The sequence below is a fragment of the Humulus lupulus genome, chromosome 1 (genome assembly GCF_963169125.1).
Source record: "Humulus lupulus chromosome 1, drHumLupu1.1, whole genome shotgun sequence".
In the NCBI taxonomy this organism is placed as follows: Eukaryota; Viridiplantae; Streptophyta; class Magnoliopsida; order Rosales; family Cannabaceae; genus Humulus; species Humulus lupulus.
Genome location: NC_084793.1, coordinates 234,252,955 through 234,397,133, shown reverse-complemented (window position 1 = coordinate 234,397,133; position 144,179 = coordinate 234,252,955).

Here is a 144,179-nt window from a genome sequence, read left to right as displayed (position 1 = left end):
CCTTTACCCTTGACAGTGTAGTGCAGAGGCGACTCGAGGACCATGTACATATAATACTAACTTCAATAAGCCATATTATTAATTAAATTATTCAATTAAATGATTTTACTTATTAATTCCATTATTACTCCACTATAAATATGGAACTGCACTCTTAGTAATTATAGAATTACACTTACAGAGTTATTACATGCAATCCACTAATATAATCAATACATGTAGTTCTATCCTCCAATTAATTGTTTGTTAATTAGAGCTGGTCAAAGTTTCTCGTTTTACCCTTCTAATTACCTCTTGATCCTTAAGTACCATTAATTCACTAGTAAATGATTAATCTATAATCATATTATAGATTTGAACTCAATAACTATTCAGTTCTAGAATTAACCCTTAAGAAGACAAATATTCGACCCATTAGGAAAGCTTGTATTCCATTATTGTAAAATCATGTTCCCAACCATTCAAGTTATTGAATCTCAAAAACAAAAGTCACTAACCTCATTATATTAAGAGACCTTAACGAATGAATCAAAATATCTCATAGATATGGACAAGAGTTCATGACTATTGACGATTTAGACTGATCTACAAATGATCATCATTTTAGATATGAATTAAATCTTTAAGGAAAACAGTAAGTTTATACAAAGAAATTAATTCACATCGGTCATATCATATATAATCTTAATTATATAAAGTACATTAACTAAGATGTCTATTCACACCAGTAATCCAAATCTAGATTACTTACATCTATCTATATGCTTATTAGTAAACCGTACTAGCAGCCATTGATTAAAGATTCTATACCTTAATATGTTGCTGACTATTTTATTCATCATATAGATATAATCTTAATTCTCTTGTACGCATACAAGATTATATTATCATAAATGAATATGGAATTTTCTTATACTTATGTATAAATTATTTAAACAATAATTACGATAATCAAATATAATAAAATTATACTTTCATATAATTCAATGAAATTGTCATTACACATGCTTTTAGTGCACTAACCCTAACAATCCCCCATTTTCCCTTAAAGAAAGTGATACATCTCTCTCAATCCGATATTTTTTACATGACCCATAAAAGACTTTGCAGGAAGTGTCTAGGTAAATGGGTCTACAAGATTTTGTTTCGACGTTATTTTCATAACTGTCGCATATTCTAACATGTAAATGCATTAAAAACAATAACTTAAAAACTACACAAATCGTATAGGTATTCAAATCTAATATGTTTGTATGATTCTTTCATTATAGCATACTAACTTTCATTTCTCATATTTTGAATTAAAATCAAGAATCATGTAAGAAATCACTACTACAAAAAAGGTTTTTCTCTGCGGTTTTCGAGAGTATTGAAAAGCGCAGTGTATTCGACCGCAGAGAAAAGTGGTATGCCAACCGCGGAGAAAAGTGTCACTTTTCTCTGCGGTTGTAGTAAGCCAACCGCAGAGAAAGATGTACTTTTCTCCGCGGTTTTTTTAAAACAACCGCTGAGAAAGAAAGACTTTTCTCCGCGGTTTTATTGAAAAAACCGCAGAGAAAAGTAGTGTAATTTTTCAAAGTTTTGACGAAGCATAACTTTGTGCTCAGTTCTCCGTTTTTGGTGTTTTTTTTTTAACTTGGGTATTTTTTCGAGATCTATCTAGCTGCATACAAAAGAAACCTAAAAACATGAAAAAAACAAACAAAATTTTCAGGTTTTGTCACCGAAAAATCTAAAGAAAAAAATTCAGCAACCAAATTAATGATTTATGAAAAACCTCTCAAAATTTTGATTTCTATTTGTCTATTTCACACAAAATAAACTCTAAAAATAATGATGAAAAAAAAAACTATACAAACAAAGATATATAGATCATTACCTATTTTGAAGCTCAAGAACACAATGCATGCCCAAAAATACAGTGAAAATTGACAATTTTTCAACCAATTCCTAACCATTTTTACTACCAAAAACCTGAAAATAGACAAATATTAAGCATCAACTTCAGTTTTTTACTAAGATTTAGCTAAAAAAGATGAAAAAAAAAATATTAAGATGAAGGTTGGAAGACATACCGCCGCTGTTGAAGAAGTTTTTCGCAAAATGAAGTAGGTTTACAAACCTTGTGGGGAAGAATGAGTTTATATATAGGTCTGGAACCTTTTCTCCGTGGTTTTCTTAAGAAAACCGCAGAGAAATAAAGACTTTTCTCCGCGGTTTTATTGAAAAAACCGCAGAGAAAAGTAGTGTAATTTTTCAAAACTTTTACCAAGCATAACTTTTTGCTCGGTTGTCCGTTTTGATTGCTATTTTTTTTTAACTTTGATATTTTTTCGAGATCTATCCAAATAAAATAAAATAGTCTTTTCTTTGGATAGATCTCGAAAAAATATCAAAGTTAAAAAAAAAAAAACAATCAAAACGGACAACCGAGCACAAAGTTATGCTTGGTAAAAGTTTTGAAAAATTACACTACTTTTCTCTGCGGTTTTTTCAATAAAACCGCGGAGAAAAGTCTTTATTTCTCTGCGGTTTTCTTAAGAAAACCGCGGAAAAAAGTAGTGCAACTTTTCTCTGCGGTTTTCTCCCACTTTTCCTACTTTACATTGCGTTTTTTAAAAAAACCGCAGTAACAAAGTTTCTAAGTGTCCTTCATTCCTTTTCTCTGCACTTTTTATTTTAGATTGAAAAAAAAGCGCAGAGAAACCCTATATTTGTAGTAGTGAATGGACAATTGTATACAAGCATTAAACATAAATGAAAGATTCAATATAGAATTGAAGAAGACTAAACAAAATTACAACATGAAAAAAAAAATTGTGGTTTTAAACCTTTTATTTTTTATTTATAAGATTGAATTATAGCAAATAACTCACCACTAATATAAAAAAAAGAGGAGACAGAATATTAAACAATTTAGAATTTATTATTTAGCAACTGTAATGCCCCAAATTTCCTAATAAGGTCTAGGACCTTGATTAGGAGGCCGGGAGGACCATAATTGCTTTATTATGCTATTTAATGATAATATGCATGTTTAGGTGTATTAAATATGCATGTGAACCCATTTGTGATTAATTGGGTGATTTTCATATTTTGGCCATTTCGGGCATTTTTGGCATATATGTGAAATGGGCGTGGTGCTTTGTTATTATCTGGTTATGCCAGGGTTACCCAGCACAAGACGATCCTAGGAGGTAAGCTAGTGGGAAAGTCACAACGGGATTTAAGCTTGACTTGGAGTAAGTCAAGGGGTATTTATAGCATTACCGGGTTATTGGGTAATGGGAATTAACATTTGGTGATAAATTGGGAGTTAGTAAGACCAGGGGGAAATTCTGGAAGTTTTGACTATAAAGTCCCCGGGGGTGTTTTCGGGACCCCGAGCATTAGGTTTTATTGGAAGCCACTTAAGCTTGAAGTAACCTTTTAAGAAAATAAAAAGAACGTTTTGTACGTTCTCTCTCCCTAAAGTTCCCTTTTCGTTCCCGATCGCATTTTCGAAGGTAACTTGAGTTCTAGGACTCGGAATCAAGCAAGGATCGAGCCATAGCAATCCTAAGGAGAATTAGAAGCTTATTAGCTGGAGGATTTAGTTGAAAACAACTCAATCGGAGGTAATTCAAGTTTAAGTTTTAAGTTTTTAAAAGTCTTTAAGCATGAATCGGACTTTGTGAATCGTTGGGTTTCTAGTTTGTTTGAACCTCGGGTTTTGGTGCTTTTGGACCATTGGGGAGTTTGGGAACTTTGATTTAATGATTTGGTAATGTTTAGACATGTTTTTGGGAGGTTTTAAAAGGTTAAAACGAAGGGAAAATGGCTGCCCCGATGTTGGGCCGCGGCCCTGTTCTTGGGCGCCGCGGCCCTTGCTCGATGAAGCAGGTGCCTTCTCTGTCCTGCTGAGCGCCGCGGCCCTTGGGTTGGGCGCCGCGGCGCTTGCTTCTGGTAGTGCTGGGGGCCGCGACTCAGGGTGCCAGGGCCGCGGCTCAGGCAGGCTTTTGAGCACGTTTGGGTGTTTTGACCCCGGAAACATGGTTTTAGGCCTCGGGATCATTCCTACTACCCGGATTAGTGAGGATTGATGCCTTGGAGGCTAAGTTTTAGTTCAAGGGTTGGTTTTAGAACTTGAACTCATTGGATCATCATTTGTGGTTGTGACTAGGTTAACACTAGAGGCTTGGATCAGGATCGTGCTTGTGGCTCATTTGTTGGTAACCTGTGCTTGGACCTAAGGTAAGAAAACTGCACCCCATACGTGACATGCATGGTTATGATTGATGCATGTTGAATGTTTAAATGTAAACATTGATGGCATAATGAATGCTTGGCAATCTTGCCCATTTGCATATGGTTATTGTTGAGGCATGCAGGATGATTAAATGTAATGCATGTGATGCACGAGAAACATGTGATTAGGGCATGCCATGAATGATGAATATGAGATTGGTCAGAGCTTGAGTCTCTGAGTTTGTGCATGATCATAATTATGCTAGCAACTGTTTAGTAAGCATGCTGAATGCCCGGTCCTTGGATAATTGGCAAATGTTACACATTGATAGCATTGCTTACTTGTGCATGGTACTGACTAATTAGTCAGAATTGGCAAAGGTGTTAGTATCAACTGTGAAGCTGTGACTCATTAGTCAGGTTCGGCAGTGGTACTGGTCACTAGTCACGTTGTACTGACTCATTAGTCAGAATGGCCTTAGCGTGTATCACGCAAGCCATCAAAGATGAGGTCTATTTGACTATCAGCATTGAATGACTCAAAGAGCATTAATGCCAGACCGGCCCCGAGGGTCGATGAATGAAATAAGCGCTTGGAGGCTAGTGGCTTACTCAGCAGCCACTCTCCCATTTGAATTAGTGACTTGCATGGCAGTCACTCAGTATGGTTACCAGAACTTATTGAAGGTTAGAGGCTTACCCAACAGCCACCCTTCCATTTGAATTAGTGACTTGCATGGCAGTCACTCAGTATGGTTACCAGAACCTATTGAAGGCTAGAGGCTTACCCAACAGCCACCCTTCCATTTGAATTAGTGACTCGCTTATCGGTCACTCAGCGTGGTTTATCAGAACCTCAAGTGTTGCGACACTCATTTGATGAATATCATAAGCGCTTGAAGGCTAGTGGCTTACCTAGCAGCCACTCTTCCATTTGGTTAGTGACTTGTTTGGCAGTCACTCATCTGATTAGGATTGACTTGATAGTCCTCCAATCAGAAGGCCAGGATTTCTTATCCTGGATACCTCAGCATCTGTTTGAACTCATTTTCATGCTGAATAGAGCTATGATAGCTAGGCATGCCAGATATGATTCGATATCATGATATGACTGTTTATGAGCATATGAGTTTTCTTGTTGGGCTTCGGCTCACGGGTGCTATGTGGTGCAGGTAAAGGCAAAAGGAAGCTGGACCATCCTTGAGTTGGAGAGCTTAGGTGATGACGTGTACATATGCAGCTGCTCGACCAATACTTGGGCGAGGTTTGAAAGTGGAACTAGGGCTGAACCCTGTTTTGCCGCCTAGATCGGCTTGATTTAAATAACCTTTTGTAATAAACTCTGAAATTATATTTTTGGGATCCCAATGTATACAGTAAATGTTCTAGTGAAACGTTATACCTTAACCAAAGTTTTTAACCCCTAAACCGCTAATCATACTTAGTTACACATTTATGGCCAAATGACTCGGTTAGCGAGTTTAGCACTGTTTGCAGTGTGCACTGTAGCGGTCCCTAGAGTTGGGGCGTTACAATTTTGGTATCAGAGCAATGCCATGGTTTATGTGTTCCTGAAGACAAGCTGGGCATGTACACTCATCACTGAAGATAGCTTCACTCAAGGAATGGTAACTATTTTTGTAGTTATTTGCTTAGCTGCTTAAATAGATTGTGAATGCTTTACCTGCACATTGCATTAGGGAGCATGAGATTCGGATAGAGCTTGGCTCTTGAGTATTTGATTATATGCTCCGTGGATATATTTATGAATATGATCATTTGATTACCTGCTCTATGATTACATAATTGTGATGTTTGCATGCTTGATTTGAGGCATGGTGTGAATGTTGGAAGAGCAGGGATTTGATTGTTGTATGAATGACATGGGAATGCTTATAGCACCGCAGTGATTTGTGAATATGGTGTGGTAAGATTGATTCCGTGGGGGAAAAACTCATGATATGCTCATTGTGGCTAATGGGTCAAGTTATTGACTACAGAACAGGTTTATAGCCAAGGCGAATATGAGGCCTGGTGGTGGTTATTCAGAGGCTGGGAGTTTTAGCCAGGGGTTGAGTTCTTCATCTGCCCCTCAGAGTTTTCAACAGATAGTCACAGGTTTGCAATCAAGATTGCAGAGGCATGAGGAAGAGATTAGGTGTCTGAGGCAACAGCAGAATCTGTTGGGAAGCACCTCTTCCTATGTTGTGTCAGGAATGGCACCAGGTTTGGCTCAGCCTAGGGTTGAGAGCAGATGGGAATTTCTTTGTGGAAGATTCCAGGAATATTACCCTCCAGTCTTTGAGGGAGGCCTAGATCCACTCAGAGCTGAGCAATGGATGGGCATGGTCAGTTCCATTCTTGATAGTATGGGGCTGGTAGGTCATGATAGGGTGATCTGTGCGACATATGTATTGCGAGATGATGCTCAGACATGGTGGGAAGTGATATCCCAGACACGAGATACGGCTGTGATGGATTGGAAAGAATTTAGGCAGCTGTTTAATGAAAAGTATTATTGTGATGTGGCTAAGACTGCCAAGATGAATGAGTTTCTGAATCTCGTTCAGGGAAAGGCATCAGTATCCGAGTATGTTGATAAATTTAATGGGTTGGCCAAGTTTGCTTTAGACATGGTACCCACAGATGTGGCTCGGAAGGAAAGGTTTGTTCAAGGATTGAATCCTGGAATAGCTCAGGGCATCAGAGTTGCCCCAGTGCATGAAGTCTCTACCTATGCTCAGGTGGTAGAGAAGGCTCTTGATGTTGAGAGCATCAGAGATGAGGAAAGGAGTGCCACGAGGCATGGAGCTCAGATAGTGGTTTCTCCATCTATTGGAGCAAGCAACAAGAAAAGTTGGAAACCTTACCCAGAGTGCGCTCGGTGCAAGAGGCATCATCTGGGGAAATGCCGAGCAAGGTCATGTGTTGCTTGTGGCATGGTTGGGCATCTTAAGAAGGATTGCCCAAGGTTAAGGGAATGTGAGTAAAAGAGGTTAGACAGCTCGACTCCAGCTCGAGTGTTTATTCCAGAGCAGTCAGAGTCTGGGATTGGGACTAGTTCCTCAGGAGTGGTAGGTCAGTTTTCTTGTTTTGATTTCTGAGTTGTGTTGATTGGCCTTGGTGCCATGCTGTGCCTTTGTTTGTCGCTTATAGAGAGGTATAAAATTGATATGATGATTACATGGTTGTGTCGTGATGGGAATATAGTATGGAATTGACAACTTAAAAGGTAAGTTGGGTTATGGAAGGACCCCTTAGTGGTTGAGTAAAGCTAGTTATGACTGGTTTGAGTGTGATTTGTGAATAGAAAGCCTTGAGGCAGTTGGTGCCATGCATAGCTTTGGTATGCTGATGATATCTGTGTAAAGCTAGAGTTTTATGGCAGAGTGATGCATAGAACTCTTACCTAGTGTGGTGGATACCACTTAGACTGTGTCAGTGGGATTAGGACAGGCTGGACGAGTCTGTGAGTTCCTGAATGTGTTTTCAGGGGATTTGTCAGGGTTTCTGTTATATGAAGAGATAAAATGGTGGTTTGATTAGTACCAGGGATGGAGTTGAATTGAGAGCATTGTATCGAATGGCTTAGTAGAGTTGTAAGAACTTGAGGCTTAGATACTGAGTGAGAAGGAATTCTCAAGAGTTGATCTTTGATCCGGTTAGTACCAGTTAAGGATCAAGGGAAAAGAATATGCAAAAGTCTGTGTTTATAATAGATAAAGAGCACTAGGAGGTGCTGGATTGTATTTTGAGAATTTGGTTAACGCTAAGTGTTTATGAATCAGATGAACAGAGCGTTCAAGGGATTATTTGAATGGGAATTTGTGATCGTCTGGGACGATGATTTTGTGGTGTGTTCTCTGTGGAAATTTGCTAAGGTCGAGGGATACCTTAGAAGGCGGGAGTGTCCTTGGATGGGCATGGCATTATATGTGATTTGTGGAAAGAGTTCTAAGTTTCTTTATACAGATCAGAATCAATTGATAGGTTGTTATGACACCTCAGTGATACAGAGAAAAGATTGCTTATGTAACACGTTGGTAAAAGAATTTGATTAGAACTAGAGTGGTGTTTCTGGTGGGACAATGGCCAGTTCTGTGCTTGAGATTATTATCTCAGAGGAGCTAAAAGGAATAAATGACTAAGTGAATCTCAGATAAGAAAGTTGAATGAAAGTCTTAGCTGGGTTAGCTAAGAGTGTTACAGTGTCTTGTAATATAAGGATCAGACTTGGGGTGTGATGGACGCTGGGATTTTAATGGGAGATTATGGATGAATCTCATGTTATTTTCTGTTTCTCTTCGTTCAGGCATCATGTCAGTGTACCAGAGTATGGAAGTTTTACGATGAAGGCCTAAGATGAAGAGGGGCATAATGGAATGTGTGGTTGAGTTCTTAACCTGCTAACAGGTTCAGACAGGGTATCAGGGATCAGCAAGGTTATTGTGGCCTTTGAGTATTGTATAATAGAAATAAGAAAGCATCGCGATGGGGCTACCCAGGAAGGTGGGTCAGCATGATTGACTTGGGTCATTTTGGACCAGTGTTGTGAGTAAGATTCTTTTTGGTTATAAGAATAAGTAACACAGTGGGTTAGTGTTCAGATCTCTTTGTGAGAGAGATAGTGTGCCTTCTCGAGAATTAAAGGTTTATCTTATTAGATGAGAACTGCATTGTCACTTCCAGGTTATGGAAGAGTGAGGGAAGGTGATGAATATATAGATGGAACTCAGTACGGTTCATTGTTCTCAAACTGATGATAATCAGAGGGAGAATTGTCCGGAGTTGAAAAGTACCTTATGAGATAAGGTATGGTGGAATATGTTCGTCACCCTTTCATTGGAATGAGATGGGTGAGATGTAATATCTGGATCATGTGATGGTTCAGGGGACCATAAAGGTTATTAGAGGTTGGAGCATGGATGCTCACTTCTCAGACTGAATGGAAAAGTGTTACTGAATTGAAAGCAGGAACATGGAATTTCAAATAGGGAGTTGTGTCTTCCTAAAGAATCACCATGGCAAGGGGTGATGAGTAAAGGCAAGTTGAGCCTAGATTAGTATGACAGTTTGAGTCCTGGATGGGACTGGTCAGATTATCTTTTGCTGGACCATAGTTTTGGTTCTGATAGTTGTACATTGTGTTATGTATTTTCATGCAGTGGACATGGGTTGAAAGAACTCATGAGTTGAGTTATGGGATTTTGAGGAACAAAGTATACCTTGATTTAAGGTATGTTGCAGAAACAGTGAGGTCAAGAGAATGACCTGGGAAACTGGAATCAGTTATGTGGAATTCATAGTCCGGGCTATTCAGATAAATTTCAAGGACGAAATTTCTGTAAGGAGGGGATAGTTGTAATGCCCCAAATTTCCTAATAAGGTCTAGGACCTTGATTAGGAGGCCGGGAGGACCATAATTGCTTTATTATGCTATTTAATGATAATATGCATGTTTAGGTGTATTAAATATGCATGTGAACCCATTTGTGATTAATTGGGTGATTTTCATATTTTGGCCATTTCGGGCATTTTTGGCATATATGTGAAATGGGCGTGGTGCTTTGTTATTATCTGGTTATGCCAGGGTTACCCAGCACAAGACGATCCTAGGAGGTAAGCTAGTGGGAAAGTCACAACGGGATTTAAGCTTGACTTGGAGTAACTCAAGGGGTATTTATAGCATTACCTGGTTATTGGGTAATGGGAATTAACATTTGGTGATAAATTGGGAGTTAGTAAGACCAAGGGGAAATTCTGGAAGTTTTGACTATAAAGTCCCCGGGGGTGTTTTCGGGACCCCGAGCATTAGGTTTTATTTGAAGCTACTTAAGCTTGAAGTAACCTTTTAAGAAAATAAAAAGAACGTTTTGTACGTTCTCTCTCCCTAAAGTTCCCATTTCGTTCCCGATCGCATTTTCGAAGGTAACTTGAGTTCTAGGACTCGGAATCAAGCAAGGATCGAGGCATAGCAATCCTAAGGAGAATTAGAAGCTTATTAGCCGGAGGATTTAGTTGAAAACAACTCAATCGGAGGTAATTCAAGTTTAAGTTTTAAGTTTTTAAAAGTCTTTAAGCTTGAATCGGACTTTGTGAATCGTTGGGTTTCTAGTTTGTTTGAACCTCGGTTTTTGGTGCTTTTGGACCATTGGGGAGTTTGGGAACTTTGATTTAATGATTTGGGAATGTTTAGACATGTTTTTGGGAGGTTTTAAAAGGTTAAAACGAAGGGAAAATGGCTGCCCCGAAGTTGGGCCGCGGCCCTGTTCTTGGGCGCCGCGGCCCTTGCTCGATGAAGCAGGTGCCTTCTCTGTCCTGCTGAGCGTCGCGGCCCTTGGGTTGGGCGCCGTGGCGCTTGCTTCTGGTAGTGCTGGGGGCCGCGGCTCAGGGTCCCAGGGCCGCGGCTCAGGCAGGCTTTTGAGCACGTTTGGGTGTTTTGACCCCGGAAACATGGTTTTAGGCCTCGGGATCATTCCTACTACCCGGATTAGTGAGGATTGATGCCTTGGAGGCTAAGTTTTAGTTCAAGGGTTGGTTTTAGAACTTGAACTCATTGGATCATCATTTGTGGTTGTGACTAGGTTAACACTAGAAGCTTGGATCAGGATCGTGCTTGTGGCTCATTTGTTGGTTACCTGTGCTTGGACCTAAGGTAAGAAAACTGCACCCCATACGTGACATGCATGGTTATGATTGATGCATGTTGAATGTTTAAATGTAAACATTGATGGCATAATGAATGCTTGGCAATCTTGCCCATTTGCATATGGTTATTGTTGAGGCATGCAGGATGATTAAATGTGATGCATGTGATGCACGAGAAACATGTGATTAGGGCATGCCATGAATGATGAATATGAGATTGGTCAGAGCTTGAGTCTCTGAGTTTGTGCATGATCATAATTATGCTAGCAACTGTTTAGTAAGCATGCTGAATGCCCGGTCCTTGGATAATTGGCAAATGTTACACATTGATAGCATTGCTTACTTGTGCATGGTACTGACTAATTAGTCAGAATTGGCAAAGGTGTTAGTATCAACTGTGAAGCTGTGACTCATTAGTCAGGTTCGGCAGTGGTACTGGGCACTAGTCACGTTGTACTGACTCATTAGTCAGAATGGTCTTAGCGTGTATCACGCAAGCCATCAAAGATGAGGTCTATTTGACTATCAGCATTGAATGACTCAAAGAGCATTAATGCCAGACCGGCCCCGAGGGTCGATGAATGAAATAAGCGCTTGGAGGCTAGTGGCTTACTCAGCAGCCACTCTCCCATTTGAATTAGTGACTTGCATGGCAGTCACTCAGTATGGTTACCAGAACCTATTGAAGGTTAGAGGCTTACCCAACAGCCACCCTTCCATTTGAATTAGTGACTTGCATAGCAGTCACTCAGTATGGTTACCAGAACCTATTGAAGGCTAGAGGCTTACCCAACAGCCACCCTTCCATTTGAATTTGTGACTCGCTTATCGGTCACTCAGCGTGGTTTATCAGAACCTCAAGTGTTGCGACACTCATTTGATGAATATCATAAGCGCTTGAAGGCTAGTGGCTTACCTAGCAGCCACTCTTCCATTTGGTTAGTGACTTGTTTGGCAGTCACTCATCTGATTAGGATTGACTTGATAGTCCTCCAATCAGAAGGCCAGGATTTCTTATCCTGGATACCTCAGCATCTGTTTGAACTCATTTGCATGCTGAATAGAGCTATGATAGCTAGGCATGCCAGATATGATTCGATATCATGATATGACTGTTTATGAGCATATGAGTTTTCTTGTTGGGCTTCGGCTCACGGGTGCTATGTGGTGCAGGTAAAGGCAAAAGGAAGCTGGACCATCCTTGAGTTGGAGAGCTTAGGTGATGACGTGTACATATGCAGCTGCTCGACCAATACTTGGGCGAGGTTTGAAAGTGGAACTAGGGCTGAACCCTGTTTTGCCGCCTAGATCGGCTTGATGTAAATAACATTTTGTAATAAACTCTGAAATTATATTTTTGGGATCCCAATGTATACAGTAAACGTTCTAGTGAAACGTTATACCTTAACCAAAGTTTTTAACCCCTAAACCGCTAATCATACTTAGTTACACATTTATGGCCAAATGACTCGGTTAGCGAGTTTAGCACTGTTTGCAGTGTGCACTGTAGCGGTCCCTGGAGTTGGGGCGTTACAGCAACCATACACACACATTACTCATTTTCGATACATTACATTTCTGCCAAAGCTCTCATCATATAGAACTTTCATGCAAACTATGAAAACTATGCATGTGTTAAAAACACATAAAAACCCATAGACAAACTAACACACAAAACCATTAACATAATCCAAACCTACTCCAAGCCACCAGGCTTACATAATTGCATAAAAACAGAAATATTATATATACACACATACATATATATATAAACATACACAAATATATAAATATATATATATATCTATACATATAGCCACACACATATATATGTAAATTCATATATATATTTATATACACATATACACATAAATATATACACATATATTTAGAGTCGTCCCTGTATGCAGTTGAAATCCATGAAAAAATCATTTTTTAATTTATTAAAATAAATACTCTATAGCGATGGCATATGGTCGCTGTAGGGTTGTCAACAACATACGATCAGGTCCTCCAAATTGTGGGTACCCTACAGCGACGACATGTCATCGTTGTAGAGTACCAGGAATATGAAGGGAACAAGAGGCGGGAACTGACTCTACGACGATGACTAGCTGTCGCATTAGAGTCCTCGTTGAAAAAAAAGAGGGAAATAACTTTCTCTATAGCGACGACTAGGGTACCGATAGAACTTGACCGACAAAAGTTTGTTGTCAATTGTCGTCGCTATAGAGACCCATTTATTCTAGTGAGCAACTAAAATTCAATGTAGCGATGACATGTCGTCACAATAATATTATTGTGGACAAAAGGGAGGAAAGCCACTCCAAAAAAATTTAGTCTATAGTGACAGGGTCCCCAAAAAATCAGAGGGAAATTTGATCGCCAAAATTTGGATGTCAAATTTCGGATCTTATAACGACGACATGTCGTCGCTATAGGGTCCCAACAATGCTGAGTGAAACGGTGTGTTTGATATTAGCGACGACATCCTTATCGTCGCTATAGAGTGTCGATATAACCCCCAACCCGAGCCTTCTTCTTCATTTTCTACAAAAACCAGCGTCGCTAGCAACGGAACACCGTCCCCCACCGTCGATCCAAGGTGTTTGAGTTCAATTTGTTGCCATTTCTTATTTGTTTTGGTAATCTAAACTCATTTTCTTTGGATTTTATGGTTTAAAATTTATTTGTTTTGTTAATATATGTGTGTATTTTGTGTTTGGTATAAATGAGTTTTTGAAATTTTGTGGGGGCTTTTTTTTTTGTTTTGCAAATTACTTGTGCCTAGCCCGTGATGTCGTGTCCATCCCTAATTCTCATGTTTTTATCAATGTGACATACAAATGATTAGATCTCACATAGTTGCATATTTAATATGTGAAGACCAACCAAAAATGTTCAAAACAATTAGGATTATATAAAATCGATTGAAATATATTACGAACTTATTTAGCATTACCTGATATTGAGTACTTTCAACTTTTTAGTGAGTTTAATAAATGTTTTTCTCATCCAATATTAATTCATGTCGATCGTGAAATAAATTATACTCGGGATGCGTAGTAGCAATGTTCTATAAAATCTAACTGCTAATTAAAATCAGAATGCTATTATATATTTATATAATATATATAACTCATAGACAGATATAAACCACAAAAAACTGAGTAGACCAGTAAATTTAGTAGAAGAATTTTCAAAAACAAAAAATATCAGATAGAGAACTGGTAGAGTTACTTGCAGTGTCTGTATCTTTGTCCGTAGGAGAGGAAAATCAACTTTCTTTGGAACTAAACTAGATTTCAAGCTTTCAAGAGTTCAAGGGGATGAATAGGTATACGAATTCTGGCATTGTTTTATATATCTACACTTGTCTTTAAGTTAACAGCAGGAAAAAAAAAAGTAACATAAAGATTCCCCTGAAAAATAGTAACATAAAGAAGAACAGTCAGGATTGAATCAAGAGCTTTTAATAATAGAAAGATAAAAAGTGAAAAGAGAAATACAACCAAGATATAATCAAATATAAAGTGATATAAATGATTGTATCCTATGGTAATTTGATTACTAAACATGTAAGTAAGGCGACATTATTAGTGGGTCACTAAAGAATATCAATATATGCTTTACTTTTCTTTACTTTTTTTTTTTCAAAGGGTACTTTACTTTTGACAATTTTTTACTTGTGCCTTTTGAATTTCTTGTGCACATCCAATTTTAAAAGAGTAATATTAGATGTACACTTGAATTGTACATAATTTTTACCCATAATGATGTGTATTTGATTTTAACCATAAATATTTTAAGTGTTAATTATATCAATTTTAATTGTATAGTTAAAATTAATTACACATTATTACATATAAATAATATATGCAGTTCAAATCATTACTCATTTTAAAATAAATTAATTATATGGAGAGTTCTTAGGAGCACGGGTATTGCTATTTGACCACTTAAGGTGTCCAACACCTCATGAGATAACATTCTATGGTTGGTTAACGATATCTCATAATATTTATTAAATTCAAATGTATGAGACCTAATATTTGATTGCACCAATATCAGTACGCCACCTCTTTATGGTGTTGGGCACCAGTAGTGCCGATTAACAATTCTCGGCTAAAAATGCCAGCAACTAGAGGCGTTTTAAATGACACATGTCCGTAAGTGAAGTGTGAATATATATATATATATAGGAAAACACCAAGGAGATGATGTGGCACTCTAAAAACCCTTCAAACCACTCTATTTATTTTCTCCTTTAATCTATTTTTTTATTCATTTTATATATTATAATAATAATAAATGTAATTTTTTAAAATTTAAATGAGATTTTAAAATATCTCTCTCTCTCTCTTCTATATAATAAGTGTGTATATAACGAAAATTCTTGATTTTAACGATTTTTTATTTTTTTAATGTTAACTTTAACAAAATATTCTTATATTTAACATGATATTCTTATATTTAACGGTAGTTTACAAACACTTAAACTTAAATAAATTAAAATATTTTTGAGATATTTTACAATGATAATCATTTAAAAATAATAAATAATTAAAAAAAAAAGATATTTTTCAGATATTTTACAATGATAATTATTTTAAAATAATAAAAAATTAAACAAATTAAAATATGATATTTTTGAGATATTTTACAATAATAATTATTTAAAAATAATAAAATCATATGTTTTATAACTTAAATAAAGTTTAATTAAATTTAAACTCACTTATTACAATAATATCATATTAAACATATAATATAATCTACTGTAAATTAGCAACAAATTACTTTTTTTTTTTTAAAAACTAGCAAGAAACTTAAATTTAAAATCCACTTATAATATTTAATATTACATTAAATATATGATATATAATCCCTTATTGTTACTTCAAAATTCAAAATCTAGAACAAATATAAACTTAAACAATAATAAATAAATTATTTAATTAATATAAGATATTTATTTGAAATTTATATGACATTAATATAAATTTAATAAAAATAATTAATAAATTCTATAAATAAAACTAAGCAAACGTGCATATTGCACGCTGTTTGTATCTAGTATATATATAAATAAAAGCACAAATGAGATGATGTGGAACTCTAAAAACTCTTCAAACCACTCTATCTATTTTCTCATTTAATCTTATTTTTTTATTCATTTTATATATTATAATAATAATAAATTAAATTTTTTAAATTTAAATGAGATATTTATAAGATATTATTATTTAAAAATAGATATATATCTCTTTGTAAATCTATATATATATTTATATTCTAAACATTATCTATTAATCTCATATTTTCCTCTACTCTACTTTTTTTTCTCTTATTCTCTCTAAATTCATTCAATTTCAATTTTCAATGAATTCTAATTCATATCTCCAAATTTTTTTAATTTACGTGTTAATGATAACACAATCATCTCGGGTATTTATTCAATTATTAATGTTTGTTATTCTTTATGTTTTTATTTTAAAGAATTGATCTTGATATTATAACATATTCATCTTATTTTTCTATCATGTTTTAGATGTTATCGGATGTTTATGTTGTGTGGGTGATATTGAGATTGTTGGAAGTGGTTAGAAAAAAAAAGAGACATCAAAGTTTTAACAAATTAGTAAGTATAAGTTAATCGATAAATCTTCAAATAGATTCTGTAGCATCATTAATCGAAAGATTTTCCAACATCTCCAATGGAGTGGAAGCTATTGCGAGTTCAAATATATTTATATTTTATTTAATTACTATTATTATTTAAAATGAATAAAAAATATTAAAATTGATATAACCATCTTATTTTGTATCTGCTTATTTGTGGTTAATTAATTTAGTATTATTATTTTAAATTTAAATAAGATATTAATATTTTTTATTTATAATAATATGTTCATATTTATTTTTGTAGATATTTATTTTTAAATTAAAGATATTTTATAATTTTTTTGTATATGAATATAAATTGAAATTTAAATAATCATTTTTTAAATTAATTATATATTATTCTCAATGGATATTATTAAATATATTATTATTATTATTATATGTGAAGTTTTGGTAATTGAATCTTATAAATATGATACAAAAACATGTAATCTCTCTCAATAATTCTTCCATTGTTCCGAAGAGATACGAGCAAATAGAATGGACAAAATCTAAATTTACCATCCCATCAAAACATGCTGCTATATAGAAAATTTAATATATGTATAGGTATTGTAATATCTTTTAGTAGCAATAGTATATAATAACTTATCGCACCTGCCGACTTATAAAACTAACAAGTATGAATAATCTCACTGATCAATAACATATTTACACATTTAGGAAGTTACCTGTTGACGCAGTTTTTCGTCAACTTAAACAGTAGAGCAATTAAGCAAATGGAAAATGGAGCGAATGAATTTAAAGAAGAGAACAAGAAGGTTTTTACGTGGTTCAGCAGTTCATTCTGCCTAGTCCACGAGTCTATATTATTAAGATTTGGAGTTTTCTGGAAATTCTTCAGAGATGAACAACCCAGAGCTTTCTCTCAAGAAGTGAGAAATCAGAGAATCGGTCCCCCACAAGTGGTGATTCCTTCTCTATTTATAGGGAAGGTTACAGAGTTCATTCCCACATGTTTCAGGAAGATATTCTGTATATAAATTGAAATAATGATTTTAAATTCAATATCTCCTATATACATGGAAACGTCCCATGGAAATTGGGAACGGATAACAAATTAAATGATATCCCTTAAATATTGGGTTTACACAACAATAAATATGTTCACACGTAATGGGTTATCCCAGATGACTCATCAGGTCTTCGAGATCAGCAATTGGCATTGTGACTGTCAAGACTTACGGGACTGTTACGAACTTGTCACCCAACTTCAGGCCATGCTTGGGATAGGTAGGTACCGTCGAGGCTGTCACACCCGAGCTTGCACTTCCCAAGCTAGGATTGTCTTATCTGAAGACAATCGGTAACAGATACATCCCAGTGTTGTACCATTTCAAACTCAAAAAATATCCTAAGGTTACACATCTTCAAGGTCGTTGCTTTACTTAAGAGATTTTACGGCTGGACCATATGATATTTTCATACATTTTGAGCTCACACTTGACGAGCCTAGTCTTCGGGGTCATAACCTCTTGTCTCGAAATCTAGGTGTAACATTTTTCCCCTTCAAAAGTATCAGTTCGAATCCTATGAGAAGGGAACTTTTGAATTATTCTTCTTGGGAATTGTACCATCAAATACACTCGAGTGTGGACATACGTCAGCCGGGCATTGACCAATCATAGTACTTGAGTGCCTTGGAACCCTCCCCACGTTCGTTCGCCTGCCAACTTTATGGTACTATCATCTCATCGGTCCACGACCATCGGATCGGATACGAAATCTGGCCAATGGCCTAGATTAGTTCAACTTTTGACATTCCCAGTGGTCTTATAAATACATTTCCATCATCTTCCCCATTTTATTTTTGTCTTCAAGTTTTCGGAGAGAGAAGGAGAAAAACCAGAAGTTTCTTTGCCCAGCTCTTGCATGTTCTCTAAGCTGAGAAGTCAAAGCAACGTTAGCCTCTTCGACTCTGTGAGATCGTCTTTGCAGCCGCTTATTTGGTCATCAATCTCTCTATTTTCACCGACTACATTGTGTAAGTTTAAGCTCTTAGTTTCATATGCCCGTGTTCATGCATTGTTTTTATGCACGTTTATATTGTTGCACCATTTGTTAACTTACTAGTTTTGCACACTAAAGTGTTTAGCCGATAAATATTATTCTTAAGTTATAATATTATGGGTTCCAAACCCAAATTATGTGTAATAAATCCCAATACGGTTCTTTTACTGAGTTTTTGAATTTCGGATGACATATCGTGTACACCAAGATACTGGGCACAAGATTAGGGTTTTCAAATTGCACATTTCCGAAAAATCTCACTTTTTGAGTAACCACCAACTTTTTGCCCTGAAATATCGGGATCTTCAAAAAATAAATCCACCTTCCTTCCTTTATGTGAAATACACGCTCCGAGACTGGCCTCGTCCTTTGGATCAAGTTTGCCCCGTAGCCTCGATTATTCGAGCTTAGGTCATCTTGATTTTCATTCTTGATTTCTTGTTCGCCTGACCTTCACCCTTTTACTCTTTTGGTAGATGCCACAGAACTTGGAGAAGCGGTGGGGGTCAGAGCTCGCAATTCCTTACTCACCGAAAACTCCGAGTTTGGAGTCATCCTTCACCCGGAATCAGTGCTTGATTCGGGAGCACCAACTAAACAGTGAGCAAGAAGATACCCGAGATCACTTTCGACGTCAAATCGACGAGGTCGAGGAAAGGAAAAGGAAGAGACTTAGGGTCGCCATCTGCCTAGATCCAGACCCCGAGCCAAAAAAAATCCCCATCGATCCCACTCTTAGAGTAACAATTGCCTTCAAGCTTGGGGACCTTCAATTTTCACTGATGGGAGAACCATCAAACCCCCCTTCTACCTCGCAGTCAACCTCATTCCCACCTCGAAGAGAGAATTCTTCGAGGTCGAGCATTACTGGAGCTCAGTTTCTTCACTAGGGCAGATCTCTGAGATTTTTTCTCTCCATGGGATCGGACTGTCAGGCTCGCTGAAGTGTCGAGCCCCGACTTTGTACGAGCGAAGCTGTCGTGCTCCGGGAGATGGGAACCCTGACAACAAGTTGAAGTACTCTGCTTGGAGCCAAGAGCACATGAAGGCAGGGGCTTTACTGCCCTTAAAGTCCTTTTTCAAGGACTTTTTAGACTTTTTCGGGCTCGCCTCTTTCCAGCTCAACACCAATTCATACAGGGTTTTTTCGGCCCTGAGGTCGCTCTTCCACAAGCTAAAGTGGGAAGGACCTTCACCAAAGGAGATTCTGTATCTCTTTTGCTTGAAAAGCAATTCCTCCCGAGCTTGGGGAGGAGATGGCTTCTACTACCTTTCGAGCTATCCCAAGGAGAAGAAAATCTTTGAGGATTTACCCAACCATCCCCCCGATTTCAAGAAGGCTTTCTTTTGGACAGATGGCTTGGCTCCTTCCAGATACTATTCGTTCAGACGATTCGTAAGTATAAAAAATCTCTTCGTTTTGTGCTCAAATATTTTTTTTAGGCTCGAATTACTCATGACATGTTTGTTTCTTCAGCCAATTATCATCGGCCTTCTCCCTCTGATAAGATGAAAGAGCACAAGGAGACCTTTCTCCAATTACCTTATGGTAGGCGCTCCCTTTCCTATCTTCTTCATGAAGATATGCTTCGAGCTTGCGACCTTCTGGAAAAGGATCAGTCTACAAATGACTGGTCCAACAAGAAATATACTAGGTGGGATTTTGTGCCTCTCCCAACTGGCAGCCTCCCTCTGAGGCGCAGTTCTAAGCCACAACCCCCAACTCGACATCCCAGGAGTCCTCAATCAGGGAATAAGGCCAATGACGAGGCCTCGAGCTCGAGCGACAGAGGTACAGAGGTACAGTCATCCTTAGCTCAGAATTATGGTCGCCCTCACTGCTTAAGCATAAGCCAGACAGATTAGTCTTGTGTGAAGATGGTAGGGACCATTTTATGTATGGTCCTTGGTAGATGAGAGAGTACATAGGTTCAATAGTTGGCTAGGGAAATATGACACTATGTATAGTCTGAACGAGGTATGGAACGGAATAGTCGTTCAATATGGGACAAATGATTATAGAGACCTTTCGAGGTTGACTTCCACGTATAGGGAAGGTACTCCCCCCACCTCCTCAAAAGATGGGGGAATTACGTGGTCGCCGAGCTCGTGCTCGAGGGAGAGTTCCAGTTAGGTTTCTCTTTACTTTTCCTTTTATTCCTTGCCTGTCTACATCATGCTAACTTTTTGTCTTGGAATTTCTTATAATGTGGTGTAATTGTGCAGGTGCCATGGACTCTGGTCTTGACACCGTGCTTGCCAGTGGCGAGGGGGCTCAAAGGAGCAAGCGCCCGAGGGGCTCGCGAAAGTCAGACCGACCCGCCAAGGTCCTTAAGAGGACTGAGAAGACTCCTCCTCCACTAGCTCCCACTGTTACGAGCCCAGCTGTGGATCTGACTCCTCAAGCCGAAGCATCCACTACTATCGTTCCTCCCTTGCCTCCTCTGATCATGGTTCACTCAACGCTCGGCCCACCCTCGAAGAAGCCCTTGTCCTCCAAAAAGCGCATGCTGTCGATTTCTACTCACATCGATGAGTATGTAGTCGACAATGCTGCCGGGCCCCATGGGGCTACACTTGGTTCGGACATTCTGTCCCGGGTGGGCCAGAGCTTTGGCGGCTTTGACGCTCCTCAGTGGCAGTTTTTGAACAATGCTCGGGATTGCAACACACTTTATGACAAGAGTATCGAGCTCACTGCTACGGTAACTTCTCTCATCTTACTTTTAGTTATACTTGTGCTTAGTGTATGTTTTAACTCAATTTCTTTGTGTGTCAGGCTCTTGCTGTCTCTGCTCAGCTTAATTATAAGTTGAACAATGAGGTCCATTTGAGCATGTCCTATGCCCAGGAGTCGAAGCATCTCCAACTTAAGCTTATTGACGAGCTCAAGGCCACAAAGGCAAAGATGGAGGCTGAAGCTGAACAGATGAAGGCCAAGACAACCGAGCTCGAGAAGGTGAATGCCCGGCTCGTGGAGCTTGAGAGGATCAATGCCAAGCTTGAGGAGGAGAAAGTGGCCACTTTCGAAATAATGGAGGGTTAAAAGGCCCGTCTTCTTACAGAGTTCAAGGAGAAGAAGGATCGGTCAGTCGATCTGGCCATGTATAGGATCTGGGCCAGTAATGCCGATCTCGATACTAGCTTCCTATGCTCTTTCGAGGCAGGCTCGGCTCGACGCTGAGGACGTTGCTCGGGATGAGGTAGAGAGAGCCAAGGAGGATGCTGAGAAGGCTAAGGAGAATGCTCCTCCCTCCTAAATCTCGACCCGGGGCTGCGTCCCTTTGAACCTTTTGTAATCGCTTTATCTTCTGTTTTTATGCCCCTACGGCAAGGACAATTTATAGCTTGTGTAAGAGCTATTCTTTCTTTTATTTATGATATTCATATTTGACTTTACTTTAATATTTTTTCTTTGCATTTCTTAAGTCGAAATGTTTCAAGCAACATATATTAAGTGTCCTTATGTTTGTTTATTCATACAAACACATGGTGGATTTAAGCTCAAGCTTCAATGCATTCATGCACAGTTTCCTCGATATATCCGTATCCGATCTCGTTATTTGTCAAGGTCGAAACTTACTTTTACCATGCACCCGAAAGTACTTATATGGCGTGAAACGTAGGTGGTTTAGTTATATCTTTCTTTTTTAGTTACTTTTCCTTGTCCTCGGGTAGCTCCCCAAGGTTATGAGGTCGAAACTATCTTTTTGCAAGATATTCTAGCCTCGATCTCGACTTAACTTGAAGTAGGTTTATTATGTTCCAACTTACTGTCGATTAGTTTTAGCTGGTTTGTTCCAAACCTATTCAGGTCATGTTTTTGGTTTGTAGTCCATACACTTTTATTTTTGATCTAGTTATGTCTTAGATCGCGCATTTGGTTTTATCCAAATTACTTTGGCTCGCGCATTTGGTTATATCCAAATACTTTTAATAATTTGGTTATGTCCAGACTATCTTAGCTCGCGCATCTCGTTATATCCAAACACTTTTATTTTTAATAATTTGGTTATGTCCAAACTATCTTAGCTCGCGTATTTGGTTATATCCAAACACTTTTATTTTTCATAATTTGGTTATGTCCAAACTATCTCAGCTAGCGTATTTGGTTGTATCCAAACACTTTTATTTTTAATAATTTGGTTATCTCCAAACTATCTTAGCTTGCATATTTGGTTATATCCAAACACTTTTATTTTTAATAATTTGGTTATGTCCAAACTATCTTAGCTCACGTATTTGGTTGTATCCAAACAATTTTATTTTTAATAATTTGGTTATGTCCAAACTATCTTAGCTCGCGTATTTGGTTATATCCAAACACTTTTATTTTTAATAATTTGGTTATGTCCAAACTATCTTAGCTCACGTATTTGGTTGTATCCAAACACTTTTATGCTTTTCGTTTATGCTATTTTATTTTTTCAAGCTGACAGTATATATGCCACTAATGCCCCATTAATATCCTATGAGTGTGACCATAGGTTATTAAATTAAGAGAGTTTGCAAAAAATACAGCATATTGAAACGAAAACAAAGTTTATTTGGAATTGAACAATTTATTAACAGAAACATAGCAAAGATAAACAAGCATGGTTACAGATGTCATTGTTCCTACACTATTGATAGTAAGGTCGCAGATGTTCGCCATTCCATGCTCGTGGTACCAAATCCCCATTCAATCTTGCCAATTTGTAGACGCCAGGTCAGATAACTGATTCGATCTAATAAGGTCCTTTCCAACTAGGCCTGAGCATGACAGCAGCTGGGTCCCGTCTAGCCAAGAACACACGCCTCAGCACCAAATCTGCAACACCAAATTTTCTATGTCGAACCCTCTTATTGAAATACCGGGTAGTTCGCTGCTGGTACGCAGCATTTTTTAGCTGAGCCTCGTCCCTTCTTTCTTCAATCAGGTCCAGACTTACTTCGAGTTGGTATTGGTTCGAGGCTTGGTCATAAGCATGGGTTTGGATGTTGGGTATTTCGACCACAATTGGCAGCATAGCCTCGTATCCATATGCCAGAGAAAAAAGGGTATGTCCCGTTGAAGTACGGGTTATGGTTCGATATGCCCACAAAACATGGGGCAACTCTTCGGGCCATTTCCCTTTAGCTTCTTCCAACTTTTTCTTCATAGATCTCTTCAGGGTTTTATTTACAGCCTCCACTTGGCCATTCTCTTGGGGATGAGCCACGGAGGAGAAGCTTTTTATTATCCCATTTTTCTCGCAAAAGCTGGTAAACAGGTTGCTATCGAATTAGGTACCGTTGTCAGACACTATCTTCCTTGGCATCCCATATCGGCAGATGATGTTCTTTACCACGAAATCCAAGACTTTCTTCGAGGTAATTGTCGCCAGAGGTTCGGCCTCTGTCCACTTCGTAAAGTAATTTATTGCGTACTTGACTCCGCCTTTGCCAGTTGGCAACGAGCCTATGAGGTCGATTCCCCAGACAACAAATGGCCATGGGGAGGTCATCATAGTTAGCTCGAAAGGTGGAGCTCGAGGGATTGTGGCGAACCGTCGACACTTATCGCATTTCTTGACGTAATCAAACGAATCTGCTTTGATGGTAGGCCAGAAGTACCCTTGGCGTAAAGACTGTAAAGACTTACGGGACTGTTACAAACTTGTCACCCAACTTCAGTCTATGCTCGGGATAGGTAGGTACCATCGAGGCTGTCACACTCGAGCTTGCACTTCCCAAGATCGGACTGTCTTATCTGAAGACAATCGGTAACAAATATATCCCAGTGTTGTGCCATTTCAAACTTAGAAAATATCACGAGGTTACACATCTTTGAGTTTGTTGCTTTACTTCAAAGATTGTGCGGCTGGACCATACGATGTTTTCATACATTTTGAGCTCACACTTGATGAGCCCAGTTTTCATGGTCATAACCTCTTGTCTCGAAATCTGGGTGTAACATTACCATACAAGGTAAACAATAATCATGTCCAAAAATTTAATTCATCAAATCTAAATGGAGTAAACGTCCTCTATGCATAAAGGAACTTAATAATGGAAGCAAAATACTCTTAAAACTTGGCTTTATAGAATTAAGCTACTCAAGTTCCATTTGTTCCTATGCTCAAATATTCAACAAATCAAAATCTAGGATAGAGTCATTGCCTTGACAATAATGTGATAAGCCAATTGAAACAACTTTATTTGGCAAAAACATAAATAATACATATAAAGTTCATCGTGAGATATATTTTAAATGATGACAATGTCAAAATTGGAAAATATCACACATTTTTTAAAAATAAAATAAAAGGAGAATTCAAGTCAAAATCTCTAATCTATTTCTAATTTTTCTACATTTTTTATTCTATTTTATTTGATTTATGATTATGAAATAATTTTTAAAAAAAAAATCTAAAATCATCAATAACGGCAATATGTCTTCCGTAACTTTTTTTTAATATTTATTAATAACTAATTTTCTAATAATTATTATAATAAATCAACCATATATAAATTCACATTTATCTTTGTTGACGCTGTTTTTCGTCAACTTAAAATGTAGAGCACGTAAACAGCAAAAACTATGGCAAGAATAACACAAGAAAACAGTGAGAGTTTTTTACGTGGTTCAGCAGTTAACTCTGCCTAGTCCACGAGTCTTTGTTATTAGAACTTAGGAAATTTCTGGAAATTCTTCAGGGATGAATTCTCTCAAGATCACAAAATTTCGGTCCTTTACAATGGTACATGACTTCTCTATTTATAGAGGAGATCTCAGAATACTATCCCACACGTTTCGGGAAGTTATTATGTATATTAATAAATTTAATGGCTTTAAAGCCTGTAACTCCTATATACAAGGAAACGTCCTCTGAAGACCAGGGGGCGTATAACCGACTAGTTAATATCCCTTTATTGTAGGGAAGTTATAACAATAAATATCTCTTGAATGCATGGACTGCATCTCCTCAAGTGACCTATTAAGCCGTTCGAGATCAGCAATCAACATCATGCCAGTCTAAGTCTCTGAGTAAATTGCGAGTTGCATTATTTTCCCAAGACCAGCTCGGAGTGGGTAAATACCACCAAGGCCACCTTACTCCGAGCTCACACTCATGCCAAGCTCGGTCCACTTGATCCGAGGCTGAACGACGATGGATATACTCCGATTATTCTATTTTTCGAGCTTATAAGGACTTCGAGGCTACCCATCTTCGAGGTTGCCACCTGCTTTGAAGATTCGGCGTCTAGATTACGAACATATATTTTAGCTATCGCGAACTCATACCTGACGGATCCAGCTTTAAAGGTCACAACCTCAAGTCTCGAAATCTGGGTGTAACATTTTGCCCCCTCAAAAGTATTAGTTCGAATCCTATGAGAAGGAAACTTTTGAACTACTTTCTTCGGGAATCTCACCGTCACACATACTCGAGTATGGACACACGTCAGTTGAGTATTTCTTATTCAAGGTACTCAAGTACCTTGGAAACTTTCCCACGATTGTTCGCCTGCCACCTTTACGGCACCATCATGTCACTTATCCCTGGCCGTCGGATTTGATACGGAATTTGGCCAATGGCTCAGTTTAATCCCCCTTTTACAATTTCTGATAGTCTATCTATAAGACTCCAATCGTCTTCCTCCTTTCATTTTTACGTTTATCAGAGGAAAAAAGGAGTGAAAACCAGAGGCAAGCCCAGAAAGTATTTGCTTTTACATGTTCTCTCAACCAAAGAAACAAAGAACCATCAGCTTGTTCGAGACCGTGAGACTATACCTGCAGCCTCTTCTTCAATCATCTATTTCTCTGCAACCACCATCTTCAGTGTGTAAGTATCTGATCTTGGCTTTATATATATTTTCTTTTTTCTTTACGTCAGTTTCTGCCTCTGTTGCTTTTTAGTTTCTGGGAATGTGCTGGTTCATTCTTTAGTTTGATGTACTAGGATGCTTTGATCGATAGATATTAGGTTTAGGTTCCCACATTACTAGTTCTAAATCCAGTTCATATGTAGGAAGACCCAAATATGGTATTTTTTCTGGGTTTTCAAATTTTGGAAAACGTATCTTGCACACCAAGATATCGGGTACAAAATCTTTGTTTTAAAGAATGTACGATTCTCAAAAATACCACTTTTGAATAACCGCCACCTTTTTTCCCTGATATTTCGGGATTTTCAAAAATTAAATCCACTTTCCTCCCTTTTTCGTGAAATACATGTCGTGACTCTAATCGGGTCCCCAGGATCGAACTTATCTCGTACCCAAGCCTTTTCGATCTTGAACCACCGATATCACCATTCTTGATTCCTTGCATGCATGGCCCTCACCATATTTCTTTCTTGCTAGATGTCACAGAATCTGGGAAGACGGTGGGGGTCGTTGCTTGCCATCCCGCACTCGCCAAAAACTCCGAGCCCGAAGTCGTTGTTTGCCCGAAACCAGCGTTTGATTCACGAACACGAGCTGAGGCGTGAGCAAGAGGACACTTGAGATCACTTCTGACGTCAGATAGATGAGGTCGAGGAAGGGAAAAGGAAGAGACTAAGGATTGCCCTTCATCCAGACCCTGACACCGAGCCTAGACCGATTCCTCTCGACCCTAAGCTTAAAGTGACAGTTGCCTTCAAACCAGGTGATCTGCAGTTTTCACTGATGGGGGAGCCCTCTACCTCACAGCCGAGGAGGGAGTTTTTTAAGGCCGAGAATTATTGGAGCTCGGTTACGTCACTAGGCCAGATAACCGATATCCTGGCCTTTCATGGTATAGGACTATCAGGCTCACTAAGGTGTCGAGCCCCGACCTCCCACGAGCGAAGCTGCTGCGCTCCAGGAGATGGAAATCCTGACAACAAGCTGGGATACACGGCTTGGAGCCAGGAGCACATGAAGGCAGGAGCGGTACTGCCTTTGAAGTCTTTCTTCAAAGACTTCACAGACTTTGTTGGGTTGGCCCCCTTCCAGTTCAACACCAATTCTTACAGGGTTTTGTCTGCCCTGAGGTCACTATACCACGAACTGAAGTGGGAAGGACCATCGCCAAAGGAGATCCTGTATCTCTTTTGTTTGAAAAGAAATCCCTCCTGAGCTTGGGGAGGAGATGGCTTCTATTATCTCTCGAGCTACCCCAAGGAGAAGAAGATGTTCGAGGATCTTCCCAATCATCCTCCTGACTTCAAGAAGGCCTTCTTCTAGACAGATGGCCTAGTTCCGTCTCGATACTACTCGTTCAGACAGATTCGTAAGTACCTCAACCTCCTTCTTTTCTGTGCTCGAACCCTGTTTTTAGGTCCGTACTTAGTTGAAATGCGTTTGATTTTCCAACCAACTATCATCGCCCTACTCCCACTGATGAGATGAAGAAGCATAGAGAGACTCAGCTCCAACTCCCTTACGGCAGGAGATCCCTCTCATATCTTTTGCATGAAGACAAGCTCCGAGCTTGTGGGCTTTTGGGAAAGGATCAGTCCACCTCGGATTGGTCTAATAAAAAATACGACCACTGGGATTTCGTGCCTCTGCCGACGGGCAACCTCCCCCCAAGGAGAGAGGTGAGGCCTCTGCCTCCAGTTCGTCAAAGGAGTCTGCAATCAGGGAACGAGGCCTCAAGCTCGGGCTCAGATGAGCAAGGTACAATCATCCTAAGCTTGAATATGTGGTCCCCCTCCCTACTAAAGCATAAACCCGATAGGTTAGTATTGTGTGAGGACGATAGAAACCATTTTTATGTATGGTCCTGGGTAGATGAACGGGTTCATAGGTTCGATAGCTGGCTCGGGAAATACGACACCATTTATAGCTTGAATGAGGTGTGGGATGGAGTAACCGTTCAGTATGGAACTAATGAATATAGGGACCTTTCAAGGTTGACGTCCACCTATAGGGAAGGTACTCCCCCCGCCTCTTCTGAAAATGGGGGAATTTCGTGGTCGCCGAGCTCAAGCTCGGGGGAGAGTTCTAGTTAGGTTTTTCTCCACTTGTTTTTTTATTCTTTGTCTATTAGCGTCATGCTAAATCTTAATTACTATTGTGCAGGTGCCATGGATTCCGACCTTGATGCCGTGCTCACTAGTGGCGAGGGGGCTCAAAAGAGTAAGCGCCCTAGATGCTCGCGGAGGTCGAACTGACCCTCCCAGGTCCTCAAGCGCACTGAGAAGACTCCACCAGCTCTGACTACTGCGAGCAAAGCAGTGGACTTGACTGCCCAAGTTGACGCATCCATCTCGGCCACATTTGCCGCGCTTCCTCCGACAACAATTCATCCAGTACTCCGCCCACCCTCGAAAAAACCCTCAACCTCCAAGTCACATATGCTGTCGATCTGACCTCATGTCGATGAGTTTGCGATTTACAATGTTGCTGGGGCCCACAGAGCTGTAATTGGTTCGGACATCCTGTCTCGGGTTGGTCAGAGCTTTGGTGGTTTCGACGCTGAGCACTGGGAGTTCTTGAATAAAGCTCGGGACTGCAATACTCTTTATGATAAGAGTATTGAACTTACTGCCGCAGTAAATTTTCACAACTTACTTTTAATTGTTTATGTGCCTTGGCATATGTTCTAATTCAATCTTCTTTGTGTGCCAGGCTCTTGTTGTCTTAGGTTAGCTTAATTATAAGCTGACCAACGAGGTGCACTCGAGCATGTCTTTAGCCCAAGAGTCGAAGGATCTTCAACTTAAGATGGCTGATGAGCTCAAGGCTGCAAAGACAGAGGACGAGGCTAAGACAGCCGAGCTTGAAAAGGCGAATGCTCGGTTTGCGGAGCTGGAGAAGGCTAATGCCAAGCTTCAGGAAGAGAAGGCCACTACTTTTGAGATAATAGAGAATGAAAAATCTCGTCTCCTCGCCGAGTTTAAAGAGAAGAAGGACAAGGCGGTTGATCTCGCCATGTATAGGATCTGGACCAGCAACGCCGACCTCGACAGCAGCTTCCTGGGCTTTTTCGAGGCAAGATTTGTGGCCAAATGGCAAGCTCGGCTTGAAGCGGAGGAGGCTGCTCGGGAGGCTCAGAAGGATAGTCATGCTATTCATCCTGGAGAGTCTAGTGCTGCTGGTGCTGAGAAGGCTAAGGAGACTGCTCCTTCATAAATCTTACCTCGGGGCTGTGTCCCTTTATTTTTGTAATTGTTTTAATTTATGCCCGTATGGCTGATACACTTTCTCTTTCTTTTTGACTTTCTTTTAATATATATGCTTTACATTTCTCGGTTTGAAATATTTTGCACATTTTATATTAAAGAGTCATATATGCTTATTTAATCGCACAAACATAGTTTGAATTTAGGCTCGAGGTTCAATGCATTCATGCACAATTTGCTCAAATTATCCGCTTTCAATCGATGTCGGACCGATCCTCCAAGGTCCAAGCACCCGAGAGGCTCGCGGAGGTCGGACCGACCCTCCAAGGTCCTCAAGTGCACTGAGAAGACTCCACCAGGTCCGACTACTGCGAGCACAGCCGAGGACCCGACTGTCCAGGTCGACGCATCCATCTCGGTCACATCTGCCACGCTTCCTCTGGCCACAATTCATCCAGTACTCGGCCCACCCCCGAAAAAACCCTCAACCTCCAAGTCACATATGTTGTTGATCTGACCTCATGTCGATGAGTTAGCGATTGACAATGCTGCTGGGGCCCACGGAGCTGTAATTGGTTTGGACATCTTGTCTCGGGTGGTCCAGAGCATTGGTAGTTTCGACGCTGAGCACTGGGAGTTCGTGAATAGAGCTCGGGACTGCAATACTCTTTATGATAAGAGTATTGAACTTACTGTCGCGGTAAATTTTCACAACTTACTTTTAATTATTTATGTGCCTTGGCATATGTTCTAATTCAGTCTTCTTTGTGTGTCGGGCTCTTGTTGTCTCAGCTCAGCTTAATTATAAGCTGACCAACGAGGTGCACTCAAGCATTTCTTTAGCCCAAGAGTCGAAGGATCTTCAACTTAAGATGGCTGATGAGCTCAAGGCTGCAAAGACAGAGGACGAGGCTAAGACAGCCGAGCTTGAAAAGGCGAATGCTCGGTTTGCGGAGCTGGAGAAGGCTAATGCCAAGCTTCAGGAAGAGAAGGCCACTACTTTTGAGATAATAGAGAATGAAAAATCTCGTCTCCTCGCCGAGTTTAAAGAGAAGAAGGACAAGGCGGTTGATCTCGCCATGTATAGGATCTGGGCTAGCAACGCCGACCTCGACAGCAGCTTCCTGGGCTCTTTCGAGGCAGGATTTGTGGCCAAATGGCAGGCTTGGCTTGAAGCGGAGGAGGCTGCTCGGGAGGCTCAGAAGGATAGTCATGCTATTCATCTTGGAGAGTCTAGTGCTACTGGTCCTGAGAAGGCTAAGGAGACTGCTCCTTCATAAATCTTTCCTCGAGGCTGCGTCCCTTTATTTTTGTAATTGTTTTAATTTATGCCCGTAGGGCTGATACAATTTCTCTTTCTTTTTTACTTTCTTTTAATATATATGCTTTACATTTCTCGGTTTGAAATATTTTTCACATTTTATATTAAAGAGTCATATATGCTTATTTAATCGCACAAACATAGTTTGAATTTAGGCTCGAGGTTCAATGCATTCATGCACAGTTTGCTCGAATTATCCGCTTCCGATCTCGTTATTTGTCAAGTTTGGATATTACTTTAACCATGCACCTGAAAGTACTAGTATGGTGTGTAATGCAAACGGTTTAGTTATAACTTACTTTTTAGTTACTTTTTCTCGTCCTCGGTTATCTCTCCGAGGTTATGAGTTCGAAACTATTGTTTTGTAAGATTCTCCAGCCTCGATCTCGACTTAACTCGAAGTGGGTTTATGTTCCAACTTACTGTCGATTAGTTTTAGCTTGTTTGCTCCAAACCTATTAAGTTCGTGTTTGGTTTGTGATCCATACACTTATATTTTTAATCTAGTTCGCATATTTGGTTACATCCAAACATTTTTATCTTTTGATAATTTGGTTATGTCCAAACTTTCTTGGCTCGCGCATTTGGTTACGTCCAAACACTTATATGTTTTTGATAGTTTGGTTATATCCAAACTATCTTAGCTCGCGCATTTGGTTATCTCCAAACACTTGCATGTATTTCGTATATGTTATTTTATTTTTCAAGCTGATGGTATATATACCAATGATGCCCCCTTAATATCCTATGAATGTGACCATAGGTTATTAGATTAAGAGAGATTGCAAAAATAAATCATATTAGACAAAATAAATCTTTATTTGACAAAATCCAAAAGTAGACAAAACAGTACAAATAAACAAGCATGGTTACAGGCAACATCCTTCCTACACTATTGATAGTAAGGTCATAGGTGTTCGCCATTCCATCCTCGCGGTACTAGACTTGCATCCAATCTCGCCAACTTGTAAACACCGGGTCGAATGACTGACTCTATCTGGTAAGGCCCTTCCCAATTTGGCCCGAGCACGCTAGCTACTGGATCTCGCGTTGCCAAGAATACACGCCTTAGCACTAAATCTCCCACACCGAATTTTCGATCCCGAACCCTCTTGTTGAAGTACCTGGTAGCTCGCTGTTGGTATGCAACATTTTTTAGCTGAGCTTCGTTCCTTCTTTCTTCGATCAGGTCAAGGGTTTCTTCGAGCTGAGTGTGGTTCGAGGCTTGATCGTAAGCGAGGGCTCGAATTATGGGAATTTCGACCTCAACTGGCAACATAGCCTCGCAACCATACGCCAGAGAGAACGGGGTATGTCTCGTCGAAGTCCGGGTCGTAGTCCTATATCCCCATAGGACTTGGGGCAATTCTTCGGGCCATCTTCCTTTTGCTTCTTCCAACTTTTTCTTCAGCGAACTCTTTAGAGTTTTGTTTACAGCTTCGACCTGGCCATTCGCCTGGGGATGGGCTACTGACAAAAAAATCTTCATTATTCCATTTTTTCGCAAAAGTTGGTAAACAGATCACTGTCGAACTGGGTTCCGTTGTCGGATACAATTTTCCTCGGCATCCCATATCGACATATGATGTTTTTTACTACAAAGTCAAGGAATTTTTTGGAGGTTATGGTTGCTAACGGTTCAGCATCTGTCCACTTCGTGAAGTAATCTACGGTGACTACCGCGTACTTCACTCCGCCCTTGCTAGTTGGGAGAGAGCCTATGAGGTCGATTCCCGATACCGCAAATGGCCATGGGGAGGTCATCATAGTCAGTTCGGACGGTGGAGCTCAAGGAATCGTGGTGAATCGCTGACACTTATCACACCTCTTTACGTACTCAAAAGAATCTGACTTGATGGTAGGCCAGAAATAACCTTAGTGTATGATTTTCTTGGATAGGCTATGCCCCCCAGTATGGTCTCCACAGAACCCTTTGTGAATTTCTTCAATGATTTTCTTGGCTTCGGGTGGAGTCACACACCAAAGTAAGGGCATGGAATATCCTCTTCTATACAGCCTTCCATCCATAATGGTGTAACGGGGAATGTGATACATCAATTTTCGAGTCTGGTTCCGATCTTTTGGAAGGACGCCGATCTCGAGATATTCGACTATTGGAGTCATCCAGGTAGGCTCGAAATCAATCATACACACGTCTTCCTGCTCGGGCTCGTTAATACTAGGTGCCGAGAGATGTTCAATTGGTACGACGTTCAGCTCGTCACTCTTGGTAGAGGTTGCGAGCCTGGCCAGGGCATCCGCATTCGAGTTCTGCTCTCGTGGGACCTGTTCTATCGCGTAAAACTCGAAATGTTCTAGTACTGACCTTGCTTTTTCTAGGTAAGCTGCCATTTTCATGCCACGAGCCTGGTACTCTCCCAAAATTTGGTTAACCACTAGCTGGGAGTCGTTGTAGCAACGTATTGCTTTAGCATTGAGCTCCTTGGCTATACAAAGTCCCGCCAATAAAGCCTCGTATTCGGCCTCGTTATTTGATGCGTTGAAGTCAAATCTCAAGGCAGAATGAAATCTGCTTCCTGCAGGAGTGATCAAAATTACTCCTGCCCCCGATCCATTTTCATTAGATGACCCATCAACGTAAAGTTTCCATAGCTCGTGGGCTGGGGTTATAACTTCATAGTTGGTCATGCCAGTACATTCCACTATAAATTCTGCCAAGACTTGTGCCCTAATGGTCATCCTTGGATGATAGGTGATCTCGAATTGCCCGAGATCAACTGTCCATTTAAGAAGTTGACTTGAAGCTTCTGGCTTAGACAAGACTTGTCTTAGTGGTTGATCAGTTAGCACATGGATGGGGTGTGCTTGAATGTAGGGTCGAAGTTTTCGAGATGAATGAATCAGGTTGAGAGCTAGCTTCTCCATCAAGGGATATCTCGACTCTGCCCCCAGTAACCTTTTACTGATGTAATATACGGGCCTTTGTACCTTTTCTTCCTCTCGTACGAGCGCTGCACTTATGGCGTGCTCGGTAGTGGCTAGATATAAGTATAGCACTTCTCCCATAATAAGTTTTGATAAGATAGGGGGTTCTGCGAGGTGTTTCTTAAGCTCCTGGAAGGCCAACTCACATTCTTCCGTCCATTCAAATTTCTTGCCTCCCCTCAACAGGTTGAAAAACGGAAGACAATGGTCTATAGATTTCGAGATAAAACTACTTAGTGCCGCCATTCTGTCAGTTAAACTCTGGACATCTTTGTGTTTTCAAGGTGAGGGCATGGCGATCAAGGCTTGGATCTTGTCTGGGTTAGCTTCTATTCCTCGAGCGTTTATAATGAAACCCAGGAATTTTCCTGAAGATACCCCAAAGGAGCATTTATGAGGGTTAAGCTTCATGTTATATTTCCGGAGCACGGCAAAGCATTCTTCGAGATCATCAACATGGTTATCATTAAGTTGAGACTTGACTAACATGTCGTCAACATAAACTTCCATGTTGTTCCCTATTTTCTCCGAGAACATCATGTTTATGAGCCGCTGGTATGTGGCTCCAGCATTTTTGAGCCCGAATGGCATGACGTTGTAACAGTATAACCCTTTATCTGTTATGAAGCTCGTATGTTCTTGGTCAGGGGCATGCATGGAAATCTGGTTATATCCAGAATAGGCATCCATGAATGACATTAGTCCATGCCCTACCGTGGCATCCATGAGCTGGTCAATCCGTGGTAAAGGAAAGCAGTCCTTTGGACAGGCCTTGTTGAGGTCTGAATAGTCAATGCAGGTTCGCCATGTCCCATTGGGCTTCAGGACCAGTATCGGATTGGCGACCCAATCGGGGTAAAAAGCATGGTTTTCATTAGCCAGGTATATGTTCTCCCGAGACTCGTTGAGCTCGGTGTACACTTTGTACATGGAGAAATAACTTTCCCCCTTCTGCCTCGAGGTTACTCCCTTCGTTCTTCTTTCTTTTGGAAGGGTTTTCTACAGTAGGATTTGAAACTGGTGGGTCCGCCAAGATTGAGGCAGAGTTTACGTTTATCGTTGTAGTTATGGGCTGAGAAGTCATATTCAGTGTTGACCTCACCTCCTCTACATGGACAAACCTCTGAGCTCGCTTATTAAACTCGGTTAAGGACCTCACCGACTTTCTCTGCATATCATCCCAGAGAGGACATCCCGGCATTACTCCAGCTTGGATAGCCATTAGATGACCACTGTCATCCACATTTCGAGCTCGGGCAACTTCCAAATTAAAGCTCATAAGGTAGCTTTTCAATGTCTCGCCTGGCTGTTGCCGAACTTTGGTCAGGATTGATGCCTCGCGTCTTACCCCGATCATGGCTCTGAACTGTTTCTTCAAATCCTTTGATAGCTGATCGCAAGAAGTGATCAAATGTCTTTTAGATTTTTCGAACCAGCTTTTTGTTGGTCCCGTAAGCGATGCTGGAAATAACATGCATCTGACCTCGTAACCCACATTACTTGCTCTCATTATGGTATTGAATGTACTCAGATGGCTGTACGGGTCGGACTTCCCGTCAAAAGGTGGGACATGAGGGATCCGAAACCCTTGAGGAAATGGAGTGTTGGAAATATGGGGAGCGAGCGGTTTGAGTTCCTTGTCAGAATCCTCATCCCGACTTCGACCTCGCTCATTTTGCAAAAGCCTAAAGGCCTTTTCCAACTGATCAATTCTTTCTTGAACTGGGTCCGCAGGGGGTATTGCCTGAAATTGGCTATCATTGATCACAATTCCAGGTTCGGGCCTTCACAGGGGATCTTTGCGCCCATTTAGGCGATCTCTTAGGTCCAGGTTCAATGGGTTACCATTATCCCGATTCTGATTCAAGTGTTCCCGCAGGTCGGAGCGGTTCCTGTGGTTCCCAGTATTTTTTCGACCTCGATCATACATACTGACTGATCTAGTATCTCATGAGTCGTCACTGGCAAGGCTCATTGCATGATTATTTCGAGACAGATCTCTTTCGTGCTGCCTCATCTCCGTAGTGCGAGACCAAGAAATTTGACTTCTTGTAGGCTAGGCGCCTCTCCGTTCCCTAAAGGCTTCTCTATTTCCTTGTTTCCTCCCTGCACGCCTTTCCTCATCACCTCGAACTAGCTGAGCGTTCCTGCGAGGCGGTGAAGGGTATCTAATAGGCGATGGAGGGAATCATATGGGTGACAGTGGCTACCACCCATTTCGAGGCCTAGACGGTCCTGAGTTCGCCCGTGTTGGGTCGGTAACATTCTGCGTGTTACCAGGGATTTGAGTCCGACCCTCTACTGGGGCTCGGTAATTCCCAGTTCCCACTGGTACCTCCGCAGTTGAATTAACAAGAGCCCTAGCTCGAGTACTTCTTCGGGGTCTCGAGGGAGTGGATTGCTCTGCCGGTGCCAGAGGTTGCTCTGGTCTCCTCGTGGCAGCATTTTTTCGAGGTCGTCCACAAGGCCTGCGGGGAGGAACATGCACGTCCCTCGGAGGAGGGGCTTGGTTCTCCCGTGGAGGTATGGGCTGAGCCGCCTGGGCCTCTGCAGCTAACCTAGCCAATTCCTCGTTCCGCTTATTGGCCTCGGCCAACTGTTTTTTCAGACGTCGGTTTTCAAGTTCCAGAATGGAGACATACCGTTTAGGATTATAGTACATATCCTCATCGTCCCTGGGGGCCGGAGGTGCTGGAGGTCCTCGAGAATTGGAGGACTCACTTCTTTCCTCAAGTTCTGGATTTACCATTGGTTGCTTCCCAGGGCGTCTTAGATAGTTTTCTTCAGGAATGTTTTGATCATTTGCGCCCATAACTGTTCAGGGATCGTACTGCTTAAGGCTCTCAAAGAAAGCACCAAACTGTTGACGCCGTTTTTTGTCAACTTAAAATGTAGAGCACGTAAACAGCAAAAACTATGGCAAGAATAACACAATAAAACAGTGAGAGTTTTTTACATGGTTCAGTAGTTAAATCTGCCAAGTCCACGAGTCTTTGTTATTAGAACTTAGGAAATTTCTGGAAATTCTTTAGGGATGAATTCTCCAGAGATTCTCTCAAGATCACAAAATTTCAGTCCTTTACAATGGTACATGACTTCTCTATTTATAGAGGAGATTTCAGAATACTATCCCACACGTTTCGGGAAGTTATTCTGTATATTAATAAATTTAATGGCTTTAAAGCCAATAACTCCTATATACAAGGAAACGTCCCCTGAAGACCAGGGGGCGTATAACCGACTAGTTAATATCCCTTTATTGTAGGGAAGTTACAACAATAAATATCTCTTGAATGCATGGACTGCGTCTCCTCAAGTGACCTATTAAGCCGTTCGAGATCAGCAATTAGCATCATGCCAGTCTAAGTCTCTGAGTAAATTGCGAGTTGCATTATTTTCACACTCATGCCAAGATTGGTCCACTTGATCCAAGGCTGCCCGACAATAGATATACTACGATTGTTCTGTTTTTCGAGCTTATAAGGACTTCGAGGCTACCCATCTTCGAGGTTGCCACCTGCTTTGAAGATTTGGCGTCTAGATTACGAACATATATTTTAGCTATCGCGAACTCACACCTGACAAATCCAACTTTCGAGGTCACAACCTCAAGTCTCGAAATCTAGGTGTAACAATCTTGAAGATTTTCCAATTCATGATAATTTTTTTATTGTTTCATATTTTAAATTCAAAATTTAAAATATCTTAAATTATTTATATATAACTAATTTTTTAATAATTATAATCATATATAATTGACATTTATTTCAAAAAATTTCGTATTTATCTTTTTATTTTTTTGACATTTCAAATTTAAAATAAAAGTATTTTTTATTTATATTTAAATCAAATATTTAGGAATAACTAATTTTTTAATAATTATAATAATAAATGAATCATATATAAATTAACATTTACCTTCAAGATTTATTGTTTTGATATTTCAAATTTAAAACCAAAATATCTTAACAATTAAAAATATCAACATGTATACACGTGATATTAATTTGATTAAGAACATTATTAATAAAATTAATAAAAATATTTATTTAAAAAAATGTCATGATTTATAAATTTTCTACCCTGAAAATATAAAAATCTTAAAAAAATTATATAATAATAAAAAAAAAACAATGCAAAGCGTATAAAATAATACTACTATTAAATAAAAGCACACATATAACAAGTAGTTTGAATTTTATTTTTGACACTTTAGTTATTCTGAATTTCTCGAAAATTTGGAGGAGACTCGCTATATAATGAATATTATAATGAAAAAAATTACGGTCAAGATGACTTTATGTATCCATATAAGGAGCATATTGTACGGTTAGGGTAGAAATGAATCACTTACACACAATCTCCAAAAAAAATATTTTAAAATATTTTTTTTTAATATATCTTCTATTTAATAAGTGTGTAGATAACGAAAATTCATGGTTTTAACGGTTTTTTATTTTTTTAATGTTAATTTTAACGAAATATTCTTATATTCAACATAATATTCTTATATTCAATGGTAGTTTGTAAACACTTAATCTTAAATAATATAAAATAAATACTTAAAAAAAATTAAAATATGATATTTTTGAGATATTTTACAATAATAATTATTTAAAAATAATAAATAATTAAACAAATTAAAATATAATATTTTGGAGATATTTTACAATGATAATTATTTAAATATAATAAAATCATACGTTTTATAATTTAAATAAAATTTAATTAAACTTAAACTCACTCATTAGAATAATATCATATTAAACATATAATATAATCTATTGTGAATTAGCAACAAATTGCATTTAAAAAAAACTAGCAAGAAACTTAAATTTAAAATCAACGTATAATATTTAATATTACATTAAACATATAATATATAATTTTTTGTTGTTACATCCAAATTAAAAAATTAGAATAAATATAAACTTAAATAAAAATAAATAAATTATTTAATTAAAATAAGATATTTATTTAAAATTTATATAACATTAATATAAATTTAATAAAAATAATTAATAAATTCTATAAATAAAATTAAATAAATATACACGTTGCACGTATTTGTATCTAGTTTGAAAAAAAATAGACCAAGCGCAAGATTGTTTTCTAGTTTAGTCGATAACACTCGTAAAAAGAAAAACTGGGACCGAGATCTCCCACGGCTACTGAACCAAACCGGAACAAAGAATCACACGTGTTGGCCATTTTCCCCTACAAAGAATGTGTTTTGTGCATGTATACACAGATATATTGATTGCTTTACAGTTTATTAATAATTAAAATTAAATATACGTGATTAATTCTTATATGTGAGCATATGTTATATTGGTGATACAATGTTTAAATATAACATATTTAAAAATAAAATTTTCTAATAATGTATCAAAAGTTATGCTAAATTTGACATATGCTAAAAATTATGTCAAATTTGGAACAATATAATATGATGCATACTTGTATCAACATTAAATAATTATTCTTTTATTTACTTTAATGACATTTTTATTATTTTTAGTGTCAACATTAAACATAAATGTAGACTTTTTACTTTTTTTTAATTACTTTAGTGAGATAATAATAAAATAAGAAATAAAATTATTTTCGTATTCATATTTTTAATAAATATTAAATAAGCATTTAATAGATTATTCAATTTTGCATTAACTTTTATAATTGTACATGGAGTACAATTACAAAAATTATACAAAATATATCACTTATTGATTTTTATGCCAAATATAGCACAATATTTATATCTTCTATTGTCTTATTTGCTCAAATTTGAATAACTATTATGGAACATAATTATCGTGTATTTGGATATAACATACACTATACATTATGAGTAATGATATGTACACCCAAAATATACAGCCAAATATTATACATAGTGATGTGACAGTTTGGCCTAGCCAATCATATTTATTAAAACTGAAACCCACTATTTTAAAATGCAGTGACACGACACTGTGTGTAATGTTTGAGGGCACATATCATTACTCATACATTATATGTATCATAAATGTATTACAACAAATAAAAAATATTAGGTGTGTACATATTTTATTCAGGAATAAAAACTGCATAATTTATTTTCTAATAATTATATATAAAGCGCAAATAGTTATATGATTAGAGAGGCAGAGACATGTACACATACAGAAAAGAATATCTTAAATATTTACCTTAATTATTTTCTTTGTTTGTTGTTCAAAATTTTAATAATTTTAGTTAGACTGAATTGCTCATTTAATCTATTTTTATTTTCTTTCTTTTAAATTTATTCAATGCCACTGTTGAATTATTATACACTTTACATATAATTTTAAAATTAAAATATTGTATCTAAATTAAAAAATTATCTAATAAAAAATAAACTGAACTTTGTACAAATTATATAAATATTATATACAATTTAATTTTAAATAAAAAATGATAAAATAGTATTTTATAGAAGATGTAAATTCCATTTTTGACAAATTACATTTGACAAAATATTTTTTGATTAATTTATTGTAATCTCGGCATTCAATAGAATATTATTTCATTTTTATTATGTTCACATTTATGTTCTGATTATATAAAGAGCTGATTATATCAATCTATTCTATTTATAGAATGTTTGACAATATACTTAGATTTTAACATATGAATCAAATAATAAATGTTGATTTATTTTATATCTGGCTGATTTCATTTGACAATCTGGTTCTTATGACTAGATTTTAACAATAGGATCGGATTAATCCTCATTAAAACTGAAGATATGATCTTGCAATGACACCTCAAATACGGCTTGATTTGTAGCTACAGACAGTCTGTCTGTTTCCTCAGATCTCAGATGATTCAATGTAATTGATTGATTATATAAGGAAACATTTCCTAGTGAGCTGTGTGCGTTCAGACCTAGTAAAGGCTGTCTTATGTGAGTATATTTGTGTATATATTCTTACCATAGTAGCCTTGTATAGGTGAACTCTTTTGCCTATTCAAAAACTTATTTTACATCTTTAGAAAAAGAGTGTTTATTTTGTAGATGTTAGTGGTTCGACTATACCTTTGTTATTTTGTGTCTTTGTATGTGTTCTGTGTATTGAAACAATTCAACAAAGAGAAGAACAAAGAGCAAACATTCAGAAGAAAGTTCATCCTAGTCTTGCCTCAAGAGGAAGTAATCACTCTTCAAGCAAATCGAAGGGAGTTCGAGTTCTTGAAGTTTTAGCAAGGTTCATTCATCAAGTGGAAAATACATCTAGCTTGCAGCATAAAATTAGAGGGAGACTAATATTTGCTTAAATCAAATACTTTGTATTTTTGAGAAAATTTATTAATGAATCTTATCTCTGGGCGTGGCCCCGTGGACTAGCAATATCCGAAAGGATATTGAAACCACGTAAAATACTCTGTGCTTTTTATTTTTCTGTTTTATCTTTTTGTTGTGTATTTCTGTAGTTACAAAATCTTTGTTTGTAGCTACAGAATATCTGTTCCAGTGCCAACCTTTTATTCCATATTTAATTAATTAATTTAATTAAATATAAAGTTGGTAACATTTAAATAGAGAATTTTATTTGGTATCAGAGCAGTTCACTAAACTCTTAGTGAGATCTTGTGGTTGTTTTTCCGTTTAATTTGTTTTGTGTAAGATGTCTTTCTTTGCAGAAGGAAGTTCTATAACTAAACCTTCTCTACTGAATGATACTAACCATCCTTATTGGAAAGTCAGAATGAGGGCGTTTATCAAGTCACAAGATGAAAGGGCTTAGAGATCTATACTATCTGGATGGACTCCACCAACTGATAAAGACAAAGAAGGTAATACTAAGGTAAAGTCTGAACTTGAGTGGTCTACTGAAGATGAAAAATTATGTGATTAGAATAATAAGGCTTCGCATGCGATCTTTAATGGAGTTGGTGAAGGATTTATAAAATTGATTTGTTCTTGTAAGTCTGCAAAAGAGGCATGGAAAATCCTTCAAACTTAATTTGAAGGGAATGCTGATGTTAAAAGATCACATTTTACCACGTTACAAACTAAATTTGATGAATTGAGAATGTTAGAATCTAAAACTTTATTTGAGTTTTATGAAAAATTGTCTGACATTGCTAACGAGTTTTTTACTTTGGGTGAGAAACTTGATGAATCTGTTTTAGTTCGAAAAATAGTTTGTGTGCTTCCAGATAGATTTGACACAAAGCTTCTGGCAATGGAAGAATCAAAGGATTTTGGTAAAATGAAGGTTGAAGAGCTAATGGGCTCTTTGAGAACATTTGAACTAAACCAACAGATCAAGCAAAAAGATAAGCCGAAATCCTCATGTGAGAAAAATAAAGGTATTGCTTTTAAAGCTTCAGAAAATTTTTCTGATAATGAAGAGGATGAAGAAATGGCCTTGTTGACAAGGAATTTCCAAAAATTCATGAAAAAGGTTAGCAACAAAAAGAATCTGTCAAAATTCCCTAAAGGTAACATTGCATAGGTCAAATATGCAAAGGTAACACTTTCAAAATAGCTTGTGTTCTAGACACATGACATTTGGAAATGGATTAGCTGGAAATGTTATTGGGATGAGAATCTTGAATTTTGAAAGCTTACCAAAGCTTAAAAATGTGATGTTAGTTGAAGGACTAAAAGCTAATTTACTTAGCGTTAGTCAAATCTGTGATCAAGGGTATACTATCAATTTTGATAGTGATCATTGTTATGTTCTCAACAGTGATAAAAAATGTATTTTACAAGGTTTTAGATCTATTGATAATTGTTACACTCTCACTCCTGTTCTTATGTGTCACTCAGCCATAGATAACACCACTGATCTATGGCATGAAAAACTTGGGCACGTAAACTACAAAAATTTGAAAAGGTTGTCAAATGCCGGGATTGTTCGAGGGTTGCCTAAATTAGGTAAAGAATCTGTGAGTAAATGTGAACCTTGCCAGCTTGGTAAGTAATTGAAAGTTACCCACAAATACATTTATGATGTTAATACCACCAAGGTTCTTGAATTACTCCACATGGATCTGATGGGTCCCATTTAGGTTGAAAGTTTGAATGGTAAGAGATATATTTTTGTCTGTGTTGATGGTTTCTCTTGTTTCACATGGGTTGATCTTTTAAGAGAAAAATCTGACACTTTTGATGCTTTTAAATATCTTTGTTTGAAACTAAAAGTTTAAAAAGACTGCAATATTGGCAAAATAGTTCAAATTAGGAGTGATCATGGGAAAGAATTTAAAAGGATGTTTATGATGAGTTTTGTAAGTCTACATGTATTTCTCATGAATTTTCTGCTCCTAAAACTCCTCAGCAAAATGGAGTTGTGGAAAGAAAGAACCGCACCTTGCAGGAGATGGCCAGGGTGATGTTAAATAGCAAAAAACTTTCCAAGTGATTATGGGCTGAAGCAATCAACATAGCTTGTTATATCATAAACAGAGTGTTTCTTCGTCCAGGTACTCTTAAGACACCTTATGAAAGCTGGAAAGGTAAGAAACCCAATGTAAGTTATTTTCACGTGTTTGGTTGTGCTTGTTATATTCTAAGAGATCATGAAAACACTGGAAAGTTTGATGCTAAGAGTGACGTTGGTGTTTTTATTGGATATTCTGTTAACAGCAGGGCATATCGTGTGTATAACATGAGAACCCAAACTATAATGGAGTCTGCTAATGTTGTTGCTGATGATTTCAAGGATTTTTCTGACTTTTCAACAGAAGTCAACATAGAAGACTTGCTGGAAAAATCTCCTGCACTGACAGAAGATTTGATTGAGCTATCAGAATCTGCATCTGATGCAACAACTTCGGATTCTGTAGCTACAATTGATGATTTTCCATATTCTACTTCAGGGAATGAAACAAATCAAACACCAAACATCATCATAGATCTAGTTCAGAAAGAACCATCCTCCAGAGTAAAAAAGAATTACCCTACTGACCTCATTCTTTGAAATATGGAAGAAAGTATGGTTACTTGAAGAAGGTATGCAAATTTTGTTCAATTTTCATGTTTTTCTTCATATTTTGAGCCTAAAAATGTGAAGGAAGCTTTGACGGATGAATCAGGGATTCATGCAATGCAAGAGGAGTTGGATCAGTTTTCTCGCAATGAAGTTTGGACTCTTGTTCCTAGACCGAGCCATGCCAATGTCATTGGAACAAAATGGATATTAAAAAACAAGAGTGATGAATTTAGCACCATTGTGAGAAACAAAGCAAGATTGGTGGCTCAAGGATACACACAATTTGAAGGTATTGATTTTGATGAAACATTTGCACCAATGGGAAGACTTGAATCCATAAGGTTAATTCTATCTATTGCTTATGTTATTGGATTTAAATTGCACCAAATGGATGTTAAGTCTGCTTTTTTAAATTTCATTTTGAATGAATAAGCTTTTGTTGAGCAACCTAAAGGGTTTGAGGGCCCTCATTTTCCTAACCATGTGTACAGATTAGACAAAGCATTATATGGTTTAAAACAAGCTCCATGAGCTTGGTATGAGCGTTTAACTCAATTTCTAATTTCACATGGTTATCGAAGAGGAAGTGTAGACAAGACACTGTTTATCAAAAACATGAATTCTGATGTTATTGTTGCTCAAATTTATGTTGATGATATAGTATTTGGGTCTACATCTAACTCTGAAGTGTAGGTTTTTGTTCAGCAAATGCAAGACGAGTTTGAAATGAGTATGGTAGGTGAACTCACCTATTTTTTGGGTCTTCAGGTTAAGAAATCTGAGGATGGTACTTTTGTGTCACAAAATATGCAAAAAACTTGGTGAAAAATTTGGTCTTGAAAATGCCAAAACATACCAATACTCCAATGAGTACAACAGTAAAATTATCCAAAGATGAACATGGAGTAAAGGAAGATCAAACACTATATAGAATCATGATTGGTAGTTTTATTTATCTTACTGCTAGTCGTCCTGATATTTGTTTTAGTGTTGGTGTGTGTGCTCGTTATCAAGGAAATCCCATGAAGTCTCATATTACCGCTGTGAAAAGAATCATTCACTATGTAAATAGAACTCTTGATTTTGGGATTTGGTTTTCCAAGGATACCAATTCTAACTTAGTTTGTTGTAGTGATGTTGACTGGTCTGGTAATGCTGATGATCGAAAAAGCACTAGTGGAGGATGTTTCTATCTAGGAAAAAATCTTGTTTCTTGGCACAACAAAAAACAAAACTCAATTTCTCTGTCAACTGTAGAAGCTGAGTACATTTCCGTGGGTAGTTGTTGTACCCAATTGTTATGGATGAAACAAATGATGGTAGAATATGGGTTTGATTTGAAAACTTTAACCATTTTTTGTGACAACACTAGTGCTATAAATATTTCAAAAAATCCTGTTCAACACTCACGCGCTAAGAACATAGATATCGGTCATCACTTTATTACAAAGCTTGTGGAAAATAAAATTATAGTCTCGGAATATGTTGAAACAAGCAAACAAATTGCAAATATCTTTACTAAAGCTCTTGATTCGGTTCGTTTTAATTCTCTAATGAAATCCTTAATGGTTTGTTCCATTTAAATTTGTGTTGTCTGTTTATGTTGATATTTTTGCCTTGATTGTATTGTTCAAAAAGTCTTGTCTTGTTCTTGTTCCGAAAGAATCTGTTAAACTCAAAAGAAATACATATTATTATGTTACTTGCTAATTTCTCTGGTGTATTTTTTCATACAGGTTTAGTTCAGGAAAATTAATTTACTCCTCCTAGAAATATTTGAGTTCTTCAATCAGTGTTATGTTCAAGTTACCATTTTTTTTAATAAAAAAAAGTTTTTCGAGCTCCATTGGAAGAATAGAGCTACTTGTCTCAATGTGTGAAAGTCATCTCTGAGTAAGTTGATACTATGTGTTGATGTGGTTTTTCGCCAACAGTGTATTAAGAAATAATAATGTAGATTAGTGCTTAATAAACCATAATGAAAAAAAAATTATTTCACTCAAGAACACAGAACTTTTACGTGATTCAGTGGTTAAAATCCACCTAGTCCACGAGTCTATATTATTGCTGTTTCTCTCTCTCTTTCTCTCTCTATTTCTGCAGAGTTTCAATATTACTGAATAATTGTCCCCTTTCCTGTCCAATATTCCCAGTATTTATAAGGGAATTCCATGGTCAGTTTTGGGTAACCGCGTGAGTCAATCAATTTACATAATTATTACATTTAATACAAATAATTCCCATTTATATTGGGATATGATCTGATCACAAGGTAAATGTACTCCTAATATCTGGGATATTAAATATGACAGCGTGGTCATAAATATACATATAAAAGGATCCCGAGTCTTCGGGGATCCGCGAATATGCAATATACTAGAACTACCACGAGTTGGATATCCCCTCCAAGCTCGTGCTTCAACAACTGTTTTAATATTCTGGGCTCGCGCTTCACAGCCTTCATGTTCGTAGCTCGGGTTAAACCCAGGATGCCTAATCATCACGCGTGACCACATGAAATTGGAGTTGCCCATGTGGATAATAAGCAAATATCATTCCCTTGGTTATTTCTCCGTATATTTATTTGCCAGCTGTACCCGAGCTGAGTGAACGAACTCGGGCTAAAATTAGGGTACAACATTTTCCCCCCAAGCTCCTGCTCATGTATGACATCATCACTTTTTGACCTACACAGCAGGGGCTTTTAGACTTCTATTACAAAAAACCACGCCTGCCCACTACTTGAGTACTGGACTCGTGGTGTATCGCAATCGACATCTGTTCGGGTTTCGAGGACTGCAATAATTATCTTGTCACCTTTTTGTCGCCATTTTGTCTATTTAACATTGGCCCTTGGATCTTGAACTAACCCAATTGGATGGCCCAGATTAATCTACAAAATTTACATATAAAAGGGGTGGCCAGAGTTCCAACTTCACCACCTTTCATTTAAATTTTTTCCTTTTTTTCACTTCAAAGCTTCTCTTCTTTCCCATAAATCCCAAAAACCATTCACCTTACCAAGTCACTTAGAAGCTGCCCAGGAGCTTCCCATCGCTGAGTCTACATCTTACCGTCGATGAGCACACTGTAAGTATCTCATTCTTTGGTTTGTAGAGTTTTTCCCTTTTTCTCTTTTTTTATCCAATGGAATTTTTGTTCTTCACCACATTCATCTCCAACACTCATTGTAGTTACTGTTAGGCTACGTCTAAATGTTCTTAGGAAATAGGTTTTGACTTAGGTTCGACGGGCGAATCCAAAAATGTTTTAGAAATAAGACGTTCATAAAACTGGGAAATTTCTGGGTAAATCTGGGTAATCCTAATGGTGCATTAATTTAAAGAATACCCATTTGGGGGTAAAGGAAATGAAGGGTTTTTAAGTTTAGAACCAGATAACTTAGAGGTTATGTTTCTTTGGTGGTTTTGCACTAAATCGCCTCCCAAGGAAAGTAGTGGTCTGACATTCTGACACACGGATCCCTAAATATCAGGGGTCTATTAGGAAACCAAGGTGCGTAGCTTAGAATATCGCGTGGCATCACGCGATGGGCCTAAGGCTAACCTTAGCTCGTATAACAAAAGTAAACTGTTTCCCTCTTCGTACTCTCGCGTCCCAGTTTTAGATCATCTTAGGTCGCCTACTAACTAGGTCGTTCTGTCGTTAGGCAATCTGATGGATCCTCAAAAGAAGAACGTCCCAAAGAAGAGTGCCTCAAGCTCATCCTTCTAACAAAAGAACAAAGGGAAGCAGATTGCCCCAGAATCTCCCATCCCAGAGTTCGGTCCGGTGGTGGAGAGGGAGATCATGGTCGACCCTGAACGCATACTTCGAGCCTGAGCGTATCATTTCCAAGATCACAACTTAGGGGAGTGTGAACAAAATTATGTTGAGCCACAACATAGAGGTCATAATTGGAACTTTCTTAGTCTGATCTGCGTTCGAAGGGGAATGGAGCTGCTCCCCTCTCCAAGACGACTACGCAGCTTGGAGTGATGAACACCTGAAGGCTGGGGCCTTCCTCCCCCTAGACCAGTACTTCGTAGATTTTCTAAATTACATGAAGCAGGCTCCATTTCAGCTCCCCCCAAATTTGTATAGACTTTTGGCAGGGCTGAAGTATTTGTTCCTGAAACACGAGTAGGAGGTCCCCACTCCGGCAGACATTTTTTATTTCTTCTGCCTCAAGGCAAGCCCTGACCAGAAAGGATGCGGTGACTGATTCTACTACCTCACACGATTCCTTAACTCGGCCTCCGTCATCGAGCTTCCCAGTCATCCAAACGACTATAAAGACTTGTTATTTATGTCGAATGGATTATGAAATTGCGAACATTGCTACTTCAACCGACCTTGTAAGTCTTCCATCCTTGTGACTTCAGCTCGTAAGTCTTATTTTTTTTATGGCTTAAATGAATTTCTTCTTGTGCAGTCATATTTGCGAGGACGATAAAGTCCATGACTCTCGAGGGTCATTACGAGAAAATGTCTGGGATTCCCCCCAGTGAGAAGGACTACCGCTAAGTCATGAATGACGTCACAATGCTGGCTTGCAAGTTGATTGGCGAAGGCCAAACACTGACCTTGAGGACCCGAGCTACCCTTCCGGTGATCCCCAAGCTCCCATCCTCTCAAGAGGCCTTGCCCTCCATTAAGGATGACGGGGATGAAGAGGATGAGGTGCCTCTAGTGCGAAAAGGCCGGCTCCCGAGGCTGTCCGGGAACCCGATCTAGAACTAGTTGCGTCAGGGGAAGCAGCCGGCCCCTTCGGCCAAGGTGACCCATACCCCTTTAGGGAATTAGATAGGGATGTTGCCAGTTTTAGGTTAGTTCATTTTAATCCAAATCAGCTCGTCCACCTAGTGGTACGCCATGACAGCAGTTATCCTAAGGGCACAATTGTAGTAGATTGCACTCTTTAAACTTTAGATGCGCCATTTTTTAGGAGTATGAGACCAACCGTAGGACCTGGCCTTCTCTGCTTCAGGGTGCATTTGCCCTTGGATTTAGACAGTATGTAGAAGAATCCATCCCCGAGGAAGGACCTGAACCTGAGCCCGTTAGGATCCTAGAAATATTAGTTGTAGATTCCCCTTCCCCTCCATTAGTTCCAAGACCGGGGGTCGTGCCTATCCTGGTCAAAACACCTGAGTTGATGATAATAGACTCCTCCCCCAGCCCGGAGGGTAGGATCTTTGTTTTCTTTCTTTATAAATGCTTTTTGAAACCTTATTTTTGTGAACTAACTCTTTTTGTTCTTTTCAGGCGAGGAGATGGAACAACCAGGAGCCCCCGATCTTCGAACTGCTTTCCAGACTAAGAAAGTCGGCTTGGGCCCCGTCGTAAAGAGGCTCATGATCATGAAGAAAACCCCACTACAGCGGGAAACACCTCAAAATCCCCTGCTAAGGGGAAAGACATGAGCACAACTCAGGCAACATCTCCGGTGACTTCTATAACTGCTAGGATTCCCCCTCCTCCTCCTCCACCTCGATTCGTGCCTCCCCAGGCTCAAGTGATAAAAGTTGAGCTCCTAACTCCTACCGTCCCAGCTCCCACCGTTCGAATACCAGTAGATCCTCAGGATCAGGAGAAGATCCTTGAAGCCTTTCGGGGTATCATTTATGAGACTGCGAGCCATATGGTGGGGCACACCTATAAGACCAGCTTGACGGATTTGAGGACCATCGAGGAGCACAGCCTGGAGAATGTCATGGAATCAGCTATGGGGATGAACCTCACAGTAAGTTGTCTTTCCTTGGTGAAAAATTTCTTTCTATTGTGATCAAGGGTATATTTCTAACTTGTTTTATTATTTTGGAGTCTGTCCTGGCCTAGTATCGTAGCATAGCCAATGGTAGGGCTAGAAATGATGAGCTTTGGGATGATCTGAACGCTGCCAACACCGCCCTAACTGCCGCTTAAGAAGGTGAGCAAGCTGCTAAAGCTGCCTTGGCGGCTGCTCATAAGAGTGAGCATGATGCCCAGGCTGCTCTCGCCTCGTCCCAGGAAAGCGAGCAGGCTGCAAAGACTGCATTGTTTTCCCTCCAGGCTCAAACTGGACAACTTCAGACCGAGGTTGATGAAGCCAAAGAAAAATTGCTCGAGGTCGAGGCCACAGTCAAAGAATAAAAGGCAGCCTCATCGTCGGCCATGGAAGAGATGCTGTACCAGTGATGGGCCTTCAACCTGGATGGGAAATTCTCTTTCATGGGAGCCAAGCTGTGGGATTCGTACCTTGCAAGATTCAAGGCTATGCTCTTGAAAAAACTGTCAGAGATTATTGAGGCTTCTGGAGCAGCTGAGGGGGATGGCGAGGAGGTCACATCTTCGGGGCGAGCTGATGGAGCTTAATGATACCTCTGTAGTTTTTTTTATTAAACAATTGCCTTCGGGCTTAGTTCGAGGTTTTTTCTCCTCGGGATAATTTTCTTGCTTTATTTCAATATACATCAAACTTTTTGATCCATTTATTTTTCCTTTACTATCTCTCATGTTTATGAATCCTTAGACTTGTACATTTGAGATTTTAGGAATCGAGTTTTAGATCGGGATAGAATTTATCGAGCTTGGTTATATCCAAGTTTGGTGTGTTGATTTGTATCATACCTGTTAAGAATCAGGCCTTGAGCCCAGTTATATCCAGGGTTTTTAATAATTTAAACTTAGTTCGTGCTAGGTTTATTGATAACTCGAGCTTTAACAAGCCCTTGATATTAAAATTTTTTCCCAACTTTCCAAGTTTTTGACCTAGTTACGTCCAAGGTTTTAAATGATTTAAACTTATTTCGTGCTAGGTTTATTGATAACTCGAGCTTTAACAAGCCATTGATATTAAACAATTTTCCCAACTTTCCAAGTTTTGAACCTGGTTACGTCTAGGATTTTAAATGATTTTAAATTTAGTTCGCTCTAGGTTTATTGAAAATTTGAACTTTAAAAAGCCATCGAATAATCAATATTTCCAAGCTTCTAAATTTCAGACCTGGTTAAGTCTAGGATTTTAAATGATTTTAACTTAGTTTGTGCTAGGTTTATTGAAAACTCGAGCTCTTAAAAATCCATCGAATAATCAATTTTTCCAAGCTCTAAGTTTGTTAATCTTATCAAGCAAGCTTAATTTTTCCAGCCTCGGGTTATATATATGCCCCCCAAGTAACCAGATTGTAGAAACATTCTTGGTCGCTTTTACAAATACTAGAACACGAACTCATACAAACTGTAGAAATTATTTAATAATCCACCTATTATTTAATAAAATGGCTTTTATAAATAAACCTTACATTCATGGTGGTGCTACTGATAATATTTTTTCAAATGTAGGGTGTTCCAGGTCCGTAGGACTACTTCCCCATTCAGCCGAGCTATCTTGAAAGTTTTTTCACATAAAACCTCAATGACCTGGTATGGTCCCTCCCAATTCGGGCCTAAAACACCATCCTTGGGATCCTTATTTGATAGAAATACCCTTCAGAGAACTAGATCGCCCAATCCAAATCTACACATCTTAACTTTAGAATTAAAATAGTGAGTGATTTTTTGTGATAATGGGCGAGCTGTAACTGCGACACTTCTCGTTTTTCTTCAATCAGATCGAGGGATGCGTTAAGTAGTCCATCATTCTGCTCTTGGTTGAATGTCATTTTCCTGTGAGTGGCTATCATGGCTTCGACTGGAAGCACGACCTTGCTTCCAATAGTTAAGGAAAAAGGAGTATGCCCCGTGGAGGTTCTGTGAGAAGTTCGATAGGCCCACAGTACTTGCGGGAGCTATTTGGGCCATAGTACTTTGGCTTCATCTAACCTCTTCTTCAGGCTTGCCTTTAAGGTTTTGTTCACAGCCTTGACCTACCCGTTGGCCTGTGGATATGCTACTGAGGAAAAACTCTTCATAATCCCATATTTTTCACAGAAATCAGTAAAGAGATCGATGTCGAATTGTGTCCCATTGTCAGACACGATCTTTTTAGGAAGCCCAAATCGGCATATAGTACTTTTCACCATGAAGTCTAGGACTATTTTTGAAGTGATGGTTCCCAGAGGTTCGTCTTCTACCCACTTCGTGAAATAGTCGATCGCCACCACCACGTAACGAATTCCTCCCTTTCCCATAGGTAAGGACTCTATTAGGTCGATTCCCCATACCGCGAATGGCCACGGGGATGAGATCATCGTTAGATCAACTGGAGCAGTTCAGGTAACTATGGCAAAACGTTGGCATTTGTCGCACTTTTGGGCATACGAAATTGATTCTTTTGTTAGAGTGGGCCAAAAATAGTCCCGCCTCAGTATTTTCAGTGCTAGGTTTTTGCCCCCAGCATGATCTCTAGAAAAACCTTCGTGCACTTCTTGTAAAATGGTTTTAGCCTCCTCGGGCAGAACACATCATAGGAGAGGGAATGAATTACCACATCGGTACAAGATCCCATCCACTATCATATACCGCGGAGCTTGATAAAGTATTTTTCTTGCATCATTTTTATCGTTAGGTAGCCTTCCTACTATGAGGTATTCCATTATGGGAGTCATCAAAGTCGGTCTTGTGTTGATCATTTCGACTTCTATCATTTTTGTTACACTCAGATTCTCCAAGAACTCTACTAGCACTACATTCAATGCCTCAGCTTCTTTTGTGGTCAGCATTTGAATTTTGCTCGTGAGCTATCTGTTCAACAGAATTGTACTCAAATTCAGACAGTTCTCCTTTCACCTTAGCTAGGTATGCCGCCATCTTGGTACCTCGAGCTTGATATTCTCCCAACACCTGATTAATCAAGAGCTGAGAATCACTATAGCATTGGACGACCTCCGCCTTGAGCTCCATTGCCACTCTCAGCCCAGCTAATAAGGCCTCATATTTGGCTTCGTTGTTGGACACCTCGAATCTGAATCTCAGAGATGTATAAGATCGATTCCCTTCTGGGGAGATTAAGATGATCCCAGCTCCCGATCCATTCTCGTTTGATGATCCATCCATGAAGATTTTCCATAACTCTTGCACCAGTTCCTTCAAGAGCTTCTCTTGAAATCTGGTGCATTCAGCCACAAAATCAACAAGGGCCTAAATTTTGATTGAGGTCCATGGCACATACAATCTCTCAAACTGGCTAAGCTCGATAGCCCATTTTAAAAGACGTCCCAACGTTTCGCGTTTTTGCAATACCTGCCTTAAAGGTTGGTCGGTCATGACGTAGATTAAATGGGACTGGAAATATGGCTGGAGCTTCCTGGGAGCCAATATCAGACAGAATGCCAGCTTCTCTATTAGTGGGTATCGTGACTCAGCTCCAAGACGTCTCTTGCTTATATATTATACTGGTTTTTGAGCATGGTCTTCTTCTCGGACAAACACGACAATGATTGCATTTTCTGTCATGGCCAAATAAAGGAACAAGGGTTCTCCAGTCATAGGCTTAGATAACATTGAAGGCTCGGCCAGGTGTGTTTTTAGGTCGAGTAATGCCTGTTCGCACTCCTCAGTCCACTCAAATTTTTTGTTTCCCCGGAGCAAGTTGAAGAATGGCAAGCACTTGTTCGCAGATTTTGAAATAAACGATTTAAAGCTGCCACCTTTCCAGTCAGGCTTTGAACTTCTTTACGCGACCTTGGCGAGGGCATTTCTAACAATGAATTGATTTTCTTAGGATTTGCCTCTATTCCCCTCGTCTTGACATTGAAACCCATAAATTTTCCAAATGCCACTCTGAATGTGCACTTCTGAGAATTCAGCTTCATGTTATACCTTTTTAAGATTCCAAAACATTCTTCTAGATTGGATACATGGTTATCGATGGTCTTTGATTTTACAAGGATATCATCGACATAAACTATAATGCCCTGGTTACCCCAGAAAAGTTACGGTGAACGATGAACCAGAAATTTGACCCGCTACCTGAGTCCTGTGGTTAAAAACGTGCATCTAAGTTTTATTAACAGGCTAAGGTGGAAAATCAATAAAAAGGAAGGGATATATTTTATTAAATACATAAAACTATTTATGGGCCCATAAAAAACATTTACAAGTTATTCACAACTCAAACTGGTCATTATTGTTTCCAATTTACAAACCCGCCGACCTAAGCGGCAAAATAGGGTAAACCCCCTAGTTCCTCTGAGAACTCCTTGGGCGTGGGGGTCAAGCGACCGCATATGTACACATCATAACCTAAGCTCTCCACTCAAGGCTGGGTGAGCTTCTCTTTCCCTTTACTTGCACCACATAGCACCCATGACCCAAGGCCCAGCAAGAAAACACAGTATTGCATATAAACATTATCAATTGATTATCATTATAATCACACAGAGCTTATAGCTCTTAAACAGATGAGTGAATTTCACTTGAGGTTCTACTAAACCATAATGAGTGACTGACAAGCAAGTCACTAATTTAAACCGATGAGTGACTGTTGGGTAAGTCACTAGCTTAAACGATTTAGTGATTGCTGGGTAAGTCACTAGCTTAATAGATGAGTGTGATGGGTAAGTCACACAAGCACTTTTAGTTTTCATCGAACTTGAGGTCGGTCCAGCATTAACGCTCTTCTGAGTCATTTAATGCAGAGGTCGATTAGATCTAATCTTTATTAGCTTGCATTGAATATGCTAAGGCCACCCTGACTTATAAGTCAGCATTGTGTGACCAGTGCCCAGTACCAATGTCGAACTTGACTAATAAGTCCCAGCTTCACAGTTGATACTGACACCTTTGCCAAATCTGACTAATTAGTCAGTACGATGCACAAGTGAGCAAGATTTGATAAGCATTCAATAAACAATTCATGTCCACATTTACACAATCAACATGCCTCAAGAATAACCATGCATGTCACATATGGGGTGCAGTTTTCTTACCTCTGATTCGAGCGAGAAATAGAACAAGAACGACCCTTGAGAACAATCTGACTTTAGCGCTTTAGTGGTCACCTAATCATAACCAAATAAGGGACACCATAAATAAAATGAACATCAAAGGTTCCCAACCCAAGATCTAGACTCTGGGACATCAATCCCCACTAATCCGGGTAGTAGGAACGATCCCGAGGCCTAAAACCATGTTCCTGGGGCCAAAACACTCAAACGGGCTCAACCCTGCTTAAGGGCTGCGGCCCTAACACCTTGGGCTGCAGCCCCCAGCCACTCCAGGAGCAAGGGCCATGGCGCCCAACACCAAGGGCCGCGACGCCCAGCAAAGGCAAAATCGCCCCACCTGCTTCATCGAGCTAGGGCCGTGGCCCTAAACCCAGAGCCATCCCCAAACACGTTTCCCATCATTCCAAAGCCTCCAAGATCATACCTAAACACTTCCAAATCATCAAATCAAAGTTCCCAATCTTCCCAATGATCCAAAACCATCAAATTCCAAGGCTCAAACGAACCAAAAAATCAATGGTTCACAAAATCCAATTCTAAGCTTAGAAACTCTAAGAACTCAAAACTTAAAACTTAGATTACCTTTGATTGGGTTGCCTATCGTCAAATCCTTCGGTCAAGATGCTTCTAATATTTCCTAGGATCGCTATGCCTCGATCCTCGCTTAATTTCGACTCCTAGAACTCGAGATTTCTTCGAAAACGCTTCGAACAGTAAAATGAACTAACGGGAAAGAACGAGAGGTTTTCTAACGTACGTTTTATCTGACAAGCTACTTCAAGTTTAAGTAACCTCAAATAAAACCTAGTGCTCAGGGTCCCAAAAACACCCTCGGGGACATTATAGTCAAAACCTCCAGAATTTCATCCTGATCTCAATAACTCCTAATTTATCATCAAATAACATTCTCATAACTCAATGTCCCAATAAAAGACCCCCGTTATGACAAAACCGCTAATTCATAATATAAGACCGTCTCATGCCTAATAGCTCGAATATATCTCCATAATTATGGAATCTCATTCACAAATCACAATATGCACCAAAATTCACAAATATGCCCTCAACAAGCCAAATCACCAAAATATCATAATAGTCAAATGTGGACCCACATGCATGCATATAACATCATATTATAATATAATTCACATAAACATGCATATATTCATTTAATGGCATAATTAAACAGTTATGGCCTTCCCGGCCTACTAATCCAGCCATTAAACCACATTAGGAATTTCGGGGCATTACAACTATCCCCTCCTTATAGAAATTTCGTCCTCGAAATTTACCTGAACAGCTCAGGATACTGACTCTGCATATCTGACTCTAGCTCCCAGGTTGCTTCCTCGACCTTGTTGTTCCTCCACAATACCTTAACCAAAGGTATCGTCTTATTCCTGAGGACCTTATCTTTTCTATCGAGTATCTGAACTGGCTGCTCCTCAAAGGAGAGATCTGGTTCAAGCTCTAGATCTTCATAGCTCAAAATATGATTCACATCAGATGCATACCTCCGAAGAGCTGAAACATGGAATACATTATGCACGGCTGACAACGCCGGAGGCAAGGCCAATCTATAAGCCATCTGACAAACCCTCTCCAGGATCTCAAATGGACCTACAAATCTAGGGCTTAGCTTGCCCTTCTTCCCATACCTTCTCACCCCTTTCCATGGCGAGACTCTAAGGAAGACATAGTCTTCCACTTGGAACTCCACGTTCCTACGCTTGGGATCTGCATAGCTCTTCTGTCTACTCTGAGAAGCGAGCATACGAGCTCTAATATTCTCAATGGCCTCATTGGTCCTCTAAACTGCCTCAGGATCCAAGTACCTCCTTTCCCAATGAATGGGAGATCTGCACTTCCTACCATACAACATCTCATAAGGTGCAACTCCAATGGTAGACTGATAACTGTTGTTGTAGGAGAACTCTATCAAAGGTAGATACTTACTCCAAGATCCACCAAAGTCCAGCACACATGCCCGTAGCATTTCCTCCAATATCTGGATCGTCCTCTCAGATTGCCCATCTGTCTGAGGATGATAAGCAGTACTGAACTTCAACTGTGTCCCCATGGCCCTTTGTATACTTCCCCAGAACTTGGAAGTAAAAGTGGGGTCCCGATCTAACACGATCGACCTAGGCACTCCATGGAGGCGCACGATCTCTCTAACATAGAGATCTGCATACTGGTCAACTGTATAAGTAGTCCTCACTGGCAGAAAGTGAGCTGACTTGGTGTAGCGATCCACTATCACCCAAATAGAATCATGTTGACCAACAGTCCTGGGTAAGCCCACCAAAAAATCCATTATGATGTCTTCCCACTTCCACTCTGGGATATCCAGAGGCCGCAATAACCCTGCCGGCCTCTGATGCTCAGCCTTGACCTATTGACATGTCAAGCACTTAACTACATACTCTACTACATCTCTCTTCATCCCCGGCCACCAATACAACGAACTCACATCCTGATACATCTTCGTGGTGCCTGGATGCAAAGAGTAAGGTGTAGTATGAGATTCATCCAGAATCTCTCGCCTCAAAGCAGTGTCTAATGGAGCACATATCTATCCCTTGTATCTCAACAAGCCTAACTCAGACACTGTATAATCTCTGGATGCTCCAGCCAGAACATCCTCTCTAATCTTGATCAGCTGTGGATCACTCAACTGATCCTCCTTGATTCTCTCCAATAGCGTAGACTGTAGCATAATATTAGCCAAATGGCCCACCAGCAACTCTATACAAGCTCTGGTCATATCATCTGCTAACTCCCTGGCTATCAGCCTTATACCATGAATCTGTCCCGGACCCTTCTGGCTTAAAGCATCAGCTACCACGTTGGCTTTTCCTGGATGATACAAAATCTCACAATCATAATCTTTTACTAACTCCAGCCAACGCCTTTGCTTCATATTCAAATCTTTCTGGGTGAAGAAGTATTTCAGGCTCTTGTGGTCTGTATAGATCTCACACTTCTCTCCATGGATATAATGCCTCCATATCTTTAAAGTAAAGACCACAACCGCCAACTCTAAATCATGTGTGGGATATCCCTTTTCATACTCCTTCAACTGGTGAGAAGCATAAGCAATTACCGTCTCTGGCTGCATCAGAACACAGCCCAAACCCCGATGAGAAGCATCACAATAAATCACAAACTTCTCCTGATCTGTTGGAAGACTCTTCTTCTGTTCCTGGAAGCTGTTCTCACACTTATCCGACCACACAAATTTCTGACTCTTGCGTGTCAGCCAGTCAATGCAGTAGCAATCTTTGAGAACCCTTCCACGAAACGCCTATAATAACCTGCCAATCCAAGGAAACTTCTAACCTCAGAAGCATTCTTTGGCCTTGGCCAATATCCGATCGCTTCAATCTTTGCTAGGTCTACCTTAATCCCCTCCTCACTGACAATGTGCCCAAGCAAGGATACCTGAGATAGCCAGAACTCACATTTCTTGAACTTTGCGAACAGTCTGTGTTCCCTCAGTCTCTATAGAACCAACCTCAGATGCTGCTCATTCTTTGACTCAGTCTGAGAATATACCAGAATATCATCAATGAAGATGATCACAAACTGGTCCAGATAATCCTTGAACACTTTGTTCATCAGATCCATAAAAGCAGCAGGGGCATTAGTCAATCCAAAAGACATGACTGAAAACTCATAATGCCCATACCTGGTACGAAAAGCAGTCTTTGGTATATCTCCTTCCTTGACCGTCAACTGACGATAACCAGAACGAAGGTCGATCTTTAAGAATACCTTCTTACCTTGCAACTGATCAAACATATCATCTATCCTTAGGAAAGGATACTTATTCTTAATTGTCAGCTTATTCAGTTCCCTGTAATTAATACACATCCTCAGAGAACCATCCTTCTTCTTCACAAACAGAACTGGCGCACCCCAAGGTGAGAAACTAGGTTTGATAAAACCCAAATCCAACAGCTCTCGCAACTGTACTTTTAATTCTTTTAACTCAGCTGGGGCCATTCTGTAAGGCGCTCTAGACACTGGCTCCGTCCCTGGTCCCAGTTCTATAACGAACTCAATTTCTCTATGCGGTGGCAACCCTGGCAAATCTTCTGGAAACACATCTAGAAACTTACAAACAAGTCTGGTATCTTCTGGTCTCACTGGCACGACCTGAGTGGTATCAACCACACTGGCTAAGAATCCAATACAACCTCCTTGCAATAGATCCCTAGCCCTTAATACAGAAACAAAAGGTATGTGAGGTCCATGCACAATACCAACAAACACAAAAGGATCCTCACCTTCAGGCTCAAAGGTGACCATCTTCCTTCTGCAATCAATGGTTGCCCCATACTTTTCCAACCAATCCATACCTAATATCATATCGAAGTCAGTCATAACCAACTCTATCAAATCCATTGACAACTTTCTGCCCTCCACTGTCACTGGCAAAGATCTGATCCATCTCCTGGATACCACTAACTCTTTAGTGGGTTACAGAGTTCCAAACCCCACATCATAGAAATGATAAGGTCTACACAGTCTATCAATAATACTACTAGCAACAAAAGAATGTGTAGCACCAGAATCAATCAATACATTATAAGGGGTTCCAGCACTAAGAAGCCGACCTGTAACTACTGAGGGAGAAGCCTCAGCTTTTGCTTGTGTCAATGCGAACACTCGAGCTGGGGCCAAGCTCTCCGCTTTCCTGGGTTCTTCTTTTCTTACCTGAGGGCAATCCTTCTTAAAATGACCTACTGCTCCACACAAGTAGCAGGCCTTTGCCCCCACACTCTCCCAAATGATGCCTCTTGCATCTAGGGCATTTAGGATGAGTCTTCTAGGATTCACTACCCCCTGGACGACCCATTAAAATACCACGGGGCTGCTTATCAGGGCCTGGAACTGGGAAGGTGTCAGGAGCTTTCCTCTTCTGCTCACTGGGGCCTACATCCCTACCAGAACCCACAAATGGAGGACCTGTCCTCTTGAAAACCTTTCTGGCTACACTGTCACGCCAGATCTTGTTCTCTGCACTCTCAGCTGTGAGTTCTTTCTGCACCACCTGTGCATAAGTAGTAACCCCAGCCACAGTGGTGATACGTACATCACGGGCTAATTTGGGTTGTAGCCCCTGCAAGAATCTCTCTCTCCTGGTCCCATCAGTGGGCACCAGCTCCATGGAAAACTTTGCCAAACGATCAAATTTTAAGGCATACTCAGTGGCTGACAAACTTCCTTGAAGTAGCCTGATGAACTCATCAGCTTTAGCTGCCCTGATGGCATCATTATAATATTTTTCATTAAACAGAGTTTGAAATTCTTCCCAAGTCAGGGCATTAACATTCTTGGTCTGGGTAATAATCTCCCACCAAATTCGGGCATCCTCCCTAAACATATAAGTGGCACAGGCCACCCTCTCATTACCAGATACCCTCATGAAGTCAAGGATAGTGGTAATCATACTCATCCATTGCTCTACCTTGGCAGCATCTGCACTTCCCTCAAATATAGGAGGTTGTTGCTTCCTGAACCTTTCATAAAGAGGTTCCCATTTATTTCCAACCTCAGGCAGCTACTCTACTGCTGGCACTGACACAAGAGGTGCCTCTGATACACTGGCCACTACAGGCGCTTACTCATGTCTCAGGAGACGAAGCTCCTCTCCCTGTCTTAACACTGTAGCCTGCAGATCATTAAACATGTGCTGGCAGTTTACAGGAGCTGGCTGTGGAATCTGTGTCTGGTCATTCTCCTGACCCTAACATTTATTATTATTCTAGCCCTGATCACTCTGGCCAGCTGAAGTATCTGTCGGCCCTGGATTCATTATTATATGTACCTTGCTGAAACATTGATCAATACGGCCAGTCAGGTAGTAATAACTAAACCTCTTGCCGCCTTACGGTCCAAGAACAAGCAGACAATTATCATATTCCATAGTCATACAATATACAGGCAGATACATGTTTATAGCATTTAACACTTAACATTTATCACATAATAATTCACAATCAACCATACTAATAAGTATGTTCCAGCAATCTCAGTACTAATTAGCACACATTTGCTGAGGATATAATATTTCAGGGCACAGGTTTAACATGGTGTCTCATGCACACAGGTAAAGCATATATACTATATTTAAGCAGTTATACATATAACTACATAAATAGTTACCAAACCATGAGTCGAGCTTGACTTCAGTGATGTGTGTACATGCCCAGCCAGTCTACAGGAACCTTAACCTTGGCATGCTCTGATACCAACATGTAACGCCCTGGTTACCCAAGAACAGTTACGGTGAATGATGAACCGAAAATTTGACCCGCTACCCGAGTCCTTTGGTTAAAAACGTGCATCTAAGTGTTATTAATAGGCTAAGGTGGAAAATCAATAAAAAGGAAAGGATATATTTTATTAAATACATAAAACTATTCATGGGCCCATAAAAAATAATTTACAAGTTATTTATAACTCAAACAGGCATTACTGTTTCAAATTTACAAACCAGCTGACCTAAGTGGAAAAATAGGGTAAACCCCCTTGTTCCTCTGAGAACTCCTTGGCCGTGGTGTTCAAGCGGCCGCATATGTACACATCACCACCTAAGATCTCCACTCAAGGCTGGGTGAGCTTTTCTTTCCCTTTACTTACACCACATAACACCCATAAGCCAAGGCCCAGTAAGAAAACACAGTATTGCATATAAACATTATCAACTTATTATCATTATAATGACACAGAGCTTATAGCTCTTAAACAGATGAGTGAATTTCACTTGAGGTTCTGGTAAACCATAATGAGTGACTGACAAGCAAGTCACTAATTTAAATCGATGAGTGACTACTGGGTAAGTCACTAGCTTACACAGTTCAGTGACTGCTGGGTAAGTCACTAGCTTAACAGATGAGTGACTGATGGGTAAGTCACACAAGCGCTTTTAGTTTTCATTGAACTTGAGGTTGGTCCAGCATTAACGCTCTTCTGAGTCATTTAATGTAGATGTTGATTAGATTTAATCTTTATTGGCTTGCGTTGAATACGCTAAGGCCGCCCTAACTTATAAGTCAGCTCTGTGTGACCAGTGCCCAGTACCACTGTCGAACTTGACTAATAAGTCCCAGCTTCACAGTTGATACTGACACCTTTGCCAAATTTGAATAATTAGTCAGTACGATGCACAAGTGAGCAAGATTTGATAAGCATTCAATAAACAATTCATGTCCACATTTACACAATCAACATGCCTCAATAATAACCATGCATGTCACATATGGGGTGCAATTTTCTTACTTGTGATTCGAGCGAGAAATAGAACAAGAACGATCTGACTTTAGCGCTTTAGTGGTCACCTAATCATAACCAAATAAGGGACACCATAAATAAAATGAACATCAAAGGTTCCCAAACCAAGATCTAAACTCTGGGACATCAATCCCCACTAATCCGGGTAGTAGGAACGATCCCGAGGCCTAAAACCATGTTCCTGGGGCCAAAACACTCAAACGGGCTCAATCCTGCTTAAGGGCTGCGGCCCTAACACCTTGGGCCGCAACGCCCAACAAAGGCAAAATCGCCCCACCTGCTTCATCGAGCTAGGGCCGCGGCCCCCAACCCAGAGCCATCCCCAAACACGTTTTCCATCATTCCAAAGCCTCCAAGATCATACCTAAACACTTCCAAATCATCAAATCAAAGTTCCCAATCTTCCCAATGATCCAAAACCATCAAATTCCAAGGCTCAAACGAACCAAAAACTCAACAGTTCACAAAATCCAATTCTAAGCTTAGAAACTCTAAGAACTCAAATCTTAAAACTTAGATTACCTTTGATTGGTTTGTTTATCGTCAAATTATTTGTTCAAGAAGCTTCTAATCTTTCCTAGGATCTCTATGCCTCGATCCTCGCTTGATTCTGACTCCTAGAACTCGAGATTTCATAAAAAACGCTTCGAACGGTAAAATGAACTAACGGGAAAGAACGAGAGGTTTTCTAACGTACGTTCTATCTGACAAGCTACTTCAAGCTTAAGTAACCTCAAATAAAACCTAGTGCTCGGGGTCCCAAAAACACCCCCGGGGACATTATAGTCAAAACCTCCAGAATTTCCTCCTGATCTCAATAAGTCCCAATTTATCATCAAATAACATTCTCATAACTCAATATCCCAATGAAAGACCCCCGTTATGACAAAACCGCTAATTCATAATATAAGACCGTCTCATGCCGAATAGCTCGAATATATCTCCATAATAATGGGATCTCATTCACAAATCACAATATGCACCCAAATTCACAAATATGTCCTCAACAGGCCAAATTACTAAAATATCATAATAGTCAAATGTGGACCCACATGCATACATATAACATCATATTATAATATAATTCACATAAACATGCATATATTCATTTAATGGCATAATTAAACAGTTATGGCCTTCCCGGCCTACTAATCCAGCCATTAAACCACATTAGGAATTTCAGGGCATTATATAAACTTCCATATTTCCCCGATTTGATTAGCGAACATTTTTTTTACTAAGCGTTGATATGTAGCTCTGGCATTCTTCAGCCCGAAGGGCATGACTTTATAACAATATATATTGTTTGGGGCCATGAAGCTAGTATGTTCCTGGTTCGCAGGATTAATTGCGATCTGGTTATATCCAAAATATGCATCCATGAAGGACATGAGCTCGTGACCTGCCATGGCATCTAACAACTGACCAATCCTTAGTAGCGGAAAGCATTCCTTGGGACAAGCTTTGTTCAGGTCAGAGAAGTCCATCCATGTCCTCCATTTCCCGTTTGGCTTTGGGACCAGCACGGGATTGGCGACCTAGATCGGGTATTTTGCTTCACGGATAAACTCACACTTTAGTAGTCAAGCTACTTCTTCCTCAAAAGCCTCAACTCTGACTGTTCCCAAGTGTCTCTATTTTTGAGATTTTGCAGGCACGTTCCTGTCCAAATTTAAAGTGTGCATGATTACACTCGAGCTTATTCCCACCATATCTTCATGTGACCGAGCGAAATTTTCCAGATTCTCTTGTAAGAAATTGACCAGCTCCTTCATTTTATCATCCAGATTCTTCCCAATCTTTACGACTCTCGAAGATTCTTTAGGATCAATGTTTACTTCCTCGAGCTCCTCTATAGCTTGGAGTTCTGACCTGTCTTCCCCCATTTGTGGGTCAATGTCTTCACGTGGGGTGATGTTACTATCCTTTACTTGCTGAGGTTCTTTCATCCCACAAGTAACTTCTGCTTCCTGAGACTCCTCACCTCCATCATTTATGACCATAGCTTGCTGCCCGGGTTGTAATTTTCCCTTCATAGAAATTCTATAGAATTCTCTGGCAGCGAGCTGATCACCTCTGACGGTGCATAAACTTGCAGCTGAGGGGAATTTTATTGCTAGGTGGCAGATAGAGGTTTTGGCTTTAAATGCCATCAATGCAGGTCAGCCTAAAATCGCATTATATGCAGCTGGATAGTCAATTACCATGAACTCAAGTACCTTGGAGAAAGTTCGTGAGCCTTCTCCCAATGTTACCACTAATTCGATCGTCCTGATGGCTGCTGACCCTTCACCAGAGAACCTGTATAGAGTCATTGAGGTCACCTTCAATTCAATTACAGACAACCCCATTTTTTCCAAGGTGGACCTAAAAAGTAGATTCACACAACTCCCGTTGTCTACTAGTGTCCTTCGGAACTTCCGGTTGGTGAACTGAACGATTATGACCAAGGGATCGTTATGTGGGAATCAGACGTGGCTATCATCCTCTTCTGAAAAAATGATTGGTTGTGTGTCCAATCGTTGTTTCTTTGATAATCGCTGTTCTGGAATGAACTCCACTCCATTATGGGATTTCAGTTCATTAATGTACCTCTTCTGGGCCCCTCTGCTCGTGCCTGCCAGGTGAGGTCCTCCCGAAATAGTGGCTATATCTCCCCGTATTATCAGAGGAGGGTCATCCTGATTTGCTTGAGCTCCAGTTTGACTTACTAGAGCTTCGGGGACTGACGGAGGGTTTGGTCTAGTGGGCTGATTAAGGACCACCCGATTTCGAGCGTACTGGGCCAAAGGTCTCGCTCTAATGAGAGTTTTAATCTCATCCTTCAGCTGTCAACATTCATCAGTGTTATGACCCATATCATTATGGAATTGGCAGAACTTCGAAGGATCTTTCTTCACCCTCTGGTTCTTCAATGGCTCTGGCTTCTTCCATGGAAGGCGAGTAGAATTTTCCAGGAAGATGTGCTCCCTATTATCCGTTAGGTCGGTGTAAGTGGCGTAAACAGGCTTGAATTTCTCCCTGGACTTATTTTTCTTTGTCCCGCTCTGGTCGCCTTCGCCATTTCCCTTCCTCTTGATATTTCCCCCTTGGTTATTCTAGGTAACAGTTTGAGCCGTAGTTGCAACATCCGTTACCGCTCCAACGGGCGGGTGGTTGATTCCTACGACAGAAGCTTGCGCTTTCTCTAAGTTTATCCACTCTTAAGCTCGGGCAAAGAATTCTTCCACACTCTTAACTCCTTTCCTTTTGAGTTCTTTCCATAGGCCCCCCCCCGACGAGGATTCCAGTCCTCAGTGCCATGAGCTTGGAGCTGTCATCAGCATCCCTAGCTCGTGCAACAACATTAGCAAACTGACTTAGATAGGCCTTCAATGTTTCACCAGGTTGCTGCTTTACATTGGCTAATGAATCAACATCAACTCAAGCTTCTTGTGAAGCTCGGAATGCATTTTTGAACTTGGATGAAAATTTCTTCCATTAGCTTATGGAATGTCTCTTGTACTACTTAAACCACTGCCTGGCTGGCCTGGTCAGAGTTGTAGGGAAAAAAATACACCTTAGATCGAGTCCAACATTGTGGGCCATAATCATGGTGTTAAACATTCCAAGGTGATTTGACGGATCTCCATCTCTATCAAACTTTGACAAATGTGGGATTTTGAAGCCTATCAGATATGTGGCCGCCGCAATATTTGGAGCAAAAGGCTCGAGCTCATCCTCTGAGTCGCAATTGGCTTTATCTTTTCCAGATAACAACCTCTTCATTTGCTCTTCCATCAGAGCTAACCTCTTGAGGGTCTGGTCTTTGGTCCTTAGGTTACTTGGGGGTTGTTCAATAGCTCCCATCCTATCGTATGCGTTTGATGGGTTATTGTCTCTCCAAGCTCGAGCTTGGTTTTGTGGGGCATTCCCATTATCACATACTATGGACGGACCTCCCTCTTGTCGAGTATAACTAACAACTTCATTTCGAGCTGGATTCCTTCTCTGCGAATTCAGGTCGCCCTCGAACCTACCACTACGATGAATTTCAGTCCAATAACTCCCATTTACAAAACGTATAGCTCGCGGTTGGGGCCGAGGATCTGGATTTTCAGCACGTCTCCGTGGGACGTAGGTATTGGCAGATGGAGGAGGATTTCTCCTACTATCTCCATAAGCTTGAATGTCCCGTGTAGGAGGAGTTTCGTTGGATGTGTTATAGGTGACAGGGGATGCCTTATTGGCGAGGAAATCCTTGTCCCATCAGGGAGAACTAGATTAGCTCGTCTTTTTTCCATCCCATTATTTATAGCTCTCTGTGCCTGACGATCCGATCGCGACGTAGGAGGGTTTACTGGAACATTTTGTCTCTCTGAACCTGTCCCATCCCCTCCTCATGGATTTCCATGGGCATTCCTAGTGCCTGTGAAAGAGGCACCAAAGTTGGGGTTGCGGTTCTAAGCGACCGACTGACATGCAGATGACCTCTATGAGGGCCACTGGGTTGAGCATTCTGACGATCATACCCTGTAGGTACAGAACTTGGGGTGGCGATCTTGACTGGTCGACTTGGTTTGGATCGATTATTTCTGTGGGACTTGGGAGACCCACTTTTCCTCTTTCCGACATTAACGTCTATTGTAAGAGGGGGTAACCGAGCCAAAACTTCCTCAATTTTCCTGTTTGCCTTAGCAAGATGGCTTTTTAACTACATATTTTCCATCTCAACGGTAGTTAAGTAGTCTGGGTTTGGATTCGGTGGCAATGATGCTGAACTCCCAGTGTCTCCGTGACCCGCCGATTTCTTTCTCGGATGTTGCTGGACTTCAGGGCCATGCTCGTTCGAAATAGTGGTATGATGGGCCTCCTTCCCACCAGGCTGTTCTATCTCATTATCATGCATTGAATGGGTGAGCACCATGATGAGATTCGACTGGGATTTTGATAAAGCACTAATTTTTCTCTCAATGAAAGCACTAAACTGTTGACGCGGTTTTTTCGCCAACAATGTATTTAGAAATAATAATATAGACTCGTGGACTAGGTGGATTTTAACAACTGAACCACATAAAAGTTCTGTGTTCTTGAGTGAAATCATTTATTTTTCATTACGGTTTATTAAGCACTAATCTACATTATTATTTCTTAATACTCTGTTCGCGAAGTCAACACTATGTAATTAGCAAATATGTAGAGGATACGCTACTGTTGACAGTAAGAACTCGTGAACGAAATATGGATGGAAAACTCAGAAAATTCAATCAATATCTAATGAACATAAATGAACTTATAGAAATTTGAAGGAAAGTTTCAAGTAGACTATAGAAAATTGAAAGAAAACTCGTATATTGCCATCAAATCAATATGATTTTACATTAATTTTCCAACCCCTTTCAATGATGAAGTGAGGTTCCCTTTATAGTGGGCTCTAATGGCCCCTAATACATTGTGGTCTCAGGGGACTAGATTGTTCATAAGTATGTTGTTAGTGTGGTGGCGCAGGTAGTAGTGGTCCAGAAGGTCATGGTGTCGGCCCTGATTCATGGTCAGAGACGTGCAGGTAGTGCCTCCACCATTGGTACTAACTTGTACCATCACTGCCTGTCTAGTACGGACAATAGAGTCATGCCTCTGTGTTCCTCATGGTCGTATAGCTTGTTCCCGTACGTGTGCCTTGTACCTGAAGGTTACTCTCGTATATCCAAGATACACCCTTGCTCCGAACCCCTTTTTATTTTGTTAAGTATAAGAGGACTTGAAGCCTTGAGTGTGATAAGCATGTGCGAGTCGTGCCCCGCTGGTGACACCTTCCTTAGAAAATAGAGAAGGGCCTCATCAGCGGGGCATATGCTTATACCATAGAGGCATGGCTCATGAGATGGTGCGGGGGCCTGGGCATCTAGACGCGGCCGAGGCGTGGCCTGCGAGATGTGGCTCGCGAGACGGTGCAGGGGACCTGGGCACCTAGGCACGGCCGAGGCATAGCCTTGTGAGACGTGGCTGGCAAGAGGGGATGGGGGCCTGGGCACCCAGGTGCGACCGAGGCGTGGTCTTGCGAGATGGTGCAGGGGACCTGGGCACCTAGGCGCGGCCGAGGCGTAGCCTCATGAGATGTGGATGGCGAGATGGGATGGATGCTGGGCACCTAAGCACGGCCGAGGCGTGGCCTCGCGAGATGATGCAGGGGACCTGGGCACCTAGGCGCGGCCGAGGCATGGCCTCAGAAGACGATGATGCGTGGCTGGTGATGCGAGGTGCCTGGGCATGCGGCTGGCAGTGCGAGGCGCCTGTGTGTGCGACACTTAGGCACGGGTCCATAGGACCTTCAGTGAGGTAAGCAAGGTGAATGAGCTCGGGCCTCGTGTGGGGTGAGACAGGTCAATCTCGTGAAGGCCTTGTGTGAGGCCTGGGTCTTTCAGAATCATGTCCAATTTGCGGTGTTCACACTTGCCCCTCAGTCTTCGAGAGAGTCTTCAGGCTCTCTTGTCAACTTCAAGGTGCAATGCATTCAGGATGTTTATGAGACTTTGAGGGTGAATGTAAGCCTATCATAGTGCTCCGTGGGTCCTAAGGCTAGTGCCAAGCTCCCTTCTTGACAATTAATCAAGAACCGTATCCCATGGCTAAGATGAGCCTATGGTTCTTATAAATAGACCCTCATCTTCACATATATTATTTACATCTTATCTCCTTGGCTTAGTGGTTTTGGAGTCTTTACTTCTTTGAAGAGGTAAGGGGTTCGAACCCCCACAACCTCACTTGGGTTTTCCTTCCCTTTTATTATTTGAGTTCATTTATATATATATTATGCCAATATCCATACATTTACTTGGGGACTAAAACTCCTTTCTCCTCCATTTTTGCAGGTGCAAATCATCGACCCTTCGCATTTGTTCAATCATGGCGGTGCTTTGGATCCTTCTCCTCCTTTTGTCCGCGTTGGTAATTTCGACCTTCGGCCTCCCTTCAACCGTGACCGCGCCCGATTTTTCTTACATAAGGTATACTTTCTTTCATTCTTATTTCGTTGGGTCCAAATTAGCACTACTTGGGATGGGTTTCCTTGGTCGGACCTTGTTGAGAGTTGATCCACTTACATGCCCTTGTTTGTATCTCGTAGTTGGTGATTTAAAGCGCTTTTGTCTAGAGTGTTTGAGCCCATTCCTTTGTGTTTTGTAGCAATCCTCTCATTTACAAGTGCACCCTTATTACTTACGAGATGGGGTTTCATGGCATGTGAGGGATCATCTGGTCGAGTTTGTAGACTTATCTTCAAACTCGGAGTCCCCCGAAAACAACCCTCACCTAGACTATGACACTTTGAGGCAGGCCTGTATACGTCACCTTGAGCATATGACTGAACTTAGGCATAAAATCTGGGTGGTGGAGAGCGAAATAGACTCAGTTCTGAGGGGTGATGGAGTTTTTTTCCCCTTTGACCTTAGCGACAACATAGCAAACCTTAGGGTGACCCTTTTAGATCTACAGATGGAGTTGGAGTTCATGGAGGAAAATCTCCCGCCTGAACCTCCTTCCCCATTTTCCCATTAAGGTTGTCATGAGGTCATCCCGGGTTCCCCTCAACCCTTGTTTTCGATTCACCCTTGCTTAGTGCTCTCACACTCAGCGCCTCGGTGGAAGACCCTTGCTAGAAAGAAAAAATGGAGGGTAAAGTGCCCTATTTCTACCTCACCTTTTTCTTTTGGTTTTGCTGATACGACAAAGAGAGTACGACGGCAGGTGGCTTCCGAGGTGCAAGATTCTGGTCCTTTACTGGTGTCCTCCATTGTGTCCAACGTGTCAGAGAATCGGTTGTTGGAGCTATCTGTGAAATATCGAATTGGCAAGGAATACAAGTTGTTTGTTCCTTCCAATACCTGCCGGGCCGATAATCCCCCCCATGGGTGCGTGGCCATGAGTGAGCATATCTTGAAAGCGGGTAGGACCATTCCTTTGCACCCATTTTTCGTCATGATACTTAATCACTTCGACCTTGCTCCGCTCCAACTGGTGCCTAACAGCTGGTTGACCTTAAGTTGCCTATACATGGCATTCATTGAGCTCAACCAACGCGCTCCTACGGCTCGAGAGGTGCATTTCATGTATAACCTTATGCCAACCCCCAAATCCAAAGGCTTTTATTTCTTACAGAAGGCCAACTCCCAGGTTTCCTTCATAGAGGGTTCTGTTTCAAACCCGGCATCCTAGAAGCAGTACTTTTTCTTCGTAAAAGGTCCCTTTTACGTGCGTGAACGCTTTCGCTCATCCCCAGGTAAGTACTTCAAGCTTGTCTTCCTTGTACTTTGAATCGGTTATTTTGGAGCTTATGCTTATATTGGTAATTATGTTGATTGTGCAGAGGAGTTTGGTGACCTTGACATTCCCTGGTCGGAGTTAGCGCCAGTGGACAAAATCCTTGATGCCGACCTCACCCAGAAAATGGCCACTCGCCTCTTCACTGTGCCAAACCTGAACCGCCACAACTTATCTGCGATTTTGGATCCTGATGCGTTGTGGCACGTTTCTGAGCAAAGGAAGAAGGCACCTTTAGTTGAGCATCACTCTGACGGGGGCGACGTGGAGTGGGTGCTTGAGGAGGTTTCCCTAGAACCCAGATGACCTTGCCGATCATCTCTGTCTCCTAGGGGGTGCCCTCCTTTGGCTCCTATGGACCATGACATGGCCTCTCCCTCCCACGGTTAGCAGGCCATGCCGGGGGGCTTCGTCTGTCCCTTTTCTGAGGACTACGATACTCTTCCTCATGCTCCCCTCAATCCTGGTTCGTCGGGGGCTCATTTTTCTAATATTCTCGTGCCCCTCCTCCTTCGGTGAGCGGGTCATCAGTCCCTACCCAGCTAGGCGCCCCTGACTCTGAGGGGGCACCTTGGGGGGGTTGTATGGCGACCTCTTATGGGCAACAGTATACCCGGGTCGTCGAGGGTCTTCCTGAGACTGATTGGAGAAGTCTCGGGAATTTTTCCATGTCAGAGCTTGGGGAGACTCTTGTGCGCTCTGCCACTTGGGTGAGTTCATGCATCTTACATTGGCCTTACCTTTTTTTGTTTGTTTGTTCATAATCATTATTATTATTTTTCTTGTGCAGACTTCTGTGGTGGCCTAACGCTTCGCCAACTCAGCACAAGACCTCTCCTTGTCGAATGCCGAAAGGGACCGTCTAATGGTCAAGGTTTAGGGGCTCGACAGGGAACTTACTGACACCAACCTTAAGCTTGAGAAGGCCTTAGTGAAGGCCTCTTCACCGTCAAAAAAGAAGAAGAGGGCGAACGCCAATGCCGTGATGCTACAGGAGAAGGTTGCTTGCCTAGAGGCCGATCTTGGTGGAGCAGAAGCTAAGGTCACAATGTTGCAGGAGAGGGTCACTCTCCTAGAGGCGAATTTGGCTAAAATCGAGTACAAATCCATAGAGCGTGCCCTCTATGGAATGTGGAGGCAAAAACCTAACTTCGATTTCTCCTCCTTTGGTGAGCACGCCGTTGGCAGGGTGGCTGAGTGGAATGCCCGTGGCAGGAAGCCCTGAGATTCTGCTTCTGTGATCTTATCATTTAATTTGATTTGGCTGTATGCTCACTTGAGCTTATTATTCAATTTTTTTTTTGTTGGAACTTTTATTAGTCCTGTTACGTTATCGCGACTCCTTTTTTCTGTATACATATGTGATTATTTGCTTTTGTTCCTCTATGTTTGAGGTACTTTTGAGCCCGCAAAAAGGGGATCGATAGGTTTTTTTTATATATACTTTTTTATTTTTCATGCTTGAGGTCCTTTGGAGCCCATACGAAGGGGTTCAATAGGTCTCTCTTTGGTGCATCTTGATTGTATCTATAAGGATATGTTGACCCTTTGGGTTCTAGTTATGCTTTTATATACTTTTGCGTGCGCTTATTATTGCTTGCGAGAAGTGTCCTTCTCGTCATTATTCATAGTACTATTTTTGCAAGGGTCTCTTTTAGGACCCTTTTGGCTAGACGGCTTGGTGGCCGCTCTAGGCTTATTGGTGGGTGCTCTTCCTGAGGAATTTCCTCTCGTGGAAGCATCTGCCTTTATTATGAGGCTTTTCTTGTAGGAACTTTTGACCTCCTTGATGTTTATAAGGGTAGTTAATCCTCGTGAACTCAAGTGATGTCTTGCCAGGTCTTCTTCTTTATTTATAAGGGGTCTTTTATATATATATATATAAGGGTCTCGTTTAGGATATAAGGGTCTTGTTTAGGACCCTTTTTTTTGCTATATACTCTGCTCCCCAAGTGGTTGGCGAGATTTCTCTCGGCAGACACTTTGATCATTCCATTCACGTATTTTGATAATCATTTTGCTTAAACAAGAATGTTTACTACATATTCATTTAATGTCACAACATATTCATTGTAAACAGGTGAAGTACATGGTTACTTAATGTAACTTCGTTCTTAATACATATTAAGGAGTCCAAGTTGAACTTATAGCTATTACATTTAACTTGCACGTTAGACAGAACAATAACATTCTTGCCGCAACATGAAGGTCTTACTGATAATATTTCTTTAGATGTTTTGCATTCCATGCTCTAGGTACCATGGTATCATCCAAACGTGCAAGCTTGTATGTGTTAGGGGGTACCACCTGGGCAACTTGGTAGGGTCCTTCCCAGTTTGCCCTTAACACACCCGTGCTCGGGTCTCGAGTGTCGGGCAGGACTTTCCTTAATATGAGGTCTCCAACCCTGAATTCCCTCTCTCACATCCTTGAATTATAGTATCTTGCGGCTCGTTGCTGATATGTTGCCAACCTTAATCGTGCCCTTTCTCTCCTTTCTTCCAATAGGTCCAAATTTCCGGCTAATGCTGCGATGTTAGCATGGTCATCATATGCAGATGGAGTTGATCTTCATTTCTATTGGAAGGACAGACTCACAGTAATAGGCTAAGGTGAAAGGCGTCTCACCAGTGGTGGAAGGAGGTGTGGTCCTGTAGGCCCAAAGCACATTGGGAAGTTCTTCGACCCAGGCCCCTTTCAACTTTTCCAACTCTATTTTTAGGTTCCTTTTTAGGATCTTGTTGACGACCTCCACTTGTCCATTGGCTTGTGGGTGTACTATAGCGGAGAAACTCCTCTTGATTCCCTTTTCCCTGCAATATTCTTTGAATACTCCTCCTTCAAATTGTGTCCCATTGTCAGAGATTATCTTGTAGGGTACTCCAAACTTGCATACGATAAATTTGTTGACGAAGGTGGTGATTTGCTTAGCCGTTATGTTGACTAGAGGCTCTGCTTCCACCCATTTAGTAAAGTAATCGACTGCTACAACCGTGTATTTTGCTCCTCTTCTTCCTATTGGCAACGCTCCAATCAAGTCAATCCCCCACACAGCAAAGGGCCACGGACTGGTCATGCTCACCAGCTTATTTGGTGAATGTCTAGGGTAATTTGCATGTCTTTGGCACTTGTCATACCTTTTTGCGAAATCGCTCGCGTCCTTGTCCATGGTAGGCCAATAATACCCATGGCGTATGGCCTTTTTTGCCATGGACTGCCCCCCAGCATGATTTCCACATTCCCCTTCGTGTATCTCTTGCAAAACGTTTAAAGCCTCCCCCTCGTTATTACACCATAGGAATGGGGTGGAGAAGCCTCTCTTATATAAAAATTCGTCTACCAGGGTGTATTGGGCGGCTTTGTAGGTCAGCTTACGGGCATATTTTTTGTCCAAAGGCAATATTCCGTCACTTAAGTACCTCACGATGGGTGCAAACCATGACTCCCCAGGGTTATCGACCATGTGGATTTCCTCTTCTGTTATGCTCAACTTGGAGAGGTATTCAACAGAGATGGACTCAAGCGTGTCTTCGTCTCGGGCAGAGGCGAGTTTTGCGAGAGCATGGGTATTTGTGTTTTGCTCCCTTGGGATCTGTTCTATGGTGTATTTTTTGAACTGACCCAAATACCCTTTCACTTTGGTGAGATATGTAGCCATTTTTGGGCCTCTGGCTTGGTATTCACCCTTCACCTAAAACACTACTAGCTGTGAGTCACTAAAGACATGCAAATGGGTTACCTTCAACTCCTTAGCTAGCCGCAGGACAGCCAACAATGCCTCGTATTCTGCTTCGTTGTTGGAAGCTTTGAATCCGAATCTTAAGGCACAATACATCTTGTGCCCCTTAGGTCCCGTCATTACTATGCCAGCGCCGGATCCTCCCTCATTAGATGTCCCGTCTACATGGAGGCTCCATTCTTTAGGCTGCTTTTCTCCTTCACCCACTGGTTCATTCTCTTCTACTTCTCCCTCCTCATGGGGTCGGTGTGCAAACTCAACTATAAAATCTGCAAGTACCTACCCGTTGACTGAGGTCCTTAAGGTGTAAGTGATGTCAAACTGACTTAACTCAATCAACCACTTTAACAACCTTCCTGAAGTTTCCAGTTTGTGCCAGACTTGGCGTAAATGGGTGTTGGTGAGCACTTCAATAGCATGAGCGTGAAAATAGAGCCTCAGCTTTCGTGAAGCCACTATCAAGGGATATGCTAACTTTTCTATTTCTAGGTACCGGGTTTCTGCGTCTACCAACTGCTTGCTCACATAGTACACAGGCTGCTGATGCTTCTTTTCTCCTTTGACCTGGGCGACACTTATAGCATGCTTTGATATGGATAAATACAAGTACAACTTTTCCCCTTTTTCTGGTTTAGCCAAAAGGGGTGGTTTTCCAAGGTGTTCCTTTAGCTTAGAGAAAGCTTTCTAACAATCTTCATCCCAAGCGAACTTTTTGCTCCCTTTTAGGACATTGAAGAAAGGAAGGCATTTGTCAGTGGATCTGGAGATGAACCTATTGAGGGCTACTACTCTCCCGGTTAAGCACTGCACCTCCTTCTCGCTCCGTGGTGGGCTCATTTCCAACAATGCATTGATTTTGTTAGGATTGGCCTTGATACCTTGGGAGTTCACCATAAAACCTAAGAACTTCCCTGACGAAAATCCGAAGGTGCACTTGAGCGGATTTAGCTTCATTCTGAATTTTAGGAGGGTGTCGAACATCTCACTGAGGTTGTTTGTTAGCTCTTCTGACTTCTTTATCTTTACCAGCATATCGTCTACGTATACTTCCATATTCCTCCCTATCTGATTCGTAAACATTCTGTTCACCAGCCTTTGATAAGTAGCACCTGCATTCTTTAAACCAAAAGGCATCACTTTGTAGCAATAAAGCCCATTGTCTGTTATAAATGAGGTGTGCTCTTCATCGGCTGGGTTCATGGGTATTTTGTTGTACTCGGAATATGTGTCCATGAAGCTAAGTAGCTTGTTCCCCGCCGTGGCATCTACTAATTGGTCTATACTAGGAAGCGGGAAGTTGTCCTTAGGGTAGGCTTTAATTAGGTTAGAAAAATCCACACAAGTCCTCCACTTTCCATTGGGCTTTAGGACTAAAACTGGGTTTGATACCCATATTGGGTAGAATGCTTCTCGGATAAACCCATTGGCCTTGAACTTGTCAACTTCTTCTTTTAAGGCCATGTATCTTTCTGGGTCTAGTGCTCTCCTTTTCTGCCTCACAGGCCTTGCTTTTGGGTTGATGTTTAAGAGATGACACATGATTGATGGGTCTATTCATACCATGTCCTCGTGACTCCAGGCGAATACGTCGAGGTTGGCTTTCAGAAATTCTACCAGCTTCTCCTTCACGACACCCGGAAGGTTTCTTCCTACCTTCAACTTCCTCAGCGACTCATTCATGACCGTGACTTCTTCCAACTCCTCTACTGACTTGGCTCTTGGTTCTTCCGTGACTCACGGATCCAACTCGTGCGGGTTTGCGCTTCCATGCACCACCATAGCCATAGGCACTGATGGATTTATGGCCGTACGGGGAGATGTGTTATAACATTCCCTCACTTCCTTCTGTTCTCCTTTCATGCTTGATATTCCCCCGGGAGTTGGGAATTTCAAGGCAAAGTGGTACACTGAAGTTATTGCCTTCAATTCTCTTAGGGAGGGTCTCCCTAATACCGCATTGAAGGCTGAGGCGTAATCTACCATGACAAAGTTTGCCATTATGGTGGTTTGTCTGGGTTGTTCTCCCATGGTGAGGGCTAACTCAATTGCCTCTAGAGGCTGTATTGAATCTCTTGTAAATCCATACATGGAGGTATTGCAGGGCTTTAGGTCCCGGATGTTTAGTCCCATCTTCTCCAAAGCTGGGCGATATAAGATGTCTACAGAGCTTCCATTATCAACCAAGACCCGATGCACCCTCATGTTTGCAAGTTGGACATTCAACACTAAGGGATCATTATGAGGGAAATGCACACCCCACGCGTCTTCTTCAGTGAAGGTTAATGAGTCGTTCTCCCCCTTAAAGCTCTTTGGGGGGCGCTTCTCCAAACATAAGATGCATGGTGGTGGACTTCGTCTGGCCTCCCTGACATATTTGTCTAGCCCCTTCCTTGATTCGCCTCTGAATCCTGGCCCTCTGAAGATGGTCCTGACTTCTCCTTGCACCTCTGGGGCTACCTCTCATGCCCGTGGTGAGGATACTCCTTCTTCCAGCCTTTGGTTCTCTTTGTAGACGTATTTGCCCAAATGTCCCCTGCGTATAAGCTCTTCGATTTCTATTTTCAAATGGGTGCATTCTGCGGTGGTGTGGTCGATATCTTTATGATACTGGCAGTTTTTATTGGGGTCTCTTTTTGATCGGTCTTTTTTCATTGGTGGGGGCCTTCTGAAAGGGACCTGGTTTTCATTCGTGACGAAGATATGTTCCCTAGCGTGGGTGAGGTCAGTATAAATGGTGTAGGGGCTTTGTTTGCGCTCATTAATGCGTTGGGACTTTCGAGGCCGATCACCTGTTGACCCTTCATAGACCCTCTTATTCTTTGCACCACTTTGGCCTTCCCGGATTGAGGGTTTTGGTGGGGACCAGTCTTTTCCGGCCTTAAGGCTCTCGTGACCATCCTCAACACGAATATATTTTTGTGCTCGCTCGTAGAAATCGTCCAAATTTGTGACCTTTCTCTTAAGCATGTTATCCCATAACTTACTTCCCAGGCTTACTCCGGCCGTGATGGCCAAATTTAACTCCCTACAGGTCAAGCTCCCTACTTTGGCTCCTCCATATTGAACCTGTGGATATAGGTCTTTAGACTCTCATTTTCTCCCTGTTTCACGTTAGCGAGGTTGGTGCCCCGCATTGTGTAATCACACACGACGTGATGTTGCTGGAGAAATTCATCAGAAAATTGTTGCCAAGACCTGATGGACCCTGGTCGGAGTCTTCTGAACCATTTGTATGCAGGTCCTTTCAACGTGACAGCAAAGCAATGGCATCTGGCACTGCTACTAATTCCCCTTAATTTCATCAGATCGTTAAATGCGTCCAGATGGTACTTGGGATTTGTATTTCCTTCATATGGGGCACCTTGAAGTTGGCTGGGAGCCGGATGGCTTGGATTTCCTTAGTGAAGGGAGATTCATGGTCGAACTCGTCATTGACAGCTTGTCCTCTAGATGCGGTGATTATCTTGCTCCGGAGGCTCCTCATTTCAGTGTCTAGGTCTTGTCTCCTCTTGTTCAAGGAGTCTCTCAACATGGACGGGTTAGCGTTTCCCTTTCCTTTGTCTTCCTGGGGCACCATAGGAGGTGTAGTCCTTTTATTTGCCATTTTCTTGTTGAGCTCTTCCTATAAGTCTAAGGGTGTTTTCCTTGAAGTGACTTCGACTTCATTACGAGGGTCAGCGTTTTTCTTCTGCTCTGGCCTCTGGGGCTGCTTCGGTGGTCCGGGACGTTCGCGCTGCTTTGTTCGAGGGGTATTACTGGTGGAGAGTCGAGTCCTCCCATCCTCGACTAGGACCGTGGTTTACACTCCCTGTTGTCCTTTCTCTTTTTTCCTAGAAAGAGATTAGTTTGATTTTCCTTGTACCAGGCCATTTAACACCTCTTGCATGTTCTCTAAGGTGGTTTCTAGCCTTTGGTTCTTTTGGTGCAGTTTGCGTATCTCCTCCTCGTAAAATCATGACCTAGAACTCGAGCTCACGGAATGGACTCAAGAATTCTTGTCGGGCTTGCGCATCGATGGGCCCGGATGTTACCGGCTGGAGTTCGGCACCTGTGGCGGCTTCGGGGGCAGGAACTCGCCGGTGTCTCTCGCGGGGGCAGTTGCTGACCTCGGACGATGCTCATCAGGTGGGACAGCTGGGGACGAGTCCTCCCTTTCACCTTTGGGAACTCCTGGGTCCTCTGATGCATGCCCATTTTCGGCTGGCGGAGGATTCTTCATGGAGGCCTTCAGTTGATCTCCATCGAGGTGTACCTTAAACTCCCCTGGTTCTCTCAACCGCTTAGAGTGTCTCGATATCTTTCCTACCAGAATCGATGGAAGAACAGTGGCTTGGCACTTATCCTTCCCATAGATAGCGCCAAGCTATTGACAGTAAGAACTTGTCAATGAAATATGGATGGAAAACTCAGAAACTTCAATCAATATCTAATGAACACAAATGAACTTATAGAAACTTGAAGGAAAATTGCAAGTAGAAAATAGAAAATAGAAAGAAAACTCGTATATTTTCCTCAGATCAATCTAATTTTACAAGAATTTTCCAACCCCTTTCAATGATGAAGTGAGGTTCCCTTTATAGTGGGCTCTAATGACCCCTAATACATTGTGGTCCCAGGGGACCAGATTTTCTACAAGTACATTGTTAGTGTGGTGGCACAGGTAGTAGTGGTGCAGAAGGTCGTGGTGTTGGCCCTGGTACATGGTCAGAGACATGCAGGTAGTGCCTCCACCATTGGTACTAACTTGTACCATCACTGCCTGTCTAGTATAGACATCAGAGTCATGCCTCTGTCCTCCTCATGGTCATACAACCTGTCCCCGTACACGTGCCTTGTACCTGAAGGTTGCTCTCATACATCCAAGATACACCCTTGCTCGAAACCCCTTTTTATTTTGTCAAGTATAAGAGGACTTGTAGCCTTGAGTGTGATAAGCATGTGGGAGTCTTAGCCCGCTGGTGACACCTTCCTTAGGAAATAGAGAAGGGCCTTATCAGCAGGGAATATGCTTATACCATAGAGGCGTGGCTCGTGAGACTGTGTGGGGGCTTGGGAACCTAGGCGTGGCCTGTGAGATGTAGCTGGCGAGATGGTGCATGGGACTTGGGCACGACCGAGGCATGGCCTCATGAGATGTGGCTCGCGAGATGGTGCGGGGGACCTGGGCACCAAGGCGCGGCCGAGGCGTGGCCTTGCGAGACAGCGCGGGGCACCTGGGAACCTAGGCGCGTCCGAGGCGTAGCCTCTTGAGACGTGGCTAGTGAGACGGGATGGGAGCCTGTGCACCTAGGCGCGGCCGAGGCGTGGCCTCGCGAGATGTGGCTCGCGAGACGGTGCGGGGGACCTAGGCACCTAGGCGTGGCAGCGGCGTGGCGTCGCGAGATAATGATGCGCGACTGGTGGCGCAAGGTGCCTGGGCATGCGGCTGGCGGCGCGAGGAGCCTAGGTGCGCGACACTTAGGCATGGGTCCATAGGACCATTAGCGAGGTAAGCAAGGTGAAGTGAGCTTGGGCCTCACGTGGGGTAAGACAGGTCAATCTCGTGAAGGTCTTGCGTGAGGCATGTGTCTTTTAGGATCATGTCCAATTTGCGGTGTTCACAGCGTTCATGGAAAAGGGCTACCATTGAGGTAGTGTGATAACGTCTCCATTGATTACAATTCTCAGAAAAAAGACTTTTTGACTATTTTGGGCAATGTTCCCTGCTTTCACTTTCACACACAAATGCTTGACACATTTTCAAATAAATAAAAACATGGTCTCAAAAGTTGTTACATACTGATTGAACTACTTAAAATATTTATCTGTGACTGAATAAATTATTTTCCTGTGTAACTTTTATGATTTTAGTACAATAGATAATTAGCTTGTTGATATAATATTTGTATTCTCTTACGAGTTTGATTATTTCATCATGTACAAAAGCAAGCAGAATAGTTGATTCAATTTGTTGACAAAAGCAACAAGGTTTGTTCATTTTATATAATCATACAAAAAAATGTTGTGATCATTTTTTTTCTTGAGCTTCATTAAAAATATTATCTTTGTTTGTCTTTGTTTAATTTTATTTCATAGACTAGCAATTTTTTCTCTTCAGTGTGACAAATGTCTTGTATTTTTTTTGTTGTCATATTTTTGTTTTAAAATATATATAATAAAAAAAAGGGGGGTCGAGAATTTCAAAAAAAGGTATTCAAAATAAAAATAAAAAAATGGTGGCAACTTTCGAATGGTAAGTTTTTTTATGGTTTTTTTTTTATAATGTTTGTTTTCCTTTTTAGGTGATTCTAATTGGGGTAATCAGATTGTCTGGGATTTGGGAAATAAAAAAAAAAAATTGATTGACAGTTACGTGATTTATGTCTCTATATTGCACATATTTAGTTTCCTTTTCTTGATTTTTCATTTTAGGTAACTACCTACTTCTCTTTTTAAACCCATAATCCACGCACACCTCTATCTCTCTCCTTTCTTGTTCTTCTTCTCAGTTTCTCCTTCCCTTCTCGTGTGCTTGTGGTTTCTCTAGTTCATTTGTTTTCAGGAATGGCTAAGACCAAAACTACTATCAGTTCCAAGCGTCCTACTCATGCAAAACCCTCGATTAAAGCCCTAGTCGACTCTTCTGCTACTAGAAACCCTTCGAGAAGAACAAAGGGTCAAGCTCAGGAAAAGGTCCTTAACTTGAATGAGAAACCATCTCAGACCGCCTCTCTAATGTCTTTTGCTACTCTGGATCTAGGTGGTGGTGACCCTCAAGGGACCTCCTCATCTTCACACTCGAGTCCTAAGTCTTCATCTTCAAAGGAGGTTTCTGCATATCGGCCTGACAGTTCTGGAGGAGCAAAACCCAGCACTGAAGTCTCCCCAGAAGTATCCTCTCCACCTCCTTTTGCGTCTAAAAAGCTCTTTGCTCATCCATCTGACAGACGCTCTAAACATGGTGTGGCTGTCTCAACTCCCCTGGCTGCTCGTCTCAAAGCAAATCCACCCTCTGTGTCAACAACTGAATCTGAGGGTGGCAATAAGAGTGACTCAGAAGCTGAATCTGATCCTAGTGGGGGCTTGAATATAGAAACCCAACCTGAGTAAAAAGAGACTCCTGATGAAAGTGAGCCTTCAAAAGCCCATTCTGTAGCTTTAGAGCCTGAAGGTGTGTCTCCAAGACTCCCTGTTCTGGACAAGCAGAAATCTATGGGAAAATGACCTCTAGAAATTCCTCCCTCTACTCTTATCTCTAAAATGGCCTGAAAGTTTGGTAAACTCAAAGATTTTTCTCCACATTCTCATTTTTTCTGCTTTAATGACAATGAAAGGCACATGAGATTTTGTGCTTCTCAAAAATTCATTATTGAGAAAAAATTTGATATTGCTGCTCATAGGGTTTATGGGGTTCTAAAAATTATTCAAGAGAGGGGTTGGATGAATGCTATAAATTGCTTTACTTGTTATGTTGATAGGGTGGTCAAAGAATTCTATGCTAATCTAAATGATGAATTTCTTGACAAAAATTCTTGCATGTTTGGGAAAGTCTATGTTAGAGGTCATTGGTATTCTTTTACTATTCAAGATATTGCTGCTGCACTTAGTCTTCCTGTAGATGTAGACTCCACCGAGGTGCCATTTGACAAAGATGTGGTTTTATTTGAAATCATTGGACAAACGTGTACTTGGAATGCTCATGATACTGTCCATAATGCTCATCTCACATATCAACATGCTGCACTAATGAGGTTTGCTCTTTCTAATTGGTTGCCTTCTTCCCACATGTTTGTGGTATCCCAAGAATTAGCCTTCTTGTTTTTTAAGCTCACAACTGATACTCAAATTGATCTAGATGACATGATTTTAGATCAGATTGTGGCCTTGCGCAAGGGAAATTGTCGGAAGTTAAATTTACTTTTTCCTAACTTGATCTATAAAGTATTTTCTTCACAGAAGGAGCTGATCTTGGACACTAAATCAGAAGAGCCTCTTGTGTTTGGAATGAATTTTAAACCCTCTGAGAAGTTTGAATCTTCTAAGCAGCCTAAAAGAATATCTTTGCCACCTGTGCGTGCTGTTTCTCTTGCAGATTCAGGATCACCGTTTGTAGCTCCAGCTTTTCAATCTATTCAAACAGAAATTGCCAAGGTTACCAATCGGTTGGATAAATTGGAGGAGGGCCAAGCTTCTATCCTTCAACATCTCAATTCAATTAAGAAGTTTCTTGCTGCATGATCAATATTTCTATCTTGTTGAACTTTGTGTTTTATGTGGTTTTTTCTATTGTTTTTGTTGTTCTTTGGCCTATTGATAGACAAAAAGGGGGAGTAGTGTTTATTTTTGTTGTTGGTTCCAACTCTGGACCCTATTTTCAGGGGGAGTTGTTGTGTTAAACTTTTTTCTTTAAAAGTTAACATGTTTGTTTGTTTTATGTGTTAGTAACTCTTATGTGCAGGGGGAGTATTGTATACTCTCATTGTTTCCATCATTTCTTCTTTGTAGATTTTGCTTGGCTATTTACATCCAAAATATTTTGTGAATCAAAGTGACAAAGGGGGAGATTGTAAATTCTATTTTTGGCAAATTATATTTGACAAAATATTTTTTGATTTATTTCTTGTAATCTTGGCATTCAATAGAAGATTATTTCATATTTATTCTGTTCACATTTATGTTATGATTATATCAATCTATTCTATTTATAGAAGATTTGACAATATACTTAGCTTTTAACATATGAATAAAATAGTAAATGTTGATTTATTTTATATCTGGCTGATTTCATTTGACAATTTGATTCTTATGACCAGATTTCAATAGATAGGATCAGATTGATCCTCATTAAAATTGAAGATAGGATCTTGCAATGACAACTCAGATACAGAATGATCTGTAGCTACAGATAGTCTGTCTGTTTCCTCAAATCTTGGATGATTCAATGTAATTGATTGATTATTAAATGAAACATTTTCTAGTGAGTTGTGTGCGTTCAGACACAGTAAAGGCTGTCTTATGTGAGTATATTTGTGTATATATACTTACCATAGCAGCCTTGTATAGGCGAACTCTTTTGTCTATTTAAAAACTTATTTTACATCTTTAGAAAAAGAGTGCTTATTTTGTAGAGGTTAGTGGTTCGACTATACCTCTGTTATTTTGTGTCTTATTATGTGTTCTGTGTATTAAAAAAATTCAAGAAAGATAAGAACAAAGAGCAAACCTTCGGGAGAAGGTTCATCCTAGTCTTGCCTCGGGAGAAAGCAAGCACTCTTCAAGCAAATCGAAGGAAGTTTGAGTTCTTGAAGTTTCAGCAAGGTTCATTCATCAGGTGGAAAATACATCAAGCTTGCGGAATAAAATTAGAGGGAGTCTAATCTTTACTTAAGTCAAATACTTTGTATTTTGAGAAACTTTATTAATGAATCTTATCTCTGGGCATGACCCCGTTGACGGGACCGAAAGCATAAACAATAGGGCTGCGCCCTAAAATACAAACAATAGGGTCATGCTCTGCTCTACGGGTAAAACAATTTTCTTACCTATGTCCCGAGCGGATAAGCTAATGCAATCCTGAGCACAGTCCCCTAATCCGAGCCTCGTTGAAAACCTATCACAATGAATTCATAATAACCATCCATCAAGCCTTAAACCAATAAATAACTTCAGAATATTAATCTAGCCTCTGGGACTTTGGATTCTACTAATCCGGGTAGTAGGATCCTTCCTGAGCCTTAACATTCAAGTTCCCGAGCTAAACACCTCCTTTTCCCATTTCTTTCCATTTAGGGCTGCAGCCTGCTACTAGACAGAGGGAAAGCCCTCCCTGCTGAAGGACACGGGCTGTGACACGCTAAGCCCTGGGTCGTGGTGTCGGGGCAATCTCAGGCCTCCCTAGGCCTTTTCGCACACTCGGGTCGCGACACCTGAAGAACAGGGCCGCAGCTCGGGCCCTAGAAACCTAGAAATCCTCCATTTTCCTGCATTTTTCCTCGAGCCTAAACCATTAATTCTCACCCCCAAACACCAAGAAAACCAGTGGATTAAGCCTAGAATCCTTATTCACATAACCTAAACATCACAACAAATCTATAAACAACTCTATACACTCATTAAATACCCAAAACCAATCTTATAATTCATTTAACTTGCAATCCTATAATTCTAACAAAATTCAGCAGAAACTCAAACAATTCAGTGCCAGATTTCTTACCTCTCAGATGAGTTCAATCCTTGAGCTACTCCCTAAGCATTACAAGTCCAACTCTTTAACTTTCCTTCGCCTAAAGTCCCCAAAGTTCATCAGCCACCAAGCAACAATGAGAGGGAGAGAGAGAACCGAGAGAGATAGAGAGAGAAACTGAAGAGACTTTTGTTTTTTCCTAAATCATTCTAGAGTCTCAGCATCTAAGCCATGTTTATCCCTTTGACAAAAGTCCAAAATGCCATTAGGCTTATCTTAATCCTCAACTGCCACCAAGGGAAATTTCATCATATGCCACATCCCATTAAGTCCTCGAGTATTCCTATAAATCCCCATTTAATTCCGACATGTTCAAATAATTGCTAAATTACTACCCGTTACGCGCTAAATCCCGAACACCAACTGTGTTCCCAAAATACCCCTAGGCTCCTCCCGAGCTGGGTATTCGACCCCGTTTTGACTATTTAACTAAATTACTCCCTAGGACCGTCTCGGACCGTGCATCACTAATATATCACCACTCACTCATGGTATCACTCACGATATACACATATATCACATTTATGCCATCAACGAGCAAAAATTACAAATACACCCCTAATAACTAGATGGGACCCACATGCATTTTTAATTCACCTAAACATGCATTTCTAATCACATAATCATTTAATTTACATATTAGCATAATTAAATAAATTATTGCCCTCCCGGCATGCTAATCAATGCCCTAAACCTTAGCAAATTTAGAAACTTAGTGAAGCTCTGAATTGTATGAAGATTATGCTAGTAATCTATTTTTATGGTGGGAACCATTTAAGGTACAATTAGAGATAAGTCATTCAAGAAGGGATGAGCTATTAGGTCCTTATAACTAGCATATGGTTCTCGTTTTTACATAGCAAAAAAATATATATTTAACCTAGATCTATTAGGTAATGAATAAGTGGCAATGAATTGTAATGAAGAGTGATCTATGCCCTTTCTACCATGAATTCTCAATCATCAATAAAATCTAAAGGAAGTAATAAAAAATAATAAATGTTTAGCTTAATTTTTAATTTTATTTAAATAAAACGTAAATAATTTAAAATTAGAAAAAATATATCGCTATAATTAAAATTATTAGTAAAGTAAAAATATTCAATTTCATACTTCAAAAAATTAAAATATGTTTTTGTCAAAAACTAATATACGCAAAAATATGATAAACTAAAAGTTATTTTTAATATTTGATAATAATAGAAAAAAATAAATGTAGGACCCACAAAAGTCTTCATTAATAAGAATCTTAAAATATAGTAGTGATAATAAGTGGCATAATTTTTTTATAACTAATATGACTCATCATCTATTGTTAATGAAAATTGTTAATGTATACTAACAATTACAACTATGACACACATAACTAAAGTTATTTTTAATATTTGATAATAATATTTAGATTAATTTATCAAAATAATATTTTGGTAATAAATTAATTAAATATAAAAATTTCCAATAGTTGCATCCTATCATTATGTTTGGACGAATAAAAATGTGAGAGAGAAAAAAATTAAGAAAGACATATTTATATTTTGAGTTGTGTTATACGTCCTGATGGAGAGCACAATTACAGGCCAACTGACCCCTTGCAATTGGATATTTTGAAAAATATTCTGACAAGCTGCAGTTTTTCAATCCATTGTACCAATGAAAAGCTGTTAAACCAGCTCGAGTGGGAATTCAATTGGGATGCAAAGTATTTTCCTTATATTTTGTAGGGGAGAAAAAAGGAAAAAAGTGAAAAGAGAGAGGAAAGAAAAAATAAATGTAGGACCCACAAAATTTTTCATTAATAGGAATCTTCCAGTATAGTAGTGATAATTAGTGGCATAATTTTTTGTAACTAATATGACTCATTATGTATTGATAATGAAAATTGTTAATGTATACTTGCCTAATTGGTGAGTAGTGCAATTACAACCATGACACACATAATTAAAGTTATTTTTAATATTCATTAATAATATTTAGATTAATTTATCAAAATAATTTTCTTAATAATTAATTAATTAAAATATAAAAAATTTCCAATAATTGCATCCTATCATTATGTTTGGACGAGTAGAAAAGTGAGAGAGAAAAAAATTAAGAGAGACATATTTATATTTTGAGCTGTGCTATACGTCTCAACGGCGAGCACAATCATGGGCCAACTGGCCCCTTGCAATTGGATATTTTGAATTTTTTTTTGACAAGTTGCAGTTCTATAAACCATTGTACCAATGAAAAGCTGCCAAACCAGCTCGGGTGGGAATTCAATCTGAATGCAAAGTATTTTTCTTATATTTTGTAGGAGAGAAAATAGGAAAAAAGTGAAAAGAGAGAGTGAGAAAAAAAATAAATGTAGTACCCACAAAAGTCTTCATTAATAGGAATCTTCAAGTATAGTAGTAATAATAAGTGGCATAATTTTTTATAACTAATATGACTCATCATCTATTGTAAATGAAAATTGTTAATGTATACTTGGCTAATTCGTGAGTAGTGCAATTACAACCATGACACACATAACTAAAGATACATCTCGAAGGACAAACAATAAGTATTTAAACTCCGTATATGTTTTCTTAAGAGTATGGAAAATAAATCAAAATAGGAAAAAGTGAGCATAAGTTAAAATATATATATATTTATATATATATATTATGTTAAATGTTAATAAAAATGAGGATGTCATAATTAATATTTGGTGTTTGTAAATTGCCAAATTATCCTAATTAATGTTTATTAAAAACTAAAAAAAAATCGTATAAAGAAGTCTTTTGTGCACGATCTCTCTTACAATATGATATTTTCTTTCTATATGCTTTCCTCTCTTGTGGCTTCTCGGTTCTCTTGAATTAGCTATCGCTCCACTGTTATCACGGTACAGAATTAGTGGCTTCTCCATATTTGGAATTACTTCTAGATCAGTGTAGAACTTCCTGAGCTAAACTGCTTCCTTAGCTACTTCACAAGTTGCTGTATACTCGACTTCCATGGTTGAATCTGCAATACTGGATTGTTTAATACTTCTTCAGACTACAGTTCCTCCACTAAGAGTGAAAATTGACCTAGACGTCGATTTACGACTATCTTTGTCTGATTGAAAATCAAAATCAGTATATCTAGTACGGTTTAATTCACCCCTGAATAAACAATCATGTAATCTCTCATTCTTTGAAGATACTTGAGTATATGCTTTATCTCAATCCAGTGTTCTAAACTAGTATTTTATTGAAAACGATTGACAAAACCCACTGCATAGCATTTGTCAGACCTTTACACAACACAGTATACATCAGACTCCCAACTGCTAAAGTGTGACACCCTACTAAAATAGGACCATCACCTCATGTGTTTAAATAATGCTTAACATGCTAAGCAAGAGAGTTTGAACTCAAAAAGTGTGATTTAAAACTAAACATGAAACAAAAATGCCAAAAATATGATTAAAAGATGTAAACCTTTTCATAAAAGTTATAAAAGTTACATGGGATCCCATTTAGTTTAAAACAAAATATATTTACAACTTTTTGTTCTGAAAAATGTCGACCTATGAGAAAAAATTGGGCTTTTTGACTCAAGCCCCTCAGATGACTCAAGCCCCTTAGATGACTCAACCCCGCATGTGGAGTAGGTCGAACATGTATGCACCGCCGCCAAGCTTTCCAACTCATGGTTGATCTACCTTCCCTTTTTCTTTTACCTGCACCATAGAACACCTGTGAGCCAAGGCCCAGCAAGAAAATCCCAACATGTCATAAATAATAAATACAATAACACATATAACAATTCACAAATCATAAATGCATCCATTTAAAAAATATAAACATTTAGCATGACCTACGCCGAATAAGGTGCATTGTCGGGCATTGGGTTTACGACCTATGCCGAGTGTTGGGAGAGAGTGCAATAACTCCACCTCAATTTTTAGAATCTACACAAAAAATGGATCGATAGAGACTAAATAAAGATTGAGAAAGATAATGCAAACCCAAGTTGGCAAATGTTCTTCTTAAACTTTGATTGTAATGCCCTACTACCTTAGAGCCGTTACTAAGTGAGTTTAAAATGTGCAATTAACTCGCTAAACGAGGTTTTTAGAACAAAAGTGTGATTAAACAAAAAGTCAAGGCTGTAATTTAAAAAAAAAAAAAAACTCTATTTCATTGAAAATTCTAATAGTCCAACATTTGGGATCCCAAAACAAGGTTTATAAAACATTTACAACTCAAAATAGGTTTACAGGTAACCAACTATCAAAAACACTGTTTAATACAGCCATTTCCCAAAATGCCCCCAACCAAAGCAGTCGGGCAGGCCAAACATGTACGCGCCGCCCCACGCTCTCCGTACTCATGGTTGGTTGACTTTTTCCTTGCCCTTACCTGCAATACAGAGCACCCGTGAGCCGAAGCCCAGCAAGAAAACTCACACATCACAAAACATATGCATATTATATAACCAACATATCAGACAAACCACAGATAAAACAGATAATCCATCAGACTAAACAAAATACGGCCATGCCATCCCAGAAGCGTTACCAACGCCTGGGATCTCGGTTCTCACCGTAAGGATATCCCATGTATCCATTGGGGTCTCACCCTAACTATAAGCACTCCATGTGCTAAGTGTTATTCCCGGCCCCACTGCTATTCTCTCCCTTCGCCATTTTCGGCCCCTCGCCGTTCTCGGCTCCTTGCCGTTCCCGGCCCCTTCGTCGTTCATTCCACTATAACCACATATAGCATACCTAAAAAGCATTCAAGCATATAATAATTCAATCAAGGCTACATCCTAACAATAATACAATCTGGGGTCGTGCCCTGCAACAACATTATGGGCCCTTGCCCTGCTCTACGGGTTCTACAATTTTCTTACCTGTATCCCAAGCTTCACAATGCACCAAAGTCACGAGCACGGTCCTCTATCCCGAGCCTCTCTGAAAACCTAGTCACAACACATATAGAGCACTCTTTAATACTAACCAATCCAAAATCACATCTCGGGACTAATCCCATACTCTCGGGATCCCCAAATTCCTAAAACAATGTATCGGAAACATCCCCCGAGCCCTCGGAACAAATGCCCAAAAATGCAAAATTCCCTGTCCTGAAAATCGCATAGCGCTGCGGCACTACCCTTGAGGGCCGCAGCGCCCAGCAAGTCAGAGAGTCCCCCAGCTCTTGATACAACCTCGCGCCGCGGTGCCAAAGAACAGGGCTGCGACGCCCCTTCGCGAACCCAGAATTCTGGGTTTTCCCCTGCATTTTCCCCGAGCCAAAACACTCCCAATTCAACCCAAACACATACCTAAACCCCAAAATAAATTTAAAACCCCAAATAAACCATTTTAACAACCTATAAACATCAACAACAAGCTTAAACACTCAATCACACCCAAAATCCCCTCTTGAGTTTCAGATTTCAAAGACTTTAACCATAGCTTTTAAAACCTAAACCAGAGCTTGAAAAATGTAAACCAGACTTCTAAATTCTTAAACCACTTCAGATACAAAAATTCAAACATGTTTAAAACCCTTGCCTCAATCAAGAATTCAGCTTTGAGTTTTCCTTCCCAATCAAGTTCCAAGCTCAAATCACAACCTCGTGCTGAACCTAACCTTAATTCATCCCAAGAATTTACCAAACAAAACACATAACTCAATTCTTAATTCCATGATATTCTTAGCTAAATTCTACAACATATACACAGAATTTCCTTACCTCAATTCACTGAGTAATCCTCCAAGTTTCTTAGCTTTAATTTCCTTCTTGATCCCAAGAGATTTGCCCTTAGTTTTCCCTTTCCTCCTCTAGGTTTTCTTTCAATTTCAGCAAGAACAGAAATATGCCTAAGTGTAAAACGTGAATGACCCTTTTCCCTCAGCTGAAACTTATCTAACCCTTGCCCAATGACCACTTTACCCCTCATAGAAATCCTTTCCTAACTAAACCCCAAGGCCCTTTTTGTCATTTCTCCTTTCTTACAATTCTACCACCTTCTCATCTAAACTTGTTACCCTTACTAATTACCAATTGATACTCAAGTTACTCAGTCACCAATAACCATTAACCACTTATTCTCAACCCAATTTACAAAATTCCCAAAATACCCCTAGGCTCCTCCCTAGCCGGGTATAAAATCCAGTTGTGACTTTTAAACTAATTAGTTCCCTAGAACCGTCTCGGCACGTGCATCACCATCATATCACCACTCACACGTGGTACAAATCATATAATACAATTATCACATTTATGCCCACAGCGGGCTAAAATTACCAATTTACCCCTATCATACAAACGGGGTCCACATGCATATTTACACCACCTAAACATGCATTCTAATCACATACTCATTTAAATTCATATATTATCATGTTAATTCATGTATTGCCCTCCAGGCATGCTAATCCAGGTCCTAAACCTTATTAGCAAATTGGGGTGTTACATTGATGAACCTTCAAAACCCTTGTAGAACCACCACTTTGAGAAAATCCTTAGAACAAAGTAATACCACAAATCCAAGGCTTATACACATTTCTTAACACTTTCCTAATACTCTATTTCCTAGCCACCATTGAAGCTTGAGGCTATTTCTAGGAGGAAATGAGGATTGAGATTGAGGAGGCCTTAAACTCACAAAGTCAAGCACTTTCTTTATGAGTACTTGGAGAAAACTTGATACTCTTGGAGCTATAGAGAGAGAGAGAGAGAGAGAGAGAGAGAGAGAGAGAGAGAGAGGTTAGAGAGAAATTGGAGATTGTGATCAAGTCTTCCAAAACTCTATTTTCACCCTTATATAGAAAAGGCATCGTCATTAGGTCTAACTAATAGGATTAAACTTGTGAAATACGTCATTTAGAGCAATTTACGTAACTTGTACGGACTCCAATTGTAACGCCCTACTACCCAGGGACCATTACACTTTGTATTTTACGTAGTGCTAAACTCGCTAAATGAGTCATTTGACCATAATCGTGTAACTAAATGTGATTAACGATTTATGGTTGAAATTTTTTATCCAAGATACAAACGTTTCACTAAAACGTTTACTAAATACATGGGATCCCCAAATACATTTGAAAGGTTAATTACAATAAAAGAGTTACAACCTGCCGACCTATGCGGAAAAATAAGGTTTGACCCTAGTTCCTCTTTAAACCCTCGGTCGTGGTGGTCGAGCAGCCGCATATGTACACATCATCACCTAAGCTCTCCAACTCAAGGATGGTCCAGCTTTCTTTTACCTTTACCCGCACCACATAGCACCCGTGAGCCGAGGCTCAGCAAGAAAAATTAAACACGCTCATAAGCAGTTAATAACATGTCACCAAATCATAATAAGCATGCCTGGCAGTAATAACCCGATTCATGCATGGAAGTAAGTACAAGTAAATGGTTATGGGATTATTCTGGGGCTTCCAGCCCTAATCAGATGACCATGGGGTCAACCTGGGGTCCTTTGCCCTGAATAGATGACCATGGAGTCAACCTAGGGTCCTGTTTCCTCGATAGGGGACCATGGGGTCATCCTGGGGTCCTAAGGCCTGAATAGATGACCATGGGGTCAACTTGGGGTCCTGTGCCTTGGATAGATGATTGTGGAATCATCCTGGGGTCCTAAGCCCTAGATAGATGACTGTGGAGTCATCCCGGGTTCCTGTGCCCTAGCCATCTGACCATCAAGTCACTCTAGGACTATTAGCCCTGGCTCTAAGTAACTAGCCATAGACTAGCCAAGCACTTTAGTTTTCTCCGACCATAGGGTCGGACGATCGTATAATGCTCTGTTGATTAGATCTAATCATATTGACCAGCGCTCATTGCACTATTGCAGCTCTGGACTCATAAGTCAATGCCATACGACCAGTGCTCAACACTATTCCCGTTCCTAACTGATAAGTCGTTCAATACTGTGCCCTAGACCTAGTTTCATCCCTGGCACCAACCTAATCACCATTCTCCCTCTTTTTGTAAAGGTAACCCTGGTAAATCCCCTGGAACACATCCAAAAACTCATAGACTAATCAGTCTGTCCTGGTCCCACTTGCACGACCTGAGTGGTATTCACCACACTAGCTAAGAGGCATATGCATCCTTGCAATAGGTATTTAGCTCTAAGTACAGATGTCATAAGCATACGGGGTCCATGCACAGTGCCAACAATTACAAGGGTTTTTCACCCTCAAGCCCAAGAGTTACCATACTTTCCTTGCAATCTATCATTGCCCCAAACTCGGCTAACCAATCCATATCCAAGATCATATCGAAGTCAGTCATAACAAACTCTATCAAATCAACTGATGAGTCCGTTCTACAATAATCTAACTCATCTCTTAAAATTACCAGCAGTGTACCACTTTCTCATCACAACATAACCATGTAATTTGCATATCAAGTCTAGGCCTCTCTAGATGCAACAAAGCAAAGAAAAACATGGCACCAAAACCAATCAATATAATACAAAAATCATAACTAAAAATCTGACCTGCCCCTACTGAGGAACCAACCCCAGTCTCAGTCTCTGACTTTGACTGTGTCAGAGCGAACAATCAAGCTGGGGTCGAGCTGTCCACCCCCTTTAGCTCATCCTTCCTTCGCCTTGGGCAATCTTTCTTGAAGTGCCCAACCATCCCACATAAGAAACATGCCTTTGGGTAGACTTTCAAATCCTCGTCCTTGGCCAATCCAATAAACGGAGGTATCACTGTTTGAGCTTTGCGGTCTTCGACACTCTCCTTCTCAGTCTCATTTCCTGTGCTCTCAACAACAAGAACCTTCCCTACCACCTGACCGCAGATAGACATTTCATGTACTTGGGCGACTCTAACGCCTTGAGCTATTATGGGATTCAATCCCCAGATAAATCGTTCTTTCCGGGCCAAATCCATGGGTATCATATCAAAAGAAAACTTGGCCAACCCATACTCGGTTACTGTTGTATTTCCCTGAATCAGGTTTAGAAACTCATTTGTCTTAGCAGTCTTGACTGCATCCCATTAATATCTTTCATTAAACAGCTGCCTAAATTCTTTCCAATTCATTGCAGTTGTATCTCATGTCTGGGATACCACTTCCCACCATGTCCGGGCATCTTCCCGTAACACATATGTAGCACAGATCACCCTATCGTGACCTACCACTCCCATACTATCAAGGATGGAACTAATCATCCCATCCATTGCTCAGCTCTGAATGAATCAAGGCCTCCCTAAAAAACTGGAGGGTAATATTCCTGGAATCTTACACAAAGAAATTCCCACCTTTTCTCAATCCTAGGCTGAGCCAATACTGGTGCCACCCTTGGCATAGCAAAGGAAGAGGTGTTCCATGATAGAACCTGCTGCTGTTTTAAACACCTGATCTCTTCCTCTTGCCTCTACAATCTTAATTACATATCTGTAAACACCTGTTGCAAATTCTGAGGGGCAGGTGAAGGGCTTAGGCCCTGGCTATAATTCCCAGCCTCGATATACCCGCCACCGGGTCCCATTAACTGCCTTGGGTACATAACATCTGATTAATCTACAGTCAATAACTTGATTTAGTAAACACGATGAGCACATTCAAAAGCCTTCCCCCACAGGAACAATCATACAACACCACACTCACATACCACTGCGGTTCCAAAATACATGCCCACAATAATCCATAAACCCTACTCTACCAACATATATACAATGCTATCAAATCCAGCATGAAATTAACAGATTCATATAATTAATGAGCAGGTAATCACATAATCATATCAATATTCAAAGGCTAAGCCCTAACAGAATTTCATGCTTCCTAATAAGGTATGCAGATAAAGCATTTATATCATATTTAAGCAGTTAAGCACATAAGGGTCACAATTCGGTTCGGTTGCTTAAGGGTCACGATTCCTTGAGTGGTTTTACATTAAATCGCTTTCAAAAGGGTACTAGGCCTGAAACACGAATCCTGATGTATTAGGGACTTCCCCTAATCTATAGTTCATGGCCAAGGACTGCACATGCAAACACGCATTGGTGCTAGGGTGCATCTTAGCTCACATATGTTATAGGCTAAATAAACTGAATTCAAACCCCCAGGTCACTAGACCTTTGTCGCCGTACCTAGACTTTATTTTAGGTCGCCACTAATATGTCGCTTTGTCGTCATGCAAGCTAGGCCAGGTGTCATCAAAAGAAAACCATCGCAAGCTCATCTTCACAAAGCAAGAATAAGGGAAAGAAGCTTGTGCTCGAAACCCCCTTCCCTACTTCGGCCCAGTGGTGGACAAGGAGATCGTAGTCGACCCTGACGCCTTTTTTGAGGCTGAGCACATTGTGTCTTGAATAACAACTCAAGGCAAAGTGAACAAGATTTTTCTGAGCCACAGGATTGAAAATGGGACCCGACGACCTTGTTGCACGACCTTCGTTGGAAGGAGAGTGGAGTTGCACCCCACTTAGGATGATTTTGGCACCTGGAGTGATGAGCACCTTAAAGCAGCTACTTTCCTCCCTTTGGACCAGTACTTTGTGGAATTTTTCAACTATGTAGAACTGGCTCTATTTAAGCTCCCATAAACTCATATCAGCTTTTGGCGGGGCTGAAATATTTATTCTTGAAGCACAAGTGGGAGGTTCCCACCTCGACTGACATCATGTATTTCTTCTGCCTCAAAGCCAACCCTGAGCAGAAGGGGTGAGGTGATGGTTTCTACTACCTCACTCTATTTCCTAACACGACTATCTTCAACCTCCCCATCCACCCAAATAACTATAAATATCAATTCTTTATGTAAAATGGGTTCAAGAACTACACTCACTAGTATTTCAATCGTCCTCGTAATTTTCCTAACTCGTCGAACTTCATACATGAATAACTTTTTTTATTGAGTTTAACCCTCCTAATTGAATTTCTTCTTTGTGCAGCTATATACCATAGGACAGGGCGATCTCAGACCCTTGGAGGTCAGTACGAGACACTGTATCGTATTCCTTCGAAGGAGAAGGAGTTCTGAATGATAGTGAATGATGTTACCATGGTGGCCTATAATCAGATCTGTAAAGATCAAATGTTGGCCATCAGGGCCTGAGGCCCACCCCCTGAGCTCCCTCTTCCTCAAACGTTGGCCATCGAAGGAAGAGCCCAAACCCCATAGGACCCCATGAATAATAATATTAGAGTCTCCCCTCCCCCGATATTCCCCGAGTTAGAGGTTTTACCCAGTTTGGTTTGTAACCCCGAGCCGATCATAGTAGTTCCTCCTCTAGCTTGGAGGACAAGGTTCTTGCTCTATTCTTTTCCTGACATTACTTTGACTAACCATTTCTTGTATCTGAATCTTCTGTTTGTTCCATTGCAGGCAAAAATATGGACCTAAAGAGTGCGTTTAAATCTGGCAGGGTCAGAGCTGGACATGTGATCAAGAAGGCAAGAGTATCAAAGAAAGTTGCCTCCAAGTTTGGAGCTTTCACCAAATCTCCTGTAAAAGATAAAAGTACTAGCTCCACCCAGAGACAGCAACAACAAACTCAGCCCCCAACTTTGGTAATGGTCGTTACTGTCCTTGAGGTTCCTCCTCCTCTTCCTTGACATGCAACTGCTCCAGTCACTCAGGTTTTTCAGGGCAAAGTTCCATTCGTTCAGATCCCGGTAAAACCACTCGAGCTGGCAAGGATCCCAGAAGCATTCCGAGGGATTTTATATGAGATGGAAAACCATATGGTGGGCCATAGAGCCAACATTAAGTACCTGTGGCCTATTGAGGAGTGTTCCCCGAAAGATGTTCTAGAGTCCGCCATGGGAATGAACCTAACTATGAGCCACCTTCATTCCCCCTATAATACTTCTTTTTCTTTTCCTTTTTTTTTGCGAACTAACCCTGACTTGTACTTTCCCTTTGTAGTCTTTCCTAGCTCAACTCTGTGGCATTGCCTGGTCTCGTGCTAGGAAAGAGGAACTCACGGCCACTCTAGTCGCGTCCTAAGAGAACGAGCGGACTACTAAGGCCGCCTTGGCCACTTCCCAAGAGAATGAGCGGATTGCTAAGGCCCAGGTGGTGAAGGTGAGCCAGGGACAGAATCAACTGTAGGATGAGGTTGACAACCTCAATAAGAAGCTCGAAAAGGTTGAGGTTCTCAAGAATAAGCTATCCGAGGTCGAGGCCAAAGCTAAGGAGGAGACCGCAGACTCAACGAATGCCTTGGAGGAGATGCTCTACTGGTGTTGGGCTTACAACTAGGAAGGGGATTTATCCTTTATGGCACCAGAGCTATGGACCTTATCTAGCCAGGTTTCAGAGTGGAATCTCACAATAGCCTTCTGAGACCGTGGATGCTTCCAGAGTTGCTGAAGGGGACGATGAGGAGGAGTCATCACACAAGCTAGTTGAAGAAGCTCAGTTATGTTTTTTATTCTGTTTATTTTCTTTTCTTTTTCCTGTAATTTAGTTCTCACAACTGAAACAATCGCCTTCGGGCTTAGACCGAGGTTTTTTCTCCTCAAGATAATCATATACTTTTTAGTACATGTTTGTTATTTTGTGATCTATTTTTGTTCCCCTTAATCTTTTATTTTCTAATGCTTATGAATTTTGAATTCTTGCACACTCAAAATCGTAGGGGTTATCTTTAGATTGGGATAGGTCTTTGATGGCTCGAAAAAACAATTTTAGTCGATACCCTGGTTATACCCAGGAATTTTTCTGCCTAACAGCATTATGCCAGTTAAGAATTAGGCCTCAGGCCTGGTCATGTCCAGGAGTTTTATCTTCTTAATAGCATTGTACCTATTAAGAATCAGGCCTCAGACATGGTTATATACAGGGTTTCCTAGTTGTCGTCTAGGTTTTGTTAAATTTCCCAACATAGTTCGTATTCAGAATTATTTTGAAAATCTGAGCTATAAAAACCCGTTGAATAATCAATTTTTCCAAATTCTATGTTTCAAATTTTATTTGAATATGCTATTTTAAAAGCTCTTCGGTTGTGTGCCCCCCAAGTGACCAGAACTTATGCATATTCTAGGCCGCTTTTACAAAATGAGCACGTGATTCTTTACAAGAATAAGATGAAAATATTGGCTCTTTGTAAAAATCCAGTGTTATTTAGATGGAATAACTTTTATAAATAAGCCTTACAATGAACAATACCAAAAACATTAATGAAAAAGTAATTATGTCAACTATTACTGATAGTATTTTTTAAGGTGGAAGGCATTCCAGGTCCGTGGAACTATCTCTCCATTTAACCAAGCTAGTTTAAAGTTCCATTCTCATAGGATTCCCACAATTTCGTATGCCCCTTCCTAATTCGGTCCTAATACACCATCCTTGGGATCTTTACTTGCCAAAAACACCCTCCGAAGCACTAAATTTCCTAGTTCGAGTTTATAGCCTTTCACCTTTGAGTTGAAGTAATGAGTGATTCTCTATTGATATTGGGCGAGTTGCAATTGTGACTCTTCTCATTTTTCCTCGATCAGCTTTAGGGATGCACTGAGTAGCTCATGGTTTTGATCTTGCACAAAGGTTTTATGCCTATGTGTCGTCACCAGTGCCTCAATCGGGAGCATCGCCTTACTTCCAAAAGTCAGAGAGAAGGGAGTTTGCCCTGTGGAGGTGCGATGTAAGGTTTTATAAGCCCAAAGTACTTGTGGGAGTTGCTTGGGCCATAATCCCTTGGATTCATCTAATCGCTTCTTTAAGCTAACCTTTAAGTTTTAGTTTATAGCCTCGACCTGCCCAATAGCTTGCGGGTATGCTACCGACGATAAAGTCTTGGTTATGCCGTATTTTTCACAAAAGTTTGTGAAGAGACCACTATCGAACAGAGTTCTCTTGTCAGACACGATATTATTTTGGAGCCCAAAGCGACATATGATGTTCTTTATGAAGAAATCAAGAACTCTCTTCGAGGTTATGGTCGCTAGAGGCTCGACTTTGACCCACTTCGTGAAGTAGTCAATGGCAACAACTGCATAACGAACTCCTCCTTTTCTTGTTGGTAAAGAGGCAATCAAGTCGATTCTCCATAATGAAAATGGCTAGGGGGATGAGATCATGGTTAACTCAATGGGTGGTGCTTGAGCAATGGTGGAGAAATGTTGCCACTTGTCACATTTCAGCATAGGCCAAAAATAGCATTGTCTCAATATCTTTAAATCCAAGTTTTTCCCCCTAAGCATGGTCTCCGCAGAAGCCTTCATGTATCTCCTACAAGATAATCTGCACTTCCTCGGGCAGACCACACTGCATGAGAGGTAGTTAATTCCCTCATCCATATAAAGTCCCTTCAACCATAACATACCGCGAAGCTTGTTATAGTAATTTTCATGCATTCTTTTGATCGCCTGGGAGCTTACCGGTTGTGAGGTACTCCACTAAGGGGGTCATCTAGGTCAGTTTTATATCAATCATACAGACCTCAAGAGATTCTACTAATATGCTCGGTTGTTCCAGTAACTCCACTGGGACTACGTTCAGGGTGTCCGCCACTTTAGTTATGGCAAGTTGAGCTAAAGCATCTGCGTTGGAATTCTGTTCGCGTGGTATTCGTTTAACGAAGCATAACTGAAATTCAGAGAACTCGCCTTTAACCTTAGCTAAGTAAGCCTCCATTTTGATACCACGAGCTTGATACTCCCCCAATATTTGATTAACCACGAGCTGGGAATCACCATAACATTGGATCGCCTTCGCCTTCAATTCTTTTGCCACCCTTATACCTGCCAGTGGAGCTTCGTACTCTGCCTCGTTGTTGGATGCTTTGAACCTGAACCTGAAAGCTGTATGGAATCGATGCCCCTCACGTGAGATTAGAATTATCCCAGATCCTAATCTGTTCTCGTTAGAGGATCCATCAATGAAGATCTTCCACAACTCTTGCACTAGTTCTCTCATCGACTCGTCTTGAAAGCCAGTCCATTAAGCTACAAAGTGAGCGAGTGCTTGTTTCTTGATTGTTGTGCATGGCATATACAATATCTCGAACTGGTTGAGTTCAATGGCCCACTTTAGTAGACGTATTGATGTTTCAGGCTTTTGTAAGACCTACCTTAAAGGTTGATCGGTTAAGAGGTGGATGGTGTGGGACTAAAAGTATGGTCTGAGCCTTTTCGATACCAAATTCAAGCGGAATGTGAGTTTTTCTATTAATGGATATCGAGACTCAGCTCCAAGAAGTCTTTTACTCACGTAGTATACTGGTTTCTGAACTCGATTATCCTCTCGAACTAATACGACATTGACTGCATTTTTTTTCATAGCCAGATATAGGAGAAGACATTCCCTAGCTGTAGATTTTGATAGTATGGGAGGTTCAGCTGGATGAGCTTTTAGATCGTGAAACACATGGTCACATTCTTCGGTCCACTTAAACTTTTTGTTTCCTCTTAGCAAGTTTTAAATTGGGAGACACTTGTCAGTGGATTTTGAAACGAAGCGATTTAGGGCTGTCACTTTTATAGTTAAGATCTGTACTTCTTTACGCGACCTAGAAGAAGGAATTTTTAGTAACGACCTGATTTTCTCTGGGTTCTCCTCTATCCCCTTTGTGTTGACTACGAAGCCCATAAATTTTCCCGACGAAACTCTAAAAGTGCACTTCTGGGGGTTTAGCTTCATGTCGTACCTCCTTAGTACGCTAAAGCACTCTTCCAGGTCAGACACATGGTTACTGGGAGTCTTTGATTTAACAAGTATATCATCAACATACACTTCAATGTTTTTCTCGATCTGGTTAACGAACATTTTGTTGACTAACTGTTGGTATGTTGCACCGACATTCTTGAACCAGAAATGGCATAACTTTGTAGCAGTATACGTATGCTCAGTCATGAAATTGTTATGTTCTTGCTCTACAGGGTTCATCGCGATCTTGTTATATCCAGAATACGCGTCCATGAAAGACTTGAGCTTGTGACCGGCTGTTGCGTCTACCAACTGATCGATTCTAGGTAGTGGGAAACAGTCCTTAGGATATGCCCTGTTGAGATCGGAGAAGTCAATGTAAGTTCTCCACTTCCCATTGGGTTTCGAGACTAGAACAGGGTTAGCAACCCAGGTCAGATATTTTGCTTCCCTGATAAATTCGCATTTAAGTAGGCGAGCAACTTCTTCTTCTAAAGCTTCCGATCGTTCTCTCCCCAATAGCCTTCCTTTTTGGGACTTTGCAGGCACATTCTTATTCAAATTCAAAGTATGCAATATTACACTCGGACTGATTCCCACCATATCTTCATGCGACTAGGCGAAGACATCCTATTTTTCAAGAATTCGACCAGCTCCTTCTTCCTTTAAGCTCCAAGGTTTTCTCCAACCTTTAAAACCCTTGAAGGTATCTCTGGGTCGATACTGATTTCCTCGAGCTCTTCCACAGCCTAGATCCCAGACCAATCTTTGCATAGTCATTGATCAATGCCCTCCTATTGGGCGATCTCGTTATTTCCTTCTTGAGGCTCTTCCGCCCCATGGGTAATTTCCATCACCTGTGGCCCCTCATTTCCTTCACCTATAACCATTGCTTGCTCCTCGGGTTGTGATTTTCCCCTAATGGTAATGCTGTAGCATTCTGTAGCAACAAGTTGGTCTCCTCTTACGGTACATATACATGAAGTTGAGGGAAACTTAATCGCCAGGTGTTGAATCGAGGTGATGACCTCAAAATTCATCAGCGCAAGTCATCCTAAAATTGCATTATATGCGATCAGAAAATCTATTACAACGAACTCGAGTATTTTAGAAACAGTTCAAGTATCATCTCCTAGAGTAACTACTAGCCTGATCGTCCCTACGGTTGTTGTTCCTTCACCTGCGAATCCGTACAGTGTCATTAAGGTCACCTTAAGATCGATTATAGTCAATCCCATCTTTTCTATGGTGGAACTGAATAGCATGTTTATGACCTCCCATTATCAACTAATATCCTTCGTACTCTTTGATTGGCAAGTTGAACGGTGATCACCAACAGATCATTATGTGGGAACTGAACGTGGCTAGTGTCCTCTTACGTGAAAATGATTGGTTGTTTCTCAAACCACTGTTTCTTTGATAACCGTTGCTCCGGGATAAATTTAGCACCATTGTGGGTTTTCAGTTTCTATATATACCTCTTTTGGGCCCCATTTCTCATACCTGCCAAATGAGGTCCTCCGCCAATAGTAGTTATATTCCCTCCTACTATAGGGGGAGGATCGACTTGGTTTCCCTGATTTTTCTAAGCTATGGGTTGGCCAATTTTTGTTTTCGGAGTTGGATGAGCATTCTGCCCGATTGATTGATTGGGAACGACTCAGCTTCGGGCATACTGGCCTAACAGTTCAGCTCGAATGAGAGTTTTGATCTCGTCGTTAAATTGCAGACAATCATCAATGTTATGGCTGACATCATTGTGATTTTGAAAAAATTTAGAGTGATCTCTCTTCGCCCTCTAGTGCCTCAACGACTCTGGCTTCTTCCAGTGAAGGAATTAGAGTTTGTCAGGAAAATGCATTCTCGTGTATCGGTCAGGTCGGTGTAGGTGGCATAGATAGCTTGAAATTTTCCGCGTGCTTGTTTTCCTTTATGCCATTCTGGTCGCCCTCGTCGTTCCCTTTCCTCTTATTGTTTCCCACATGGTTATTTTGGGTAACAAGTTAAGACATAGCTGCAACATCTGTCACTGCTCCAGCAGGGTGAATATGGACATGGCTGGCTCCTGCGACCACAAATCACGCCTCCTCCAAATTTATCCATTCTTGAGCCTGGGCCAAGAACTCATCTACACTTTTAACTACTTTTCACTGGAGTTCCTGCCATAAATCACCTCCTACCGTGATTCCCATCCTCATTTCCATGAGCTTGGAACTATCATCAACATCTCTAGCACATGTTATAGCATTAGTGAACCTGCTCAGATATGCTTTCAGGGACTCACCAAGTTTCTGTTTTATGTTGGCCAATGAGTCGGCCTCAATGCGAGTTTACTTCGATGCCAAGAATGCTCTCTTAAACTCAGAAGACAACTTCTTCCACGAGGTGATTGAATGTCTTTAGTATTTATTGAACCACCGTCTGGCGGGTCCAATCAGAGTTGCGGGGAAAAAAATACACCTTAGGTCAAACCCGACATTGTGGGCCATCATTATTGTATTGAATGGCCTGAGGTTATTGGATGGATCTTAGTTACCATCAAATGCACGCATGGTCAGCATCCCAAACCCAAATAAATACAAAACTGCTGCGATGTTTGGAGCGAAAGGCTTAATCTCCTCATTGGAATCACAATCATCAATTCTTTTTCCAAATAAGAGCCTCTTCATCTGCTCCTCCATCAAGGCTAGCCGCTTGAGGGTTGGAACTTTGGTCTCTAGGTTAGCTGGGAGCTAATCACCAGCCCCCATCCTATTGTACGTGTTAGATGGATTGTTTTCCCTCCAAGCTTGGGCTTGGTTAGGTGGGACATTCCCATTTTTGTGTACAATAGAACAATTTCCCCCGTGTTGAGTGTATCTTATATCATCGTGGCGAGCTGGATACCTCCTTTGTGAATTCAGATGAATGCGTAGGTCAGGATGTGGTTCAGAATGAGGACTTTGTACATAACTAAGATGATTCATCAGGTCGCTTTCAGACCTGCGTCCACATTGTCTCCCCATCTAGTAACTTCCATTAGCGAAACTTATAACACGCGACTCAGATCGAGGACCTGGATTATCAGCGCGATGTCGTGGGACATAGACGTCCTCTGATGGGGGAGGATTTCTCCTGCTATCCCCTCGAATTTGAGCATTCCTTTGCGGGTACGATGGTGTTGGATGTCTAACCGGTGATGTCGGCTGCCTTATTGGTGAGGCTATCCTCATTCCATTGGGTCGCACTAAATTAGCCCGTCTCGGTACACCCCGATCACTCAGATCCTCTATGCCTAAGGCCCTAATCATGGTGCAGATTGATTTATTGCGGTGTTTTGTCTTCGTGAATTGGTCCCAGCTCGCCTTGTTGAGTTGTTGTAAACATTCATTGGAATCTATTTAGATGGCATGGCATTGGGGATTGCAGTTCTAAGCGATCGACTAACATGGGGACGATGGTTCTTGTGAAGATTAGCAGGGTGAGCACTTCGCTGATTTCACTCAGGAGGTACAAAGCTCGGAGTTGCAACCCTGACATAACAGCTGGGATTGAGTCGGTTATTTCTGTGGGACCTATGGGACCCACTTTGCCTCTTTCTGAAGTTAGCATCTGTTGCAAGATTGGGTAACCAAGCCAGGATGATCTGCCTGTTAGCATGAGCGAGATGGCTTCTTAATTGGGCATTTTCCATCTCGATTGCTTGGACAATCCCATTGTTATTACATAAAAATCACAAAGAAAATTAAACCTTTATTTTAATCATTCAAATACTAAATGCAGAAAATCATAAATACATAATTAAAAAGACTCGAAACATAAACGTCATCCTTGATCGTTCCCATCAGCCCATTCATTTAGTTCTCACCCAATACACATGCCAAAGCTGCCATGAATCTGTCCCGCCTTCCATGCTCATTTACATGCACAATCTAAATAAAAAGGAATGAGCCTAATGCAAGTAAGGAAAAACAACTAAAACATAAGACTTAATAACATAAATCATAAAACATAAGACTACAAATTAATGGCCATTAAATCATTACCGTAGTATGTGATAGAAACCATCTAGGTCCTCTTGCTACTATTTTTGAAGTAGGTTTAAACACAAATATAGTCTATGATAATGATAAAAATCTCAGAATTTGCTTATTTTCTATCTAAGAAACCACATTTCCCAAGCGACTACAAACATAAAAAAACAACTTACATAGATACATACATACACATATCATATAAACATAATCATATCACATAAAATCTAACTTATTTTCCTTACCAAAAACCGAGGTATTGGAGACAAGTGCGGGATTAGAAACTCCTAAAACTAAATAGTAAAAATCATAAGTTTCCTAAAGAAAAGAAGATGAAGAGAAGATCTAATCCATCAAGATAAGAACTTATTGAAAACCTTAAGTTTCAAGAAAATCAAACACCTAACCAAAAGCCATTATAACAAGTTAGGGTTTGGAAGAAAATGAAGAGAATAAGAGGAACTATAATGAACTAAACCCGAGGATAAAAGTACCTTGGATAGCTTAGAACTTCGATCTACACCTGAATACCGAAATCACACTCTAGCTTACTTCCCAAGTGTTTAGAAAAGCTAAGATTTGAAAGCTTTTAACCCTAAAACCCTAGTGTTTCTCTCTAGAATGAAATTAGCAACTTGGAGGGTCTGAGAAGTGCTCGAATGATGATGGAAATGGCTGAATGAAGGGTCCTATTTATAGATTTCAAGGAATAAAACTAACTCCTTTGAAATTGTTGACGCGATTTTTTGCCAACAGTGTATTAAGAAATAATACAGGTAGATTAGTGCTTAATAAACTGTAATGAAAAATAAATTAATTCACTCAAGAACACAAAATTTTTACGTGGTTCAGTGGTTAAAATCCACCTAGTCCACGAGTCTATATTATTGTTGTTTCACTCTCTCTATTTTGGCAGAGTTTCGGTATTACAGAAAAAATGGTCCCCTTTACTGTCCAATATTCCTAGTATTTATATGGGAATTTCATGGACAGGTTTGGGTAACTGCGTGAGTCAATCACGCATTTACATAATTATTACATTTAATAGAAATAATTCCCATTCATATTGGGATACGATTTGATCACAAGGTAAATGTACTCCTAATATCTGGGATATTAAATATGACAACTTGGTCATAAATATACGTATAAAGGGATCCCGAGTCTCTGGGGATCCACGGATATGCAATATACTAGAACTACCTCGAGTTGGATATCTCCTCCAAGCTCGTGCTTCAACAACTATTTTAATATTCTGAGCTCACGCTTCACACCCTTCATGTCCGTTGCTCGGGTTAAACTCAGGATGCCTAACACCACGCGTGACCACATGAAACTGGAGTTGTCCACGTGGATAATAAGTAGATATCATTCCCTTGGTTATTTCTCCATATATTTATTTGCCAGCTATACCAGAGCTGAGTGAATGAACTCAGGCTTAAATTAGGGTACAATATTTGCCCCCCAAGCTCCTGCTCGTGTATGACGTCGCCACTTTCTGATCTGCACAGTAGGGGATTTTAGACTTCCATTACATAAAACCACACCTGCCCACTACTTGAGTACTGGACACATGGTGTACCGCAATTGGCGTCTGTTCGGGTTTCGAGGATTGCAATAACTATCTTGTCACCTTTTTGCCGTCGTTTGGTCTATTTAACCTTGACTCTTGGATCTTGAACTAACCCAATTGGATGGCTCAGATTAATCTACACAATTTACATATAAATAAGATGGCCAAATTTCAAACTTCACCACCTTTCGTTTAAAACTTTTCCTTTTCTGCACTTCCAAGCCTCTCTTCTCTCCCAAAAATCCCAAAAACCGTCCATTGTGCCCAGTCACTCAGATGCTTTCCAGGAGCTTCCCTTTGTTGAGTCTACATCTTACCGTCGACGAACACACTTCTTGTAAGTATCTCATTCTTTGGTTTGAAAAGTTTTTTCCCTTATTTTTAAAAAAAAAGGAATTTCTATTCTTCACCATGTTCATCAACACTTATTGTAGTCACTGGTAGGCTATTTCTAAATGTTCTTAGGTTCAATGGGTGAATCCAAGAATGTCTTAGAAATAAAATGTTCATAAAAAAAGGAAATTTATGGGTAAATCTTCGTAATCCTAATGGTGCATTAATTCAAAGAATACCCATTCAGGGTAAAGGAAATGAAGGGGTTTTAGGTTTAGAACCAGATAGCTTAGAGGTTACGTTTTCTTGGATTGTTTTGCACTAAACTGCCTCCCAAGGAAAGTAGTGGTCTGACATTCTAACACACAGATCCCTAAATATCAGGGGTTTGTTAGGAGACCCAGGCGCGTAGCTTAGGATATTGTGTGGCATCACACGATGGGGCCGAGGCTAACCTTATCTCGTGTATCAAAAGTAAACTGTTTCCTTCATACTTTCACATCATAGTTTTAGATCTTATTAGGTCACCTGCTAACGAGGCCGTTCTGTCTTTAGACGATCTGGTGGATCCTTAAAAGAAGAACACCCCAAAGAAGAATGCTTCGAGCTCGTCCTCTCAACAGAAGAACAAAAGGAAGTAGATCGCCCTAGAATCTCCCATCCCGCACTTCGGTCCAGTGGTGGAGAAGGAGATCGTGGTCGATCCCAATGCATACTTCGAGGCTGAGCGTATCAATTCAAAGAGCACAACTCAAAGGAGAGTGAACAAGATCATGTTGAGCCACAATATAGAGGTCAGAACTGGAACTATCCTAGTCCTACCTGTGTTCGAAGGGGAACGAAGCTGCTCCCCTCTCCAAGACGACTTTGCAGCTTGGAGCGATGAGCATCTGAAGGTTGGGGCCTTCCTCCCTCTGGACCAGTACTTCGCAGATTTATTAAATTACGTGAAGCTGGCTCCATTTCAGCTCCCCCCAAATCCATAAAGAATTTTGGCGGGGCTGAAGTATTTGTTCTTGAAACATGAGTGGGAGGTCCCTTCTCTAGCAGACATTCTGTATTTCTTCTGTCTTAAGGCAAGCCCCGACCAGAGGGGACACGGTGATGGATTCTACTACCTCACGTGATTCCCTAACTTGGCCTCCGTCATTGAGCTTCCTAGTCATCCAAATGACTATAAAGACTTGTTCTTTATGTCGAATGGATTTCGAAATTGCGAACATTGCTACTTCAATCGACCTCATAAGTCTTCCATCCTTGTGACTTTAGCTCGTGAATTTTCATTTAAGATATATATATTTTTGTCTTAACTAAATTTGTTTCTTGTGCAAACATATTTGCGAGGACGGGAAAGTCCGTGATTCTCGGGGGTCAGTATGAGAAGTTGTATGGGCTTCCCCCCAGTGAGAAGGAATACTATCAGGTCATGAATGGCACATGATGGTGGCTTGCAAGTTGATCGGTGAAGGTCAAACACTGGCCTTGAGGACCCGGGTTGCCCTTCCGGTGATCCCCGAGCTTCCATCCTCTCAAGAGGCCTTACCAGTCATTAAGGACAAGGAGGATGAAGATGACGAGGTGCCTCTAGTGCGAAAAAAGCGAGCTCCGGAGGCTGTCCGGGAGCCCGATCTAGAACAAGTTGTGTCAGGGGAAGCAGCCGGCCGCTCCGGGCCAGGTAACCCATACCCCTTTAGGGAATTAGATAGAGATGTGCCGATTTTAAGTTAGTTCGTTTTAATCCAAACCAGCTCATCCCTCGTCATCTCTATAACCCAAATCGAAATATAACCGTGCTCTAGTGCGTAGACCACCTAGTGGTACGCCCTGACATCAGTTATCATAAGGGCACAGTCGTAGTTGATAACACTTTAAACTTTAGATCCGCCATTTTTAAGGAGTATGGGACCAACAGTAGGACCTGGCCTTCTCTGCTCCAGGGTGCATTTGCCCCTGGATTTAGATAGTATGTAGATGAATCCAGCCTCGAGGAAGGACTTGATCCTGAACCCTTAGGATCCTAGGAATATTAACTGTAGACTCCCCTTCTCCTCCATTAGTTTCAAGGCCGGAGGTTGTGCCTATCCCTACCAAAACACCCGAGCTGGTGATAATAGACTCCTCCCTCAGCCCGAATGGTAGGATCTTTGTTTTCTTTCTTTCTTTATAAATGCTTTTTGAAACATTATTTTTGTGAACTAACTCTTTTTGTTCTTATCAGGCGAGGAGATGGAACAACCAGGAGCCCTCGATCTCCAAACTGCTTTCCAGACTAAGAAAGTTGGCTCGGGCCCCGTTGTGAAGAGGCCCAGGTTTACAAAGAAGGCCACCTCTGTTGCGGGAAACACCTCTAAATCCCCCGCCAAAAATACGGAGACGAGCTCGACTTGGGAGTCAGCTCCAGTGCCTAGGGTCACTACCAAGCAACTTCCTCATCCCCTGCCTTGCTTCGTGCCTCTCCAGGCTCAAGTGATACAAACTGAGCCCCCAGCTCCCACCATCTGAATACTAGTAGATCCTCAGGACCTGGAGAAGATCCTTGAAGCCTTTCAGGGTATCATTTATGAAATTGCGGGCCATATGGTGGGGCACGCCTATAAGGCCAGCTCGAGGGATTTGAGGACCATCAAGGAGCGCAGCCCAGAGAATGTCATGGAATCTGCTATGGGGATGAACCTCACTGTAAGTTCTATTTCCTTACATGGTGACAATTTTCTTTTTATTGAGATCAAGGGTATATCTCTGACTTGTTTTGTTCTTTTGATGTCTGCCTTGGCCTAGTTTCATAGCATAGCTCATGCTAGGGATAGAAATGATGAGCTTTGGGTTGAACTGAATGCTTCCCAAACTACCATGACTGCTACTCAAGAAGGCGAGCAGGTCACCAAAGCTGCCTTGGTGGCTGCTCAGAAGAATGAGCTTGATGCCAATGCTGCTCTCGCCTCGTCCAAAGAAAGTGAATAAGCTGCAAAGACTGCATTGTCTGCCTCCCAGGCTCAAACTGCACAACTATAGGCTGAGGTTGATGAAGCCAAAGAAAAACTGCTCGAGGCTAAGGCCGCAGTCAAAGAAGAAAAGGCGGCCTCATCGTTCGCCATGGAAGAGATGCTATACCACTAATGGGCCTTCAATCTGGATGGGAACTTCTCTTTCATGGGACCCGAGCTGTGGGATCCGTACCTTGCAAAATTTAAGGCTCGACTCTTGCAAGAACTGTTGGAGACTGGCGATGCATCCAGAATGGCGAAGGAAGATGGCGAGGAGGTCACATCTTCGGGGCGAGCTGATGGAACCCACTGATCTCCTTTGTATTTGTTTTTCTTTGTAATTATTTAACAGTTTTTTTTATATTAAACAATTGCCTTCGGGCTCAGTTCGAGGTTTTTTCTCCTTGTGATAATTTTCTTGCTTGATTTCAATAAACATCCTTTTGATCCAATTATCTTTCCTTTACTATCACTCAAGTTTATGAATCATTAGACGTGTACATTCGAGATTTTAAGAATTGATTTTTAGATCGGAATAGATTTTACTGCGCTTGGTTATATCCAAGTTTTGTTTGGTTATTTGTACCCTACTTGTCAAGAATCAAGCCTCATCCAGGGTTTTTAATGTTTTAAACTTAGTTTGCATTAGGTTGATTGAAACTCGAGCTTTAAGAAGCCGTTGAATAATCAATTTTTCTAAACTTCTAAGTTTTGGACCTAGTTACGTCCAGGATTTTAAATGATTTTAAATTTAGTTCACGCTAGGTTTATTGAAAATTTGAACTTTAAAAAGCCATTGAATAGTCAATATTTCCAAGCTTCTAAATTTCAGACTTGGTTACGTCCAGGATTTTAAATGATTTAAACTTAGTTCGCGCTAGGTTTATTGAAAACTCGAGCTCTTAAAAAGCCATCGAATAATCAAATTTTCCAAGCTCTAAGTTTGTTAATCTTATCGAGCAGGCTTAATTTTGCCAACCTTGGGTTATGTGCCCCCAAGTACCCAGAATGTAGAAACTTTCTTAGTTGCTTTTACAAACATTAGAACACAAACTAATACAATCTAAAAAGGAAACTATTTAATAATCCATCTATTATTTAATGAAATGGCTTTTATAAATAAGCCTTACATTGATGATGGTACTATTGATAGTATTTTTTCAAATGTAGGGTGTTCTAGGTCCGTGGGACTACTTCCCCATTCAGCCAAGCTATCTTGAAAGTTCCTTTATGCAAAACCTCAATGACCTGATATGGTCCCTCCCAATTCGGGCCTAAAACACCATCCTTGGGATCCTTATTTGCTAGAAATACCCTTCGGAGAACCAAACCGCCTAATCCAAATCTACGCATCATAACTTTAGAATTAAAATAGCGAGTGATTTTTTGTTGATAATGGGCAAGGGCCTGACTTTTGATTGAGGTCCGTGGCACATACAATATCTTAAACAGGCTAAGCTAGATAACCCATTTTAAAAGACGTCCCGATGTTTCAGGTTTTTGCAATACCAGCCTTAAAGTTTTGTCGGTAATGACGTTGATTTAATAGGACTGGAAATATGACCGGAGATTCCTGGAAGCCAATATCAGATAGAATGCCATCTTCTCTATCAGTGGGTATCATGACTCAACTTTGAGAAGTCTCTTACTTATATAATATACTGGTTTTTGAGCACGGTGTTCTTCTTGGACATACACGGCACTGACTGCATTTTCTATCAAGGCCAAATAAAGGAACAGAGGTTCTCCAGACATAGGCTTAGATAACACTGGGCACTTGGCCAGGTGCATTTTTAGGTCGAGTAGTGCCTGTTCACACTCCCCAGACCACTCAAATTTTTTGTTTCCCCTGAGCAAGTTGTAGAATGGCAGGCACTTGTCAGTAGATTTTGAAATAAAACAATTCAAATCAGCCACCTTTCTGGTCAGGCTTTGAACTTCTTTACGTGACCTGGGTGAGGACATTTCTAACAACGACCTGATTTTCTCAAGATTTGCCTCTATTCCCCTCGTGTTGACTATGAAACCCAGAAATTTTCCAGATGCCACTCCGAACATGCACTTCAGAGGATTCAACTTCATGTCATACCTTCTTAAGATTCCAAAACATCCTTTTATATCGGATACATGGTTACTGACAATCTTTGATTTGACAAGAATATCATCGACATACACTTCCATACTACTCCCGATCTGATTAGCGAACATTTTGTTTACTAAGCATTGATATGTAGCTCCGGCATTCTTCAGCTTGAAGGGCATGACTTTATAACAATATACTTTATTTGGGGTCATGTAGCTAGTATGTTCCTGGTCCGCAAGATTCATTGCAATCTAGTTATATCCAGAATACGCATCCCTGAAGGACATGAGCTCGTGACCTGCCGTGGCATCTACCAATTGATTAATTCTTGGTAGTGGAAAGCAATCCTTGGGACAAGCTTTGTTCAGGTCGGAGAAGTCCATGCATGTCCTCCATTTCCCGTTTGCCTTTGGGACCAGCATGGGATTGGTGACCCAGATCGGGTATTTTGCTTCACGGATAAACCCACACTTTAGTAGTTGAGCTACTTCTTCCTCAAGATCCTTAGCTCAGACTGTTCCCAAGCGTCTCCATTTTTGGGATTTTGTAGGCATGTTCTTGCCCAAATTTAAAGTGTGCATGATTACTCTTGGGCTTATTCCCACCATATCTTCATGGGAACAGGTAAACACGTCCAGATTCTCTTGTAAGAAATTGACCAGCTCCTTCCTTTTATCATTAAAATTCTTCCCAATCTTTTTGACTCTTGAAGCTTCATTGGGGTCAATGTTTACCTCCTCGAGCTCCTCTAGAGCTTGGAATTCTGACCTGTCTTCACCTATCCGTGGGTCAATGTCATCACGTTGGGCGTTGTTACTGTCCTCTTTTTGCTGAGGTTCTTCCATCCCGCAAGTAACTTCTACTTCCCGGGACTCCTCGCCTCAGTCATTTATGACCATAGCTTGCTGCCCGGGTTGTGATTTTCCCTTTATAGAAATGATATAACATTATCTGGCAGCGAGCTGATCACCTCTGACGGTGCATATTCCCGTAGCTGAGGGGAATTTTATTGCTAGGTGGCAGATAGAGGTTATGGCTTCAAATTACATCAATGCAGGTCGCCCCATAATCACATTGTATGCAGCTGGACAGTCGATTACCAAGAACTCAAGAAACTCGGAGACAATTTGTGAGCCTTCTCCCAATGTTACCACTAATTCCATCATCCCAATGGCTGTTGACCCTTCACCAGAAAACTCGTACAGAGTCATTGAGGTCGTTTTCAATTCTGTTACAAAAAACCCCATTTTTTCCAAGGTGGACCTAAAAAGTAGATTCACAGAACTCCCGTTATCTACTAGTATCCTAAGCGACCCTCCGGTTGGCGAGCTGAACAGTTATGACCAAGGGATTGTTATGTGGGAATTGGACGTGGCTAGCATCCTCTTATGTAAAAATGATTGGTTGTTTTGATAATCGTTGTTCTGGAATGAACTCCTCTCTGTTATGGGATTTTAGTTCGTTAACGTACCTATACTGGACCTCGCTGCTCGTGCCTGCCAGATGAGGTCCGTCCCGAAATGGTGGCTATATCTCCCCCTATTATCGAAGGATGGTCATCCTGATTCGCTTGAGCACCAGTTTGACTTACTAGAGCATTAGGGACTGACGGAGGGTTTGGTCCAGCAGGTTGATTAGGGACCACCCAATTTCGAGCGTACTGGGCCAAAGGTCCCACTCTAATGAGAGTTTTAATCTCATCCTTCAACTGTCGATAGTCATCAATGTTATGACCGATATCATTATGGAATTGGAAGAACTTCAAAGAATCTATCTTTGCCCATTGGTTCTTCAACGATTTTGGTTTCTTCCATGGAAGGCGAGCAGAATTTGCCAGGAAGATGTGCTCCCTAGTGTCTGTTAGGTCGATATAAGTAGCATAAATAGGTTTGAATTTCTCTCCACACTTATTTTTCTTCACCCCGCTCTGGTCGCTCTCGCCATTTCCCTTCCTTTTGTTATTCCCCCTTGGTTGTTGTGGGTAACGGTTTGAGCCGTAGCTGCAAAGTTCGTTACCGCTCCAACAGGCTGGACATGGAGCTGGCTGATTCCTGCGACGGATGCTTGAAACTCTTCTAGGTTAATCCATTCTTGAGCTCAGGCCAAGAATTCTTCCACACTCTTAACTCTTTTCCTTTGGAGTTCTTGCCACAGGTCGCCCCCGACGAGGATTCCTGTCCTCAGTGCCATGAGCTTGGAGTTGTCATCAGCATCCCTAGATCATGCAACTATATTGGTAAACCGACTTAGATATGCCTTCAATGTTTCACCAGGTTGCTGCTTTACATTGGCCAATGGATTAGCCTCAACTCGAGCTGCTTTGTGAAGCTAGGAATGCTTTTTTGAACTCGAAGGAAAAGTTCTTCCACAAGCTTATAGAATGTCTCTTGTACTATTTAAACCACTGCCTTGCTGGCCCGACCAGAGTTGCAGGGAATAAAATACACCTTAGATATAGTTCGACATTGTGCGCCATCATCATGGTGTTAAACATTCCGAGGTGGTCTGACGGATCTCCATCTCCATCAAATTTTGACTAGTGTAGCATTCTGAAGCCTACCGGATATGTGGTCGCCGTAATTTTTGTAGCAACTCATCCTCTGAGTTGCAATCGTCTTTGTCTTTTCTAGGTAAAAGTCTCTTCATTTTCTCTTCCGTCAGAGCTAGCCTCTCAAGGGTTTGGTCTCTGGTCCCTAGGTTACCTGGGGGTTGCTCGACAGCTCCAATCCTATTGTATGCGTTTGATGGGTTATTTTACCTCCAAGCTTGAGCTTGGTTTGGTGAGGCATTCCCATTATCACGTACTATGGATGGACCTCCCTCTTTTCGAGTATAACTAACATCTTCATTCTGAGCTGGATTCCTTCTATGCGAATTCAGGCGATCACGCAAATCGGGTTGCGACTTGTACCGAGAGCTTTGCGCTGAAATCAATTGATTTCTTAGGTCACCCTCAGACCTACCACTATGATGACTTTCAGTCCAGTTACTCCCATTTGTGAAGCTTACTGCTCGCGGTTGGGGTTGAGGATCTGGATTTTCAACACGTGTCCGTGGGATGTAAGTATTTGCAGATGGAGGAGGATTTCTCCTACTGTCTCCATAAGCTAGAATGTCCCGTGTAGGACGAGGTGGTGTCGGATGTCTTATAGGTGACGGGGGATGCCATATTGGTGAGGCAATCCGAGTCCCATCAAGGAAAAACTAGATTTGCCTGCCTTTGTTCTACCCCATTGTCTCTAGCTCTTTGCGCCTGACGTTCTGATCATGATGCCGGAGGATTTGCTGGAACATTCTGTCTCTGTGAGCCTGTCCCAGCCCCTCCTCGTGGATTTCCATGGACATTCCTAGGGAATTGTGAAAGAGGCACCGAACTTGAGGTTGCGGTTCTAACCGACCGACTGACATGTTGATGACCCTTATGAGAGCCACTGGGTTGAGCATTCTAGCGATCACATCCTGTAGTTACAGAACTTGGGGTGGCAGTCCTAACTGATCGACTTGGTTTGGATCGATTATTCCTGTGGGATTTGTGAGACCCACTTTGACTATTTCCTACATTAACGTTGGTTGCAAAAGGGGGTAACTGAGCCAAAACTTCTTCAATCTTCCTGTTTGCTTAGCAAGATGGCTTGTCAATCGCATGTTTTCCAATTCGATGGTAGTTAGGTAGTCTGGATTTGGATTTGGTGGCAATGAGGTCAAATTCCTAGTGTTGCCATGACCCGCCGGTTGTTTTCCCAGACACTGCTGGATCTCAGGGTTATGTTTGTTCAAAACAACTATATGATGGGCCTCCTGCCCACCAGGCTGTTCTATCTCATTATCGTGCATTGAGTGAGTGAGCACCATGATGAGAATAGACTGGGATCTTGATGAAGCACTAATTCTCTCTCAATGAAAGGACCAAACAGTTGACTCAGTTTTTCAACAATAGTGAATTAAGAAATAATACAGGTAGATTTGTGCTTAATAAACTGTAATGAAAAATAAATGAATTCACTCAAGAACACAAAATTTTTACGTGGTTCAGTGGTTAAAATCCACCTAGTTTACAAGTCTATATTATTACTGTTTCACTCTCTCTATTTTGGCAAAGTTTCAGTATTACAGAAAAAATGGTCCCCTTTCCTGTCCAATATTCCCAATATTTATAAGGGAATTTCATGGACAGGTTTGGGTAACCGCATGAGTCAATCACGCATTTACATAATTATTACATTTAATTCAAATAATTCCCATTTATATTGGGATATGATCTAATCACAAGGTAAATGTACTTGTAATATCTGGGATATTAAATATGACAGCTTGGTCATAAATATACGTATAAAGGGAACCCGAGTCTCTGGGTGTAATGACCCAAATTTACTAATAAGGCTTAAAGGCCTTGATAAGTGTGCCGGGAGGGCATAACTGGATTGTATTTGATTTAATGATTTAAAAGCATGTTATATGATTATTTGAATATCTGTGATGCATGACTATGTGTATTAGTATGCAAGTAGGCCCTGATTAGGTTAGAATTGCATAATTGTAATTTTGGCCCGTTGAGTGCATAACTGTATATATTTGAGATAAATTGTCGAGACCACATTATTATGTGGATATATTTGTAACCTGTGACTTGAGATGATCCTAGAGAGCAGTTTAGTGAAAAAGTCACGGCGGGGATTTATACCCGGCTTGGGGCGAGTCTGGGGGTATTTATGGGAATTTAGAGAATATATTAGAGTCTATTTTGATATTAGGGAATATAATTGGTGATTGGTTAGGTGTCAGAAAGTAAGCGGCAAATATTAGAGACACTGAATGAATTAGTGGGAATTGGGAATAAATGACCAGAATGCCCTTGGATGGGTTAAGTGTTTAAATTTTAATGTGAGGGTATTGTGGTCATTTGGCTTATAAAGGATAAGTGTTATAAGGCTTTATGCATTAGTGGAATATGTAGAAGGTCTTAAAAGTCTGAAGGATTAGAAGAGAAAAAGGAAAAAAAAAAAAAAGGAATCAAGGGTCTATCTCTCTCCCATTAGGTTGGAGGTCTCTTCTCCATTACTTAAAGGAGTTTGGAGCTAAAACTCAGGAAGAGTCTAGGCAGGAGCTTGAGGCTAAGGTCTTTGGTCTGGTTTGAGGAATTAGCAAGGAGATAGCAAGAGTAATCCATCCACTTGAGGTAAGGTCTAAGGTTGTTTTTCTTCAGTTTCTGGTTTTATGTAAACAAGGATTTTGACCTGAGCTTTTGTGGGAATTCTAGGGAAATTGACGCTGAGCTTTGAGGAGGTGAAGGATAATCTAGTTTGGACAATAACCTAAGTTGAATTCATCCAACAAAGGTAAGAAACTCTAGTTTCAAGCTTTGTGATTTTTGTGGTTTTGCTGAGATTTTGAGCTTTAGGTTCAACCATGGTGAATTTTGTGATTTGGAGTGCATGTGATTGGGTTTTGTGTGGTTGGGACTTGTAGGATGAGTGGAGGATGTTGGGAGGCTTGCTTTGAAGTTTCGTTGAGATTTTTTTGAGTTTTGAGTAGGTTTGGCTCAGGAAATTTTGAAGGAGAGAATGCTGTGCAGGGCTGTGCCGTGACAAGCGCTACAGCGCTAGTCACTAGGCACTGTAGCACTAGGCTATATGGTCTGGGGTATTTCATGCTCTATTTTTAGCGCTGTAGCGCTCTCCTTAGAGCGTTGTAGCACTACCCTGTTTCCAGAAAGGGGTTTTTGGGTTATTTTTAAGGGTTTTTGCCCGAGGGTTCGGGGTTTGATTCCTCCACCCCGTTTGGTGGAATTAGGGCTTCTCGAGGGCTCGGGAATTATCCCGAGGCTAGGTTTTGGATTTTAGGTTTGGTGATGATTCTGATCTATGGTTGTGACTAGGTGTACGCCAGTGCCCAGACGAGATCGTGCTTGGGGATCAATTGAACAAAGCTAGCGAAACTAAAGGTAAGAAAACTACACCCGGTTGTGTGTTTGTGATGGGACTAAGAGCTCCCTATATCTGTATGATGTCATATATGGTATTATGCCATGGGACATGTTATAAATGGCCTGAGGGTGCCGTGAATTATACTTGCGCACAGGGTGCAGCTCGGCCACTGGTAGCTGAGGACAGCTTAATATTCACTAAGCTCGGTTTAAGCGGGCCGAAGTCAGTGGGATAAATAGAGGGTGCGCCCTAAGGGCGTTAACCCTAGTTATCATATGTGGGTTGATTATTGGTATGAATTTATATACTTGGTATGCTAAATACTTGATTAGTATGAATGCCTAGACTATTGAGTACATGCTTATGCGGTATGAGTTATCTGATTGCCTGTTGAATGATTATGCTCTGTTATTGTGTTTTCTTGCTGGGCCTTGGCTCACGGGTTCTACGTCGTGCAGGTAAAGGCAAAGGGAAGTTGGACCAAACCTGAGATGGGGAGCTGCGGGGCTGAATATACATAGTCAGGTGATCGGCCGCCACGACCGATTAGTGGAGCAGGATGAGAAAAGCCTATTTGTCTGTTTTTCCTTAGATTGGCTAGCAACTGTAGTTAAATCTTAAATCTTTTGTAAACAATTTTAAACTCATTACTTTTGGGATCCCATGTAAAAAGAAAATGTTTACTTATAAGAAATGAAGGTTTTTAGACCAAAATCTTATAACCCTAGTTCAACTATAGTTTTAGTAACATGTTTCTAACTAAATGACTTGGTTAGCAAGTCTTGCACCTTTATAAACACACAGTGTAACAGTCTTGGCTATCCAGGGCATTACAACTTGGTATCAGAGCGTCCTAGGATTAAGGGTTCCTAAAGACTAGCTAGATATGTACATTCCCTGCGAAAGACAAGCTCGACTCAAGGTTTGGTAATTGTGTATACATGACTATGTTCTTAAATGATTTGAATGAGATATGATTGTTGATATCTGGTCAATTAATAGGGAGCATCAGATACTGATAGGGCTTGGCCCTTGACTATTGCATGATGATATTGAGGCGTGCTTATCAGCATTGCTATGCATGTGAATGAATATTTGGATAAATTGTTATATCTTGATTGTTTGTGAATGTTTGGGGTTCCAATGGTGGGCCATGGAAGGATTATTACCCTGTCATCATAATCTGACTGCCGAGTCGTTGATTGTAGATTGACTTGGATAACTATGCGTCCAAGAAAATCTACATGACTAGCCGGCAATAGGTCTGAGACTAGAGATGATGACCAGGGCCAGACCCCTCTGCCAGTCCCTGAGAACTGGCAGCAGCTTATGGCAGACATGCAAGCTCGGCTACATAGCCAGGATGAACAGATTCGAATTTTGCGGCAGCAGGCTCCATCAGGGAGTGTTGCCCCCATTGTGCCACCTGCAGTGGTACCTGTTTTGCAGCCAGTAGAGGTTGGGAATAGATGGGAGTCGTTGTATGAGCGGTTCAAAAAACAGCAGCCCCTGATTTTTGAAGGAGGACCTGATCCACTGAAGGCTGAACAGTGGATGACCATGATTACTACCATTCTGGACTTTACGAGGGTAGAGGGACATGACAGAGTGGCCTATGCCACATATATGTTGAGGGAGGATGCCCGAATCTGGTGGGAGGTGGGATCACAGAACAAAGATGTTACTGCTTTGACTTAGGAAGGATTCAAGGACCTGTTCAGTCAGAACTACTATAATGTTGCCATCAGGGCAGCGAAGGTAAATGAGTTTGTCGGGTTGGTTTAGGGTAGCATGACAGTTACAGAATACACCCTAAAGTTTGAGAGACTTGTGAAATTCGTACTAGACCTTGTGCCTACTGATGCAGCTAGGCAAGACAGATTCATTAGAGGGCTTAATGCTATGATAGCCCGAAATGTGAGGATCACAACAGTACCTGGAGAGACAACTTATGCCCAGGATATAGAGAAGGCTCTTACTGCTGAGGAAGCGGAAAATAAGATATGGAGAAAGAGTGCAGCAAGACGAGATGGTCGCAGGGCGGTGCCTCCATATTCTGGTTCTGGTGGGGGTGGAGGCCCCAGTGATTTAAAGAGGAAGACCCCTGATGCTTCGACCGTTCCTGGTCCTGATAGAAGAGGTCGGGGTACTCAGGGTGGCCGTCAGGGAGGCGGTGATACATGGAGGACTTAATTTGAGTGCACGAGGTGCAGAAGACGCCATCCGGGCGAATGTCGGGCTAAGGTCTGTTATGTGTGCGGGGTGGTGGGACACCTCAAGAAAGATTGCCCGACATTGAAGAAGGGAGATGCGGGGAAGGTGGACAGCTTGACTCCTACTCGAGTGTTCACCCTGACGCAGGCGGAGGCCGAGGCTAGTCCCTCGGTAATGACAGATCAGCTTTCTAGTGCTTGCTCTCCTTTTACTGTATTGATTGACTTTGGTGCTTCACATTCGTTTATTTCTAGTACGGTGATTGATAGACTGTGTAGACCAGGTGAGTATTATACCTCAGGGTTTGGGACTATTTTGCCTACAGGGGAACTGGTAGTATCTAGGAGGTGGATTAGAGCACTACTAGTGATAGTAGACGGTAGAGAGTTGTCAGTAGATTTGATTGAGCTGAGTATGGAGGACTTTGACATGATTTTGGGTATGGATTGGCTGGTTAGATATGGAGCTACTATTGACTGCAGGAAGAAGATGGTGACCTATCAGGCAGAGGGCGAGGATCCCTTTGTTTTTGTGGGAGCGGTGCATGGACTCCGCGTACCCAGGATATCGGCATTGAGAGCCAAAGATCTGTTACAAGGAAGGTGTATAGGTTTTCTGGCTAGTGTGGTGGATGCCACCAAGGTTTCGCCAGCAGGACCGGAAGAGACCATATTGGTTTGCGAGTTTTTGGTTGTGTTTCCTGAGGACTTGCCGGGATTTCCGCCGCATAGAGAGATACAGTTTGTCATTGAGGTGGTGCCAGGGACAGAGCCAATGTTCAAGGCACCATATAGGATGGCACCGGCAGAACTAAAATAGTTGCAGGAGCTTCTAAATTTGGGGTTCATCAGGCCTAGTTACTCGCCGTGGGGTGCTCCAGTTCTATTTGTGAAGAAGAAGGACGAGACTTTGAGAATGTGTATAGACTATAGGGAATTGAACAAGTTGACTATCAAGAATAAGCACCCCCTACCAAGGATTGATGACTTGTTCGACCAGCTGCAGGGTAAGACGATGTTCTCAAAGATTGATCTTTGATCTGGTTATCACCAGCAGAGGATCAAGGACGAGGACATATCGAAGACGGCCTTCCGAACCAGGTACTGACACTATGAGTTTTTGGTCATGTCGTTTGGTTTGACCAATGCCCCAGCAGCCTTCATGGACCTAATGAACAGGGTGTTCAAGGACTTTCTGGATCAGTTCGTTATTGTCTTCATCGACGACATCTTAGTGTACTCCAGTTCAGAGGCAGAGCATGAGATTCATCTTCGACAGGTTCTTCAAAGGTTGAGGGAGCACCAGTTGTACGCCAAGTTTAAGAAATGTGAATTTTGGTTACCCGAAGTGACATTCCTTGGACATATCGTGGGTGCAGATGGGATTAAGGTGGATCCATCTAAGGTAGAGGCAGTTAGGGATTGGCCGAGGCCAAGGAACACCTCGGAGGTTCGGAGTTTTCTTGGTCTAGCAGGTTATTACAGACGGTTTATGGAAGGCTTCTCGAAGATAGCGGCACCAATGACAGAATTGACACGGAAGAATTTGAAGTTTATTTGGTCAGACAAGTGTGAGGACAGTTTCCAAGAGCTAAAGCAATAACTTATTACGGTGCCTGTGTTGAGTCTTCCTTCGGGGGAAGGAAAGTTTGTTGTTTACTGCGATGCATCGAGGTTGGGTTTAGGCTGTGTGTTGATGCTGAATGAGAAGGACATAGCTTATGCATCATGACAACTGAAGGAGTATGAACAATGGTATCCTACTCATGATTTAGAGTTAGCAGCGGTGTCATTCGTACCGAAGATTTGGCGACATTATTTGTATGGGGAGATGTGCGAGGTATACACTGACCACAAGAGTCTGAAGTATTTCTTTACACAGAAGGACCTGAACATAAGACAGAGGCATTGGCTAGAGTTGGTGAAAGATTATGATTGTCATATTCTTTACCATCCGCGGAAAGCCAATGTAGTGGCGGATGCATTGAGCCGGAGAGGCCTAGGTCAGTTATACAGTTCCACCCAGATCTCGAGAGAATTAGCTGGTGAGATGGTCAGAGCGGGGATAGAATTGGTGGTAGGTCGGTTTGCCAATATCACTCTGCAGTCGACCCTGCTAGAGAAGATTAGAGAAAGGCAATTGGTAGACGCTCAGTTACAGGAAATTAGAGGGAATGTCTTAGCGGGAGTAGTTAAGGACTATTCTATTTTTGAGGTTGGTTTACTTCGGTATCAGGGATGGATTTGTGTTCCAGCGGATTAGGGAATCAGATGAGAGATACTAGACGAGTCTCATACGATGCTGTACTCACTTCATCCGGGTACCAAGAAGATGTACCAGGATCTACAGACATTATATTGGTGGCCCGGGATGAAGAAGGATGTAGTGGAGTACGTAGCCAGATGTTTAACCTGTCAGCAGGTGAAAGCTGAGAATTAGCAACCAGCAGGGTTGCTTTGGCCTTTGGGTATTCCTGAGTGGAAATAGGAGGACATTATGATGGATTTTGTGGGAGGTTTACCAAGAAAAGTTGGGCTTCATGACTCGGTGTGGGTGATAGTGGACAGATACACCAAGTCAGCCCATTTTCTTCCAGTGAAGGCGACATATACTATGGATCAGTATGCTGGGTTATACGTGAGGGAGATCGTACATCTCCATGGGGTTCCTAAGTCTATAGTGTCAGACCGGGATCCCATCTTTGCTTCTATGTTTTGGGGTGGTTTACAGAAGGCTATGGGGACTCAGTTAAAGTTCAGTACAACCTTTCATCCTCAGACTGATGGATAGTTTAAGGGGACGATTCAGGTGTTGGAGGATATGCTCAGAGCGTGTGTGATTGACTTTGAGGGATCATGGAGTAAGTATCTTCTGTTAATTGAATTTTCATATAATAATAGTTACCAATCAACAATTGGAGTGGCTCCCTATGAGATGTTATATGGGAGGAAGTGCAGATCACCCATTCATTGGGATGAGATGGGTGAGAGGAAGTATTTAGGGCCAGATATGGTTCGGAGGACAAGTGAAGCAATAGAGAAGATCCGAGCTAGGATGCTCGCCTCATAGAGAAAATAGAAAAGCTACGCTGATCCTAAGCATAGGGACGTGGAGTTCCAGGTTGGAGACCACGTGTTTCTCCGAGTTTCACCGTTGCAAGGGGTGAGGAGGTTTGGAAAGAGGGCAAGCTAAGCCTTAGTTTCGTTGGACCTTTTGAGATCCTGGAGAGGTTCGGTCAAGTGGCTTACAGGTTAGCCTTGCCACCATCATTGTCATGAGTCCATGACATAATCCATGTTTCTATGCTCCGAAAGTATGTCTAAGATGCGACTCATGTGTTAAGGAATGAAGACATCGAGTTCCAGATAGATTTGGCTTATGAAGAGCAACCAGTTCAGATTTTGGATCGGAAAGACAAAGTACTACATAATAAGACAATTCCTCTTGTCAAGGTGATATGGAGGAATAGTAGGGTTGAGGAAGCGACCTGGGAGCTTGAGACAGCTATGCGGGATCAGTATCCCGAGTCATTCAAGTAAATTTCGAGGACAAAATTCCCATTAGGAGGGGATAGTTGTAACGACCCAAATTTACTAATAAGGCTTAAGGGCCTTGATTAGTGTGTCGGGAGGGCATAACTGGATTGTATGTGATATAATGATTTAAAAGCATGTTATATGATTATTTGAATATCTGTGATGCATGACTATGTGTATTAGTATGCATGTAGGCCCTGATTAGGTTAGAAGGGTATAATTGTAATTTTGGCCTGTTAAGGGCATAACTGTATATATTTGAGATAAATTGTCGAGACCACATTATTATGTGGATATATTTGTTACCTGTGACTTGAGACGATCCCAGTGAGCGGTTTAGCGAAAAAGTTACAGTGGGGATTTATACCCGGCTCTGGGCGAGCCTGGGGGTATTTATGGAAATTTAGAGAATATATTGGAGTCTATTTTGATATTAGGGAATATAATTGGTGATTGGTTAGGTATCAGAAAGTAAGCGGCAAATATTAGAGACACTCAATGAATTAGTGGGAATTGGGAATAAATGACCAGAATGCCTTTGGATGGGTTAACGGCTTAAATTTTAATGTGAGGGTATTGTGGTCATTTGGCTGATAAAGGATAAGTGTTATCAGGCTTTATGCATTAGTGGAATATGTAGAAGGTCTTAGAAGTCTGAAGGAAAAGAAGAGAAAAAGGAAAAACAAAAAAAGGAATCAAGGGTCTATCTCTCTCCCATTCGGTTGGAGGTCTCTTTTCCATTTCTTGAAGGAGTTTGGAGCTAAAACATAGGAAGAGTCTAGGAAGGAGCTTGAGGCTAAAGTCTTTGGTCTGGTTTGAGGAATTAGCAAGGAGATAGCAAGAGTAATCCATCCACTTGAGGTAAGGTAAAGTTGTTTTTCTTCAGTTTCTGGTTTTATGTAAACAAGGATTTTGACCTGAGCTTTTGTGGGAATTCTAGGGAAATTGACGCTGAGCTTTGAGGAGATGAAGGATAAGCTAGTTTGGACGATAACCTAAGTTGAATTCATCCAACAAAGGTAAGAAACTCTAGTTTCAAGCTTTGTGATTTCTGTGGTTTTGCTGAGATTTTGAGCTTTAGGTTCAGCCATGGTGAATTTTGTGATTTGGAGTGCATGTGATTGGGTTTTGTGTGGTTGGGACTTGTAGGATGAGTGGAGGATGTTGGGAGGCTTGCTTTGAAGTTTGGTTGAGGTTTTGTTGAGTTTTGAGTAGGTTTGGCTTGGGAAAATTCGAAGGAGAGAATGTTGTGCAGGGCTGTGCTGTGACTAGCGCTACAGCGCTAGTCACTGGGCGTTGTAGCGCTAGGATATGTGGTATGAGGCATTTTAGGCTCTGTTTGTAGCGCTGTAGCACTCTCCTTAGAGCGATGTAGCGTTACCCTGTTTCCATAAAGAGGTTTTTGGGTTATTTTCAAGGGCTTTTGCCCGAGGGTTTCGGGTTTGATTCCGCCACCCCGTTTGGTGGATTAGGGCTTCTCGAGGGCTCGGGATTGGTCCCGAGGCTAGGTTTTGGATTTGAGGTTTGGTGATGATTTTGATTTATGGTTGTGAATAAGTGTACGCTAGGGCTCAGACGGGATCGTGCTTACGGATCAATTGAACAAAGCTAGCGAATCTTAAGGTAAGAAAACTACACCTGGTTATGTGTTTGTGATGGGACTAAGAGATCCCTATATATGTATGATGTCATAGATGGAATTATGCCATGGGACATGTGATAAACGGCCTAAGGGTGCCGTAAATTATACTTGCGCACAGGGCGCGGCTTGGCCACTAGTAGCTAAGGACAGCTTAATATTCACTGAGCTCAATTTAAGCGGGCCGGAGTCAGTGGGATAAATAGAGGGTGCGGCCTAAGGGCGTTAACCCTAGTTATCATATGTGGGTTGATTATTGATATGAATTGATATACTTGGTATGATAAATACTTGATTAGATGAATGCCTAGACTGTTGAGGACATGCTTATGCGGTATGAGTTATTTGATTGCCTGTAGAATGATTATGCTCTGTTATTGTGTTTTCTTGCTGGGCCTTGGCTCATGGGTGCTACATGGTGCAGGTAAAGGCAAGTTGGACCAAACCTGAGATGGAGAGTTGCGGGGCTGAATGTACATAGTCAGCTGATCGACCGCCACAGCCGAGGAGTGGAGCAGGACAAGAAAAGCCTATTTGTTTGTTTTTCCTTAGAGTGGCTAGCAACTATAGTTAAATCTTAAATCTTTTGCAAACGGTTTTAAACTCATTACTTTTGTGATTCCATGTAAAAAGAAAATGTTTACTTATAAGAAATTAAACTTTTGAGACCAAAATCTTTTAACCCTAGTTCAACTATAGTTTCAGTAACACATTTCTAACTAAATGACTTGGTTAGCAAGTCTTGCACCTTTATAAACACATAGTGTAACGGTCTTGGCTATCCAGGGCATTACATTGGGGATCCGCAGATATGCAATATACTAGAACTGTCACGAGCTGGATATCTCCTCCAAGCTCATGCTTCAACAGCTGTTTTAATATTCTGAGCTCGCGCTTCACAGCCTTCATGTCCGTAGCTCGGGTTAAACCCAGGACGCCTAACACCACGCGTGACCACATGAAACTGGAGTTGTTAACGTGGATAATAAGCAGATATCATTCCCTTGGTTATTTCTCCATATATTTATTTGCCAGCTGTACTCAAGCTGAGTGAATGAACTCGGGCAAAAATTAGGGTACAACATAATTGTATAAATAATTGAATAAAAATTGAATTTTGTGCTCAACAGATGCCCATAACTCGATCAAAATTGTTCAAGAACAAGTCCAAGTTGTTAAGGGTTGTTTCTAACTTGGATTCCATGGACTTTCAAGATATGCAAGTGGAGCTGATATATCACCCCTTATAGGCGATATATCGCGTCCTCCATATTCATGAGGCTCCGTGGTTTCATTCGTACGAAGTCGACGTGTTTTCTATATCAACATAGGAAATATATCGGCTCCTATAACTGTGATATATCAGCTTACGCTGATATATTAAACACGTTTTTGCACACTTTCAGCACACTTGAAGTTGTTTAAAACCACCTTGACTGAGTAATATGAGATCCTAACAACTGAGGGAAGGTTCTAGACTTCCTAGGTTTATCCTTGGTTAATTTATTCATCTAAAATCCTTAAATCCTTAATAAGCATACATGTGACAAGTGCACATTCTTAATTATTCTATCTAAACTTTAGGTTATAATAAATAATATTTCTAGGACCAGCTATATTAATCAAACCTTATGATAAAATAAATATTTCTAAACTATAGGCTAAACTTATAAAAATCCATAACTATCTCTATGAGTTTCTAACTAAATCCAGGCTTAAACCAATAACCACGAAAACTAAAATACTATAGTACAAGCTACTACTATCTAGCTAAGTAAAATTCTGAGACGCTACAATTCACCCGTACTTAAAAGAATTTCGTCCCCGAAATTAACTTAACAAACAATTCCGGATACCGTGCTCGGATATCTTCCTCCAACTCCCATGCTGCCTCCTGTTCTGTACTATTACTCCATAAGACCTTGACTATCAGAATACTCTTAGACAGTAATTCCTTCACCCCTTTCTCTGGGATGCTAATCGGTCGTTCCTCATAACTCTGGTCTTTCTAAAGTGCTAACATATCGTACTTGAGAACGTGGGATGGGTCTGACACATATCTACAAAACATTGAGATGTGAAACACATTGTGGCTATCTCCTAGAGCTGGCGGTAGGGCCAATCTATATGCTACTAGTCCCACCTTGTCCAATATCTCAAAAGGACCTATAAACCGGGGGCTAAGTTTGCCTTTCTTCCCAAATCGCTTCACTCCTTTCATAGGAGATATTCTTAAGAAGACTTGATCACCGACTTTGTATTCCACATCTTGTCGCTCGGCATTTGCATAACTCTTTTGTCAACTCTGAGCAGCGAGCATACACTTTCTAATCAGTTCCACTGCGTCTTGAGCCTGTCTAACATCCTCGGGTCCATGAAGTTGTCTTTCTCCTACCTCGTCCCAATGTAATGACGACCGACATTTCCTTCCATAAAGTAGCTCATAGGGTGCCATATAGATAGTTGCTTGATAGCTATTATTGTAGGAGAATTCTGTAAGTGGCAAATACTTACTCCATAATACTCTGAAGTCTAGTACACAAGAGCACAACATATCATCAAAAATCTGTATGGTACGCTCGGATTGTCCACCGGTCTGAGGATGAAATGTCGTAGTGAGACTTAGCTTGGTAACCATGGCTTGCTGCATGCTTCCCCAAAATCTTGATGTAAACACCGATCCTCTATCGAATACTATGGTCTTAGGGATTCCATGCAGTCGTACAATTTCTCGAACAGAAATGTTTGCGTACTGGTTCGCAGTGTACGCAGTCTTGACAGGCAGGAAGTGAGCTAACTTTGTGAGTCTATCCACCATAACCCAAGTCGAGTCATGTTGCTTACTTGTTCGTGGAAATCCTGTCACGAAGTCCATGGCTATGTTTTCCCACTTCCATTCCGGAATACTAAGCGGTTGTAATAAGCGTGTGGGTTGCTGATGTTCCACCTTTATTTGCTGGCATATTAGGCATTTGGACACATACTCTGCTACGTCTTTCTTCATTCCCAGCCACCAATATAGTGCATTAAGGCTGTGAGTCATCTTGGTTGATCCCGGGTGAACAGAGTATGGGGTAGTGTGTGCCTCTTCTAAAATCTTCATCTTAATTCCATGGTCATTCGGCACGCATACCTGTCCCTTATATCTTAAGAACCGCTGTCCTGATATAGAGAAATTTGTAGTCTTGCCTTCTTTGGCTGCAGCCATATACGATAATAATGTGTCATCATGCCCTTGCCCGATCCGTATATCATCTAGTAAACTTGACTGGATGGACAAGTTAGCTAGTTGACCTATGACTATTTCTATCCCGACATTAATTAGCTCTTGTTGTAGCGACTTTTCAATTTTGGATAATGCTGCCAGATTTTTGTAACTCTTCTGACTTAACGCATCTGCAACTACATTTGCCTTTCCTGGGTGGCATAGGATTTCCTAGTCATATTCCTCTACTAATTCCAACCACCTGCGTTGCCTCATGTTGAGCTCCTTTTGCATGAAGAAATATTTTAAGCTCTTATGGTCCGTGTAAATATCACGCCATTCTCCATAAAGATAGTGGCACCAGATTTTCAATGCGAAGACCACCGCTGCCAACTCCACATCGTGTGTTGGATAGCTTGCTCGCATTCCTTTGGCTGCCTTGAGGCGTAGGCTATCACCTTGTCATTTTGCATCAACACACAACCTAAACCTTGCTTAGACGCATCACAGTATACTACAAACTTTTTGTTGGGTGTTCGTACACAAAGTACTGGTGTTGACCACAATTTATCTTTGAGCAACTGGAAGCTTTCTTGAAATTTATCCGTCTAGTTGAAATTTTTGTTGTTTCCGAGTCATGTCGATAAGCGGAGTGGCTATCTTAGAAAAGCCTTCTACAAATCTTCGATAATAGCCTACTAGCCCGAGAAAACTTTGAACTTCTGTGCATTCTTAGGTCTTGGCCAATCCTTCACAGCCTCTACCTTAGTGAGGTCTACTGGAACTCCAACTTTGGATACTATGTGGTCGACAAACGCTACTTGTGATAGCCAAAATTCACATTTCTTGAATTTGGCGTAAAGTTGGTGCTTCTTTAGTCGCAACATGGTCAGTCTTAAATGTTCCTCGTGCTTGACTTCGTCCTTGGAGTACACCAATATATCATCAATGAATACCACGATGAATTTGTCCAATTAATCATTGAATACTCGGTTCATTAAGTCCATTAATGTGGCTGGAGCGTTGGTAAGTCCAAAAGATATAACTAGAAACTCGTAATGTTCGTATCGAGTCCTAAAAACTATCTTTGGTATATCTTCTTCCCTTACCTTGAGCTTGTGATAATTGGACCATAGATCAATCTTTTAAAATACAATCGCTCCTCGGAGTTGATCAAATAAGTCATCGATCCGAGGTAGCGGGTACTTGTTCTTAATGTTAGGAACGAGTTTCCTAATACGCAATGGAATTATGTGATGGGTTGGCCCAGTGTACAACAAAAATTTTGTAACATATTTAAACTACTTTTAAATGTGTGAATCTATTAATATACATACATTAATCATAAACAAGAAAAGAATAAAGAACATACCTCTTGATGCCTATCAAGTGTCCTTGCTATCTTTTCGTAAAATAAATGATCTTCCTATCCAAGCTGCTCCCATGTACTCACACCAAGATCTTCCACAACGTTCTCTACACCTCAAGAAGTGTGTGGGCACTTAGAGAATAAAGGAATGTATTTTTCTGATTCAACTTTATGTACTCAACACATGAGATCAAGAGAATAGGCCTGAGATTGGTTCTGTATCTTTTCAGGGATAGATGGAAAGTATCATTTTTTTTCTTAGAGTGAATAATTGAGTATCTTGTTATTTTCTGATAAGTGTAACTTATATAGAAAATATTTAAATTTAAAAAATAAATATGTAACCAATTACAATTTATCTTTTAATTAATTAATTATCTTATTAATGAAAATATCAAAACTATCTTTTTGAATTTTTCATTAATTAATTAATTAATTAAAGAAAAGTGAAAAATCCACTTTCTGATTACTATAGTTGCACGCCACACACAGTTCAGGGACTCTGTGTGTCGTGCAGTATACCATAAAATAGGGAAATTTATTTTCTCAACAATTATTTAATTATTTTTATAATGAAAATATCAAAACTAACTTTGGACTTATCCATTAATTAATCAATCAAATAAATAGAAGTAAAAAAATCTAATATTGTCTCTTTACTGTGCTACACGCCCAAGTGAGTCCCTGTGACTCCTTGGTGCGTGTAGCTCCCTACAAAATAGGGTCCAAGATTTTTTCCACAATTATTAATTATTTATTCAAACTTCCTTATCACATAAAATCCAACAACTTGATAATTAATTCAAATTTAAATCTATTATCTTTTTAATTAATTATCACATATAATTAATTATCTGAATAAATATTAATCTTTTAAATTCAAATCCAATTTGAACTTGTCAGATTATTATCTCCCACTCAAATAAAGATATTTAATTAATTCTATTAATTAATTAAAACCAATTTTAATTAAATGTTAATTTAAAAATTTTAATATTTATTTTATTATAATTTTCGAAATTATAATAAATTAAATATATATATATAATTTCAAAAATTACGAATAATTAATTATTAATTAATTTTGATAATTACAACTAATTTGTAATTAATTAATCACTATTATCACATACTCGCATATTTGGCCCGAAGAACAAATTTCTTCATAAATATGTATTTTTACCATTTTACCCTTTATATTAACTCTTGCCTTGAATAGTGTTGATAGAGCCGTTGTGGGGACCTATGAACCTATAATTCCAAGGTCCAATAAATTTGTGATTATTAATTAAACTCTTTAATTAAATAATCATAATTTATTAATCTCATGATTACTCCACTATAAATATGAGATTGCACTCTTGTAATTATAGACATTTCATTTACTGAGTCCTTTATAACAATAAAACGTCCATTGATATAATCATTACATACAAATTAACCCTCTAATAATGGTTCATAATTAACCGGAATAAAATTACAGTTTTACCCTTTCAATTATATCTTGTTTCCTTAAGTAGCATCGACTTTTCTAGTGAAGGTTAATCCATAACCAAATTATGAATTTGAGCTCAATAACCTTTCAGTCTCAAAAGTGAACCCTTAAGAGAACCATTATTCAACTTCTTCCAAGAACGTATAGATTCCTTATCTGTATACTATGTCCCCAGCCATTTACAATAATGAGCTCCCAAAACAAAAGTTTCTAGCCTGATCATTCTGACAAACCCTAACGAGTGAATCAAAGAACTCATATAACATAAACAGGAGTTCATAGTAACTTCAGGATTAAGATCTATTTGTAAATGATCATCAGTTGATTATTTAATTAATATTTCGAAACGGTATTCAACTAAGTATTAATAAACATATCTGGTCAAGTTCTATAGATTCTCTAATATATAAAGCACCTCCACTAAAGTGTCGTACTACACTAGTAATCCAGATCTAGATCACATGTATTCATAATACTAGTGGACTGTATTTGTAGTAATTAATCTAAAGATTCCATAACTTTATTTTACAACGAACTATTCAAGTTCATTTATCACAAACATAATCCTCCCGTACCAATACGTGGTTGAGACCGCATATATGAACTTAGGATTTTTTTTTATATTTACTTAATATTATCACAAAATAATATAGTCCATAAAATATATGCATAACAAATTCAATTTATTTATTTTTTTCTTAAAACAATGTCTACTGCATATGCTTTCAGGGCATAATTCCCAACACTTAATTGTCACCTTGTTCAGCTTGCGGTAATCAATACACATATGCATGCTTCCATCCTTCTTCTTCAGAAATAAAACTGGTGCCCCCATGGCGAATGGCTCAGTCTGATGAAACCTAAGTCTAAGAGCTCTTGTAACTGCGTTGTTAACTCCTTGAGTTTGGTAGGTGCCATTCGGTATGGTGCGTTTGAGATAGGCTCGGTTCCCGGTACTAGTTCGATTGTGAAGTCAATTTCCCGAGTAGGGGGTAACCCTGGTAAGTTTTGAGGAAATATCTCTGGAAATTCCTTTATAATGCGGACGTCTCCTACCTTTAATGGTGTTTCCTGTGCCACATCTGCGATGCTTGCTAAGAATGTATGACATCCTTTCTCTATCATCCTCTGAGCTTTGAGAGATGAGATAAGTAGTATCCGTAGTCTTGAAACCTTTCCCATAAAACATAGTTTCTAACCCTCGGGAGTTTTGAAAGTCACTTGCTTGCGTCTACATTCAATGGTTGTGGCATGTGTTGCTAGCCAGTCCATGCCCAGTATTATGTCAAAGTCCTTGATCTCTAGCTCTATTAGGTCTCCTTCTAGCTTCGTGCCCTTGACTTTGATCGGTACTCCTCGTACTATTCGTGATGAAAGAACAACTTCGCCCAAAGGAAGTTCCATAACAAACCTAGTTTTAAATATTTCACAAGGTTTGTCAAATTTCTCTATCATTCTTTACGAGATATACGAATGTGTTGCTCCCGAATCAAACAATACTGAACATATATTATCAAGTATACGAAGCTCTCTTGGTGTTTGCATGACACTCCCCAAGATGTCTTTTCTGGCACTTGGAGCACTGAGGGTATTCCACATAACGTGACCTATTATTACCATTGTTAGTCCGTGCTCTTTTGTCAGCATCAAATTGCTTATTATCAAGATGCTTTCTTTTCTGCCCATTATTGTTATGCTGGTTGTTGTTGTGGTTTCGACCATTCCGAGTTTGATTCTGCTGCTTGGGTTCAGACTTGCTTGCCTCCTCCTTACTAACATTTTCTTGGAGCCTTTCCACCTCTATAGTTGTTTCAGAACTTCGGCGTAAGAAGTGGTTTTAAGGTTTGCAAGCTTGACTCCTAACTCAATCTTGGGTTTGAGTCCTCTAGTGAACTTGGTAACCCTTAAGTAGTCGGTTGGGACTAACTCCAGTGCAAACTTTGGTAGACGATCAAATTTTCTAGCATACTCGACTACCGTCAAATTGCCCTGCTTCAGACTGGCAAACTCTTCCTCCCTCATAGTGATGATTGCTGAGTTGTAATACTTTTTGTGAAACAACTCCGCAAATTTGGCCCAAGTCATGGTGGTGATATCATGAGTCTATTGTACCAAATCCCACTAGATTCTAGCATCCTTTTTTAGTACAGAGAAAATGCAAGATATGCGATCCACGTTGCCGAGGTTCATGTGTGCCAGAATCGGCTCTACATTCCTAAGCCATTCTTCAGCCTCAAGGGGGTCGGTTGTCCCTTCAAAATTTGGAGCGTGCTTCTTACGGAAATGCTCATAGACTGGCTCTATGTACAAAGCTGGATAAGGCGCATAATTTTCAATCGCCCATCCCCATATGGATATCCTACATTCTGCCCTTGCTAGGGTGCTTGAGTCATTGGCTGAGGCTGCGACTGACTCTACGGCTGAGGCTGCGGCTGAGGCTACGACTAAGGCTGTTGTCATTGTTGTTGTAGTAGTTCTTCTACTTGTTGCCGTAACTGGATAATCTCAGTGTTGTTGTCAACTGGAGGTGGTGCATTTCTATTAGCAGTAGTAGTGGTAGCACATGTTCCCTTTCTTCGGACTGGAGGGGCCTCATGAGTGTCGTTGGTGGTGCTGGGGGCATTGTTGTTCGTGTCTGCAGACCTTCACAGCGACATCTTATGCAAAGCTCTAACAGTAGAGAAAATACGTTAGAACTTACCCTAATAGTTTCTAAGGCAAAACTTAGTCTAAGCAAACATTACTCGGACCTATCAGTTATGATTTCTTATGAAATATTATGTAAGCCTTCTTTATAAATTCGGGTATGTTTCTACACTTAGACTATTAGTCCATCTTTATTATTTTCTAAGTCTGTTTCTAACCACCCTATATGACTTAATTATCAAGCTTGAAACTTGTCGCTATTCCAAAGTTAACCATATTGAGGGGGGGTTGGGATTAGTAAAATCGTTCTTACTACTATGGCCCCCTAAACTCTCAATACAGAGCCCGATCCATTGATTTGTATCCACCCTCACCGAACTCAATCATTATTTATTGAATTTATTCTAAATTAATTATGATTGTAAAAAAATCAAACTCACACATGCCATTAAAAAAATAACAATTTTATTCATTTTGAAAAAGATTTTCACTTATGACAATAATAAATTCAAAATAAATAAAGAAACTATACTAATAATAACTAGCGTAAAATTTCTAAAAATCAAGATCTTCTACATTTGACCCTTCATCTAGCATATCATCAGTTATTTCCTCATAATCATCTGTATCATAAGCCTCGAAACTACCACAGGGAATATTCATTAGGATATTATGCTTTTGTTCACTAGTGAATTGAAACTCAAACCTATAGATAAACCTAAGTATAAGAAAATAATATCTCATGGCTACCGGTAAATCATCTTCATCATCCATAGTCTCCCATAATTCTTCCAATTTTGAAACTACAGGAGGAAAATCCTTAAAAAGCCTATTTACTAGGACATATTGTTCCAAGGCTCTCATCATAGTATGCCTAGCGATTTGAAGGTGAACTATCTTCTTGTGAAATATGATCAATCTTTGAGTTATTCTTTCTAGCATTCCTATTGTATCCTTTGGCTCTTTAACCCTTTTCAATGCCTTAATGGCTCAGATCTCATGATAGGTCAAAGCTCCATTCATTTTTTACTTAAAACATAATGACTAAAACTTTAGCTATTTAACATAAACATAATATCCATAATGTAAAACACTTACATTGGCGATTAGATCCAGAGCTTTTGCGTGTGTATCAAGGAGAACTTCATGCATATGAACCATGGCTCTGATACCAACTGTAATGACCCGACTAACTTAAATACCACGGACCATTAAAACTACTAAGACATAGCTATTATTTTTTAATACATACATAAAATAATAGAACTTTATTAGAAAATTCAAAATACGGGATCCTATTGTTATTATATAAAAATCATAAAGAAAATTAAACCTTTATTTTAATCGTTCAAATACTAAATGCAGAAAATCATAAATACATAATTAAAAAGACTCGAAACATAAACGTCATCCTCGATCGTTCCCATCAGTCCATTCATATAGTTCTCACCCAATACACATGCCAAAGCCGCCATGAATCTGTCCTGCTTTCCATGCTCATTTACCTGCACAATTTAAATAAAATGGAATGAGCCTAATGCCCAGTAAGGAAAAACTACTAAAACCTAACATAAAACATAAGACTAAAAATTAATGGCCATTAACTCATTACCATAGTATGTGATAGAAACCATCTAGGTCATCTTGCTACTATTTAGAGGTAGGTTTAAACAAAACTATAGTCCACGATATGACAAAAATCTCGGGATTTGCTTATTTGCTATCTAAGCAACCATATTTCCCAAGGGACTGTTAACATAAAAAAAACAACATACATACATACACATATCATAAAAACATAATCATAACACATAAAATCTAACTTATTTTCCTTACAAAAAACTGAGGTATTGGAGACAAGTGCGGGATTAGAATCTCCTAAAACCAAACAGTAAAAATCATAAGTTTCCTAAAGAAATGAAGATGAAGAGAAGATCTAAACCATCAAGATAAGAACTTACCAAAAACCTAGTTTCAAGAAAATCAAATACCTAACTAAAAGCCATTATAACAAGTTAGGATTTGGAAGAAAATGAAAAGAATAAGAGGAACTATAATGAACTAAACCCGAGGATAAAAGTACCTTAGATAGCTTAAAACTTCTATCTACACCTCAATATTGAAATCACACTCTAGCTTACTTCCCAAGTGTTTAGAAAAGCTTAGATTTGAAAGCTTTTAACCCCAAAACCCTAGTGTTTCTCTGTAGAACAAAATTTGCAGCTCAGAGGCTCTGAGAAGTGCTTGAATGATGATGCAAATGGCTGAGCGAAGGGTCCTATTTATAGAGTTCAAGGAGTGAAACTAACTTCTCTTGAAAAGAACAAATAATTGAATAAAAATTGATTTTTTTGCTCAACACATGCCCAAAACTCGGTCAAAATCGTTCAAGAGCAAGTCCAAGTTGTTGAGGGCTGTTTCTAGCTTGGATTCCACGGATTTTCAAGATATGCATGTGGAGCTGACATATCGCCCCCTATAGGCGATATATCGCCTCCTCCATATTCTCGAGACTCTGTGGTTTCATTCGTCCGAAGTTGGCGTGTTTTCCAATATCAACATAGGCGATATATCGGCCCCTATAGCTATGATATATCGGCTTACGCTGATATATTAAAAACATTTTTGCACACTTTCAACACACTTGAAGTTTTTTAAAACCACCTTGACTGAGTAATATGAGATCCTAATAGCTAAGGCAAGGTTATACACTTCCTAGGTTTATCCTTGGTTAATTTATTTATCTAAAATCCTTATAAAATTAATAAACATACATGTGACAAGTGTAACATTCTTAATTATTCTATCTAAACCTTAGGTTATAATAAATAATATTTCTAGCACCAACTATATTAATCAAACTTTATGATAAAATTAATATTTCTAACTATAGGCTAAACTTATGAAATCCATAACTATCTCTATGAGTTTCAAACTAAATCCCGGCTTGAACCAATAACGACAAAAACTAAAATACTATATCACAAGCTACTACTATCTAGCTAAGTAAAATTCTGAGACGCTACAGATTTGGTGGACGGGATGCTGATCTCCTTGTATCGTCTAGGCCCATATGTTGCTTTCTAGGGTGTTGCTGAATGTCTGGGCCATTTTCAGGGGGAATGACCGTATGATAAACCTCTTGGTCACCAGGCTTCTCCATTTCATTGTCATGCATGGATCGGGTGACCACCATGATGAAAGTTTAGTGAAACATGTAAGGTATTAAGCACTAATGAATTCTCAATGAAATCACCATACTGTTAACGCGCGTTTTAACCAACAGTGGATTAAGAATTCTAATAATAGAGAGATTTGTGCTTTTTCTAAACCGTAATTAATTAAATGTACAGTTTCTCACATTCACACTTTTACGTGATTCAGTGGTTAAAATCCACCTAGTCCACGAGGTAATATTATTAATCTCTTACAATTTCTGCAGAGTAATCGTATCTTAAAAAGCTGTCACTTTTCCAGTGAATTATCCCTGATATTTATAGTGGATATTCCTGGACAGATTTGGGTAACTGTGTGTAACGTCCCAAAACTACCTAATAAGACTTAGGGCCTTGATTAGGGGGCCAGGATGGAAATATATAGAGTTATAAGCTTATTTGTTATATTTATTTGTAATTATGTGGATTATGTGCTAATGACTAGTTATGCATGTTTAGAGATATTAAATATGCATGTGGGCCCGTTTCTTATGAGAAGGGAAATCTTGGTAATTTGGCCCATTGCGGGCATAATTATACATCTATGTGCATTTTGTGATATATGTGAGAGACCACATTATTATGTGGGTTTACTTGGATTACATGGAACGAGGCGATCCTAGGGAGCAAGTTAGCGGGAAAGTTACAACGGGACCCAATACCCGACTGGGGCGAGTCGAGGGGTATTTTAGGTATTGGGCATTTAATTGGGGAGATATATTTGAAGTTAGTGAGTTTAGGAGGGAATACGGGAGAACTTGACCATTTTGCCCTCAGGGACATTTTTGGTAACCGAGCCTCAGGAATAGCTTAAGTCACTTAATCTGAGGAATCTAAAGACAAAAACATTTAGAAGCTGTCACTAGCCGACCCTTTCTCTCTCCTTCACTCTCTTTCTCTCAAAGAAAAACTTCACTAAGTTAACCATTGAAGACTACGAGAATTTTTTTCTAGAAATCAAAGAATTGAAGCCTAAAACTTGGGGAATTAGTTGTGCTGCAGCTTGTGGGATTAATCATTAGTTGAGGTAAGTTCTAGACTATGTTGTTTGCATTGAAATTTTGAGTTTGTTTGGCTGTTTTAGAGTGTTCTTGAACATTTTAAGCTTGAAGAATTGGCGTAGTGTTTTGATGAGTTTTAAGACTAGATTTTTGTTGGGTTTTGTTGCTAGGAAGATGTTATAACTATTATGGTAATTGAATTACGGTTTTGGGGTGAATTTGGATTAGTTTGGATTGAAATTAGCTGTTGAAAAGTGTCAAAATTCTGGGTTTGAGGAGCTAAGTTGCGACCTTGTTCTTGAGGGGCCACGACTCAGCATGAAACCAGGGCCTTAGGAGGCCTCTGTCTGGGAGGCGCATCGCGACCCTATAGGGCAAGTCGCGGGCCGTGCCTCTTGAAAGAGGGGGAGAAGGCTTGCTGTAGGAGGGGTACATTGTGACCCTTAGGGCTAGGTCGTGACTCGCCTGGGCAATTTTTTTTTGACTTGGGAAGCTTTTTAAAAAAAGGAACCTTTTCGTTAAGGCTTGAGATCGATTCCACTACCCGGTTTTGTGGAACTCAAGACCCTGGAGGCTAGGACTCGGCCTGTAAGCTTTTATTTTCTCGTTATTGATGGAATCCTATATTATGGTTGTGATTAGGTTATCGTTGGGGGCTCGGAACCGGGATCGTTCTCGAGGGTCATTCTTATTTACGCTATACTCGGACCTAAGGTAAGAAAACTGCACCCAATACGTGTTATATATGATTAGGGCTTGGCCTAACTGTTATTCATTATCTTGACTAGGGCTTGGGCCACGAGGACATTTGTATTTATGCTTTTGCTTCACATGTTGGTTGATATCTGCTTACGTGCTTTATGATTGTTGTGTGAATTCTGTGATTAGGGCATGAGGCCCCGTTAAATAAGTATGATTAGTTTTGTGAAAATGGTTACTTGATGGTGTTATGTGATTAACATGCTTGCGTGCTTATTTGTTAGGATATTCCTATCCATATCTGTATCTGTATTGTGGTATGTATTCCTGGATCAGGGCTTGACTCATTAGTCAAGGATGACAATAGCGCACTGCGCGCTGGCGAAAGGCTTAGGCCTGAACCAACAACCTATTATTATATTGGGCGACCCTATGGTCGATGAAACATTAAAGCGCCAGGTACGCTGGACTAGCTCTATGGCTAGTTACTTAAGGCTAAGGGCATAGGCCCCAGGTGACTCTATGGTCATGTAGCTAGGGCATAGGGCCCCGGGATTGACTCTATGGTCAATTATTTAGGGCAGCGACCCCAAATTGGTCCAATGACCTCTTGTTTGTAACTGAATGACGATATGTGTAGGTTATTGCTGCTGGACGTGCTGCATAAGTATCTGGAAGTTTATATTATCTTTTTATGCACATGTTGAGTTTTCTTGCTGGACCTTGGCTCATGGGTGCTTTGTGGTACACGTAAGGGAAAAGGAAAGCTTCACCAACCATGAGTTGGAGAGCTTCGGTGGCGGCATGTACATATGCGGCTGCTCGACCCCCACAACTGGGGATATCTTAAGGGAGCTAGGGTTATAGCCCGATTTTTTCCTCTTACGCCGGTTGAATGTAGTTTTTGATGAATATTCACCTTTTTAAAAGTTTGGTTGTAATATTTTGGGTTCCCATGTTTGTATGGAACTTTTCATATAGAAGTCATCAGTTCATTTAACCAAAAAATTTAACTGTAACCCTTCACATTAACCTTGGTTACACGTTTTAAACCAAATGACTTGGTTAGCAAGTTTGACACAATTTACAGTACTAAGTGTAATGGTTCTGGATTAGGAGGACGTTACAACTTGGTATTAGAGCTGCCAAGGTTTAAGGGTTCTTGAGGACTGGCCGGGCATATACACTCGCCACTAAAGACAAGCTCGACTCAGGGTTCAGTAACTTTTATGTGTTTATATGTTTAACTGCATAAACATGATATGAATGCCTTATCTGCATGCCTGTTTAGGAAGCATGAGATAATCTGATAGGGCCTGGCCCTTGACTACTGTATGAATGATAAAGAACGTGCTTATTAGCATCATTACTGCTTGTGAATGCAAGGGAACTGCTTATTAGCACTATTATTTATATATAGGCTAGGAGATCCTTATTAGCACTGTTAACACTGGCTGGGAATGAAAGAACTTCCTTACTAGCTATGTCAGACTTGTGAAAATGCATGGTTATGTTTATGGGCATTGTTAAATGTTTATGGATATCAGAAAGTGCTTACTAGCACTATGAACGAATATATTGCGTGATGGCATGCTTATTAGCATTGCACTTGTTTGTTATCTATTGATCTTGGACCATCAGGCGGAAAGAGGTATAGTTATTACTTACCTAACGACTGATTTGATCTCTGTAGGGTGGATTGAGTAACAGCATGAATCATCGTAGGTCAGAGAGATTGGCTGGCCAAGAGTTATAGGCCAATGAAGGGAATGACTAAGGCCAGGCCCCACTGCCAGCTCCAGAAAATTGGCAACAGGTGCTTGCAGACTTGCGAGCTAGATTAAAGAGGCAGGAAGAAGAGATACGCCTCTTGAGACAGCAGCAAGTTCCAGCAGGGCACCTATAATCCGTAGTACCGGTCATGGTATAACCAGAGGTACTAGTTGTTGTACAGCCCCAGGTAGGGGGAGATAGGTGGGACCCCTTGTACGAGAGGTTCAGGAAACAACACCCTCCAGTCTTTGAGGGCGGCTTAGATCCACTGAAGGTTGAGCAGTGGATTACCATGGTAATCACAATCCTGGATTTTATGAGGGTAGGTGGTAATGAGAGAGCGGCCTGGGCCACTTATATGTTTCAGGAGGATGCCCGAATATGGTGGGAGGTGGTATCCTAGACCAGAGCAGTTAACACTATGGAATGGGAAGAGTTCAGAACTTTGTTCAATGAGAAGTACTACAATGATGCAGTTAAAGTTGTGAAGGCTGAAGCGTTCAGCAAATTACTTCAGGGTAACATGACAGTGACAAATTACGCCTTGAAGTTCGACACATTGGCAAAGTTTGTCGGGGATCTGGTGCCCACAGTTGGGACCAGAAGAGATAGATTTCTTCAGGGGCTACAACCTATGATAGTCCGAGATGTTCGTATTACTACTGTGTCAGGAGTGATTATCTATGCATAGGCTATGGAGAAGGCGCTTACAGCGAAGAGCGCAGAGAACAAGATCTGGCGTGACAATGCTGCCATAAGGGATTCTAGGAGGCCGGGACCTCCATTATGAGGTTTTGGTAGGGGCGGAGGCCCCGGTGATTAGAAGAGGAAGACTCTGAATACAGTTTCAGCTTCAGGGCCAAATAGGTGGCCACAGGGCTGCCAAAATGGCAGTGAGACATGGAGGGAATTCCCAGAATGTGTTAGGTGCAGGAGGCGCCATATTACGGAGTGTTGGGTGAAGGCCTGTTTAGTTTGTGGTAGTACGAGGCACTTGAAGAAAGACTGCCCGAGAGCCTGAAAGGAGGAGCCAAAGAAGGTGGATAGCGTGACACTAGCTCGGGTGTTCACTTTGACCCAGGCAGAGGACGAGGCTAGTCCCTCAGTTGTTATAGGTCAACTTTCTAGTGCTGGAACCTTCTATACTATTCTTATTGATTCGGGTGCTATGCGCTCTTTTGTTTCTAGTAGGGTTATAGATGGATTATGTAGACCATGTGACTTTTATCCTGTGGGATTCAGTACAATGTTGCCTACTGGGGAGTTAGTGGTTTCCAGGAGATGGATTAGATCACTACCAGCTACAGTGGATGGTAGGGAGTTATCAGTTGACTTGGTAGAGCAGAAGATGACTGATTTTGACATAATTCTGGGTATGGATTTGTTTGAGAAGTATGGGGAAATGATAGATTGCAAGAAGAAGATGGTAACATTTGAGCCAGAGGGAGAGGACACTTTTGTTTTTGTTGGCACTGAGCATGGACCCCGTATACCTATTATATCAGTACTTAGAGCTAGAGACCTATTGCAGGGGGGATGCATAGGTTTCTTAGCTAGCATGGTGGATACCCCTCAGTTTGTGCAAGTGGGACTAGAATAGACCCGATTAGTTTGTGAGTTTTTGGACGTGTTTCTAGAGGATATGCTAGGGTTACCTCCACACAAGGAGATTGAGTTTGTAATTGAATTGGCACCAGGGACAGAGCCAGTGTCTAGGGCACCTTATAGGATGGCTCCAGCTGAGATGAAGGAACTAAAGGTTTAACTACAAGAGTTACTGGAGTTAGGTTTTATCAAGCCTAGTTTTTCGCCATGGGGCGCACCGGTCCTCTTTGTGAAGAAAAATGACGGTTCTCTGAGGATGTGAATTGATTACAGAGAACTGAACAAGTTGACTATCAAGAACAGATATCCTCTGCCAATGATTGATGTTCTGTTTGACTAGTTGTAGGGTAGAACGGTGTTCTCTAAGATAGATCTTTGATCTGGTTATCACCGCCTGAGGATCAAAGAGGAGGATATACTGAAGACAGCTTTTCGCACAAGGTACAGGCATTATGAGTTTTTGGTGATGTCATTTGGGTTGACTAATGCCTCGACAACATTTATGGATTTGATGAACAGAGTGTTCAAGGAATACCTGGACCAGTTTGTGATCGTCTTTATTGATGATATGTTGATATACTCTCGGACAGAGATAGAGCATGAGCAGAACCTCAGATTGGTACTACAGAGGTTGAGAGAACACAAGCTATATGTGAAGTTCAAGAAATGCGAGTTTTGGTTGTCGCATGTGACTTTCTTAGGTCACATAGCCAGTAAGGATGAAATTAAGGTAGATCCAGCGAAGATTGAAGTGGTCAGAGATTGGCCAAGATCGAAGAATGCTTAGAAGATTACAAGTTTCTTGGGATTGGCAGGGTATTATAGGTGCTTTGTGGAAGGGTTCTCCAAGGTTGCGTCATCATTGACAGAGTTAACCCACAAGAATCAGAAGTTTGTTTGGTCAGACAAGTGCAAAGACAGCTTCCAGAAGCTCAAGAAGAGTTTGATCACCGCTATGGTTTTGAGCCTTCCTACAGATCGAGATAAGTTTGTAGTTTACTATGACGCTTCGAGGCAGGGTCTGGCTTGTGTACTTATGCAGATAGGGAAGGTGATTGCCTATGCATCATGTTAGTTGAAGGAATATGAGCAGAGATACCCCACACATGACTTAGAGCTTGCAATGGTAGTTTTTGCACTGAAGGTATAGCAGCATTACTTGTATGGTGAGAAGTGTGAGATATACACTGACCACAAGAATTTAAAAGACTTATTCACCTAGAAGGATCTGAATATGAGGTAGAGACGTTTGTTAGAGATGGTAAAGGATTATGATTGTCAGATCCTCTATCACCTTGGGAAAGCCAACGTGGTAGTAGATGCCTTAAGTCGGAAGGGTCCAGGACAGTTATATAGTGCCCGATAGATATGGAGGAGATTGGATGATGACATGACTAGAGCAGGGATTGAGTTAGTAGTGGGCCGGTTAGCCAATATCACTTTATAGTTTACTTTCTTGGAGAGAATCAAGGAGAAACAGTTAGATGATCCACAGTTGGGGCTGATTAGAGGAGACATCATAATTGGAGTAGCTAAGGACTATACAGTGTGAAGTATGGGCTTGTTAAGATACAAGAATCGAATTTGCGGTCCGAAGGAGACCGTGATTAGATGGGAGATTTTGGAAGAATCTCATACTACCCCTTATTCTCTTCATCCGAGAACCATGAAGATGTACCAGAATATGAAAGCTTTATATTGGTGGCCTGGGATGAAAAGGGATGTGACTGAGTATATTGGTGGCCTGTTGCAGCCTATGGATATCCCATAGTGGAAGTGGGAAGATATCACGATGGATTTTGTGGTAGGATTGCCCCGGACAGTGGGCCAGCATGATTCTATTTGGATCATTGTGGATCGATATATGAAATCAACTCATTTTCTTCCAATGAGGATGAATTACACTGTTGACCAGTATGCAAATCTTTATGTGAGAGAGATTGTTCGCCTCCATGGGGCCCTGAGGTATATTGTGTCTGATAGAGACCCTATCTTTACTTCCAAGTTTTGGGGAAGTTTGTAGAGGGCAATGGGTGCATAGCTGAAGTTCAACACAGCTTATCATCCTCAAACCGATGGTCAGTCTGAGAGGACTATCTGGATATTGGAGGACATGTTGAGAGCATGTGTGTTGGACTTTGAGGGGTCCTTAAGTAAATATTTTCCTCGGATAGAATTTTCCTATAACGACAGCTACCAGTCTACCATTGGGATGGCACTTTATGAGATGCTATATGGTAGGAAGTGCAGATCACCCATTCACTGGGATAAGATGCGTGAGAGGAAATATTTAGGTCCTGAAGCAGTTCAGAGGACCACTGAGGCTATCGATAAGATTAGAGCTCGGATGCTCGGATATCATAGTAGAATGAAGAGTTGTTCAGACCCGAGGCAGAGGAACGTAGAGTTCTAGGTGGGAGACTATGTCTACCATAGGGTTTCACCTCTGAGAGGGGAGAAAGGGTGAAGAGAATAAGGGCAAGCTAAGCACTAGGTTTGTGGGACTATTTAAGATTCTGGAGAGGATCGGGCAGGTGGCCTATAAGTTGGCCTTACCCCTGCATTATCTAGTGTCCACAATGTGTTCCATATTTCCATGTTGAGGAAGTATGTCTCAGATGAAACTCATGTATTGAGTTATGAGGATCTGGAACTGGAGGTAGACTTGTCCTATGAAGAACAACCAGTTCAGATTCTAGACAGGAAGGACAAGGTCCCGAGGAACAAGACTATACCTTTAGTTAAGGTATTATGGAGGAAAAGCAAGGTCGAGGAAATAACCTGGGAGCAAGAGCAGGAGGCAGATATGCGAGTTCAGTATCTCGAGCTGTTCAGGTAAAATTTTGAGGACGAAATTTCTGTAAGGGGGGGATAGTTGTAACGTCCCAAAATTACCTAATAACACTTAGGGCCTTCATTAGGGGGCCATGATGGCAATATATGGAGTTATATGCTTATTTGTTATATGTACTTGTAATTATGT